The sequence below is a fragment of the Heterocephalus glaber genome, unplaced genomic scaffold (assembly GCF_053883595.1).
Source record: "Heterocephalus glaber isolate CG9 unplaced genomic scaffold, H.glaber_assembly_v1.0 deba00001452, whole genome shotgun sequence".
In the NCBI taxonomy this organism is placed as follows: domain Eukaryota; kingdom Metazoa; phylum Chordata; class Mammalia; order Rodentia; family Bathyergidae; genus Heterocephalus; species Heterocephalus glaber.
Window position 1 is genome coordinate 3,655,345 of NW_028258302.1, and position 121,896 is coordinate 3,777,240.

Below are 121,896 nucleotides of genomic sequence, written 5' to 3' on the forward strand. Positions count from 1 at the left end.
AAAACAAGAACCCTAACCCAAACAATCATTCCCACACTCCAAACGTCAGGCACATGAATTGGAAAACTAAACCTAAACCTGCTCCTATCCCCAACCCTAACCCTAACCCTAAGCTGCAGGACCAAATCACACTACCCAGGTGTGTAAAATTTGACATTATACCTCCAACTCCCCACTAATTGACGCTAATACTAACTTTCCAACTCACACTGGAAGGCACAGGCATTTCAATTTCAATGTTATCTCTCACTCTGACCCTAACCCTAACCCTAGCCCTAACCCTGCCCGAACCCTAAGCCATCCTCCGGTACCACTATTTCCGCACTATCCATGACCCTTATGAAAACAAGAACCCTAACCCAAACAATCATTCCCACACTCCAAACGTCAGGCACATGAATTGGAAAACTGAACCTAAACCTGCTCCTATCCCCAACCCTAACCCTAACCGTAACCCTAAGCTGCAGGACCAAATCACAATACCTAGGTGCTTAAAATTTGACATTATACCTCCAACTCCCCACTAATTGACGCTAATACTAACTTTCCAACCCACACTGGAAAACACAGGCATTTCAATTTCAATGCTATCTCTCACCGTGACCCTAACCCTAACCCTAGCCCCAACCCTGACTGAATCCTAAGCCATCCTCAGGTACTGCTATTTCCGCACTATCCATGACCCATACGAAAAGAAGAACCCTAACCCTAACAATCATGCCCACACTCCAAACGTCAGGTACATGAATTGGAACCCTAAACCTAAACCTACTCCTAACCGTAACCCTAACCCTCAGCCGCAGGACCAAGTAACAATACCCAGGTGCTTGACATTTGACATTATCCCTCCCCTTCCCCATGAACTTACGCTACTACTACCTTTCCATCCCACACTGGAAGACACAGGCATTTCAATTTCAATGTTATCTCTCACCCTGACCCTAACCCTAACCCTAGCCCTATCCCTGCCCGACCCCTAAGTCATCCTCAGGTACCACTATTTCCGCAAAATCCATGACCCTTAAGAAAAGAAGAGCCCTAACCCTAACAATCATACCCACACTCCAAATGTCAGGTACATGAATTGGAACATGAAACCTAAACCTGCTCCTAACCGCAACCCTAACCCTAACCCTAAGCTGCAGGGCCAAATCACAATACCCAGGTGCTTCATATTTGACATTATCCCTCCCCCTCCCCACGAACTTACGCTAATACTAACTTTCCAACAAACACTGGAAGACACACGTATTTCAATTTCAACGCTGTCTCTCAGCCTGACCCTAACCCTAACCCTAGCCCTATCCCTGCCCGAACCCTAAGTCATCCTCAAGTAAGGCATTTTCCTCCAAATCCATGACCCTTAAGATAAGAAGAGCCCTAACCCTAACAATCATATGCACACTTCAAACGTCTGGTACATGAATTGGAACCCTTAGCCTAAACATGCTCTTAACCCCAACCCAAACCCTAACCCTAAGCCACAAGTCCAAATCACAATACCCAGGTGCTTGACATTTGACATCATCCCTCCCAGTCCCCACGAACTTATGCTACTACTAACTTTCCAACCCACACTGGAAGGCACAGGCATTTCAATTTGAATGCTATCTCTCAACCTCACCCTAACCCTAACCCTAGTCCTAGCCCTACCCGAACCCTAAATCATCCTCAGGTAGGGCTATTTCTGCAAAATCCATGACCGTTAAGATATGAAGAGCCCTAACTCTAACAAACATACCCACACTCCAAACTTCAAGTACATGAATTGGAACCCTAAAGCTAAACCTACTCCTAACCCTAACCCTAACCCTAAGCCACAGGACCAAATCCCAATACCCAGGTGCTTCATATTTGACATTATACCTCCCCCTCCCCACAAACTGACGCTAATACTAACTTTCCAACCCACACTGGAAGGCACAGGCATTCCAGTTTCAATGCTATCTCTCACCCTGACCATAACCCTAACGCTAGCCCCAACCCTGACCGAACCCTAAGCCATCCTCAAGTACCGCTATTTCTGCACTATCCATGACCCTTACGAAAAGAAGAACCCTAACCCTAACAATCATACCCACACTCCAAACGTCAGGTACATGAATTGGAACCCTAAACCTAAACCTACTCCTAACCCTAACCCTAACCCTGAGCCGCAGGACCAAATCACAATACCCAGGTTCTTGACATTTGACATTATCCCTCCCCCTCCCCACGAACTTACGCTACTACTAACTTTCCAACCCACACTGGAAGACACAGGCATTTTAATTTCAATGCTATCTATCACCCTGACCCTAACCCTAACCCTAGTCCTAACCCTACCCGAACCCTAAGTCATCCTCAGGTACCGCTATTTCTGCACTCTCCATGACCCTTATGAAAAGAATAACCTCCTATCATGAGTGTGCTCCTTCTATCATGATAGCAGGCATAACAGGGAGAAGAAAATAAAGAACCGAAAGTGAAGCAAGCAACAATGTGAAGCAATTAAGGGCAGTGTTACTGCACTGTTCATTATCTTGTGTTGAGCTGTGGTCCTATGAATAATTTCATAGTAATTGTGTAAAATTTATATCTCATGTTGTCACTCTGGCTTAAAATCCTGTAAGGCCTGTATTTTTGGTTTATTTAGTAAATTCTGTGATGAATTCAAGAGTTCACCTAGCAAGGCATAAATTTTATGAAGTTTATCATGTATTAGTCCCTGGCGATACATGGGAGGATGAGTAGGAGCTCTCTAAAGGAAGTTGGGCGGAAGGAAGAGAAAATTACAGTTGAGGACCAAAACTCATGAAATAGCATGTAATAATGTGGGATGTTCATAAGATCTTTATGGCTGAAGCAAAATATGCCTGAGTGGGAATTTGGGAGCTTCTCCAAGAAAAATAAGCAATGGTGTATATCAAGTGTTCTATATTTAAAAACATGACCTTCAAGTAAAAATAAACCATTAATTTTAAGCAGTATCTTACTTTACTACTGGGGCAAAATACTCAACATTTACATCTTGGTTCATGGTTACAGTCCCTGTTCCACTGGCTCCAAGGCAGGAAGGGCAGGGTGGAAGGGTCTGGTGGAGGAAACTGAGAAAAGAAAAGCCAGGGAAGATATAACCTTCCAGGTCACTAGCCCAGTAATCTGCCTCTACCTGCCCCACCTCTTAACAGCACATTGAGCTCTGAACTTATGATCTTATCATCTTCTACCTCAAACATGAGCCCTTTGGGGACTTTGTAGCTCTAAACCAAAACAAGCAGTAAAACATTGATTAGATAAGTGATTTAAAATAATTCTAGAAATAGTGGGAAGGATAGAGATAAGTAAATATGGGCGGGGATTTAGCTCAGTGGTTTCACTGCCTGCTGCTCAAGTGCAAGGACCCGAGTTCCATCCCCACCGTACAAAATAAATAAATAAATAAAAAATAAAAGAGATAAGTAAAGATGAGAAACAGAAAACTCAGTTGGTAATCTAAGCAGTTTGGAAGCAGGAGGAATCTAGGGCTCTGGCTATCGAAATAGAAGATAGACTGAGGAGATCCTAAGTACAATATGCAGTACGTGTTGACTGGGGGAGGTAATAAATGAGAGGGAGTTTTAGCTGGGGAATTGGATCAATGGTAGTACCACTTCCTGAGTTAAGGAACACAGACTTTATTGAAGTCTATTGAAAAAAAGTTTTGGACATGTTGAATTTTGAGGTGACTATGGGATATCCAAGTGCCAATATCCACTAGGACACTGAATGTTCTAGAGTTTAGGAGATTTTCGGTACACATGTAGAAGTAAGAAATCTTGGAATAGCAAGCAAAATGTGTAGCTAGAAAAGAGAATGTGATCGGCAGAAGTGCTTGGAAGGTAAAACAAACAGGTACTAACAACAGGCCAAACTAGTGGGTGGACTCTGAAGCATAACATAAAGACCTCCTGGGGCAGTACAGTAGATCTAAGTAGTAAACCCTCTTTTTAGAACTGCAAAGTGGCTATATGCAGCCAATTAAAAGGAAGTGCTTGGGAAACTAGGATAACAAATTTAGACAAGCTCAATAACATGACTCAGTTATGAGGACATGGATAATTTAAAGAGGAATCTCCATTTCTTCAACTATAAAGTTGAGAGGTTTTAGATTAGGTGTTTCTAGATTCTTTCCAGTTCTAACATCCTGGTCCTCTGAGCTAACAATGAAGAATGGGTGGGTTTTGGAATTATATGAACAGTGACTCCTTCTGGGAACTGTCCACCCACATGGTTCCCACAGAAGTTGAGATCTCTGCCTACAATTGATTTCTTTAGGGGTGGGGAGCTGACCTAGCTGAGCCAATAAGAACCCTTCCCCAGGAATTTGAGCTGGGAAGTGAGAAAAAGCTTTTCTCTGGTGATGGCTGTCTGTAACTGATTTGCATTGAGCTGTTATTTAAAAAATAAAAGAATGAAGACAAAGCATTGACAGAGAGAGGGACAGAGACAGACAGGCAGACAGACAATATCCAGATTTTCCAAAGTGCTTCAGGACCTGGTCCCAATCCACTGTTAGTATGTATTGCATCTCCTGAACTCAATGAATTACATCAAGGTCCTTCTAATAATACCTTCCCCACTCTTGTGAGACTCAATGTACCCCCAATTAATTTTTATTTGAAATCTAACAAGTACTAATATACTGAATTTAATCAGGGCCCATATGAGAAAGAGAAAAGTAAATGGGAGATGAAACTATAAGGTGGGACTAGATATAATGGAGAGTTCTAAGCTGTAGTTATGGGGAGAGCGAGCTGAGGGGAGATTAACACTTGTAGAATCATTAAACTTGGCATACACCTGTAATCCCAGCTACTTGGGAGGCTGAGGCAGGATTTTAAGTTTGAGGCCAGGCTGAGCAATTTAGTGAGACCATGTCTCAAAAGGGCAGGGATATAACTAAGTAGTAGAGCGCTTGCCTAATGTGCATGAGGCCCTGGGTCCAACCCAGAAAAAGAAGTTGTAAGATTGAAAAAGTAAACACAAAATCACTGTGGTCCTGACCTTGGTGCTGTTTTCCTAAGATATGTTAACTAATACTTTAAGTCATATCCCTCATCTGTCTCTATGTGTTAACCTAATTACAATCATCCTATAAAATACTATCTCTGTATTATCAGTAATATACCGTGGTAAACTCTCCCACTAAGTCCCTGCCTCAATTGTGAGTTCTCCATTCCAACTATAGAGGTTGCAGTGAATGTTATGTTCATCAAGGTAAGTGGATCAGTCTCCCCTTCATCAGACAGTCCCAGCCCCAAGTCAGGGAGTGAAGCAACTGTTTGGGAAAGTGTCTCTTTCTCCAGCTGAGACTTGTTGGGCTCAGCTATTCTTCAAGAAAATATGAATTCTTTTCTGGCTCCTGGGATGACAGGTGCTGCTGTTTTTGGAAAACGCAGCTCACCTAGTACTTCTAAACTGTAGTGCTGTGATAAGATGGTTTCTGACGGCTGACAGGGCTATTTGCCCAAGATGCTTCAACTCCTATAATTCGATTGTCTTGCTGGTGGAAATATAAATTAGTCCAAACAAATGCACATACATATTACTACAGAAATTCCAGTTCTGGGAATTTACCCAACATCTACACTTACATGTGTTTGAAATGAATTAACTGCAATATAGTATTTTAAAAGTTTAGAATAACCCAAGTCAATCCATAGTGAACTAGATAAAAAAACATTGATCCAGTGAATTAGATAAAAGAAATTCATTCCATGGAATGTGATGCAGCTATAAAAAAGAATAGGCACTGAATGTACTGAAGTGGAATGATGTGCATGATACACTGATAAAATTGATGTGCAGATGTTTGTACAGGAGGCTATTCCTATTTAAAGGAAACTGAATATTTGTATTATTTTGGATGTAAATAAAAGAATCTGTAAGGGTACATGAAAGAAAGTTATAAAAAATGGCTGTCTCTTAATAGAGGACTTTGGCTGTGGGAAATGAAGCTTTTTACTGTGTATAACTGTCCATACCTTCTGAACTTTATACTGTGCAGCTTTCTCCATTAGAAAAATAAAATTTTAATTTAAAAGGTAGGAGTGGCATGTTTTAAACAGTAGTTCCCAAATACTGGTCTGTAAATCAGTGAATGCCTAAGAGTATTTTATAACCCATCATGAAATCAGAAAAAAATTGTTGTGAATTTTTCATAATGCTGAATTTAATTTGAAGGAGCAGGATTTATTAAGTATTTTGTACAGAGGTGTCAGTAGACAGTTTATGAATGTAGTGTTTATTTACACAGTAGACAAAATTAAAAGTTGCCATCATATCAGTTTCTCAAACTTGTTTAAGTCCTGAAATTTTTTTTTTTTTTGTACTGGGTATTGAACTTGGGACCTTGAGCTTGCGAGGCAGGCAGCATAACCACTGAGCTAAATCCCTATCACTGAGTCCTGAAATTGTAAAGCTTTAGAATCACTGATCTAGAGTTGGCTTTTGTTCTCATATCAAGTATCATTTTTCACACATTATTGGGGGATGCATTCCTTCTGTGTATTTCATGGTGTCGGCTAAGTGATGAATTATAGCTGAAGGATTTTCCACATTCATTGCATTCATAAGGTTTTTCTCCAGTGTGATGTCTTTGATGTTTCTTAAAGGATGAATCATGCCTGTAAGCTTTTCCACAGCGGTTGCATTCATATGCTTTCACTCCTGTATGAACAGTTTTATGGTTGCTAAGGTGTATCCTCTGCCTAAAAGCTTTCCCACATTCCTTACATTTGTAGGGTCTCTCTCCAGTATGAATTCTTTGGTGGTGTGTTAGATATGCTCTATGACTAAAGGTTTTACAACAGGCAGTGCATGCATAGGGCTTCTCCCCAGTATGAATTCTTACATGTTCACTAAGGTGTCTAATCTGTCGGAAGGTTTTTCCACATTCACTGCAAGTAAAGGGTTTCTCTCCAGAATGAGTCCTCAAATGTTGGATCAAGCTAATGTTCTGACTGAAGGCTTTCTGACATTTATCACATACATAAGGTTTTTCCCCAGTGTGAGTTCTGTGATGCTGATTAAGTGATGACCGATGTCTGAAGGTTTTGCCACATTCCTCACATTCAAAGGGTTTCTCACCGGTATGGATTCTCTGGTGTGTGTTAAGAGATGCACTTTGACTAAAGGCCCTTCCACACTCCTTACATCTGAAAGGCTTCTCACCAGTATGAATTCTCGTATGTTCAGTAAGGTGAATGGGTTGTTTGAACATTTTTTCACATATATTACATTCATAGATTTTTGTTCTTATGCAACTCATTGGATGATTAATCAAGTCTAATTTGTATTTGTTCCTTTTTCTAGAGTTGTCACATTTATAGTGCTTCTGTTCTAAAATAATATTTGAACTCACAATATTTTCCCCAAATTTCTTAGCTTCTCGGCCTGTCTTTTTGTGGGCCAAAATGGTTTGTCTCACATCTGCCCGATAGGCTTCCTGGTGCCCTTCTAAAGCATCATCATACCTGGAGACTTTTCTCAGTGTGGAATAAATGACATCATTGCTTATGAACCTTTCCATCATAATGCCATGATATAACTGTTCCTGGGATATGCCATTTTTTGAGGATGACCTGCTGGTTTCTGTTTTACTCTTCAAGTCTGAAAGAAATTTAAAAAATGCAAGTAATTCATTCATTTTGCTTTACAAAAAAAATCAGTTCCTTACTGGTTATAGAATAGAGACATAGACAATTATATTTAAATAGTTATGCAGCCTAGAGAAGTAATGGGAAATGAAATCAACAAATAGGGAACATGTTAAATCTGAGTCTTTTAGTCCTGTTCTTTCTACTATTACTAAGTCATGAAATTTCAATGCTATGTTTTTAAAAATATTTTTTAATTGACTGCCACTTTTGGGAAACAATCTCAGAAAGATAAAATGTTCCTTTCCTCATTCCAGCAGCAGCAGAATAGACATTAATTCAAAAAATTGAGGTTAAACTAAGAACACTGACAAGAATAGTATGCTGTCCTTTCTTAAAACTTGTATTAGTGTGTATGCATGTAGTTCTGCTTTATGTAGTTACTAAAATATCCACGAAATCCTATTTATTCAAAGGAAACTTGAAAGAAATCCAAACTCTATTAAGACTGCTGCAAGGTTCAAGGAAAATATACTTTAACCTTTACAATTCTGACTGATTTTCTCATTTGATAATCTGTTGCACTATTACTAATATTTCAACCGACAGGTCTGTATTCATGAAAAATACAACTTCTTATAAGATCTTTTGGTCAACTCAGAAAGTTCTTTATCACTTTTGAATTCCAAATTCTAAATGATTAGAATTCCAAATTCTAAATGATAATGAAGTCTATGCTCTGTGGTCCCCTAATTCTAGTCATCAATAAGGAAAGAAGACGGGAAGACAACAGAGAAAGAGAAAGAAGACATTTGTGTACCCCTCCCTGGTTCAGTATCCAACCCTGAGGAGGCCCAAACTGAGGGAGGAGGAGAAAACAAGATTTAATTCTGAATAAAATTGGGGTTTTTTATTATTTCACTGAACTCAATAAATATTTTCCTAAAATCAAGACTGCTCTTGTTGTTTAAAGATAATGGACAATCTATAAGACCTCTTTGACATTTTATCCAGAGGTAGGGAAAGAACTTTTAAGGTAGTTATTATTATATTATTTTCTTTTTAGTTGTTTGTTTTGTGGTGCTGGGGCTCAAACCTAGGGCTTTGCACATGCTAGGCAGGTGCTCTACCACTGATCTACACCCTCAGCCCTTGTTATGTTCCTTATTATAAACTGTAGAAGAGAAAATACAAGATATATACAATCACTAGAATTTATAACACAATGAAACAAGGTGGCTGCCTATATAAGATCAATATTCAAAATCAATTATGTTATCATTACCAGCAACAAGAAGAAAACAATTTTCAAAAACTATACCATCTATCATAGCAAGAACATACAGGATTTTCAGGATGAATCTAGCAAAAGTTGTGAAATATGTACAACATCTTTATGGAAAAAATCCTGAAACTTTACTGAATAAAAATTAAATAATAATGAATAGAGAAATGTATCAAATTCCTTAATAGTAACATCATAACAATGTTAACTGATCTCAAAATTGATCTAGAAATTTGATTCTATTCCAACCAAACTGTTCGTAGAGCATTTGTGTTTGTGTGTGTGTAATTCATATGGAAAAGCAAGGGGCTAAGAATAGCTAGGACGAGGTTAAAGAAGGTGGGTGAACCACTTCTACTTGGTATAGTCTCCTTATGAAATATACTAATTAAGATAGCCTGCCATTAGATTAGGAATAAAAAAATAAATGAGTGAAATGGAATAGAGAGAGCCCAGGAATAGACCCAAGCATATAAAGAAATTTGACAGGTGGCAGAGCAGCATTAACTATTCAATAAATGGTTCCTGGGCAGATTATCCATGTGGAAAAGTTAAACTAGGTTTTTGCTTCATATTATATATAAAATAAATTCCAGGTGAATTAAATATGAAAAGCCAAACTTTAAAAATATAAGAATATACAGAGGAACACATATATGTTATCTATAGGCAAAATAGAGGATAGCAGAATGAAAGCACATAAGAAAAAACTGACAAATTCCATATGATTAAATTATTAAACTCTTATCTTTTAAAAGCCTCTACTTTTATCTGGGAGACTAAAGCAGGAGATCACAAGTTTAAGGCTAGCCTGGATACCTTAATAAGACTCTGTCTCAAAAATGACTGGAGATGTAGCTTAGTGGTAGAGTGCTTATTTCTCATGTGTGACCCCTCAGGTTCAATCCCCAGTAACACAAAAAAAAAAAAAAAAAGGAAAGTGAAAGATGGACCACTGACTGACAAAATATTTGCAGAACAAAGCTATCAAGGATAAATATCCAGAATGAATATGTATCGACATACATAAAATATGTCTATACAAAAAAATTGGCGAAGTATATATAAAAAGATCATTTACAGATGAAGAATGCTAGATGGCTGATAAACATGAAAAATATGATGCTTCTCACTAGTAATCAAGAAAGTGAGAGAAATGATGTTATATGCATTCAATGAACTTATAAAACTTTTAAAGTTTGACAATATCAAGTGTTGACCAAAATGCTGAATCTCGGGAACTCTCCCTCTCATTTTTTTTTAAAATTTCAGTACTAGGGCCTAAATCGAGGACCTCACACATGCTAGGTAAGCACTTGAACACTGAGTTACATCCCCAGCCCTGTGTTCTAGGAACTCTCAAAACCTGCAAATGGGCATATAGACTGGTGAAATTGCTTTGAAGAGTAATTTGGTAATACCTAGGAGATGAAGGCACACATATTCCATAATTCTACAATTTTGCTTCTACTAACTCTCTTAGACACTTGCATATGTATATGAGCATATATGTACATGAAACTATAGGATCTTTGTAACCTCAAAATTTGGAAACAATGTGTTTATCACCAGAAAGATAAATAAAAAATAAATAGTGATTATTTTAATGGAAATTTATGAACCAGAACAGCATGGAGAAACACCAACAGTGTTGAATGTGAAAAGCAAGTCAAAGTATATATACCGTTTATTTAAAGAATAACAACATGTAAAAGAATGTTGTTGTTTAGGGTTTTATGTATGTAATGAAAGTATGAAGACAAATGAGAATAAAAACAAACTCAGAAGAGCGGTTATTTTGAAAGCTAGGAGAGGGACTTGTTAATTACAAAATCCCAGGACACATGCTCAGAACTGTTCCCAAAGCCCAACACATGGACTTCTGTGAAGAACTCCAGCAGGTATTCAAGAGAATAGCCTAGACCTGACAACAGCCTGAACAGTGGGTGATACAAAAAGGACAGTCCACAATGAGCTTTTGCCACTCTCCTCTCTTGCATGGTGGCCCACTCTCATGCTGTAGAGTGTACTTCTTTTCCGAATTTCACTTGACCCAAACTCACTCTACAGAGCTTGTTTCTTTTCCTACCTTCAATGAAATTTTGCTACTGTTAAAAAAATAAAGAAAGGTACAAGGGGAATTGTGGAGCTTCAACTGTTTTATTTCTTAATCTAGTTAAAAGCTAAGCAAAGATTTGCTGTAATGTTCTTTATACTGTTCTGAATGTCTAAAATGTTTCATAATAATAGCAAGGTTTAATTAAGGAGATTGCTAAAGACTACTGGATTTGGTGAAAAGGAATCCTGTGTTAATTTCCCTCGCAGGAGTTTTCATGAAGTAGGTATTACAAAATATTAAGATACATGAGTTAAAAAGATTGAAAATTGAAGCTGGGATTCTAAAATAAAAGGTGGCAAAAAGAAATAAGGCATAAAAGGGAAAATTAAAGATTTGTAGCATAAAATGATAGACTTGAAAAGAAATTGTTTATTTGTGGAGAGCTACATACATCTAACTGCTTAGCGAAAGGAGCTTTAATTCAGCAGACCTTAGGACACTGGAGAAAGAGGCAAAATCAAGTTCCACCTTAATGAGAATGAGACTTCTCTTAACTCCAACACCAGAGAGACTTTTCCAAGAGGGCTCACTGAGTAAAAAGGGTAACACAGGGAGGCGTAACGTAAGGTCTAGTGCAGGACCTCTCTGGTGGCCTGAGCCTTCCCCACAGTCTAGGAAGACCCTGAGCACTCTGGCCTACATACTAAAAGGTACCATATGCCTTGGTCTCACCTGTACTGGGATCTCCTAGGTCTTCTTTTTCTGTCATCCATGGCTCTTCTCCTTTTTCCAACTGTGAAATCACACTAGGCTTGGAAAAGTGATAGCCTGCTCATGGAGTCAGAGGAAAAAAAGGTGAATGTTTACATTGATGTCTAAGAAACACCTCCAGAATTTAGTTCCAGCTTCTGGTAGACACTCTGAGAGTAGAAAGGGGCATGTCCTTTTATTTTAGCTCTATAAACTAAAGTTGTTCCCCAAGGAAAGAGAATGAGATACCCTGGGTTGGTTTTCAAAGGAATAAGACATTTCTAATATAAGTAATTCACAACATAGATAATTTAGAAAAACTGACACTCCTGTAATATACAAGTGTCTGTATATATGGATGGCCTATCCTTACCCACTGACACCAGGTTCCTGTAATTCTCCAGCATCACCTCCCGATACAGATTCCGGTGAGCAGGGGCCAGCTGCCCCCACTCCTCCTGGTTGAAGTCCACAGATATGTCCTTGAAGTTCAAAAGTTTCTAGAATATCAAACACATTCCTTTGAGTCAGTCCACTGCAATCAAAGTTCAAAGAGTTCTGACAGTATTCTACATTCTGACCGATTTCAAACTAATTTTACCAGGTGCCTTGTATGGATCTATCTAGATTCTCTGGAAAAAGAGTATATTAAACATATAGGATAGATGGCTTAGAAAACATACAGAATAATGGGCTTAGAAAAAATTAAGTAGTATAAGGGGAATAGAGAGAGACCTAGTGAGGATCAGGATGGTCTCTTGTGTAGAGTGCTTGTGGAAGGTCACTCTAATAGGAGAATATTTAGCCAGAGACAAATTCAGTGAGGGATAGTCATGTGGAAAAGCATGCCAGGCAGATGCAAAGGACATCAGGTAAGAACATCCTTGGGTTGTGGAAGGAAAAGGAAAGTGAACAGTATGGGTGGAGGCAGGTCAGGGATAGGGAGACTAGAAGATGACATCAGAGCAGGATGAAAGCTGAGAGGTGGGACAACCTTTTGCTTTTATTGTTGCAAATATCTATGTGTTCCTGCTGAGCTTAAATTCTGGGGCCCAGCTGCAGTTTAAGATTTTTTTTTTCCAGTACTGGGGCTTGAACTCAGGACCTTGCATTTGGGAGGCAGGTGCGGCATCACTGAGCTACATTCCCGGCTACTGTTTTGGTAGTCTAACACCCTCCTAAATATTGAAAAGACAAAAAAAGATCAGCCTCTAAGTAGTGGTGGGACACACTGACATTTGGGCTAATGAGGAACAAATTCAAGGGCCAGGGATTTAGCTCAGTGGTTTCGCCACCTGCTGTGCAAGTGCAAAGACCTGAGGAACAAATTCAAATTAAGCTGCATCAGAGCCAGAGCTCAGCCACAGCCCCAGAAGGAATATGAATAATCTACCCTTCATCTTAACCACCAGAGGGAATGGCTTAGCATCTCTTGGAAACAGAACAACAATAACAAAACTATACACACATATTATTAAAATTTAATACTGTGATAAAACCATAAAACAAATCACAAAAGTATAGCTTAGAAGTCATTAGAGAACACAAAATACTAAAAACTAATTCAATCCAACTGAAGAGGAGGAACTAAACTAGAAGTTCCATTTGACCCAGCTTCTAAGTGTTTTTTTTTTTTTGGTACCGGGGATCCAACTCAGGTCCTTGCACTTGTGCAGCAGGCGGCAAAACCACTGAGCTAAATCCCTGGCCCAGTATTTTTCTGAAAGAGTTAAAGACATCATATTATAGAGACACATGCATACCAATGTTAATAACAGCACAATTCATAATAGCTAAATCTGGAAGCAGCCCATATTTCTCTCAACCAGATGAATGAATAAAGAAAATGTGGTATTTACACACAATGGAGTACTGCTCTGCCATAAAGAAAGATAAACTTAAGTCATCTGTAGGAAAATGGATGCACCTGGAGGTCATAATGTTAAGTAAAATAAATCAGACACACAAGTTTAAATATCACATTGTTCTCTTATATGAGAAACCCAGAGTAAAAATAAAGAGCGGAATAAAAGATAGTTAATAGAAGGACACAGATCATTCTCAAAGGGGAAGGGGATCATAAGATGAAGGGAGCGGGAGGAAGGAAAGGGATAAGGGATAAAAAAAAAAATGGAATTAGGACCTCTGGGAAGATGGTGGAGCAGTAAACAGCAACAAATCAACCTCTCTGAGATTTGGAATCCAGACACTGGAAAATAATAACTTAGGAAGAAAAGGAGGGAGGTGGATCCCCAGGACCCAGGAAGGATCTGAAGGGAAAATTATAGCCCACAGTGAAAGTGAAGAGATAGACCACAATGCAGAAAAAGGAGGTGGCAAATTATACTTTCTCCCTGGCTCCTGGCACACGGCATGAGAGAGGAGGATTAAATTTACAAAGACAGAGTGAGGACAGGTGACTCCAGAGGTTTCCAGTGTGCTATAACAGCTGGTGAGTGACTCCTGTCCAAGTGTGTGCCTTGTTTCCTGGAGAGGGGACAAATGACTTGGCCAAATGCTATTTTAGGGAGGGGCCAACTGAGCCCCAGACTTGGAGCAGCCATGGATTTGCTTCATCACAGGGACCCCAGTGTTGAAATCCCACAATGACTGGATGAGGAACAACTGTGGGAGACATCCAGGGTTAGGGAGCCAAGGTCAGGTTGGCAATTGACACCCAGAGTGTTGTAGGCTGAACAACTCAGACCCCAACTGCACAACCAGAAGCCAGGATCAGCCTGAACTTCTGTGGAGTTGAAAGCAACAGAATCAGTACCCTGCCCTAATCCTACTGCAGGCTTGCTAGGATGATCCAGCATGGATCTAGGGTCTGTCTGCTTCCTTTGTCTTACCAGTGGCAGCAGAGACACTCCCTGAATTGGCCACTACCACAAAATTGTAGACCCCAGAAGATAACTGCGGGGTTGAAATTACAGAGAAATCTTTTTTTTTACTTTGCTTTTAGGGGGTTTTTTTTCTTGATTTTTTTGTTTTTTCATGAGTATAAAAATTTGTTTTAGTTTTTTTGTTTTGTTCTTTTGTTTTTTCTTTCTTTCTTTCCCTTTTGTCTTCTTCACCAGTCTCCTGAAGCTTGGGTAATCTTCCATTGTTCTTCAGCCTTGCTTCTAATCTCTTTCCCTTCTTTTATTATTCTATTTTTCTTCTTAGCCCTTTTAAATTTTCTCCCAAGGGCACAATTGCTCTACTGAGGGGATATTTACAGTGTATAATTTTCTGGTTTTTTATTTTATTATAGAACTATAAATCTTGTACCTATGCTTAAAGGTGGCAAATTAATAGTTATCACAGTTTGTCATTTTCTAGACTGACTGTACTACGTTAGCCAAGGTGACATTGTTTTTTTGATCAGTTGTTCTTCCATGCCAATACTGAGGTTGTCTGGGGGTGATACATAATAGCATAGTCCAGTACCAAAAAACTGGGTGCAAGGCCAAACAGCCAGCAAGCTCACGTACCTAATAAATTGAAGAGGCAGGAAGGATCTTGGGACTGACTCAAAACCCAAAAGCCAGCTAAGCCTAGAACATATCTCTGAAAAGTAGTCATTTCCTAAAGAGCTCTAGAGGTAATATAGCTACCTACCATAAGCAATTTATAAGCATCAATGTAGAAAACAAATTTTAAAAATAGACAATGAGAAAACATGGAAGTATGATGTAACCCCAGACCTCCAGCATGGCCAACGGAAATCTAGGGGGCATTGAGGTGGAAGAAATCAAAAGCCACACAGCTGAACTTTCTGAAATGGTAGCAGCAGAAGTAACAAAGTAGATGAATGAGTCTCCAGCAAAAAACAAATCAGAAATAATTATACAGATAACTAAAGAAATGATGACCACAACAAAAGTGAATCTAAAGTAGAAAGAGATAAAAAAAAATAGAGCAGCTTAGGAAAGTGATAGAAACCATGAATGGCCAATAGGAAAGAACTGGATTCCATAAAACAGATTGAAACAGATATCCAGGACATTAAAAATTATACTGAAAGTACACACAGCAGAATCATCCAATGTGAAGATAGAATATCAGATTTAGAAGACAGGTTTGCAGTTAGTGATCATCAAATGAAAGATTTCTTAAAAATAGCAAGGGACCACACAAAAATCAATTCAACAGATGCTACATGATGCAAAGTAAGAATAACATAAGATTAACTGGAATCAATAAAAAAATCAGAAGATAGTACAAAGGACATTAAAAAACCTGTTCACAGAAGTAATAGCAGAAAACTCCCCAAACATGGAAAAAGAATTTGACATACAGATAAGTGAGGCATATAGAACTTCAATTAGCCACGATCAGAAAAAAAAATTACACCAAGGCATATAATAGTCAAGATTCCAGAAATTCAACACAAGAATAGAATATTAAAAGCTGTTAGAGAAAAGAAACAAATTACCTATAAAGGAAAACCCATCAGAATCACAGCAGACTTCTCAACACAAACCCTTCAGTCAAGGAAACCTTGGAGTGAAGTATTTCAAGCCCTAAAAGAAAACAAACTCCAACCCCAATTAATGTACCCCACAAAATTATCTTTCAAAACTGACAGAGAAATAAGATACTTCCATGATAAAGAACACCTAAAGAGGCCAGGGATTTAGCTCAGCTGCACTGTGCCTGCCCTGCAAGTGCAAGGTCCCAAATTTGATCCCCAGTACTTCCCTCTCCCGAAAAAAAACACCTGAAGAAACTCATGACCACCAAACCAACACTCGAAACAGTTTTGAAGGATATTCTAGAAAACAACAATGAAGACAAGAATTCCATGAATCCCAATAGAATGAATCCACCAGGCAAGGCAAGTAATTAAACAGAGGAGAAATAAAGGGAACCAACAGCAGGAAAATAATATTGAAAGGATAAGTAAATACCTCAGTTATAGCCATCAATGTAAATGGTCTCAATTCACCAATCAAAAGAAACAGATTGGCAGAATGGATCAAGAAATAAGATCCAACATTATGCTGCATACAAGGAACACATTTAAGTCAAAAATATCACAGACTGAAAGTTAAAGGATAGAAAACAAGACTCCATGTGACAGGAACCTAAAAAAAAGCAGGTATAGCTATTCTCTTTGCAGACAAAGTCAGTTTCAAGCCAAGATTGATCAGAACAGACAAAGAAGGTCACTACATACTTGTTAAGGGACTAATCCAAGAGGAAAATATAACAATCACAAATATATATATACATCAAATACCAGCACACCCAACTATATAAAACAAACATTAATGGATATGAAAAATCAGATAAGCACTAATACAATAGTAGTGGGAGACCTCAACACCCCACTGTCACAAATAGATCAACTAGACAAAAATCAACAAAGAAATATCAGAGCTGAACCAAAAACCTTTGAACAAATAGACTAGTAGATATCTACAGAGTGTTCTACCCCACAACAACAGAATACATATTCTTCTCAGCTGCACATGGGACTTTCTTCAGAACAGACCACATACTAGCTCACAGAACATGCTTAAGTAAATGCAAAAAAAATGAAATTATCCCATGCATATTATCAGATTGTAGTACAATGTAATTGGAAGTCAATGGAAAAAGAAATCACAAAAAAATACATAAACACATGTAAATTAAATAACATCCTCCTGAAAAATAAGTGGGCCACAGATGAAATTAAAGAAAGGCTGGGGATTTAGTTCAGTGGTGCCACCACCTGCCTCGAAAGCATAACGTCCTGAGTTTGATCCCCAGTACCCCCCCACCCTCCCCCAAAAGAAGAAGAAATTAGACAGTTTCTACAATTAAATGATAATACCAATACAACATACCAGAACTTGTGGAACACAATGAAAGCAGTCCTATGAGGCAAATTTATAGTGGTGAATTTCCATATCAGAAAAACAGAGCAAGCTCAAATAAATAACCTAATGTTGAACCTCAAGCTTCTAGGCAGAAGAGGAACTTAGGGCAGGGGATTTAGCTCAGTGGTTCTGCCACCTGCCTCACAAGTGCAAAGTCCTGAGTTCGACCCCCAGTACCAAAAATTAAAAAAAGAGCAACTTAAACCCAAAGTGCATACAAGGGAAGAAATTATAAAGATCAGAGCAATTAATCTAATTGAGACCAAGAAAATAGAATCAATGAATTGAATGAATTAATCTTTTCTTTGAAAGATTAAATACAATAGACAAACTCTTAGCCAATCTTCCAAAAAAAGGAAAGAAAAGACTCAAATCCATGCAATTAGGAAGGAGAAGGGCAAAATGACAATGGATCCTGCAGAAATCCAGATCATCAACACCTACTTCGAGAAACTATACTCTAATAAGATGGAAAACTTGGAAGAAATGGACAGATTCCTAGATACATATGAATTACCAAAGCTGAATCACGAAGATATAAAAATTCTAAATAACCCAATATCAGTCAATGAAATTGAAGAAGTAATTAAAAACTACCAACAAAGAGGCCAGGGATTTAGCTCAGTGGTTCTGTCACCTGCCTCACAAGTGCAAGGTCCCAAGTTCAATCCCTGGTACCAAAAAAAAAAAACCTACCAACAAAGAAAAGCCCAGGTCCTGATGGATTCACCACTGAATTCTACAACAAATACAGAGATTTAATGTCACTACACCTTAAATTCTTTAATGAAATTGAAAAAGAAGGAGTACCCCCAAACTCATTCCTGGAAGCAAGCATCACCCTGATACCAAAACCAGAGAAGGATCCAACTGAAAAAAAGAACTGCAAGCCAATCTCCTTAATGAACACAGATGCAAAAATCCTTGATAAGATACTGGCAAACAGAATGCAGTAAATCATCAAGAAGATTATACACCATGATCAAATAGGATTAATCCCAGGAATGCAGGGATGATTCAACACACAAAAACCAATAAATGTTAATATACCACATAAAAGAACCAAGGACAAAAAATACACAATCAACTCAATAGACACAGAAAAAGCATTTGACAAAGTCCAACACCCATTCAAGATAAAACCCTATAGAAAACTGAAATAGAATGTCTTAACCTCAATCTGATAAATGCTATCTTTTACAAACCAATAGCCAACATCATACTAAATGGATAAAAACTGAAAGCTTTCACTCTAAAATCAGGAAAAAGACAAGGATGCCCACTATCATCACTCCTATTCAATATAGTTCCAGAAACATTAGCCAGAGTAATTAAACAAGAGAAAGAAATAAAAGGAATAAGGATAGGAAAGGAAGAAGTTAAATTATCATTATTTGCAAATGATATGATAGTCTACATAGAAGACCGCAAAAACTCCACCAAAAGACTTCTAGATTTAATAAGCAATTCAATAACATAGCTGGATACAAAGTCAGTACTCAAAAATCAATAGCCTTCTTATACACAAATAACAAACTCACTGAGAGAGAAATTAGGGAAACAACACCTTTCACAATAGCATCTAGAAAAATGAAATACCTAGGAATCAATCTAACAAAGGAAGTAAAAGGCCTTGAAAACTACAATACTCTGAAAAAGGAGATTGAAGAGGATATCAGAAAATGGAAAGATACCCCTTGTTCTTGGATAGATAGAACGAATGCAGTGAAAACTGCCATACTTCCAAAACTGTTAAATAGATTTTATGCAGTCCCAATCAAAGTACCAATAGCATACCATATAGAACTAGAGAAAACAATCCTAAAATTTATTTGGTTCCAGAAGATATCTAGAGTAGCAAAACCAATTCTGGGCAACAAAAGCAAGGCAGGGAGCATTACAATCTCCTACTTGAAATTATACTACAAAACTACTGTGATAACAGCTTTGTACAGGCAAAAAAAAAAAAGAAAGAAAGAAAAAACCCAAAAAACAAACAACAAACAGACCTGATGATCAATGAAATGGAAGATGCAGAAACAACTCTAAACACACTCAGCTACCTTATTTTTGACAAAGGAGCCAAACACCTTCACTTGAAGAAAGATAGCCTTTTAGGCCTGGGATTTAGCTCGGTGGTACTGCGCCTGCCTGGTAAGCGCAAGGTCCTGAGTTCAATCCTCGGTGGAAAAAAAGAAAGAAAAAGTAAGATAGCCTTTATTTATTTATTTATTTATTTATTTATTTTTATTTTAAAGACAAGGTCTTGCTATGTAGTTCAAGCTGGTCTTGAACACACTATGTAGCTCAGGCTGGCCTCAAACTCAGTGCAATCCTCCTGCCTCAGCCTCCCGAGTGCTCAGATTACAGGTGTGCACCACCACGCCCAGCAACCTCTTTAACAAATGATGCTGGGAAAATTAACTTTTCACATGCTGAAGATTAAACCTGGACCCATATCTTTCGCCATGAATAAACTAAAAGTGAAATGAATCAAAGATCTAAATACATTTTTTTAAAGATCTAAATAGTAAAACAGAAACACTTATTCTGCTGGACTAGGTAAAACTCTAGAATACATAGGTGTAGGCAAAGACTTTATAAACAAAACTCCAATCACACAGGAAATATTACAAAGAATCAACAACTGGGATCACATCAGATTAAAAAGCTTTTGCACAGCAAAAGAAACCACCAACAGAGTGAAGAAACCACCCACAGAATGGGAAAAAAATTTTGCGAACTATTCCTCAAAGGACCAATATCTAGAATATATAAAGAACTCAAAAGCTCAGACTCCCCAAATTTTAAAACCCTATTCAAAACTGGGCATCTGAAATGAATAGACGTGTCTCAGATGGAAAAGTGCAAATAGCAAATAAATATATGAAAAACTGTTCAACACCACTGGGCATCTGAGAAATGCAAATTAAAACCACACTGAGATTCCACTTCACTCCAGAAATAACAGCTATCATCAAGAAATCAAGCAACTCCGGGTGTGGTGGTACACGTCTGTAATCCCAACACTCGAGAGGCTGAGGCAGGAGGATCACCACAAGTTTGAGGCCAGCCTGGGCTATGGGGTGAGTTCACGGTCAGCCTGAACTACATATTGAGACCCTGTCTCAAAAAAAAAATTCAAACATATATATGTGTGTGTGTGTGTGTGTGTGTGTGTGTGTGTGTGTATGTATGAATGTATGTATATCAACCAATAACAAATGCTGGTGAAGCTGTGGGGAAAAAGGAACCCTTCTCCACTCCCATGGTGGGAGTGTAAATTGGTACAACCAATACTGAAATCAGAATGGAGATTCCTCAAAACACTAAAACTAGAGGTTCCATTCAACCCAGGTATTTCCCTTTTAGGTATCTTCCCAAAGAGTTAAAAGCATCATATCTCAGTGATATACCCACCCATGTTCATAGCAGCATAATTTGTAATAGCTAAATCTTGAAAACAGCCCAGATGCCCATTGATAGATGAATGGATAAAGAAAACGTGGTTTTTATATATAATGGAGTACTACTCTGCCACGAAGAAGGATAAACTTGAGACTTTTTAGGTAAATGGATGCAGCTTGAGAACATAATTTTAAGTGAAATAAATCAGACACACATGTTTAAATACCACATAGTTTCTCTTGTGTGAGAAACCCAAAGGGTAAATAAGGACCAAAATAGATGATAACGGGTAGTAGGAAGAAAATGTTCAAATGGGAAGGGGAACATGGGAGGGGGAGGAGAAAAGGGAGGGAACAGGGATAAAAAAAAGAATGGAGATTGAAACCCTGGGCCTTTGCACTGAGCTACATCCCAGCCCTTTCTTTGGTTTTTATTTTCTTCAAGTTTTTTTTTGGGGGGGGGGGGTTGGTACCAGGGATCAAACTCGGGACCTTGCGCTTTCGAGGCAGGGCCCGAAACCACTGAGCTAAATCCCGGGCCCTGGTTTTTATTTTCAGTCAGGGTCTCACTAACTCACTAAGTCGTCCATGATGGGCTCAAACTTGCAATCTTCCTGCCTCAGCCTCCCAGAGGGCTGGGATTATTGGCACTTGTCAACATGCCTAGCTTCATTTACAGATTTTGATTTTGAGATGTGACTAATGTTTATCTTAGATCTAAAGTGGTAAGTGCTGGTCTTTTAGGGACTGGAATATTAACGCACTTTGCTTTCTCTACCGAAATTAACACAATATTAGATCTAGGTGTAGTTGATCTAGAGAAACAAGAGTTCTAGGGAGGGAAAGGCTACTACTTTGAGCAGGGAAACTGTCACCACAGAAGCCCAGGTTTCTTGGGAGCAACTTACGTTGAGCTCCCCTGGTTGATTTTGTTAGTCTCAATTCACCCCCACCTCCCCACAAAGACAAGATTATATCCTTAAAAGCCAAGAAGCAATATTGAGAAAAGTGACAGAAAACTCCAACCCACCTGGGATTCTGTTGTCAGGATCCCAGGAATCACTTCATCCTCAAAACTTTCTCCCTGGGTCTCATCAGTATCCTGAGATAGCAAAGCTGGGGAAGGAAAAGAACCATGAGGCTTATATCTCCTCAAATCCCTCAAACACAAAAACTGCCTGTAGATGCAGTGAAAGGGGCTTCTCCCCCAAAACAGTGACAAAGGACATTAAGGATGACTCAAGAGCAGCCTGAAGTGTATTTCTTTGAGCATTAATATTTCCCACTAGTCAATGCTGGTCCAGATCTATCAGGCCACCCATTTGTTTAAAAATCTTCAAAGGTTCTCCACTGACAAGAATAATACAAACACTTCATCATGGACTTCAAGGCATTCTATGGTCTCCCTGAAGCACATTTTCCTCAGTAATGGTTACCTCCAAATGGCCATCCTCAGAGGTGAGAGTGACATCTGGCTGTGACATGTTACCCCACTGAGCACCAGGATTGATTTGGCTGGCTAGGCAGGTGCCCCCTTCCTCCCTCACCACTCCATGTGTGTCCCTCCTGAGGCCGCATGCTCAGTTGAAGAGGACAACTCTTCCCGATAGTCGAGGACTGTTTCCTCAGTCAAGGGTATGTAAGTAGCTGCACTCCCCTGCTAGAACCTCCTAACAAGCTCTCAAACCACTATCCTTTTTATATGTGGGACACCACCCATACTGCACTCCTAACCTTCGCTTGACTAAATATTCCCCATTCTCCTATTTTTCTGTCCTTTCTCTAAATCTTCTATTTAAAAAAACTTAAAAGAGCCTTTCCGGGTCTGATTCAGTTCTATCTGCCTTGTGAAAATCTCTCAGATAATATGTAATCAGAAGAAAGTTTCCTGTCCCCTGTATTCCCAAACTGCTTTTCTTAGGCTACCTTCTATTACTTTGATCTGACTGTATGTCTATCTCCATCAATTAATAAGCATTAGAGAGAATTATTCATTTTTCCACCTGTCAAGATACTTGACCAAATTCCTGCCTGATACTGCTAGAACACAACAAAATTACTGGCTGAATACAAAGCACTAAAGATGTGAACGAAGATACCACATGAAACATAAATTCCCTTGTCCATCTATCTACTCCTGACCAGACCACCAAATAAGGTGTGATTCTGGACATGAGCCCAGTATTCTTTCATAGCTCTCTCCTTTCCAAAAGCCACAAACATAACTCTTCTCTTATTGTTTAAATTTGAAAAGTTCCCCACAACTCATGTGCTAAAGGCTTGATTGCCAGCTGACAGGCTTTTTGGGAGGTGACTAGATCATGAGGACTCTAACCTCATCAAGAGGATTCATCCACTGCTGAGATCATAATTTGAAGGCATTATTGGTAGGTGAAGGAAACATGGGGTGAGGCTTAGCTGAAGGGAGCAGGTCATGGGGATATGACCTCGGGAACTATGTCTGATCCCCAGCCTCTTCCTCTCTGGCTTTTTCCCTCTTTCTGGTTCTTGGCTGCATGAGGTAAGCAGTTTTCAGTGCCATACCCTCCTGCCATGACGTTTCTGCCTTGTCACAAGCCTAAAAGCAATGGAGCCAGCTGACCATACACTGAAACCTTTGAAAATAGGAACCAAATTAATTATTTCTTGCTTTAAACTGTTTACATCAGGTTTTTTGAGAAAGAGTCTCACTTTGTAGTTCAGGCTGGCCCTGAATTCACTACATAGCTCAGGCTAGCCTCAAACTCGCAGTGATCCTCCTGCCTCTGCCTCCTCAGTGCTGAGATTACAGGAGTGTGCCACCATGTCTGGCCAATTATCAGGTATTTTGTCACAGTGACAAAAAGATAACACCCTCCAAAGATGTTTCCCCCAATTTCTTCCCCAAAGAGACCACCTCAGTGAAGGTACTCTTTCCACATTGAGATCTCTTTCTTCCCCCTCTACCAGTCTATTCTCACCTTCTCCTTCAAACATTTTAGTCACATCCTCCCACAGGGGCATCCCCTCCATGGCATTCCTTGGATGGTGCAACTTCACCCAGGTGCTGGCCTCGGAGGACAGGGTCATTAGGAGCTGCTGTGGCATGATGACTGCGGACTGAGCTGGTCCACTTCTGTTGAGAAAATTGCTGCAACCTCTGATAAGAGGCTTCACAGTTAGATGTGATCACAATTACCTAAGATCACAACTGCCTGCCCTTAAGAGTCTGGCATGGCCCTGCAGCACAAGGATCTGGGGGGTCCTAGAGGTTAGTGTGACTTAACAACTCTGAAAAACCCAGGCTGTTTCTCTGGGAGGTGGGCTGGTTTAAGTACATGCCTCTATACTCTTCTAGGGGAGCAAAAGGCAGGGAAAAGAGAGATCTAGACGTTCCTGTCATATGTCCAAAACTCCAGAACCTGCAAAAGATATAAAACAAAGATTTAGCATTGATGCAGAAATGAATACAAAGTATGATTTTTAAAATATGGTTAATATTTAAACTTTTAAAAAATTTATTATAAGAAGACTTTGCCACTAATGCCCCTCAAGATACTCCGCCATGTTTCAAACACTTATTCTATTGTTTTCAATACTTTCTGAAACAATCGTCTTTCATGTGTCTTTATTTGTGATATCGTGGCTGCCTTGAAGTCCAGAATCAATTCAAAACACTTACCTTTCATGGTCATTTTGACTTTGGAGAAGAGCCAGAAGTTGTACAGTGCCACATCAGTGAATAAAGTGGATGAGGACACACAGTGTTTTACATGTCTGCCTATCTATTGAATGGCACTTGGCAGCAGCATTCACTGTATTTTTTGTTTGTTTGTTGTTTTGTTTTGTTTTTGGTACCAGAGATCGAACTCGGGTCCTTGCCATTCACTATATTTTTTATCACACCTTGTGAAGGCCAACCAAAAAGACTTCCAGAACTGCTTCAGAAAATGACAAGAATGATGAGATAAGTGTGTCTGAAGTGAAAGGAAGTATTTTGAAGGGGAGTAATGGCAATGTATCTTTTACTGTAATCGTTTTTAAAAAGTAAATATTCACAGTATATTTTAATCATATGTCATATAAGGACACACAAAAAAATACATAAACACCCAAAGATGTGCAAACAAGTGCAGGCTCTGCTTTGTCTTCCCACTGCGTAAGCCGCATGTATCTTCTGCCTGGATACAGACTCGAGCGTAAAGAGCCCAGGATTTGAAATCAGACAGTTGGTTAGAGCCCTGACAGTTGTACATAAAAGCTCTGAGGCTCTCCAACTCTCTGAGCTTCAGTTTCCTCATCCATGAAATGGAGATAGTAACTGTACTTCACAGGGTTGTAATGTTGATTAATTGAGACAATGCTAAGCCTACAACAAACTCTTAGTTAACATTATTATAACCATTATCATATAGATAGATAGAATAAATAGATTTTTTTTTTTTTTGGTATCAGGGATCCAAGTCAGGTGCTTGTGCTTTCGAGGCAGGTGGCGGAACCACTGAGCTAAATTCCTGGCCCTCTTTTATATATTTTTGATCGACTGGAGATCGAACTCAGAACCTTTACACTGAGCTACATCTCTACCTTTTTTTTTTTTTCTTTTTTTTTTGGTACCGGGGATTGAACTCGGGTCCTTGCACTTGCGCAGCAGGCGTCGAAACCACTGAGCTAAATCCCTGGCCCCTACATCTCTACCTCTTTTTAATTTTTTTTTAGAAAATTTGAGACAGGGTCTCACTAAATTGTATAGGCTGGGCTCAAACTTTCGACCCTCCAGCCTCAACCTCCCAGAGCACGGAAATTACAGGCGTGCACCGCTATGCCGGTTGAAACTTTTTATTTTAATGCAATATCATAGCATTATCTTTAAATTTTTTTTTTCAGTACCGGGGATCGAACTCAGGACCTTGCACTTGCCAGGCAGGAGCGGCGCCACTGAGCTACATCCCCGACCTTTTAAATTATTTTTTAAAATAATTAGAAATCTGAATTTAAGGTTCATTTCGAATATCTCAGCTGATAGAAAATCACGTAACTGCGTTTTGGCGTGAACAAGTCGGCTCGTTACCGGATGAGCTCCTGCTCAGCTCACGGTAAAATGCATCCTGATTTTAGAAATGTTAAAACTGGGGAAGGGGGTATGTGCTCAAAGGGAGGAAATACATCCAAGGACTATAACAGAATTGTTTGTAGCTGGCACACTTGAGAACTACCCTAACCCATCATCTCATCCAAGCCCTGGCACCTGAGTAGGTGCCGCCACCGTGACCAGGTCCAGTCACAGTGGCCCCAAACACAGGCTGACTTTTTGGAGAAGAGAAAGGTATGTGACTGCGTGCGACCTACAGACTGGAGCTCTGGGAAATATCCTGTCTCTGAATGTAGAAAAAGTCTCGTTACCAGAGAGCAGAAACTTCCCACTGAAGCGGTCTTCCTTCTGAAACAGCGATAGACTCTTTATTTCGCAGCTGCCCGGTCCTCGCGCCGGCGGAGGAGCCGCCTACTCACCGGGTGGGCCTGGGACGAGGGGCGGCCGGAGACCGCGCGACCCCCGAGGCTTCCTGCGGCAGAAGTCTCCTCAGAGGACCGGGTGGTCACACATGCAGGTCTCTGTTCGCCTTTTAAGGTCAGACCGCAGCGCCCAGCGCTCAGTAGACTTCCCTCGGAAGCCCAGAGGACCGCTGGTCTTTGGACAGGACGAGGGTCTTTTCCAAATTCCGATCCAGGGCCTGCCAGGCTGGATGGCTCCGAGCGCCGGAACGGGAGGGGCGCCCCGAACGGGCTCCTGCGGACCCGGGTGAGGACACCGCACCGGCTGGGGCCGGCAGCTGCGGTCAGTCCACACCGGCCCCTTAGGCCGCAGTCCAGCGTCTCCTGGAACCTCAGTCCCCTAGACGCACCCTCCAGACGACCGTCTGCCGCTCCCAACCCCGTTCCGCCCTAGCCCCGGCGGCCCCAGTCCGCCCGCCCCACGCGGTCAGCCAGAGGCTGCCCCAGGCTCCGTTTTCCCGAGCCGCACGCCCGCCGCCCCGCCCTCTTCGGGGAGCGCGCGCCCGAGAACCCGGAAGCCGGAAGCCGCCGAGCGCCGGCTCGCGCCCGCGGGCATCCGAGACCCAGGGGCGGTTCCCGGGCGGGCGGGCAGCGCTTTCTCACTGTCGGAAGGACTGAGCGGTCTGCCGGCTGTAACGTGGTCAGCCCGATCTCCGTCATTCATTCATTCATCCATCCAACAGCGCCCTTCTGAGTGTTTCTATTGCTGCATAACCTCCCGTGTCTCTGTGCTCCAAATTTCCTCTTCTTGTAAGGTCACCTGTCAGATTGGCATTAATGCATATCCTAATGCCTCATTTTAATTTAATTACCTCTTTAAAAGGCTGCTTTCTGAATACAGTCACATTATGAATTAATAGGGGTCAGTGTCACCATATCAATTTGGTGGGAACAAAACTAAGCCAGTAACATGTAAAAGATGGCCAGACAATAGAGAATTACCAGACCAAAATCAAATCTGAAAAGTCAGCATCCAGGAAGGTAATCCAAGTTGGAAGCTGTTTTGCATGAGAGAGAGAGAGAGAGAGAGAGAATAGTGGTGCACGCCTGTAATCCCAGCTACTGAGAAGGCTGAGGTAGGTGAACAGTCCAGGCCAGCCTGAGGAATTGAGACTCTTGTCTCCAAAGAATAAAAAAGGCTGGGCTATACCCCCAAATGGTAGTACACCCCTGGGTTTACTCCACAGTACCACAAAAAAAGAAAGGGAAGAAGGGGGGCCCACAACTACTGTGGAGTGAAATAGGAGACCCTCCTTACAATAACAGACCCCTACACAGGGTAAGGATGAATTAAAAATGGAGCAGCTTCAGAGAAATTTGTAGTCTAGAATAAAATTTCCTGTCTTAAGTCATGATCTTAGTTTAAAGTGTTCTCTGGCTCTGATGCCACCAGATGCCTGGCAAAAGCAAATTCAAATCTTCCTTTGAGGAAAGCATTATAACGTAGCCTCCCAATTGTTCCTACACATGTTTAGTATGCATGAGGCCCTGGGTTCAGTATCCAACACCCCCCCACACACACACACACGCATGCAGGGGAGTGTGCGCGATAGTGATAAATGGGTACATAAAGAAACCAGGAGAGCCAACAGATACACAAACACCAGAAAAGATTTGAAAAAACGTCTGCTTTTGACATCAGATATAAACTATAATTTTTCTTTAAAGAAATGAAACATAACTTGAACCATTTTCCTAGGAGCTAAAAGTTGATGGAGCAGATACAATAACTAAATAGAAATTCTATGATAGAGAAATATAGTAGCAAAATTATGAACTTAGTGGGTGAATATAACAGTGGATTGAACATAGCTAAATAGAGAACAAATCAAATGGAAGGTAAATCCAAAGAGATTATCTAGAATGATGAAGTATTAATGAAAAAATAAAGGAATCTAGGCATGGTGGTGTACGCCTGTAATCCCAGCACTCAGGAGGCTAAGGAGCTTGCTGCAAATTCCAGGCAAGCCTGAACTACTTAGTGCAACCCTGTCTTAAAAAGAAAAAAAATTAAAATTTCAAAAAGGGCTGGGGATGTAACTCAGCGGGCAGGTCCTGCATTCAATTTCCAGTACCACAAAAAAGAAATAAAATAAAATCTATGAAAAGAGGCTAGAAATAGAGGAAACTGAAGAAGATCTACCAAGAGAGGAACAAAGTGCAGAGAGTATTTAAAGAGACAATGACTGAATATTTTGCAATACCTATGAAAGCAACCAGATCCAGATATAAGAAGACAGCCGGGGATTTAGCTTAGTGGTTCCACCGCCTGCCTTGCAGGCATAAGGAACGGAGTTCGATCCCTGGTACAAAAAAAAAAAAAAGAAATAAGAAGACAAGTAACTCTCTGATAGGATAGATAAAAAGAAACTCACACTTAAACACATCATAGTAAAACTGCAAAACACTAATGACAAAATCTTTAAATGTCTGTGGTTATTTTTTAAAATGCCTCCCTCCAATAGGTGGAGAATCTCCTTTCGTGTGAGGTGGACTTATTCCTGAAGAATAGAATGTTATAGAAATGAGGGTGTGCAAAGTTAGGTCATGAAAGACGTTGTCATTTCTGCCTTGCACACCACTAATTTGCTTTTTGTGGGAAAAGTCAGCTCAGTTACCACCACCAACTTAGCCGTGTGAGTGTGCCATCTTCAAAGCCTATAATGTGGCCCTAGTCGAGCCTTCATTGTATTCCACTTCAACTCCAGTGAACATCTTGACTGCAGCTTAAAGCAGAACCTCCCATTTAAGCAGCTTCTGAATTTTGTGAACCATGAAAATTGTAATATTATAAAACATTTTTCTTTATTTTTGGTTGGTGTTTTGAGACAGGGTCTTGCTATGTAGTCCAGGCTGGCCTTGAACTTACAACCTTCCTGCCTCAGCCTCCCAAGTGCTAGAAGTATAGGTATGCATGCACCACCACGCCCAGTTAAAAGTTTATTTTTTTAATTAAAAACATTTTTATTTTTTGAAATTAATTTATTTTTTGTCAAGGCAATTTTTATAGGTGGATAGTTTTTCTCAGACAAAAAACTTAGGTAGTGCACATATTTTTTAATGGTATCAGCAATGTTTGCAAATAACAGTTTCCAGTGCTCCAACTTGGGGTTAATTCACCTTGACCCAGAAAGTGGGGATGAAGCCCCTCAACATGGCTTTAAAGTAGGGAAACATACTGAGGTTATCAGAACTTGGGGAGTCTTCCTGCTTCCCTAAGATCAAAAGTCGCAATGAGTCAAAAAGGATTATTTCCTTTGCAAAACTTAAATGATAAACCCAGTAAGAACCACTTGGCAAAATTAGAGTAATTTGGTTTCTGCTTTCCTCTTTGAACAAGACATGAAATTGACTACCTTAAAAGTTACAGCTTCCCCCAGATGTGATACTCAAATGTAATTTCAGGAAAGAAAACAATAATTCAACAGTCATCATACCTCACAGTTGTGGCTATAGAAAATCATCCTCTTTCTTCCCTTTTCAGAAAAGCATCACACAATTCTTATGATTCAGCTGTCCGATAAATTGTCTAGAACACAGATAGATGCCATACATAATCCTTGAGTATTTCTTCTTATACCAGAAACACCAGTGTTAGCAATGGCAAACAGCCTCTTGTAGAAGAATTGGGTCAGTTTCATTATTAAATGTTACAGCTGCATGTATTCCTGCTCATGGATAAGCTATACAGGTCAGCTTGTCCTATAATTCATTTTATATCAAATGGCAAACAAATCTCTCAACAGCATTCCCTGAAACATATTGGTACAGAGGCCTGAATTCATGACCACAATGACCTGTGCCTTTAAAGCCTAACCATTTTAAAGGTTTCTCGAGATACTGTCATTGCTATTGAAATATTGGCTACTTCACGTTTACATAATAAATATTTGCACCATATAACATTACAGATTCATAAACCCATAATTAACTTGTGTTAATAGACAACTATGCTTTGACGTTTGCCTTTAGTGGTAAGAAAACATGAAATGGTCACTCTTCAAAGCATGGGGCATTTTCTTTAAATTTGTATAGTATGGAAAAACAAAATGTAGCAATTATACGTGGAACCATAACCTGCAAAAAGTAACTCAAATGTCTCAAAAGGTATAAATAGGTTGTTCCTGGACCTTAAGCAACATAGTTATCTTGATCTCACAAAGCAATACAAATAGGAACTTCAAAGTGTTATATTAACAATTCTGAAAATGGCAGCTAGTGGACAGATCCTTCAGGGAAAGAGAAAAGTGGCACACAAAGAATCTGAAGTTTGACAATATAAAATAAGGTAATTCCCCAAACCACATTCTTTGCAATAAATCTTTACAGTGAATGAGTTCAAAGTTTTGGGAAACATGTTTTTCAGACTTTAAATAGAACTGGGAAGCTGTCAAAATTAAGTAGTGGGTAGAGGGGCTAGGGATTTAGCTCAGTGGTTCCACCGCCTGCCTCACAAGCGCAAAGTCCCAAGTTCGATCTCCGGTACCAAAAAAAAAAAAAGAAGTGGCTGGAAGAAGTGGGTAGAAAATGCTGTCCTTTTGGTTCCAGACCCTGCCTGCTTTCATTTGGAATTCCTCCTAGATGCTTATTACAGTAAGGTTCTAGTTCCTCCACTGGCTGGTACAGTCTCTGTGACAAAAGCCACAACCCAGTCAACTCTGGGGTGAAAAGCATACAAAACTCATCCCTGGTACCATGAAGTCATGCAAGAGATGTGGTGAGAAAAGTGAAGAGTCCTAAGGAGAAGGCAAGATAGTTGAGGCCTCTGCTCCTCCCCAACATCCACAGCACGGTCAAGTCCCAACATTCCCATGAAGCTGGAAAATGAAAATGGTGCCTGCTGTCTAAACTCCATGCCACGGGCCGGGGATTTAGCTCAGTGGTTCCGGCACCTGCCTCACAAGTACAAGGTCCCGAGTTCGATCCCTGGTACCAAAAAATAAAAAAAATAAACTCCATGCCAGGCAAAACAAGAAAGGTTGGCATATGTCCCCAACCTGACGCAAAGTCAATTAAATAAAACAATGACTGATTTACAACTGTTTCCAACTAAACTTTTTTGGCTCTCATTCCATTTGTCATCACCAGTGGCACAATTTCAAGTGAAGTTTGTGCAAAAAGAGTCTCTTCATTCAGTGATGCGCACAGAAGGGAATCCCGAGTGTCTACTTGCTACCTTCTCGGGAGGCTTCCAGATGAGAGTACCCTGCCCTCCAGCAGCCAAAATGGCCTCTGTCCAATGTTCATCACACTCCTGGCCAGATCCCTGAAGTCAGTCAGTATCACGTGCATTCAGCATGCTAGGTTTATTCAAATATGCGAAGCTCTTCCTGCAGGTACCCTAGGATTGTGCCCCCATTAGTCTTGAGTGACGAGTTTCACGTGGAGCAGCAGAGAGCAATCTGCTGCACCTTGCCCAGGTCATCAGCAACTGCCTAATGCAATGCTTGGGCTGTGGAAGCCTGGCCAGTGGCTCCGGGGGCTCCAGCTCCCCAGTGTAGTTCAGCCAGCTCTCCAGCACATCCAGTTCTTTCTCGATGGGGTCCATCCTGTGCGTGACTTCATCCTGAAAAGATTCCACATGTGTCACCAGGTTAAACTGCCACTGATGCTGGGAGCTCACCAACCTCTCTCCACCTCTGTCCAGCAGCTTCTGAGCAGGAGCTTCTTCTGGTAGGACTTTTGGAGACATAGTCCTTCACTTTTGGGGGACTGAGTCTGGGGTCGCTGTTCCCTCTGCTCCTGTCTTGGTCCGGAGGCCAGCCCAGGCCAGGGGAGAAGGAATCATCACCATTCTCATGGAGTGAGTTGACTGCATCATCAAGGGCAGAGCTACGCATCTCCACCACCAACTTCTGTTCCACATCAGGGTAATAGGCACAGGGCTTCTGGTAGCAGTACTCATTGGTGATATAGGACTCTTCCACAGACTGGGGCAGGGGTAGGGGCTTCTCCACCACCCCGTTCAAAGTTATATAGCTGGGGGCTTCTTCCTTGCTCCTGGTGTCCATCACATGGATGTGTCTGGAATGAACTCCCCCTTCCCCTGAGTACTGTTTCCAAAGCTGGCACTATAGTTTTGGATCAGGATGCTCCCTGCTTTGCAAGAGGCTCACTTTGAGCTTGAGGCCGTGCAGAGCCTCGATCACTCTCTGCACATTCCCAAGAAGCTGGTGGGTGGCCACAACCTTCTTGGCATTCTGATGGGAGTAGTTCTCTTCCAAAAATGCCAAGCCATGCATAAGTCCTCTGCTCAATCACTCCTTGTCATACCAGTACTTAAAGCCTGGCCTTTGACCTGGAGGGTCTTGGCAAACATAACAGGTGTATTTCTCAGGTACATTTTCTTCCAGTAATCCCGTGAAGACCCTATGCTGCCAGCACTGGCACTCTTCACACTGAATCATGAAATCATTTTCCTCCTGGACTTCACAGATGCAAGGGACCACCTCATATCATAGCGGTCATCCCCATCAAGTTCCTCATCTGTGTTAGCAGTCACATCGACATCTTGACCACACTCCTCATCGCTCCACAGAAGAGGACTCACTCAAATTATCCTCCTTGGATGCTTTCAATTTCCTTTTGTGGTTGCCGGATTCTGTGCCATGGAGCTGTGGGCTCATATGGACTACACACTTGTGTGAGGACCCACACCTCGTCACACCAAATGCCTTGGGTGGAGATGGTTCCTGGAAAGTGTCACTGATCTCCTCACTGCAGGGGCATTCAGGATTGGTTTTCTTTTTCTTTTTCTTCTTATTCTTTGGCTTCACTCTCACAAACTCTTTGCATTTTTTCTCTTTATTCTTTTCCTTGTCTTTTGCAGTTGGAGAACTTGCAGCGACTCGCTTCCTAATCAAGTTCTCCTGGGCAGCCTTGTCAGAACCTGAAGAGCCCCTCATTTAGACATGCCTCTTCCCTGGGCTCTCCTCTGGCTCTGGTGACTTCTCTATCCCATGGAAATATTTCACGTGATAGTGCAGCAGTTTAGCTTTGCGAATAAATTTTAAACAGTCCAAAACCTTGCATCTAAATTTGTGGTCCAGGTCCACAGCTGGTGCATTAGATGTCACAAAATCATCCGTTTTCTTAAAAGTATTTGGTACTTCTACAACTGAAATCTCTTAATTCAGCAAGAGGACATGTCGGTTATGTTTTCATAGTGTTTTCTCCCATTGACTTGCAGTTCAACTCCAAGCCTGCAGCCCCTAATCCATCTCCCAAGGAGTGGCAAGTTAGCGCAGATGAGACTTGGCCAGCTTCCAAAGGAGATTTCAACTGACCTTCTTCAGATTCCTTGGTAGTAGCTGATGTATCTTGCAGGGGATTTGCAGCAACTGTATCAACCAAATCTGGTACAACCAAATCAGGATCTAGGACCTCATGGGCCCCATTAGTGGATACCCTGGAAGACCGTCTCCTGGATAAGTCTTTTTCAGAGCAGTTTTTTTTTTTATTTCTCCTGGGATGAATATTTGTCAAGTCAAGGACATTTTAATGTGACATCACTTCCTTTTGATATTTTCCATCTTCTCAGTTCCAATGCTATTGGTTGTAAAGTTTGAGAGTTTGAATCCACAGCAGTAGGAGCTATGGAAGGCAGTCTGCCTCGTTTCTTTTTGGCTCCCTCAAGTTCTCTTGCGGACTCTTCACAATGTCGTTTTCAGGTTTCTTGTCCACTTGGGTGTCTCCAGAGTACTCCCTGTCTTTGTCTGAAATGTTCTCTTTATCTTCCTTCTCGTTCTTGGGAAGGTTTTTCTCGGACACCTTTCCTTTCTCAGAACAAATTAACTTTCCTTCTTTGTCAGGCTGCTTGGGTGGCTTTTCTGTCCTTAAGGCTTTATATCCTCTTTGTCTTTCTTCACATTGACTGTGGCTTTTCTCTGCTCTTTAAACTTCTCTCGTTTATCAGGAGATGTTGAAAGACTTTTGTGATGTTTCTTTAGGCCTGATCGGAAAAAGCTTTGACATGAATATGTTTGACAGTCTGAACTACTCCATCACAAAATGTCACAGTGTAAGTACCATCCTTGTTAGCAGTGACTTTGGCTGGGTAAAAACGACAATCAGACCAGTAAGCAAGGACCTGCTTGTTTATCTGAAATTCAGAAGATCCATCCTCTTCATGTAAACCCTCTTTCCTCAGCTGTATTTTCTCTAGAGGGCGTAAATAAGGACTGTCCCAGCAAAACCATTCCTCATAACGATAGTTCCAGTACTTGAAATGGATGAGTACTTTTCCTTTTTCCTAGTCAACGTCTTCTATGTGAGCTGGATACCAGTTTTTTAAAGGGTCCTGGGCTTCTGTTAGGTGGATGCTTTGTCATTTTCAGTCATCAACGGGGCTGCCTTTATTCTCCTCACGGACCGCTCCTGCTGCGCCGCTCCAGGACCAATCGACCAAAGGACTCTGCGTGCTGCGCACCACGTGACCCCAGGGACCCGCCCAGTGTATCCCCCCCCCCCCCCGCCAAATTTTTTTTTTTTTTTCGGTACTGGGGATCAAACTCAGGACCTTGCACTTTCGAGGCAGGCGCCGGAACCACTGAGCTAAATCCTCGGCCCAAAAGTTTATTTTTTAAACTACTAAAAAATAATTGGGGTTGTTATGCATCAATCTGTAACTAATACAGTGGCAAAACAACTGTTAATACAAGTGACACTATTTCACCTAAGATTATTAGCGACAATGGAGGTTGGAAGACAGTGTGATGCAATCTTCAAAGTATTGTGAGGAAATAACTGACAACCTGTATTCAATGCACAGTTTTTAAAAATGCTTCAAGAATAGAAGCAAAGTAAGTACGTTTTCAAACAAAAACAGTTGGTCCTTAGCAGACTACATTAAAGGAAATTTTCAATGTTGAACTCCAGGCAGAAAGAAGATGCTTCCAAGACAAAAATATAAAAATGCAAAAAGGAAAGAACAAAAAAGCAAAAATTATATAACTAACTATAAATGAGCATTAAAGATATAGACTAAAAACTTTTAATAATTTGAGGTTTTAAAAAATAGAATTAAAATACTTAACAACAATAGCATACATATCAGGAAAAAGGTGAATGGAGTTAAAGTATTTTAAGTATTATCTTGGAGTAGGGTAGAGATATTCATTAACATCATCATCATCATCATCATCGTTATTATTTTGATCCTGGGATTGAACTCAAGCCCTCTTGTATGTTAAGCATATGTTCAGCACATGCTCCATCTCTGAGCTATAACCCAGCTGACATTAAATATTGATAAGTAAAATTATATGGTTTTAGCTGGAAGACTCATATTACTGAATATGAAGGCCTTATGAAAAGAGCAAAGAAAGGAGATTCTCTTTAATAAATTGGTTCTGGGACTGCTGGATAATCATATTGACCCCTGCCTTAGAGTATGTACAAAAACAAATCCAAATGGATTATGGGTCTAAATATTGCAGATAAAGCAACAAACCTATTAAGAAGAGAGTAAGAAAATGTTTTTATGACCTTGAAGTAAGAATGGATTTATTATGTGGGATAGAAAGACTTAAATGAGGGAAAACTTGATAAATTAACCTGAATTAAAATTAAGAACCAGATTTTTCAGATACTTCTGGTGAGAGGATGCATTGGCACAATGATTTTGGAAATGTATTTGGAGTATTTACAAAAGCTAAACATTAGAATTCAGCAATCCCACCCTTACATATATACCCAACAGAAATGCATACATATGCCCTCCAAATGACATGTACTAGAATATTCATAGCAGCGTTCTATGCCAGTCAACTGTGAAATGGGTAAATAAACGTTGGCATATTCACACAGTGAAGTACATACAGCAACAACAATAAACAAATCACAGCTACACATGATATTGATGAAGTTTACAAACAGTGCTAAGCAAAAGAGGCCAGACAGAAAAGAATACACACCATGGGATAGCATTTACATAAAGAACAACAAACAAATAAAATTGATTACAATGTTAGAAGCCACTCTTTGGAAGATAATAATGGGAAGGAGACCCAGGGAGGAGGCCAATGAATTGATATAATAATTTTTTAAATTTTTGAGATGATTACACGGTATGTTTCATTTTGAAGATTAAGGTGTTTGCCTATATATTTTTCTGTATGAGTATCTTAATTTAATAAAGTGGTATATACTTATTTACGTGTGCACGGTGCTGTGGATCAAACACAGGGTCTCACACATGCTAGGCAGGCATTCTACCACTTAGCTACAGCCCCTCCCTTTACATCAAAATGTTAACATTGATAATATCTGACTTCTACACCTGTGTTTTCTTTATACATCTCTGTGCTTTCATTAATGGATATTTACTTTTTATAACAAGTTTTTAAAACCCACAAAATAAAACACAGTAATTATTATTTTTGAGTGGCTATATATATGCTTGGCATAGCAAGCCTGTTATTAATGCCTCTTTATAGATGGAAAAATAAGACTATGAAAAAATAAGTAATTTGACTAGCACCACAAAGCAAGAGGGTGATAAAGCTGGAGTGTGACTAGTTGGTTTTTTGCGATTCCTACACTCAACTCTTACCATTATGCTGTGAATGCTTAATCAAGATCTGAACACAGTTTAACAGAATAAAAAACAATTCCAATTCCAAAGACATCTAGAACAGAACCATAATTGTTTAAAACACACACAGACAAGAGGACTTAAAATAACAAAAATAATCCAATATGTTATCCCTGTACAAAGGATAGTGGGAAATTGTCTTTGTAATGCATTATAATTCAGTGTCCACATTTACTAAATGAAAGTAGCTATTTCATAAGAATAGTGTAGCTCTAAATAAGGTCAGTATATAGCTCTACAGAGTATGTTTGTATATACAATCAGATGAGAAGGGATGATGTACAAGAAGGAGCATTTGGGTAATTGATAGAAACTTGGAAAGCAAAAGTGTTCAGATAATTAATTGCATTGAATGTAAAAACACAAACTAAAAATACAGAAAATAAGCTTGTCAGTTGTGATAACATTCAAAGAGCCACAAAAATAAGTTGTATATAGAATGAATTAAATATTTTTAAATGTAAAAGTGAAATTACATGCATAGTTAAATGGGATGAAAATTAATGTATATTTGAGGAAATTATTTATAGATGAATCCCAGACACTAGCTATTAATTTAATCACTTAATAAGGAAATTGAATCTCATCTGGCTTTTTGGTTGGAGGCATTTGTGTTTGTTTGTTTATTTGTTTGTTTGTGTGAGAGAGGGTTTCACTGTGTAGTTCAAGCTGACCTTGAACTCATGGCAATCCTCCTGCCTCAGTTTCCTATGTGCTGGGACCACAGATGTCCACCACCACGCCCGGCTTTGGAAGCACCTGTTCTCATGATCCTTCGAACTAACTCTTAGTTTGGGGGAGCAAATCTCCCTGTAGTTGCTGCTTCTGCTTCTTCTTCTTCTTCGTCTTCTTCTTCTTCTTCTTCTTCTTCTTCTTCTTCTTCTTCTTCTTCTTCTTCTTCTTCTTCTTCTTTGGTACTGGAAATTGAACTTAGGACCTTGCACTTATGAGGCAGGCATGGTCCCAGTAAGCTAAATCCCTGGGGCTCCCTGTAGCTTCTTAATAAAAGATGCTTGGAGGAAAACTTGACACCTGGTTTTTCTAAAAAATATCTTTATTTTGCCCTCACACTTGATCATAGTTGGCTGGGCACAGAACCTTGGGGTGAAAGTCATTTTTCTATAAAACCTGAATACCTTGATTGATTTTTGCTATGAGAAGCCTAGAGCTTTCCTGATGGCCTATAGGTCAATGTCCCATCGTCTTGCTCCAGAAGCCATTAAGACATTCTCTTTTCCTCAGTAGATTTAATTTTTCATAATTTTGTTGCTCGATGTGTGCTCTTTGGGGGAAGCAACTTGCCTGCATTCACTGACAGCTCCACCAGTTTCTATCTGACTGTCCTCACTTGCTTAACTTCTGAGTGTCTCTATACATTCGTCTGCAAAAAATGGGAAAAAATAATAGTGCCCACTTTATAGAATTACTCTGAGAATTAAATCAGGTTATACATAGGACTTAGAACAGTTCCTGGGCCATTGTAAGGATATGATAAATGTTAGTTATTAGTATTTACTGTGCTGAGCACTTAGAGGACCTTTCAACCTAGAGATTCATGTCCCTTGATTCTGAAAGTGTCATGTGTGAGTGGGTCTATTTCTTTTTTTTATCTTGTCTTTCTGGAGATCGAAGTCTCTTCCTTTTATGGACAGGCATTTGTGGTACTGACCTTCATTTTCCTGGAAATATCCACAAATATCAATATCCTTTCTTTGAGGCTATCCAGTTTCTTCAGAGAAGACTCCTCCAGTCTCCTGTTGGGGTTTGGTTGGAGACTGCTGAAGGAATGGAAGCCAATCTTTCAGCAGGAAGGGGTCAGAGTGTCCCATAGCTTAGCATACAGCTTTACAAATAATTCTCACTTCAGCCCTAATTCTTATCCCTAATCTCTACTGTATTTGGTGTCTCAACTTCAGAGCAACACTGCTTCTTCTTCAAAGAATAAAATGTTAGTCTCCTTTGTGACGAGGGAAGGGTAATGGGTTGAAGAAAAGGATGAGGGGGAGGAGTGTATGAGTACCAGCCTGTTGTGGACCTAGGGATATAACTGCAGAATTTCTATAAATCTGTGTTTTCAAACCTCTGTCCTCCATGAAGCCCAGGGTCTGCAAGGTCTTCTCAGGGGCCTCGCTTCCTGATTGACTATTCTGTAAGTTTTGCTAAAGTGTTTTTTTATTAGTATATGCTTGCAATACATAATAACTGCATACATCTTGGGGGAATTGGTATATATACATATCACATCTTAATTTCTTTTTTACTTCCTCTTCCCCTCCTCTCCCTCCTATCTCTTCCATCCCCATGGCACCTTCCCATCTCCACAAAATCTGCCTCCTTGTTTCCTATCATCTTTTATTTTGCTCTGTATAGTTTGGGTTTCTCATATACGAGAAACCATGCAACATTTAACTTCCTATGTCTGATTTATTTCATTTAGCATCTTGAAATCCAAATGCATCCATTTTCCTACAAACTACTCAAATATATTGTTCATGATAGCTGATTGACCATTTTCTTTATTCATTCATCTCTTAATGGGCATATACACTACTTCCACAATTTAGCTATTATGAGTTGTGTTGCTACAAACATGAATATGCATGTGTCACTGTAATACGATGTCTTTAATTCTTTTGAAAAGATATCCAGAAGAGATACAGCTGAGTTGGGTGGAATTTCTATTTTTAGTTTTTTGAGAAATCTCCATGGTGATTTCCATAGTGGAAATCATTTACATACTAGGTTTCTGTTGTTGTTTGTTTGTTTGTTTGTTTGTGAAAAGGTCTCCCTATGTAGTTCAGGCTTGCCTTAAACTCATTATGCAGCCCAGGCAACATAACTCATGCCAGTCCTCCTGCCTCAGCCTCCTGAGTGCTGGGACTCACCATGCCTGGCATTTTCATACTAGTTGGCATTTCCATACTAGTTTGCATTCCCTCCAACAATGTAGAAGGGTTCCTTTTCCTCCACAACCTTGTCAGTATTAGTTTTTTGAGTTCTGGTGTAAGGTGGAATTTCAGTGCTCTTTGATTTACATTGTCCCTAATGATCAAAGATGCTGAACATTTTTTCATGTGCTTATTGGCTATTTGAACTTCTGAGAAGTGCTGATTCATTTCAATTGCCCATTTTTTTTATTTGAGTCTTTTATTGTGGGGGTCTAATTTTTTTGAGTTCCTAATATAATCTAGATATTAGTCCTCTGTCGAAGACGCAGCTGGAAAAAATATTTTCACATTCTTTGGCTAAATTATTTAAGTGAATTTTTATGAAATTAACTTAAAATACTCTTCTGTCATAAAGTATTATAATTCTCAATTATTAGAGGACTGTAACTCTTAGCTCACTTGCAAAGAAAACAATATAATATTTCTTCACCTGTAAAATTTAGGTAACAAAGTGAGAGGGATTATGTTTACTGTCATCACAGATATATAGTCTAATTCAGTTCAAACCAAAACAACTCAAGAAATATTTTAGTCCCTACTTGTGCCAGCACTGTTCTAGGCACTTGTGACACCTTATTAACAAATATGTCTACTATGCTGGAAAGTGACATGGAAAAAGTATAGCCAATTAAGGGGGTTTTGTAATGTGAAGTTGGGAGGGAAGTTGAAGGACAGGCTGGATTTTTTTTTTTGTACCAGGAACTGAACTCAGGGCCTCGTGTTTGCCAGCCAGGTGCTGTGTCGCTGAGATACATCCCTGGCCCAATAGGTGACTATCAAAAAGCATGGTCGGGATAGGCTTCAGTGAAAAGCCAATATCTGAACAAAAATGAGAAGGTAAGAATGAAGGTATCTAGAACAGATAGTTCAGTGGTCCACAAGTAGAAACAAGGCTGGAGTTCAGAAGAGAGGTAGAGAAGTGAGTAGAGCAGTTTGTTAAATCAAGATAGTATTTTAAGTCATAAGTCCACATGAGATCACTGAGGTAGGGACCTTCGATAGATAAAAGCGATAGCCATGCCTTTCATCAAAAGAAGCAATGAGAAACATCCAAATTTTGGGGAAATCTGAAACCATAGAAGCATGATAGTACAAATTTAAGTACCAGTATATATTACTCTCCTTTTGTCCACTAAAGCTATACAAGGACTTATGGGGAAAGGGAACAATTTTCTTAAAAAAAAAAAAAGTAACTGTAGCAACAGAAAAAAATCTAGAGGTACTTGCGTATATTCTGAATTAATAGCCTTACATTGGATAGTTCACATTGACAATGCTCATGGACTTTAACTGTTTAGATAGATATGTCTCCACATACGACAGAAGTTATATTTGGTGGTGGTACACACCTGTAATCCCAGCTACTCAGGAGGGTGAAGCAGAAGGATAGAAATTTGAAGCCAGCCGTGGAAAATTCGTAAGACCTGTTTTAAAATAAAATAATAAAAGGGGCTGGGGATTTAGCTCAGTGGTTCCATTGCCTGCCTCACAAGCCCAAGGTCCCAAGTTTGATCCTCGGTACCAAAAAAAAAAAAAATAATAATAATAATAATAATAATTTTAAAAAGGGGTAGGAATATAGCCCGGGGCTCCCTAGGTTCAATTCCAAGTATGCAAAAAAAAAAAGTTGAACTTGCTTTCCAATTATGTTTGGAAATTATGTTTGTAGTAGTTATTGTAGTTCCTTTAACTATAGTGAAGTCTTAGGAGTCACTCCGCTTCCTCTCCCATATTTTTCTGCCTCAATTTTGCAGTCACCCTTCCTTTGGAGGTTCTTTGGTGTAGTTCTCCCAGGGGCTATCTTAAAGGCACCTTCACTAAACAGAATGCATGTTTTCAGATCAATCCTGTATATTTGGTAAAGGGAAAGTTAAAAAATTTAAAGTGGCAGGCACCAATCTTAATATATCTATTTTTTTAAAAGATATCAGAATATATTAAGGAACTATGGTCAAATTTTAAAAGTGTAATAATAGCACTGTGTTTATATTTTACAGAGGGCTCACCTTTTAGAGGTACATACCAAAGTGTTTATGGATAAACAAAAAAGCATCATTATAAACTGGCCTACATAATTATTCAAAACAATTCCTACACTGCCAAAAGAGCAAAAAAAAGATTTTTAAAAAACTACTGGAGCATACAAAAAAGGGGAAAAAAAGAAAAAGAAAAAGAAAAACCCAGGTATGGTGGTACACATCTATAATCCCACCACTTGGAAGTTTAAGGCAGGAGGATTGCCACAAGTTCAGGGCCAGCCTGGGCTACATAGTTCAAGCCAGTCTGAACTGCACAGAGAGACCTTGTCTCAAAAAAAAAAAAAAGTACTGGAACATAATACTAAAGGAATTGTGAAGAAAATAAGACATAATACTTTGACATTAAATGTCAAATTGTTACAATTACTAATTGCTTTACATATTCTATATGAGGTCAAATGCTACAGCCCCTAGGCAAAATGTAATACAACACCTGTTTTTTTAAACAAAGTTTATTGAAATACTATTATCCCCATTCATTTGTATCAGTAGCTGTCAACCAGGGACAAATTTTGCCCTCCCAACAAAATGTTTTTTTGTTCTTATGATTAGAGGGCAGCAGCTCCTAGCATCTTATGACAAGAGGTCAGGGATTCTGTTAGACATCACACAATGCACAGGACAGCTACTGTTACACGGCTGAACATTATTTAGTTCTAAACAGCAGCCAGGGTTTAGATACCCTAGCTCAGTGATGGTGAATCTTTTAGAGGTGAAAACCTACTTATTTATTACAAAAAGCCAACACTACAATTAAACCTGAATACTGAGGTTTTAGTTTAGAAAGAGCAATTCATACATTAACAGCTTTTGTCAACATGCGTGTCATAGGTTTGGCACCAGAACCCTGGCTTCTACAGTTTCTGGCTGTTTTTACACAAAATGATAGAGTGAAATAGCTGCAACAGAGACCATACACACCCAATAACATCTAACATATTTGTCATCTGGCCTTATACAGACAAAGGTGCCAATTCTTGCTCTATGGGAAGCCAAAAAATACAAATAACTATTTCATGTACAGTAGATTATCTATTAATTCTAGAAGATTCCCTTTAACATTATCTCTTCTAAAAATAAGCCAACTAACATTTTAATTACACCTCTGTTAGCCATATAAAGAACCAAAGTAAAAGTCTGCACTATATTTTATTGATTCATTAAAGGGATGGTAAAAACAGTGATTCTCAAATGTCAATCCACAGATTACTGATCGGCCATGAAATTTTCACTGGTCCATAGCAAAACATCAAAAGTATATACAAGTTTGGGAAATTTTCATAAAATATATTTAATTCAATATAAATGTCTGTTCTTTATTATCACATACTTTCTACATTTCCAAACACTAAAATACCTTTTATTTTCGGAAACAATCCCAATAATAATAATCCCATATTTATTTGCTGCTTTTACTTCTTTGTCTGAGAAATGTCTGTTCATTTTAGATGCCCATTTTTGAATTGGGTCTTTGAATTTGAGGGGTCTGATTTTTTTCAATTCTTTATATATTCTAGATAGTAGACCTTTGTCTGAGGTACAGCTGCTAAAAAAATTTTCACACATTGTCGGTTGTCTCTTAGCTCTGTTGGTAGTTCAGAGAATATAGCTTTCTATCCATCAGAGAGTCCACACTGTAGAGAAACATTATGAATGCAGCCCTTGTGGGAAAGCTTTCAGGCATGACTCATCCTTTGCTAAACACGACAGAATTCATACTAGAGAAAAATCTTATTGTTGTAATGAGAGTGAAAAAGCCTTCAACAATAGTTCATCATTTATTAGACACCAAAAGAGAGCCGGGGATTTAGCTCAGTGGCACCACGCTTGCCTTGCAAGCGTAAGATCCTGGGTTCAATCCCCAACACCGAGGGGGAAAAAAAAAAAAGAAATGAAGGACACATTTAAGAAATACCTTCAGTGGTGATAATATGAAGTAAGTCAACATCAGAGAAACTGTTAAAATAAAATCCTCTAAAGCACTGGATCTCTGACTTAGATTTCAAGAACAAATAATTTTTTAATGGCTTGATACATTGCCAACTATTAATTTTGCCATATTAAAAATCAACCAATAACAAATGCTGGCGGGGGTGTGGGGAGAAAGGAACCCTTCTCCATTATTGGTGGGAGTGCAGACTGGTTGCAACCACTGTGGAAATCAGTATGGAGATACCTCAAAGAACTAAGGCTAGAGGTCCCATTTGACCCAGCTATTCCCCTGCTGGGTATCTTCCTAAAAGAATTAAAATAATCATACCACAGTGATATATGTGTACCCATCTTTATAGCAGCACAGTTTGTAATAGCTAAAGCTTGGAAACAGCCCAAGTGCCCATCAACTGGAAACTGGATAAAGAAGATGTGGTTTTTTTAATAAAATGGAGTGCTACTCAGCCACAAAGAATGAGAAACTAGAGTCATTTATAGCTAAATGGATGTATATTGATGCCATACTCTTAAGTGAAATAAATAGGACACACATGTGTAAATGCCAAATAGTTTCTCTAGTGTGAGAAACTGAAAGTGTAAATAAGGATTAAAATGATTAAAATGAATAACTGATAATTTGAAATAGGAAATGGTCCAAAGGTGGAAGGGTGGCAGGAGGGGAAGGGGAAAGGGAAGAAAGGAAAGGAAAATTTATGAGAAAAGAAAAAAATGGAAACGAAATCTATGTAAATAGGGAAGGGTGGAGGGGGTGAAGGGTGCACAGGTAATGGGGGAAAAAATAAGAACCAAGATACATCATGTTCAGGTACAAGCACCCAATGATAAATGTAAACAAATTGTATACCTAAAATGTGCCAATAAAAGAATTTAATAAAAAAGAAAGTTATATTCTCTGGCTAAAGGTTTTCCCACATTCTTTACACTTATAAGATCTCTCGCCAGTATGAGTCCTCTGGTGTTGAGTTAGGTATGTGCTATGGCTGAGGGTTTTATCACATACGTTACAAATACAGGGTTTTATACTAGTATGAATAATTTCATGTTTTCTGGGGTGTTTAACCTGGAAAAGTGCTTTTGGATAGTCTTTGCATGCAAAAGGCTCCTCTCTAACATAAGTTCTCCAAGGTTGGATCAGGCTGAAAGCTTTCTCACATGCCCCACATTAATAGGTTCTCTTCCCAGTAATACATGTAATATACTATTTAGTTAATGCATTTACTAAAAAGGACAGCCTTTCCTATTTGAAACTCCCCTCACTTTCTAAAGATTTTAGAATGTATCTATATTACCCAATAATTAATATATATAGACATATATATTTGAATGTATACATTTATGTATACTGTATATGGTCAGCAAAATAAGGGATCACAGTAAACAATTTGTGCATGTGTGTGTGTGTGTGTGTGCTGCTAGGGATTGAATCCTGGGCCTCACACATGCTAAGCAAACATACTACCACTGAGCTACCTGTTGTTTTACAACAGGCCATCTCATTCTAACAATTGCATTGCATTCTATTGTATGGACATCCCATAACTTGGCATTTCTCTACTGAAAAATATTTAGGTTGTCTCCAATTTTTCACTATTACAAGTTACCCCACAATCTATGTCAATACACATGTATTCGTCTATACTCCTGCCAGTATTTCATTGGATTTACTAAAGAATTGTTGGGTGGTAGGTGTGAGTATACTCAGTAAAAGCATATTCCCTAGATTTGACCCATCTTCAAGATAAAAAATTAATTTGTGACAAAATACTAACTATTCTGTAAAATCTATAAGGACAAAGACTATCTATTCCCCCTATAGTGTGCCAGCAACAATATTCTTGGATGATAGTTTCCCTAATATATGCTCTTTCTATTCTTAACCATCCATTTTGGACCCTTTTGTGCTAACACCAGGACTTTCTGTTCACAGCAAAATCTTATTTTCTAGGATTTCTAATCACACTTTAGTAATAGCTCCTACAAAGTCCTCAGTGACAGAAAGATACATTTTGAAGTCGGCTTAAAAAGCCAGCAGAAATGTTTAGATTATTTCAAGGAATAAGGAATCTCTTAATTTGTGTGTGTGTGTGTGTGTGTGTGTGTGTGTGTGTGTGGTATTTGGGATTGAACTCAGGACCTTGTGCTTGTAAGGAAGGTGCAGTGCCAATGGAATCTCTTAATTTTTAAGGTAAGAACAAGACTGACAGGTGTGGTGGTGTATGCCTGTAATCCTAGCTCTCGAAAGGCTGAGGCAGGAGGATCATCATGAGTTCAAGGCCAGCCTGAATCATATAATGAGACCCTGTCTCAAGAAAAAAAAAAGACAAATATGATATTTAAAGTGGTTAAATCTGGTAGTAACATTCAAGATAATTCAGAAAAAGAAATTATACAGCTAGGTGTAATGGCTCATGTCTGTAATTCCAGTGCTTGGGAGGCTGGGCAAGAGGACTGCTGTGAGTTTGAGGCCAGTCTAGGCTGTACAGTGAGACCCTGTCTCAAAATATATATATAATATATAAATAGAGAGAGAGAGAAATTATAGTGATTTGGGAATAAAATGTTGGGAACTTGACTTACCACCATATGTATAAGATGAGGAATAGAAGTGGATCTAACAGGTAATATCAAGGAAGAAACTACCTTTTTGGCTTTCTGAGCAACACCGTGGCGGTGGGCAAGAACAAGCGCCTTATGAAAGGTGGCAAAAAGGGAGCCAAGAAGAAAGTGGTTGATCTATTTTCTAAAACAGACTGGTAAGATGTGAAGGCACCAGCTATGTTCAACATAAGAAATGTTGGAAAAACCTAGTCACCATAACCAAAATTGCATCTGATAGGCTCAAAGGTCCTATGTTTGAAGTGAGCCTTGCTGATTTGCAGAACAGTGAAGTTGCCTTTAGAAAATTCTAGATAATTACTGAAGATGTTCAGGGCAAAAACTGCTTGATGTCCAGGGGATGGCTCTCACCTGTGACAAAAAGTATTCCATGGTCAAAAATTGGCAGACTGTGGATCAAAGCTCATGTTGATGTCAAGACTACTGATGGTTATTTCCTTCATTTGTTCTGTGTTGGTGTTACTAAAAAAAATGTAACAATAAGATACAGAAGACCTCTTACGCTCAGCACTAACAGGTCTGCCAAATCCGGAAGAAGGTGATGAAAATCAGGACCTGAGAGGTGCAGACAAATGACTTTAAGGACATGGTCAATAAACTGATTCCAGACAGCATTGGGAAAGACATAGAAAAAAACTTGCCAGTCTACTTATCCTCTTCGTGAGATCTTCGTCAGAAAAGTAAAAATGCTGAAGAAGGCCAAGTTTGCATTGGAAAAAATCATGGAGTTTCATGGTGAAGGTAGTAGCTCTGGAAAAGCTACTGGGGAGGAGACTGGGGCTAAAGTTGAACAAGCTGATGGATGTGAACCACCAGTCCAAGAGTCTGTTTAAAATCTAGATTTTTGGGCCGGGGATTTAGCTCAGTGGTTCCGCTGTCTGCTTTGCAAACACAAGGTCCTGAGTTCGATCCCCGTCAACAACAACAACAAAAAACTAAAATCCAGATTTTTAATAATGCTAAATAAAATCCTATTAGTGTGGGGAAAAAGAGGAAGAAGACATGAGGAAAGAGGAAAAAACTAAGCAAAAGCATGATACATTCTTGCATGATTTTCAGAGAATGAAAGAACATGAATGTCTTTATTCACACTGTATTGCCTTTCTCGATGTCCTAAATCAATTCAAAACACTTACCTTTCATGGGTCATTTTGAATTTGGGGAAGAATCAAAAGTTGCAGAGTGCCAGATTATGAGCCTGCCTTTCCACTGGATGAAACTCAGAAGTAGCATTCACTGTAATTTTTATCATACTTTGAAAGCAACTCACAAGAAAGGACTTCCAGACTGCTTCAGAAAATGGCAAGAACAATGGGATAAATCTGTGTGAAGTGAGGGGGAATTTTTTAGGGAGATTAATAGTAATGTGCCTTTTATTGTAATAATTTTTAAAATTTGCACATTCATCATATATTTTTATCACAATGTGTATAGGTATGGAAGGGACAATTAATACCATGTGAATGTCTTTGTGGAAGTTTTTACAGAAATAGAATAACAGTGTAAAATAAACAGTCTATTTAAGAGTTATGGCAGAGATAGCTAGCTGTTACCTAAAATTTGTTTTCCTCATTTATGGCCATACCACTAGATAATATTTCCCAATTTCCTTTTCTTTTTCTTTTTTTTAGTACTAGGGATTGAACATCGGGACCCTGTGCTTGTGAGGCAGGCTCTGGAACCACTGAGCTAAATCCCCAGCTCAATTTCCTTTTCATTAGATTACGTAAAGTAACAAAGGTCTTCCCTGTTAAGTGAATGAAAGTAATGGGAATCACTCTTGTTGGCCCATAAAAACTTCCCAAATGAGCTCCTTTCTGCTCTTGTTCTATCCTGGCTAAACACAAATGATGAAACACTTCAAAGGATCCTTGGTGTTTGAACTGCCAGACAGAGAAGAACTGTCAACTGACCTAAACAATTTCTCCAGGCTGGTATATGATCAAGAAACAAATTCATATTCTGTGTGAGGTAATTTATGGCTCAAAATTTGTTGTAGAATTTTGGAGTACATTTGTAATAGCAGTTTACCCTCTCCTAAGGAAGGCAGAAATTATTGATAAGAAGCATTAAAATAGGAGAGGAGAAGGAAGAGGAAGGGAGGGAGGGAGACAGACAGAGAGAGAGAGAGAGAGAGAGAGAGAGAGAGAGATTCTTAATCTGTTGGTGGAGGAAAGGATACCAACATGGCAAAGCCTGTATAAACTAATGCTGCTATATAGAATACTGCTATAAGAACATAGACTGCGGAGTCAGAATGACTAGATTTAAAATACTAATTCCCCCCAATACTGACTGCCCTGATTGAATTTCTTAATTAGCCTTCTTTTCTCCATTTGTAAGATAAAGTTAATATAGGACTCACAGAGGCCAGCATGATATTTGCCTGTCATTATTAGCATTCTTAGACTGTGTGTTGAAGAAGACTGGTAAAAGCCATCAGATTTGGTAAGAAGGAATTCTCAGGTGATTTCTAAAAGAGCCATGAATTATCCAGCACAAAAAATTAAATTACACAAGTGTATCAAAATAGAAGCTGTGATCGTGGACTAAAATTTAGAAAGAAACTAAAAATGGAAATTACTGAGAGAAAATGAAACAAAGGATAAAATGATAGAAAATCCAGTGAAGTGGATGGGTTTTAATGAGGAGAGTTGTATGTATGTTAGGTGTACACAGGAAAGAAACTACAATCAGAACAAGAGTTAAAATACTGGGGAAAGATGAAAAACAAAAAAGTCAGGTCAAGAGAAAAATGAAATTAACCCTGATAAGGAAGGTACCTCTTTCTTCTGACTCCAGAAAGACTAACAAAAAGATGCATGCTGAGGAAGAAGGTGATAGATAGTGGAATGGGCTTTCTTGTGCCCACCTTCCATTCAGAGCCTGAAGGTTTTGAAGGAAATTGTCCAGTCAACATCACAAGGCCTTACTGCCTTGCTTTGACCTCAACATAGACCTTCTGAAATCTATCGGCCATAGTTTGTCTCCTTTCTCCAGTTGGCAAAGCACACCAGGTTTACAAAGCTGACATCCTGCTAACAGGGGAAGAAAGGACTGTTAGTGTTGAAGGCAGAGAGTCATCCCAAGAATTAAAAAATTTAAAATTAGGTCCACCCAGCCCTGTGTGCAGAAAGGAGGACCGAGGAACTGTGTGCCCTACAAGACCTGGGTGGGAGAGGAGGAGAGTGGCCAAACTATCAAATCCTATCCAGTTCTGCTCTTGGGTTTTCCACAGCACGGGGCAGCAGAAGTGACAACCAAAAGACCAATCTGATTGAAGAAGAGATCAACTCCTAGGAGGCGAGACTAGCTTCAGGACTAAAGTGTTACCCTACTGTTGATGGAGAGTGTGGTGTCCAGTGGTTCCCAGCTTTTGTTCCTTTCAAAGAATTGGACAAAGACAACTGATAAACCTAAGAGTTTAACATTTATCAAAGAAATGGGGAGGAAAAGAAGAAGAAAGAGAAGATATTTCCGGCACCCAGGACAGCCTACTATTAGAACAAGAGGGCAGTGCCATGAAGTCAATGGCTGCCATCTTCTATATCTTCTTTTGACATCAGATCTGGCCGTCCCACGCAGGGCTCCAAAGCTGCTCTGCACATGCATCTCAGCAGTCATTTGACCACTCTCCATGGCTGACAGGTCATGCCCAGTTGCCCAGCCATTGTTGGCCATGCCCTGGTCTCCTACCTCACTACCACAATGACCAGGTGAGAGAGAGCCTTGGGAAATAGACTTAGAGAGGGTGAGAGCTAAACAGGGATCTCCTGAGATTCCCCTGGGAGGCCCAGGCTCAGACCAGAAAGATCACATGGGCTGTATTCTGTTGTGGGAGGCCAGGTTTGGTGGGTATAATTGTCAGAGGGAGTGGACCTGAAGGAGAAGGCATGTAGTCCAGAGGTATGACTGAGCTCTTGCTGCCTACATCCAGAAGAAAATAATGGTCAGAACTACAATAGGTCAATAAATGGATGGCCTAATTGTCTTCCCTAAAATCATAGACCTCCTTATTCTGGTTAAGGCAGTTCATGAGTGGTTCTTGGGGTTGGTCAATATCTAGTTGATATTTTGATGTCACTGTTGTCGCTGACTTTAGTACTATAACCAAGGTGATACAATAGTTGTTGACAACTAATTTTCTCTCTATGCCAATATCTGGATTTTTGTGTGTTTTAATATATTTCCTACAAAGAGATTATACTGTAATGTTGTTTTGTTGCTGGGTTTTCTCTCCTCAACAAAATGGAAGCACATCATTCTAAATACTGAACTTTTCTTCATTAATAGCTTACGAAAATAACAATGTAGAAAAGAGAATAAAACTATGGTTGTTGCTAACTGCTATGAACTCAATGTGTTCCACCAAAATTTATATTGAAGCTCTAACCCCCAGTGTGGCTGAATTTGGAGATAGGACTTTATGGAATAGAGGTTAAATAAAGTCAAAGGATGGGCCTCTGACTGACAAGATCAGTGTCTTTATGAGAAGAAACACCAGAGAACTCTCCCTTACCCTTCTGTCTTTCCATGCAGACCAGGCACTGAGGAGGAAAAGCCATGGGAGGATTTGGGGAAAAGCCTTCAGTCTGCAAGTCAGGAAGGGACCTTAGTTAGAAACTAACCATGCCGAACCTTGATCTATGATATCTAGTCTTCAGAATTGTGAGATAATAAACCTTCTTTTGTTTAAACTACTTAGGTCAGGTGTGATGGTGCACACCTGTAATCTCAGCATTCAGGAGGCTGAGGCAGGAGGATCACTGTGAGTTCAAGGCCAGCCTGGGCCCCATGGTGAGTTCAAGGCTAGCCTGTACTATATAGCAAGACCCTGTCCAAAAAAATAATAATAAATTACTTAGTTAATTGGGTACTTTGTTATAGCAGCCCAAGCTACTAATACACTAGTGTATAGTATTTACAGAGTACAAAACTTTGTTCTAAATGCATTACATTTCTGATTTAGCCATTATAACTACCTTTTCAAGTAAGTTCTATCATCATTCCCACTTTACAGATAAAAAAAAGTGAGGCTTGGAGAAGTTAAATAGCTTGCCCAAGATTCTATAGCTTACAAGTGGTGAATCCAGACAGTCTATGTTCCTATCTGCTACTCAACCTATAGCATAATATATAAGTAAATACAGTAAAGTGTTAATAGTGGAAATTAGGTAATGATATATGACCAGTGAGCAACCTATAAAATGCCTTCAATTTTTCTGAGTGAATATTTTTACAGTAAAATGTTGGAAAATAAAACATAGCTAAGAATAAACAGTAAATATTATAAGAAATTATAAATAAAAATACAAGATTGTGAATTTAAATGGAGATTATGTGACTTACAACATTCACGAATTAGAACATTCTAATTATGTCTCTTTCCCTAATTAGTATAAATTTCAATGCACCCCAATCAAAATCTCAACTTTCCCTTTTATTAAGCTAGATGAGCTGAGGGTGTTGCACATAGTAGTGCACTTGCCCAGCATGTCCAAGAACCTGAGTTCAATCCCCAGCACTGCAAAACAAAACCCATATGATTCTAAAGTTTAGTTGGAATGGTAAGTATTCCAGAATGGCCAAAAACATTTTCCAATGATAGTAAAAGCACATTTTCCCTACCAGATATTATCTTGTTCTATGGAGGTGCACTAATCAAAATACGATGAAGCTTATGCCAAAAAATTCTCATAAATTAGTGAAATAAAATAGGAAGCCCAAAATGAGCTTGATAACTTATTTAAATTTACTATATTATCAAAGTAGCCTTTCAAAACATTTGAATAATATGGATTGTCAAATCAATGTCATTAGGAACTATTCAGGGAACTGTTACTCTTCTTGGGCTACACTGGGTTGCCTAAACAATAGAAATTTACTTTCTCGGGATTTTAGAGGCTGGAAGTCCAAGAGCTAGATGCCAGCAAGGTAGGCTGCATTCTGAAGCTCTTCTCTTGCTTTCTAGGCAGCTGTGCTTGACTTGTATGTCCACATAACCTCTTCCTGTGTGCTTTAAGGAAGAGAGCTGATCATGGTGAGGTGTGCCTATAATCCCAACACCAGGGGAGGCTGAGGCAGGAGGATCAACAGTTCAAGTTCTGCCTGGGCAATTTAGCAAGACTCAGTCTTTAAAAGGGGTTGGGGGTGGACCCTGGGGTTGTAGATCAGTGGTAGGGCAACCCTGAGTTCGATCCCCAGTACCTGTCCCTCAAAAAAAAGGTGAGTGGAAGAAGAGAGCTCTCTGGTGTCTCTTTTTATAAGAACATTAATCCTATCAGATAGGCCTCATTTAAGCTTCATTGGTCCCATAAAGGTCCTGTCTCCAAATACCGTCACATTGCAGGTTAGGACTTCTACATAAATTTGGGATAGAAACATAAACATTCAGTCCATAACAAGAACAAAAAACAAAACAAAAACAAAAACAGAAAAAACCAAAACAAAACCAAAAAACCTAATGTTGGGGCTGGGGATGTAGCTCAGCAAAGCTGCACCTGTCTGGCAAGTGCAAGGTCCTGAGTTCAGTTCCCGATACTGAGGGGGGGTGGCAGGGATAAGTCAAGTTGGGGTCCTGCCACACGTGTTACATAACATCTCAAGTGAGTAAAATTTGTTTTAACATAAAAGCAAAATTATTAAAATGTTCAAGGAAAGGTGATTTTAAGTTTAGGCTAAGAAAATATTCAATACATAGCTTTGTGTTTGTGGCTCTTTTATCTGTAAGTTAGCTCACCAGAATTAACTTCTAAGTTTAAAAAATGTGATTATTAGAAGGATTCAAAAGAATGTTGGAATCAAAGGACGAACTGATCAGCCTGTTGTGTGACAGGTTAGGAACCAGTGTATTTCTGGGCTCTTCAAAGCAAGGTTCCCCCAGAGATGCCCTCTAAACCCCTACCCATACTATGATTCAGTTCTAAAAACGCCCAGTCCTTATTGCTCAACTCAGATTCCAAAGTTTGGTAAGATCATTTGATCAGTGACCTGTGCCTGTGGGGAAAGCAGAGTCATTGTAGAGAGACTTGGTTTTTGGGTACCCACCCTCACCAGCTGGGAGCAGTTCAAAGGGAACAGAGGCAAAGTGTTTCAGACTGTCGAGAAAGATGACTACTCCATAATTCCTTTAATGACACAAATAGAAATTTAATATCACATTAATTCATTTCTACAGGTACAAATAACTGATTTTTTTAAAATGTTGTAGGGCTGGGGATTTAGCTCAGTGGTTCCGGAGCCTGCCTTGCAAGGGCAAGGCCCTGAGTTCAATTCCCGGTACCCAAAAAAAATTTTGTATTAGTACATGTTTGCCATACATAATGATCACATTCATCATAGGGAGTTTATACCCATACATAAGGTACCTTATTTCTTATTTTTTTCCGTTCCCCTCCCCTCCCTTCAACCTTTCTTCTCTTCATTTACAAAAGCTTTATTTCCATTTTTCCTTTCATTCTTTCTCTTTTTCAATCCCTTTCCCTTCCTTCCTTTCCTCTGCCTCCTCCCTTGTTCCCCTTTCCATCTGACATGTTCTTCCTACTTTCCAATATCTATTCTCCATCTTGGTCCTTATTTACTCTTCGGGTTTCTGACACAAGAGAAATAATGCAATATTTAAACTTGTGTGTCTGATTTATTTCACTTAAAATTATATTCTTAAGGTGCATCCATTTACCTAAAAATGTCTCAAATTTACCCTTCTTTATGGCAGAGTAGTACTGTATTATATATAAAAACCATGTTTTCTTTATCCATTCATCCATTGATGGGCATATGAGCTGTTTCCCAAGATTTCGCTATTATAAATTGTGGTGCTATAAACATGGGTATGCATATATCACTGTGGTATGATGCTTTTAACTCTTTCTGGAAGATTTGATTTTTTTTTTTTGGTACCGGGGATCGAACTCCAGTCCTTGCGCTTGCGCAGCAGGCTGCGAAACCACTGAGCTAAATCCCCAGCCCTGGAAGATTTGATTTTTTTTTTTTCAGACAAGGTCTCTTTATATAGTTCAGTTTGGCCTTGAACTCACTATGTAGTCCAGACTGGCTTCAAATTTATGGTGATCCTCCTGCCACAGTCTCTTGAGTGCTAGGATTATAAGCATGCACCACTATGCCCCGTTCTAGGTACAAATATTTGAAATAAAACATTAGTAAATAGAACATCAAAGCATTAAAAATATACATATGACCAAGCAAGGTTTTCCTAGGCATATAAGGGGGTTTTAACACCAGGAAATATTATAGCCCATAACATCAATTCAAGAGGAAAAACCATAGGGTTGTGTTAGTAGTACTCAAAAGAACTTGAACAAATTTGAGTGCTCATTCCTAATATATCATTATTTCTTTAACTAGTGGTTATAGTGTTTACTCTTTGCCAACTATTGTTCTAATTTACATACTAAAAACTTTAAAATTGGACTAGAAGGAAACTACTTGCCATAGACTGAATGTTTGCATCCTCCTAAAATTCATATGTTAATTATAACTCCCAGTGTGATGATGTTTGGAGGTGAGGCCTTTAATAAGTGACTGTGTCATGAAGGTGAAGCCCTTGGGACTGGGATTAATCTCTTCTTTAGATAGGAGAGCTCCTTTGCCCCTTTCTTCTGCCACAAGAGAACACAGCCAGAGGACAGGATGGCCTCTCTAATCCAGGAAGTAGACTTTACCAGACACCAAATCTGTGACAGCCTTAATCTTGGGCTTCCCTACCTTCAGAACTGTAAGAAGTTGTTTTTAATAAGCTATCCAGCCTATGGGATTCTATTACAGCAGCCCAAACAGTTATTACTTATATATAATATACACTATTTACCCCCCCCAAAAAGCCCTCATAATAGTAAATAATATCCTAAATGGTACAACACTAATACCACTTCAGTTAAAATCAGAAACTTGCCATCATGTTATTATTATTTTTTTTTTTTTTTTAATTTTGGTACCGGGGACCAGTACTCAGGACCTTGCGCTTGTGAGGCGGGACCTTGCACTTGTGAGGCAGGTGTCGGAACCACTGAGCTAAATCCCTGGCCTGATCATATTATTTTAAAACATTGTCTTGGAGGACTTAACACATTTGATAATAAAAGGAAGCACTTTTCCTGTTGTAGGCAGCAAAGAGTGGGCTCATGGGTCTCCAAGACCCAAAATTTGAGAGTTTCTTCATACCCTCAAGGCTATATTCGGTGGCTCTGCAGCTGTCAACAGGTGACAAAATGAATATACTGAATTACATCATCGACTCTATGGGTTATGTTTGGATTACTATGAGAAGAAGAAAAGGAAAATCGAGAGGCTCGTAAACGTTCCACGAAGGCAGACAAATAAAATTGTCTGAAGGCTAAGTTCTACCACAAACAGCACCATGCTGAGAAAGTACAAATGAAAAAGCCCATGAAGCTGCGTGAAGAGAACCCCAGACAAAATAACTATGAAGAAGCCACAGGGAGCAGTACCTGCCTACCAGCTCTCAGATAAAAATAGTCCCAAATTAAAGTACTTTCTAAACGACTAGACAAAAACAAACCAGAAGGGTAAATTGGGAAGCCCCTCTGCCCAGAGTTCATGCACAGAAAGAAACAGAACTATTAAAAGTTATTCGGACAGGCCAGGTGTGGTGACACACACCTGTAATCACAGATACTCGGGAAGCTAAAGTAGGAGGATCACAAGTTTGAGGCCAACCTGGGCAACTTAGTGAAACTGTCTCAAAAAAAAAAAAAAAATACTTATTCAAATAGGAAAGAAAACCTGGAAAAAAAAGTGTGGAAGAAGATGAACATTCATGAACCTCGCAAATGAAGTCTGCTTTGTTGGAGATGGTGTTAGAGGAAAATAAAAACAAAGATTCATTTGGACAACAGAACTTTCCAAGAAGGCACAGGTAACACATCCTGATCTGAAATTCACCTTTTGCCTGTCAAATACTTGGCATAAAAAATCAATTCCTCATTCCCACTTGACAGAGAGACTCCTGGAGAGGTGATTGGATCATGGAGGTGCTATAATCATCGGTGGATTAATCCCCTGAAGTTCACAGATGAATGTGCTGTTAGGAAGTGGGACTGGTTGTGTGCCTTTGGAGGGGGAATCTCTCCTAGCATTCTTCCCCCGTGCTCTGCTTCCTGGCTGCTATGAGGTGAGCAGCTGCTTTCCACCACACACTTCTGCCATGATGCTCCTGTCTTAGCACCAGCCAATCATGGACTGAAATCTCTGAAGCCATGTAACAAATTAAACACCCATTATACAACTTCAGTTGGTCTTACTGAAGTTACTATCATTGAGTGGAACATGAACATATTAGACCTTCTAACACAAGAAGTAAGGTTACTTACGAAAAATATATCCAGATTATCAACAGTCCTGAAAATGGTAGATGCATAAATGTAATGCTACTAGTTGGAGAACAGTTTCATTCAAGTCATGCCTTGTAATTATTGAAGACTATAAACTAGGAAGACCAATATTATTGTGATGTTTCTGTTCTGGGTTTTTTTTTTTTGGTACTGGGGATTGAACTTGGGTCCTTGCACTTGCGAGGCAGGCGTCAAAACCACTGAGTTAAATCCCCAGCCCAATGTTTCTGGATATACCAAACAACCTTACATATCTGCAATCATGAAGAGAATTACTGAGTTGTAAAAAACATTAAATGGCTCAGTCTTACAAAAAATTATATGTATAATATATATATATATATATATATATATATATATATATATATATATATATGTATGGAAGCTATATGTAATATAATGGAAACCATATTTGCCAGCACAAATATTGGGAGAGTTAAAGCTATTTCTTTTTGCTGATGACATGATAGTATATCTATGAAAACCAAGTCTCAAATAAAATTATTAGAATAGGACAATTGATGTGAGGTAGTTGCTTCATAATAAAAAAGTAAGTATCTTGTACTAGCAATGAGAACCTAGAATAAAATGAGGGTATTTATCATGAAGCAACTACCTCACATCAATTTAAATAAGTGAAAAGGCACATTGTTTTTTGAGAAGGGTTGATACTGCGCTAATGTCAGATAACATAAACTTCATTGCAATTCCTACTAAACCCCGAGAAAGTTTTGTTTTGATTTTGGAACTAGATTTTTAATAGATCTTAAAATTTATTTGCAAGAATAAAGCCAGGTATGTTGGCATGTGCTTATATGTCCATGAGTATCCCATTGCAACTCAGGAGGCTGAAGTGGGAGGATCACTTGAGCCTTGAGAACTTCATCTCAAAAGCAAAAAACAAAAGTCCAAGTGTTGTGCCCAGTTTACGAAGTCCCAAAGACCACCAGGAGGCCGTTTCCGATGTAAGCACACGAGGGTCATTTATTCAAGCTTAAGCAGGGACTCTCAACTGTCACCGACACAGCCGATCGAGATTGAGAGCCCCGAGGTCCAAATTAGCAGGGTTTTTATAGAGGTTACAGCAAGCTTCGGTCATTAGCAGCCATATGATTGGTTAACATTTAGCAAGTATGAAGTGTAGAATTTTGATTGGCTAGGCTCATTGGGGGTTGAAGGGGATTACATATAGGTTTTTACAAGAAAAATGGGGACAAAGGTTAGTGGTCTACTGTCACGTACTGATGGTCAGCAGACATCCTGACTCATGGTCACGACCACCCTGTGTGGACAGTCAGCACGTTAACAGATTGTCCTATAGATAGTGGGCCCGGGACACTTGTTTCTAGGGTAAACAGATGGCTGAGTAATGAGCTTAGGAATCTTGAGTTACAGATCATGTCTTTTGTCCCAGATTAAGCACATTTAATCATTAATTTGAAAGAACAAAGGAGACTGCTCCATTTTGGACAAAATGGAGTCATTCTGGTCTCACATTAGCAAAATGGAGTCACTTTTGGTCTCACACAAGAAGAGACAAGAAAAGTAAGGAGGAAACAGTGATGGAGGAACTTGCCTTACCAGTTATCACAACATACTAAAAAGTTATTATAGCTAAATAATTAATGACACTGCTATGAGAAATGACAAATAATCAGTGAAACAGACTAAGAAATCCAGAAGTAGATTTGAGTATATGTGAGAATTTATTAACTGACAAAAATGGTAGTTCAATACAGTAAGAAATTAATGAATTATATAATAAATATAGATCACAGAATTTTAGTAAGAATTGATCTGGAAGAAAATAAAAATGAGCACCCTTTCAAAACATATTCAGAAGTAATTCCAGTTGGATTAAATCACTAAATGTAAAAACAGAACAAAAGCCTTTTGCAAATCTGAAAGAGGACACACACAGACTAACAGTGAGAAAACCAAACTGTAGAAAAATATATGTTAATTAAACCTTATGAATTTCCTAATCTTTGATCAGCTTTGATACTCAAAAAGGGCAAAGTCATATTATTCAGCCTAAAAATTACTCCATTAATATACATACATACAAGGCCAGGGATTTAGCTCAGTGGCACAGCGCCTGTCTGGCAACCGTGAGGTCCTGAGTTTGATCCCCGGTAGCAAAAAAAAAAATCCATACACACAATATACAAATTAGGGAATGATGGTGCACACACACATATATGTATACACACATACATTGATAGTATTAGGGAATGTACTTTATGGGTGTGTGGGACTGCATAACTCTGTAATCATAAAACTACCCTAGCCCCAACTGTGATTGAATGTGAGTAAACAGATAAAGATGCTTGTTAGTTCCAGGACACTGGATAAGATCTGTATCAGCCATAAGGTCCCAAAGTAAATTATTCAACTCTTTGTTTGAAAACTGAGGTTCCAGGACACCAGTATCTACAGAACAATCTACAAACATCTGCTGGCCATCAGTACACGTCAGGCTAATTAACATACAAATGTAAGACCACTAACCTTTGTTCCCTCTTCTGTAAATTTCGCTTGTTAACTTCCCTGAACCCCCTATAAAAAGAGCCTCGGACTCTGGGCTGATGGCCTCTCTAAGCTACTTTGCTTTGGGAGTGCCGTCTGGCCAGACTAAGGTCTGTTTTACTTTCCAACTTGTCCAGTGTGTTCCTTCTCGGGTGTTCGGGTGTTCTTCACTGCAGTCAGCTCCTCGGAGCATTTGGTAAGGCCAGCGGTCTTACAGGTGCATACACACACGGACACACACACAAATATACATATGAAGAAACATACTAGGTTGTTAAAATGCACAAATTAAAATAAATACAACATTATCTAAAAGCGGGCTATTATCTCATAATAGTGAGTTTGAACCGGGGACTTATGTCAAACAATGTTGGCTGCATTAGTTCAAGTTCTCAGCTCCCTGTTTTCATTTTAGAAAATATATTAAAGAGAATAATTTGTCTGCTGTAAGCAGGAAAGCATTACATGTCATAAAAAACAGTTAATATTTCATCCAAGAAATTCAACTTTTCAATAAGACAAAGTAATATATTGAATGAATTTTAAAAAGTATATATCTGAAAATTCTTCCTCAATGAGAAGACTAGAATTGTTTAGAAATTTAAAAGGGGAGAGATATTTGACTTGATGTCACTTATTTAAAAAAGAAAAAAAACCCCAGGAGGGATGGTGCAAACTTATGATGGTAGCACTCTGGGAGGCTGAGGCAGGCAGATTATAACTCTGAGCCCAGCCTGGCAATTTAGTGATTTAGTGAGACCCTGTCTCAAAATTAAAAATAAAAATAAAGAGGGCTGGAAATGTAGCTCAGTGTGAAAGCCCTGGGTTCAATCCCCGGGGGGTGGGGAGGAAAAGAAAAGCTAGCTAGTTTAATAGTATATTGTTTACTAATTATCTTGTTCCCTATCTCATTTCCCCCACTTCCCTATTGCTATTTCCTGTGTTTCTCACATAAACTATTTACATTCCATTCCTTGCCTCAGGATCCGAGATAAACTAAATCAGACAATCACTGAGTGCATGGACAATGAGCCTGTAGGTCATACAATCCTTATAAAATGAGTTATCATGTCTGACCAGCCTATACTACCCTCACCCCAAGCAAAAAATATATTTGAAATGTCATACTTAATGTACCAGTTATATTTCTTTGAGCACACATTAAAAATAAGCACATAAATAATTATCGATTTGTATATTTTCCTATATGCAGGATACACTTCAATTAAATAGGCAACAGGAAAAACCATAATGGCTAAAATGGTCTTTTCAGAGTCACAGTCACCCCTGGTCCTGAGCTTCTGCTTCTAGTGAATTCACTGGGTTTACAGATCATCTTCCTACTCGACATAAAGAATCCAGACTTTGCTGTAGTTCCTTATCTTCTAAGGAACAACCTTCACTAACACAAGAAGATAAACAGAAGGTCCTTCCCCTTCCCTTGCTTTCTCTGGAACAATTGTCCGGGGTCTTTATCCACAGCCATAAATCCACAGGGACAATTTGAATGGGAGAAAAACAGCATCTTGGAAACTGGAAAATGGGTGGATGAGTGGCAACAGACTCGAGTCCTGAAAAGTCTGTATTATACACAAGCAGTAGGAAAGGCTCAGAAACAACCCAGATTCCTTTTCAGAATCCCAAAAAGCAAAAGAGGGCTGGGGATTTAGCTCAGTGGTTTCACGGCCTGCTGGGCAAGCTCAAGGACCAGAGTTCAATCCCTGGTACCAAAAAAAAAAAAAAAGCAAAAGAGACAGGTTTCCTGCAATATCATTGAAAATGGGAGTGGAAGCAATGCTATGAATTTGGTGGCAAATCTGTTGAACCAACACTTAGGTTCCCAGTATCTATGCTATTCCACAATTAGGTGACTGTCCTCCTTGTTCTTTTGTAGGAGACTGGAAGAGTAGTCCCAGAGGGGTCTTGGAACAGAAAGACACAGGCACAGTGGAGAACAGGGTATTATGCTGAATACAGAGGACCAATGAGGTGAGGATAAATGAAAATTTACACACTGAACTTGAGACTCCCAACCTACCCAGAATGCTCCTATGCAGTATATGATCCTATATTCTCTGGGCAGCAAATGTGGAGGAACATCTCTGGTGACTCCAGTCAGCCTAAGAGAAAAGATCTAAAGATACTGTGTTAGGGTCAGTCAGCTTTTCATCCCTATTACAAATACCTAAGATAGTCAACTTTTAAAGAGAGTAGGTTTATTTTGGCTCACAGTTTTAGGGACCCAGTCCACGATTAGTTGGAAGGAAGGAGCTGAGGTTCCACTATCAAGGGCACACCCCAGTGACCTCCCAGTAGGCTCCCCATTAAAGATTCCACCAACTGCAGGAGCATCACTCTAAGGACCAATCCTCTAACATATGGCCTTTTGGGGTACACTTCTATAACATGGATACAGTGGGTTCCCAAGGACATGGACCAGGCAGACCACCATGCAGTTCATGATGGAAAGTTCTGGTTGCTGGGTACCAGTGTTCTCATGATCTGGGGTTCGACCCCACCAGGCCAAGGGGGAAGTAGTCACTTGCCAAAGAAGGCAACAGTCAAAAACCATAGCTGCCTCTTTTGTGATACTTTCCTTGAGGTTTGTTAGAATCTCCACACAATGTGTAGATCTGCTACTGATCTGCTGAGCTTCAGGGCTGTGGGCATAGTGACCTAAAGCCTGAACAAGAACAGTCTTCCATCATCCTGGGATCCACTAGAAACAGGCAGCTTTTCAGGACACACCCAAAACTGGTTGAGCCAACACACTCAAGTATTACACATATATGTCACAAATCCAGAGACTCACCAAGAACTCATGATGACTCACCAAGAAATAATATGCTTCACTTCTTTATTTAAAAAAATTTTTTTTCAAACATGGTCTTGCTATGTAATTCAAGTTGGCCTTGAGCTCACTATATAGCACAGGGAGGCCCTGAACTCGTGGCAATCCTCCTGCCTCAGCCTCCTGAGGGCTGGGATTACAGGCATGCGCCACCACACTCAGCCTGTACTTTTTTTATATAGAGAGGGGTAAAAAATTCAGTAACTTGTTCTTTCTTTTCTTTTTTCTCCCCCAATCTTTCTCTCTCCTTCTTCTTCTTCTTCTTCTTCTTCTTCTTCTTCTTCTTCTTCTTCTTCTTCTTCTTCTTCTTCTTCTTCTTCTTCTTCTTCTTCTTCTTCTTCTTCTTCTTCTTCTTCTTCTTCTTCTTCTTCTTCTTCTTCTTCTTCTTCTTCTTCTTCTTCTTCTTCTTCTTCTTCTTCTTCTTCTTCTTCTTCTTCGTCTTCGTCCTCCTCCTCTTGTCTTTTTCTTTTTTGCTATCAGGGATGGAACTCGGGGTCCTTGTGCTTGAAAGGCAAGCAACAGAACCACTGAGCTAAATCCCCAGCCCTCCTTGGTTTTTTTTGAGACAGGGTGTTGCTCTGTCGTTCAGGCTGGCACTGAACTCACTATGTACCACAGGCTGCCCTCAGATTCACAATGGTCCTCCTGCTTCAGCTTCTTGAGGACTGGGGTTACAGGTGTGTGTCATCATGTTCATCTTGTTCCTAAAAGTTATCCTAACATGTCTCAAATAATTCATTGGCATGACAGGACTCTTCGTGGATTATGTTGTAGGTTGTCCATTGTTTACTGCTTACAGCAACAATAATTATTTCTTCTCTCACACAATTTTCTTGAGTCAGGAATTAGACTAGCTATGTGTAGATCACATGTCTCTGCTCCATGATGCCAGAGGCTTATTTGGAAGACTTGAAGCCAACGGCTGGAATTGTCCTAAAGCACAGTCACTATCATGTGGGCTTTCCTGGGGCTGTTGGCCAGAACACCAAATGTGACCTCTGCCTGTGGTTTGGTGACGAGGCTGAAAGGGCAAGTGACCCAATAGAGAGGCTGGAAGAAGTCATGTTGCCCTTTAACAGCCTGGCCTTGGAGTTGTGCACTGCCATAGCTGCTGTATGCTGTTGCTCAAAGGTCCATTCACGCCAAGGGTTGTGGGGCATACCTATTCCCGCAGCTGCTCTGAAGGCTGAGGCAGGAGGATTATGAGATCGGGCCTACCATGGGCAAATTAATGATTGGTGGACCCTGTCTCAAAATAAAAAAAATAAAAAGGGCTGGGATGTAGCTCAGTGCAAAGGCCCTGGGTTTGATCCCCAGTATCAGTAAGAGAGAGAGAGAGAGACTTCCTTCAATTCACTGTTTGCATTGCTACCTTCATAAATCAATATGTGCCTGGGAGACTGGAATATAGCTCATTGGTAGTGTGCTTGACTAATGTGTGAGGTCTTGGGATTGATCTCCAGCACCACATTAAAAAAAATATATATAAGAAAAATAATTGAATTTTTGTCTTTTTCTTCAGGGAAGGCAGACAGCTCATATCTAGGACTCCCTTGCTTCATCTCTGGTGCTGGGGGTTGAACTCAGGGTCTTTATATTGAGGTACATCCCCAGTTCCCCTTTTTTTTATGATTTCCTTTGAGATAGGGTCTTGCTAAGTTACTAAATTGCCTAGACTGGGTTTGAAGTTGGGATCCTCCTGCCTCAGCCTCCCAGAGTTCTGAGATTATAGGTGTATGTCACAATGCCTGGCCCAATCGAATTTTCTTACTCCAATGTTTTCCTCTTTATTGGTTTGGAATTTATTTACATTCTTTCTATTCTTAAAAGCTTCCCATATACAGGGTGTGATTTTAAAAAACATGGTGAATGCTGGAATTTAAAATTTTCATATTACAGTAAAAAACGTTGACATTAATCCCCTTCAAAATACTCTCCCTCACTTTGAACACACTTATCTCATCATTCTTGTCACTTTCTGAAGTGCTTTTGGAAGTCCTCTTTCGTGAATGTCTTTAGTTGTGCTGTTGTGGTTACCTTGATGCCCTGAATTAATTCAAAACACTTGTTTTTCATGGTCATCTTGCTGTTGAAAACGTATGAAAGGTGCACAGTGCCAGATCTGGTGAGCAGGGTGGAAGAGGACACATGGTAATGTTTTACTAGCCTGCTTTTCCACTGGATGGCACTTGGCAGCAGCATTCACATTTTTGGTACGTCATAAAGCAACTCACAAGAGGACTTCCAGAACTGCTTCAGAAAGTGACAAGAATGATAAAATAAATGTGTTAAAGGTGAGGGAGAGTATTTTAAGGGGATTAATGTCAATGTGTCTTTTACTGTAATTTTTTAAACATTCTCTGCATATTTTGGTCACACCTCGTATATTTAATAGAGCTTGTTTCTTTACTTTATCAGTTAATTCAGCCCATTATAATCTAGCTTTGGGCCCTACTATTCCACTGACACTGCTTTTGTGGAAGTTTCCAACTGCTGAATTCAATAGTCCTTTCATCAACCCTTATCTCACAGGACTTCTTTGCTGATTTAACATTTATGGTCATCTCTCCTAGATATTTTAGTCCCTGTGGTTGGCTGGCATTATCCTTTGTCTTGTTTTCCGTGATTGGCTTCCTCCTCACTACCACCCCCTCCTCAACTCCTATGGAGTATTTTCCACATGTTTCTGTGCCCAGCATACTGCTTTTATTTTACAAATCCACCCTATGTGATCCCATCCACCCCCTCCCATGGCATCAACCACCACTTCCATGGAGCTCTCAATTTCTCCAGCCCAGCCTCTTCCTTGGACCTCAGACTCTGAAATTGTTTCCAGCTGATCAACCAGACCTGGATATATCCTAGGCAACTCAACTTCAACATGCCAAAACCCAAACTTCCAATTATTATTATTATTATTTTTTTTTTTTTTTTTTTTTTTTTTTGGTACCGGAGATTGAACTCAGGACCTTGAACTTGCAAGGCAGGTGCCAGAACCACTGAGCTAAATCCCCAGCCCTAAACTTCCAATTATTTACTTTTCTTCCTTCTGTAAGTTTTCACCTAACCTAGAAACTCAGACTTTTTTGGACTCCTTCCTTTCCCCTTACTCTGTATATCACCCATTCCTGAGACCTTTCAACCTCCACCTTTTTGCTAGTTGCTTTGCCAAATAGTACTCCATGGCTATTAGGCATGCCAGAAAAATGGATTCCCTGGTAAAATAATTGTTGGTAAATATTAGAAAACTATGAAAAGAAACACTTCTCAGAGGCATTATTGTGTGGATATCGTATTCCAAATATAAAATAGGTGATATGACAAGCTGGCTTTTCACTTATTCTAGCAAGTCTAAGGAACACCTTGTGGTATCTAATGTGCCTTATAATTGGTCATGAAATGCTGCTCTAAGTCACTCCATTCTCCTCTATCCTCGCTACCATGGCCCTAGTTCAGCTCTTGCCATTTCTCTGGTCCCCTAGTGCTGGTCTTGTTTCCTCAAATACACTGCATACACAACAGTGCAAGAGTGAGCCACCTGGAACTCAAGTCTGACCATGTCATCTCCTTGTTCACACTACATGCTAAATTCCTTCATAGGGTATGCGAAGTCCCCCCATGGCTCAGCCCAGCCCTACCTCAGTCTCACCTCACACCACACACTCACATCATAGCTTAGAAATAGTGACTCATGTTCTTGCAGCATTTTGTCCACAGGGTGCTGTCTGGAGTACACACACACACACACACACACACACACACACACACACCCCACTGAGTACCACTCCCTCTCCCTCTAACCTTCATCTAAAGCACCACTGTTCTCAGGAAGGTTTCCCCTCAGCTCACATAATCCACTGGTGCAGAAGTCCAGCTCCCCTTGTTCTGACAGATTATGGGGGGGGCATGAATTACCTTCACTAAAGCTCCTATCTTGGCAGAGAAGAGCTTAAAGCTCCTTATTACCAAGGTATAGAGGAAGAACAAGGGAGTGGAAGTCCAGATTCTTGGACCAAGTGTGGGCCCTGTCAAGTATTCTGTAGTGGCCCCCTGGGCCTCAGTTTCTCCATCTGAGGGGAAAACATGCTCTTAATCCTGAGGTTCTGTGGTCCTCATGTGCACAGAGCTCCAGTTCCCTCACCTCTCAATTCTAGACACACCAGGAGAGACGGCCCCTTTCTGACCACTCAGGCTGGGGCCTGGCCCCTGGTATATGAAGAACAGAATTTTTTAAATTACAAGTGAAGGTTGGACATTGTGGTGCACACCTGTAATCTCAGCACTTTGGGAGGCTGAGGCAGGAGAATCAAGCACAGCCTGAGCAATTAAGCAACTTAGCAAGACCCTTAAAAAGAAAAGATATTGTCCTAGAAAACAGAAAACCTATGTGTGCCTCTCCCTCCTCCGAGAATGACACACAGAAGCAGCCAGTCAAGCGAATGGTCCTTCCCTGCAATATTTATTGAGGAATTTACACATACACAGGAGAAAGGCAACCAGGCATTATGGTTCCCACACATGAAATCTTTTAAGCAAAGTTTTCTTATTTGAATTTTCAGATGGAATGAACAAGGGCTGAGAGGACTGCTGCCCAGGCTCTCTGCCTCTTCACCTGGAAAAGGTGGGCAACAGAGCATTCGGGTCAGGGGGCATGAAAGGGTGACTGGCAGAGGGGGAAGGGAAAGGAGACAGGGAGCAATCAACGAGATAGCAATTTTTTTAAACTGTAAGAAAAACTGGCAACAGTTTTTTAGCTTTTGATAAATTAACTCCTCTCTGTTGTAAACCTAAAACAAAAACAAAAACCACCAAAGCAAATGGGGAGGGGGTGGAATGCCGGATCCACATGTACACGCACACAAGCAGTGCACACTCGCAGCTCTGTGTTCCCACCAAGGGGCTGGATCCTGCTGAAGGTGGGCAGGAGGCAGGTGAGGGGTGTGTATATTGTGTGTGTGTGTGTGGGGACCTTCAGAGTCTTTGGTGCTAATAAAGGTGACTGAAGCAGCGAGTGCTGAAGCCCTAGACCCGGAAAGCAACTCAGAGCAAAGCAGAGTAGTAATTTTGCTCATCTGGGGTTCGCTTCACCCCAAGGCTAGGGTCAACCTGATCCCGGACTGGAGAAGTGTTTAATGTGATTGCAGTTGTTTCTTTGCTCCTGTAAAGCATGGGAACAGGATGCCTTCCTCTTCAGTCAAAAGTTTAAACACTTGGAAACAAGCTCACTAACATGTAGAGAAGGACGACCTCTGCTCTCCTCCTTCTCTGCCTCATACTGAGCACCTCCATACCTTCGTGAGGGCCTGACAGGGGTTCAACCGTGAGGGAAGGTATTGAAAGATGTGCACATTTTCCCCTGAAGTTTAAGTGCCTTCTCCCAACAATTTCTAAGGTGCTGGTGCAGGATAGAATAAGGGCTGTGGCTGGGAAGGTGTTGGGATGGCTTTTGACATGAACAACATAAAGCAACAGAGAGGTCTGCGTGTTTGGGAAGTGGCTGGGTTGGGCAAGATGCCAAACCCCAAATGACTTATTGAGCAATTTCTAAACCAAACAGAGAGGTAGGAAAAGGGAATGGGAGTAGGAGAGGGGGCAGGGGAAAGGAGAGAGGGGGAGAGTGAGGGAGGAAGAGACTGGCAGCCAAACAGGTGTCTTGTTTTTATTTCCACATCTGAGGACTGAGAGTCTGACTTGTTGCCTGTCCATTTCCACCACCCATTGACTGTCCATAATTCATCATGCCGTTGGCTCCATAGAAGTTCATCCCAGCCATCTGCTGGGTCATCTGTAAGGGAAAGAGGAGAGTTTAGACCAGGCTGTGGGCATCTAGCCAATTAGTGCAAAAGGAGTCCTGTCTGCAGGGTGGGGAGAAGGGGACAAAGGGAAACTGTCATGGTACACGACAGCCCTGCACCTTGCCAGAGCACTGCAAGCACACGAGACTGTTTGTGACACTCTGCAGGAGGGGAATGCTGTTAGAAAACAAAGAGAGGGAAAGAAGGCATCGTGGGCCTCGGCAGCAGGAAAGTGGAATGAGAAGCTCTTTTCTTACTTTTCAGCCCCTCGTCCTAACCACCCTAAGGCCTTTCCTTAACTGCCACAGCCAACTCCGATGCCAAGTCCCCACTCCAGTGCGCCTCTTCTCCAGCAGAGGGCAATCACGCCGGGCCGGGCCGTGCAAGCCCCGGTTTGCAGAGGGAAAGAGGAAAAGCAACTGAACCATTGGAAATTAACAACAGAGGCGGGAGGAGAACAAAGGTGTCTCCTGTGTGTGAAAAGGAGGAGCTGAGAGAAGAGTCAGTGTTATGAGGCCTGGCCTCTTCCTGATAAGATCAAAAGACTTGGCTCCTCGGCATCAACCGAACAATTTGTCAAAGAAAAAGCCTCAAATTTCTTGAGCATAGTACATTTTCTTTACAGAAGGTCTATTTTCTTCCACTAACTTAAAAAAGAAATTCAAACTTACAGAAAGACTGTAAGAATAGTATAATGAAAGTCATATCTTTTCTTTTAATCCACCAGTTATTAACACTTTTCCATATTCTCCTTCCCCATTTACAAAAAGTTTACAATTTTGATGAGTATCCAAAATTGCAAGCATTGTGACAACAGATCCCTTGATAAGTCAGGAGAAATCCTGTAAGAACGGACACTTTTCTAGAACCACAATACCATTGATACTGTAGAGCAGTGGTGTGAACGTATGGCACACATGTTGTTTTTAAGACAAAAGATGTTAATGTATGAGTAGTTTTTTCTAAATAAAAACCTCAGTATCAGATTTAATTGCAGTGTTGGCACTTTGCAATAAGTGGGTTTTAGGTTGCACTTGTCTCCAAAGGTTCACCATCACTGCCCTAGAGAAATATTAATACAATATTCTAAATAGACATTTCCTTTTCATCTTAGTCTCCTTTAACTTACAACAGTTCCCCCACCACTCTTCCTCTTTCCCCCAACACTGACATATTTAAAGACTCCAAGTCAGTTATACTGCAGAATATCTCTTGATGTGTATTTATCTCATGTTTTCTCAACACTGGATTCAAGTTACATATTTTTGGCAAGAATTCTACATAGGATATTGTATCTTTCTCAGGACAAGATATCAAGAAACACATGATATGGGGCAGGGATTTAGCTCAATGGCCTTGTGCCTGCCCTCGCAAGCAGAAGGTTCTGAGTTCAATCCCCGGTACGAAAAAAAAAGAAAGAAAAGAAACACGTGATATTAATTTATTCTTGGCTAAAGTTTCTACTGTATTTTCAAAACTATAATTAGGTAATCTGAGTGTGTACAAATACCCTGTTCTTTCTACAATTATTGGCTATTATTCTTTTGTAAAGAAGGCTTTCCCTTCCCCTATTCCACACTCCCTTTTTCTGCTTAATATTACTATGGATTCATAGTTCTTTTTATTCAGTGTATTAGAATCCATTAGATCCATTATGGTTCTTCTTTTTGATGTTCAAATTGTGTCCATTTGGCCAGTGGGAGCTCTAGAAACTGGCTTGTGTGTCCTTTAGACATGTCCCCATCAGTTTTATAGCATTTCCTATTTATATAAATAAAAATCAAAGAAGAAAATAAGTGAATTAAAATCCCAACTATGAAAGCTAGAAAAAGAATAATAAACTGAAAGAAGTACATGGGAGCAATCAGTAAAAATAAACCAAAATTCCAGGTAGAAACAGAGAAATGTAGAGCCAATAAACAGATCAAAATTCTGTAATTTAAAAAAATTAACAAGCCTAACTGGCATAACTTTTGATAAATTTGAAAACTCTGATGAAATGGATAATCTAAGTAAATAGTTTTCAAAAGTGACTTTCATAAAAGAAAAAGAAAAAACTATAGAGGAATTACTACACAGCAAAACAGGGCCACACAATTTCAAACAGGAATTCTACTGAACTTCAAAGACCAATACTATATAAATTATTCCAGACTACAGAAAATGGAAACACAAAAATATCTTATATAGAGTTAGCTCATGCACTGTTCCCCCTTATTCTGCAGCAAGAGTTCTAATAAAACCTCTTTGAGATGGCAAAAACACAAAATAAAACAACAGCAAAAACTTTTTATAAGTTTAGCACGGTGACACCTGCCTCTTGTCCCAGATACTCAGGAGCCTGAGGCAGGAGCATCACTGGAGCCCAGGAATCTGAGGCCAACCTGAGAAACACAATACTCTGTCTCAAAAAACAAAACAAAATAAACATGACTTTTGATAAATCAAGGACAGTGCTCATACTGATTCTGATGGAGATAGCATGTGTATACAAACACCACTTCTCTATATTCCTTTGCCCATCCCTTCATTTTCTCTCTGAATGACTTTGCTTCACTCTACTTCTTTGTGTAAGTATTCAGTTCAGTTCGGTGCTGCTCTGTGAACCAACTTGAACATCTTTTTCTCCTAATAAGAGGAGTCACCTGTTGATATGAGTGATACATTTGCTTGCAATTGTCATATTTTATTGTGTTTGTATTTGCCACAATTTGTAATTTATGGATTCTATTTTCTGTTTTGAAAAATTCTTCTGGTATTCAGAAAATTTCCCATTTTTGGTCTAGTGATCATCTTTATAGTAATACTGTTTACAATGTCCTGGCCTCTTTTTCCCTGACTCAAACATCTATGATTTGGCTCGAGGGCTTATTATATATATCCTCTGACTTCTATTTCTTTTGTTAACAATTAACTTATACTTTCCTCCTTTTTTCTCCCTTTCCCTTCTATTATTTTTAGTTGTATTGTTGTCAGAATACAACATGTATTCTACCCTCATCACAACCTTTTAGTCTTGGATTCTCAATTAAACATTCAATGCTAACTATCAGTCCTTCCACAAACATCCATCATCACCTGGTGGGTGAATAAGGCTTATCCTGTTAGATTCCTTGGGAATGGCTAGTAAGCATGTTATTTCCTGAATTTTTATATGTTTTTTTATAGCCTTCATAGAAGGATAGCTTGACTGACTATAAAATATCTGCACATGCTTTAGTGTCCTAAGATAGTACTCTCCTTGTTGTCCACGGTTGCTGTTAGGAAGTCTGCTGTCAACCTGGGTGTTTTTGTTTTGTTTTGGTGACATATTTTTGTAGGGTAAGGGGTGGAAAACACTAAGAAGCTAAAGCCCTGAGGACTGTTTTGTTTTGTAAAGTCTAAAGGTTTCCTAGGATGTTTTAGAGTTGACTGTTCTGGGTCAGTTTTCCCAGGGTCACAGTGGGCTCTTTAAATATTGTATTCAAATCTTATTTCAAGAAAGTTTTCTTGCACTTATAGTTAGAAGTATATTAATCCTGTCCCCTCTTCTGTTTTTATTCTTTGGGTATCTCCAAATATATGTATGTTAGGCTTTCTTTGCCTACTTTCTGTATTACTCCTATCTATATTTAATTTTTATTCTCTTAGCTGATTTATGTCTTTTCTCAATGACATACATATGTATGTTCCAGTGTTTCTGTCCTCTTTTGGCTACTTGTGCATCAGTATTTATTTCTAATATGATTTTTGTTTTCTGACTTCAGTAAGCTTTCTTAAGTGTCTAGTTTTTTGTCCATTTTAGTTCTAAGTGTTTGAATTTCTGACTCAACCTGTTTTGTCTTATCTGCCAATTTTTTATTAGCACGTGTTTGTAGTACACGATGGTCAGTATGTGTTCATAACACATCTCAATTCTTTTTTTAACCACCTTCCCCTTCCCTCCCTCCCCCTTCCACCTCTTGGTCCCCTTCCCTTTTATAGAAGTTCTACCAGTTGTTTAATAACATTTTATTCAAGTTGGTGGACTATGCAACAGTTTTTTTCTACTTCATGACATTTTGGAAGAAGAATTTTTACTACCTGACATCTTTCTTTTTTCAGTGCTGGGAATTTAACTCAGGGCTTTGTGCATGCTATACAAGTGCTCTACCACTGAGCTATATCCCACCTCCCTTTTTGGGGGGCGTGGAACAGGACTTTATTTTAGGGTTAGGTGAACACCAGCTCAACAAACTAAGGTCCAAAGGAAAAGCAGAGAAAAAAGGAAAGGGTCCAGTTTTATACATTTGGTTGAAGGGATTGGTCTTTGTAGTGACACAGCAGGCGAGTTTACAGAAACAAGACAAAGGTGGTTTTGTAATTTAGCCTTGAAAGAAGACAAAGTCTTGCGAATCATGTGAGAACAAGATGACATAAACTTGGATTTCAGAAAATAGTTGCCGAGTTAATCTGTACCAGAACACACAGGGGACGGGTGTGATCTGAGGGGGGTGGGCTGCCCAAGGCGAAACACTTGGTTTTTAAAATTTTAACACATTTTATTTTATCCCTTTCCCCGCTCAAGTCCCCTCCCATCCCTATGTACAAAAGCTTTGTTTCCATTTTTTCCTTTTATTTTCACTTTTTTTGTCTTTTCCTTCCTTTCTTGCTGGGAGTGCTGCGCTGTAGAATCACTACGGCTAGGCCTAACTCACCTTCTCCTGCAAATAAGGCAGGGCCCTGGGTAGAAGAAGGAACACACATCTTGTTCGCTTCCTCCCGTGGACCAGACAGGGTCCCTCAAAAAAAAAAAAAGGCCTGGCTGACAGGAGGACTGTCTTCCTCCCCACCCATTTGCCAAAAAACCATCAGGCATGACATCGGGCAGACCTTAGCTACTCTCCGGGCTCAGGTTACAGACCAGCCCTTTTACCTCCTAGGCACTTCCCTAATCTCTACCACCACAAATAAAGGAGTGGCCATTTGCCTGGGGTCTTTTTCTCCCAGGGGAGTTAAGAGTCCCACCTGGCCCCACCTTATTATCTGTCTTCCTTAATCTCCCACCTTCCTTTCTCACTCAAACCCTTCAGCCACACAGGCCCTGGCACTTTCTCCCTCCCTCTTCCCATTGTTCCTCTTCCCATCTGAACACTTTCTTCCCATTTCCCAACATCCATTATACATCTCAGTCCTTATTTCCACTTACAGTTTCTCACACCAGAGAAAACAATGCAGTATTTCTCTCACTTAAAGAGTATGATCTCAAGGTCCACGCACTGAGCTATAAATGTCTGAACTGCATCCTTCTTTATGTCAGAGTACTAGTCCACTGTATAAAAAAAAAATCACATGTTCTTTATCTTGATGGGCATTTGGGCTGTTTCCAAGATTTAGCTATTACAAATTGTGCTGCTATAAACATGGATGCACATATATCACTGTGATGTGTTTTTAATTCTTTTTTTTTTTTTTGTACCAGGGATCAAACTCAGGACCTTGTGCTTGTCAGGCAGGCATGGTGCCACTGAGCTAAATCTCTGGCCCAGATGTTTTTAATTCTTTCGGGAAGATACCAAGAACAGATACAGCTGGATCAATGGAACCTCTAGTTTTAGTTTTTTGAGAAATCTCCACACTGATTTCCACAACGGCTGCACCAGTCTACACTCTTACCAGCGGTGGAGAAGGGTTCCTTTTTCCCCACAGCCCCTGCAGCATTTGTTATTGGTTGATTCCCACCCCCCCACCCCGGGCAACTAGGGATCAAACTCACGACCTTGCCCTTCCACTGAGCTATATCCCTGGCTCCGGCTGATTTCTTGATAGCAGCCATTCTTTCTGGAGATGGAATCTCACCATTATTTTAATTTGCATTTCACAAATGACCAGTGATGTTGAACATTTTTTAATATATTTATTTGCTGTTTCTAATTCTTCATCTGAGAAGTGTCTTTTTATTTCAGATGCCCATTTTTGGATTGGGTCTTTAAATTTGGGGGATCTGATTTTTTTGAGTTCTTTATATACTCTAAATAATAGTCCTTTATCCAAATAGTTGGTAAAAATTTTTTCCCACTCTATGGGTTGTCTCTTCATTCTGCTAGTGGTTTCTCTTGCTGTGCAAAAGCTTTTTAGTAAGATGAGGCCCCAGCTGCTGATTCTTTGTAGTATTTCCTGTGAGGTCTGGGTTTTGTTCATGAAGTCATTGCCTACTCCTATGTCCTTAAGCATTCTACTTAAGTCTCTCTTCCAGCAGATTTAGCGTTTTTGTCTTAATATTTAGATCTTTGATCCATTTCGATTTTAGGTTAGTGCATGGTGAAAGATATGGGTCTAGTTTCAATCTTTGGCATGTGGAAAGTCAGTTTTTCCAGCACCATTTACTAAAGAAGCTATCATTCTTCCAGTGAAGGTGTTTGGCTCCTTTGTCAAAGATAAAGTGGCTGAGTGTGTCTGGAGTTGTTTCTTCGTCCTCTAGTCTGTTCCACTGATCCTCAGGTCTGTTCTTTTGCCAGTACCATGCTGTTTTTTATCATTGTAGCTTTGAAGTATAATTTAAAGTCATATCCCACCCCTTCTTGTTCTTTATTTTGAGACAGGGTATCACTAAGTTGCCCAGGCTGACCTCAAGCTTGTGATCCTCCTGTCTCAGCCTCCCATGAAGCTGGAATTACAGCTGTGTACCACTGCACTTGGCTACCTGAAATGTTTTGATTTTTTTTCTATTTTCTTCTCGAAGTAGTTTTGTATAAATGCCATCAGCCACATTCTACTTATTTCGTAGTGCTTTATTTTTCTGAATCAGCAGTAATGCAGACAGGTGTGAGGGTTGGGGAAGGCTTACTAGATTTCTGAGTTCAAGAGTACCCTCTTCTGTTAGTGAAATGATTATGTGGGGGAAGAAGGATGGTATAATTTCTGATTTTGTTTGTTTTTGAGACAGGGCTTCACTATATAGTTCAGGTTGACCTTGAACTATGTAACCCAGGCTGGCCTTAAACTCACAGCAATCCTCCAGCCTCAGCCTTTCAAATGCTGGGATTATAGGTGTGCACCACCACACCTAGCCTAACCTCTTTGATTTTGAGACTCTTTCATTTCTCATTTGTTTCCCTTCTCTACCACATCTCCAAAGAATCCCTCTTCCTGCTACATCATATTTACTCCCCAACATGCAATGCTTTTCCAAAGCTATAATCCTATGCGTTTCTAGTCTCTCTCTCTCTTTTTTTTGTACCAGAGATTGAACTCGGGACCTTGAGCTTTCCAGGCAGGCGGTACAACCACTGAGCTAAATCCCCAACTCTCTCTCTTTTTTTGAGGCAGGGTCTCCCTTTGTTAGTTTAGGCTGGCCCTGAACTCACTATGTAGCCCAGGCTGACCTTGAACTCTCAGAGATCCTTCTGCCTCAGCCTCCCTGAGTGCTGGGATTACAGGCCTGCACCGGCTAGTCCCTTATTATTATTATTATTATTATTATTATTATTGGTACCGGCATCAAACTCAGGACCCTGAGCTTGTGAGGCAGGTGGTGGAACCACTGAGCTAAATCCCCGGCCCTACTCTCTTATTTTTGATCCCCCAAGTAAACAGCATTCTAATCTACCAAGTCTCAGACCTGTCCTTAGTATGTCTTCATTAGGGTATGTCTTCCTCCTTATAGGGCATGAACTTTATCATCTCCAGGCCCCTGCTCCCTCCCCTCTTTTTTTTTGTTTTTGGTACTGGGGATCAAACTTGGCACTCTGCGCTTGCCAGGCAGGCAGGCAGTCCCCCTCCTCTTTGCACAGTCTTCTCTAGGCAGCTGGTTGTTAGTCTCATGTGTTTGGAAGGTGACTGGATTCATCCATGGATGAGTTCAGCAGCTGAATGCTGTTAAAAGGTGGGACCTGGTTGGAGATCAGTCCCTGCGGATGTGACCTGGAAAATGTATTCCTGTTCCTGGCTCCTCCATTCTCTCTCAGCTTCTCAGGCTGCCATGAGATGCACTGCTGTCCTCTGATCAAGCCCTACCACTATAGCATTTCTACCTTGGAGCCACATGAGCATGAACTGAATCCTCTAAAACCATGAGCCAAAACAGACCTCTCATCCTTTAAATTGTGGGTGTTGCATATTTTGTCCCAGGGATGGGAAAGTGACTAATGCACTGGCTCTACTGGATCTGGGTTTTTCTATACCTAATGCCATGCCATTTTTGGCTTTTTATAGTGTTGGCAGTAGGTTATGGTGGTTTTATTGGAATTTCTTGTTTGTCTACATATATGTTTTTCTGGAATATATTGTCTTTTTTTTTTTTTTGTACCAGGGATTGAACTCAGGACCTTGTGCCTTTGAGGCAGGCAGCAGCACCACTGAGCTAAATCCCTGGCCCTGTTTGTTTGTCTTTTTAAGAAGATATGGAGAAATTCAGATTTAGGCAATTACCCTTACTTTACAGGAACTCAGAACTGCTTAGAAAGTCTGACGTTAGATAGGCCTTCTAGGAAAAACAAACCAACCTAAGAATGTCACTGGGATTATCTCATCTACATGGAAAGGATTCATAGGATAAGAGAAAGTCAAAAAGTGAGACTTGGGGAAGGTGCAGAAGTTGTGTTCCAGGTAAAATGGGGTTGCTTACCTGAGTAAGGTTCCACTGCAGCTGCTGAGCTGGCTGAACCCCATACATAGTCTGGGGCATAGCTGCCATGCCTGCCATATAGCCAGGCTGCTGGGTGGCCATCATCCCATTTGGCACACCCATCATTGATGCCTGCATGCCACCCATATAGCCTGCAGGCATGGCCATGGGGGCAACCATTCCAGAGGCTCCCGGCTGGGCTACCATGCCTACTGGTGGGGGCATCATGCTCCCCATGATATTGTTAGGAGGTGTTACCCCAGGGAAGCTGGGGTAGGCTGTGGGATATGCCATCTGAGCAGGAGCCATGAACATTGCTGCCAAGAAAACACATGTATTGATCTGTTAAAGAGGAAAGGACACAAAGTTAGCCCACATTAACTGGCTACTTCTCTCTAGTTAGAATTTTGCAAAATTACTCAGCTCTGAATGCTGCTTTACACAGCAAAGCAGCCAGATTCCCTACAAGACTTACTGTGGCTTACCTGTGAGGCACCTGCCACTTCCCTGTCAGGGGAAATCCAGACCTTGAGACAGATTTCACGGAGGTGGGACAGAAGTGCGGCTCTGGGTTACATTAACATCTGTCTACTAATACCCTGTGATGTCACCAGTAATGCCATGTTCAGGCTTATCTGGTGTATGATGTCCCTGTCCCCAAAGTAACTGTCCCTGTCACAACAAATAATTCTTTCATCTAGTCCTCATGTCTCTCCCTGCCACATACCATGACTCTATGGACTCTACCTTGGGGAGGCATCTGTGGGGTCTGCGATCCATACAGCGAAAGGATGGAGTCTTTAGAGAGTTGTTTCTTGCCCACTTCCTCTGATTTGCTCCCTGGCTCCGGAAACAGGTTCAGGTTTTCAGGAACAGAGCCGGCGCTCCCCGCAGTTGGCATGGAACCGACAACCTTGGGGGAAAGGGGGGCAGGGGGCGAGTTGGAATGGTCATCGCAGAGGTCTGTGAATTTCCTCACAGGGCCCGTCAGATCCCCTTTATCAGAGTGAACCTTTCCAGCTGCTCAAGCTGGAGTCCTTTCCTATTTTTCTTATTCCCCTTTGTGAAGGGCCAAACTGATCTTTGTCGGCTCCTCAGGCTAAAGTCCCTTCCTATTTTCTCTTACTTTCTAATTAAAGCTTTTTCCTATTAAAGAAATAAAAATAAAGACTTCCCTTACCTTTTGCTGCTTCTAACATTTGCAATAGTAAGTCATGGCTAATGTCAAGTTAATACTTTCTTGACATCTTTACTATACAAATAGCTAAAAGCACCTTATCGATAAGCTCTGGTACAATTCTTTGTTCTTCAGCAAAAGAATGTAATTTGGTTTTTAAAAAATGGTATAGCAGAGAGAACCAAGTTTAGATCCTAGTGTGGCCATTTACCAGGTGTACAATCAGAGGCTAGTCATATAATTTTTCTGAACTAATGTGTCCTCATCTGTATAGAATGCTCATTTTGTGGAGCTCTGATGAATACTTGAAATTATTAATGAAACATTCAAAATGGCTTGATGTGGTGATGCACGCCTATAACCTTGGCTACTCGGGAGGCTGAAACAGGAGAATCAAAAGTTTGAGGCCAGGGCCGGGGATTTAGCTCAGTGGTTTCACTGTCTGCTGTGCAACCGCAAGGACCCGAGTTCGATCCCCAGTACCAAAAAAAAAAAAAAAGTTTGAGGCCAGCCTGGGCAACTTAGTAAGACCCTGTCCAAACAAAATTTCAAGAAGAGTTAAGGCTATAGCTCAGCAAACACCTGGCAATGTTCCCAGTACACAGAAGGCATCACACAAGTGGTAGCCTATAAAGTTTCAAGTCTTTCATACTGACAATACCATGACAGAAACTCAGGCTGAGGAGCTGACTTAAAAGTATGGACTTGACAACAGGACACATCTTTTTTTTTTTTTACACTTGATCTTAGCCAAAAGGCTGAGAAGCGATGACATCTTTTTTTTTTTGTACCAGGGATTGAACTTGGCACCTTGTGCTTGCGAGGCAGGCAGTGGAACCACTGAACTAAATCCCAGCCCAAGACACATCTTTGATAGGAGCCCACTCAAAGGGCCACCCTTTTGGGGCAGGAGACAAAGTAGTATGAATAGCCAACCATGGGACCTGTAATCCCACCACTCTGGGAAGCTGAGGCAGGAGGATCGTAAATTTGAGCCCAGCCTGGGTAGCTTATTAAGACTCTGTCTCAAGAAAAAAAAAGAAAGAATGGACAGTAATCTAAGGCTGTGACAGAGATGACACAGTATCAAGAAAATCACCAAGAGGGAGTGCAGACTGGTGCAACCACTGTGGACATCAGTATGGAGATACCTCAAAGAACTAGGACTAGAGGTCCCATTTGACCCAGCTATTCCCCTGCTGGGGATCTTCCCAAAAGAATTAAATGAATCATACCACAGCAGTATATGTGTACTCATGTTTATAGTGGCACAGTTTGTAACAGCTAAAGCTTGGAAGCAGCCCAAGTGCCCATCAACTAGAAACTGGATAAAGAAGATGTGATTTTTTTATAAAATGGAGTACTACTCAGCCATAAAGAACGAGAAACTAGAGACATTTATAGCTAAATGGATGCATATTGAGGCCATTCTCTTAAGTGAAATAAATAGGACACACATATGCAAATACCGAATAGTTTTTCTAGTGTGAGAAACTGAAAGTGTAAATAAGGGTTAAAATGACTGAAATGAGTAACTGATAATTTGAAATAGGAAAAAAGGTCAAAAGAGGTAGGGGTGAAGGGAGGGGAAGGGGAAAGGAAAGAAGGGAAAGGAAAAATTATGAGAAAAGAAAAAAAAATGGAAATGATGTCTATGTAAATAGGGAAGGGCACACAGGTAATGGGGAAAAAATAAGAATCAAGATATATCATGTACAGGTACAAGCACCCAATGATAAATGTAAACGTATTGTATACCTAAAATGTACCAATAAAAGAACTTAAGAATAAAAAACAAAAAAAAGAAAATCACCAAGGAAGCATAACTTGACTTCATGATTAAGTTATCACCCTTTCCAGAATGCTCTTTAATCCTGAGAGGCCCCAAAGACTCACCTTCCTGGAAACTGAAGAAGATGGGGATGGAACAGAGGCCAAAAGATCTAAATCCTTCTCTAGGGTATTGCTGGTCTTACAATTTGGGATAGAGCAGGCCACTGGAGCATCTAGAAAGAGAGATGGAAGGAAGCACGTAGCACTGGTTATTAAGATCATATCTTCCTTCTATTAGAGACAAAGAGAGGATAGAGAGGGCCTATATGTCCTATATGGACATGGAAATCCAGTCATCAGCAACTACTTAGCTGGATAGAGTGCCTCATAAGAGGCCCCATCCCACATTCCCAGTGGGACTCTGGGGTAGCCTACAGCCCAGCTGACAGGCACAAAGCAGGAGAAACCCAGGTCTGAAAGCTACCTCAACAACACAGCTGAAGGGCTGGCTGGCTTCCTTCTGGCTATGTGAAGGGCAAAGAGTGTCGAAAAGTACAGAAACTAGAAGCCCAGGCAGCCAATAACCTAAATCAGCAACAGTGGATTGAAACAAAGTACAACCATCAGTGCAGTAAAAGGTAGAGAACAGGCCCCTTCTTTGTGAAAGGGGCAAAATCACTAGTTCCAGGATTTCAAAGGAAAAATGACCAGAATACAACAGATCATCTCAAAAATTGGTTGTACGTAGGTAGGTATAGTCATGCACACCTGTATTTCCAGCACTCTGGGAGGCTGAGGCAGGAGACTTGCAAGTTACAGCCCAACCTGGGTGACTTATTGACTTAGCAAGACCCTCTTTCAAAATGAAAAAACAGCTGGTAATGTAGCTCAGGATAAAGGCCCTGGGTTCAAGCCACCCACACACAAAAAAATGGGTTGTACCTGAAAAATGAAGAGGTGAGGGTAAGAAGCAGAATTCAGGAAAATGGCAAAAGATTTAAAAGTGCTCTTCAGTGGAACTGCAAACATTTACTGAGTGCTTAATATGTGCCAGATATGGGGCTAAGAGCTTTAGAGGCATTACTCCACTTAATCCTTCTAACGTCTTTGAAGCAGAGATTCTCATCACTGCCTAGATTAGTAAAGTAATATCAGAGGTCAGGTATACAATTCAAGGCCACACAAACAGTAAGTAGCACAGTTGGGATTCCAGCTCCTACCTACTACCCTGTACTGGTGCTCTGAAAAATGTCACAGTAAACGCTTCCTCTGAGCAACTGCTCAGATGAAAACATAACAGGAAGAGCACGAGAGAACAGTCTTAGTGAAGAAGACACAAAGGAGTTCTCTTTCCACCAGCGTTCCCAGGGTCACCGAGAATTCATCAAAATTCATAAGAATATGGGAGTTGAAAAGTATAACTCTTACCAAGGCCCAACAAATCCATAACCGGTGCTGTAGATTTCGGGGAACTTTTCCGAGGTAGCTGTGAATCTTCTTTTTTCTGTGGCTAGTGAAAATATATAAAAAGAAATAAGCAGATGCTTTTGAACTCTTTTTCCTCTCTCCACTGTAAAAACCACAGGTATTCTTTTTTTCTTTGGTACCGGGGATGGAACTTGGAACCTTGGGCTTGCAAGGCAAGTGGCAGAACCACTGAGCCAAATCCCCGGCCCTAGCACAGGTATTCTTGTGGTAAGGTTTTTGTTACTCAAAGAGTGTTTCCAAAGAAACAAAACTCAAGAAGTGCCAGGAGGCATGACAGCATAAACTGAACCTGCAGTGAAACAGAAACCTGTTCCTGTTTACCTTTCTAGAGTGGCAGAGATTTCTGAAACCAACAAGTGAGCAGGAGATTCGACAGAAAGAGCAATTTTTTGTCCCCCCTCACACCGAAAAAAATCAAGGATAAAGGTACAAGATTGATGGTACAAGAGTCAGGAGCCAATAAGTCTTCCAGGGGTTAGAAAACCTTTAACACCAAAGAGAAGCTGGGTGTGACAGTGCAAGCCTATAATCCCAGCATTCTGGGAGGCTGAGGCTGGAGGATTGCAAGTTCAAGCCCCACCTGGGCAACTCAGTGATTTAGCAAGACCCTATCTCAAAATAAAAAAGGGGCTGGGGATACAGCTCAGTGTGAAGGCCCTGGGTTCAATCCCCAGGAGAGGGGAGGGGGAGGAGGGGAGGGGAGGAAAGAGAAGAAGAAAGATGAGAAAAAAGGAAATCAGTTTAAAAATTACCTAATTCACTCTGCCCCTATCACTAGTAACTGAGTCCACAGGCAATGCAATTCACAGTGATGATAAAAGACTCCTTCTTAAGCAACAGTAAAAAGTCCGCTCCCCTAAGAGCCCAAGCTCTTAGAGTATCTACCACTACAGCCACAGTATATCCTATGGAAAAAGAAGTTAGTGTGGCCTGACATGGGGACCCCTCTTAACTGGAAAAAGAAAACAAGGCACAGGAGGCCTAATAAGAGACAGCCTAATGTGGGGGTAGCCTCTGCTCGGGAGGTGTCACACAGCCATCACATTCTGGCATGGAGGGTGCCTCTTGCTTAGATGGGACAGATGTAGTTCCCAAGTTCCCATTTAGTCCCAAAGAAAAGTGTTATAGAGCTCATTAGGCAGCTACAGGTGATGGGAAAGGAGCACAAATGGCCACAGGTGATCTAATCTAAATGTAGAACCTCGGCGCAATATGGTATCAAAGCCACCCACCCACCAGGTGCTCTCCTCCTCTCCCCTTCCACGCATATGAACACATCTAAGATCATCCACATCATGTAATTACTTTTCCACTTACCATTTTCACTTTCTCAAAAACAACAGGTTCCATTTTTTTCTCTGGAGCTGGCTCACTCCCTCTTTTCCACTTGTCATCTTTTTCTTTCTGAAATGATTTAATACAACAAGGAATCTCGTGAGTAATAGTTGAAGAAATGATAATTACAAATGTCTAAAAGGTACAAGTATCCCAAAAGTTCCTAATGACTCTGGTACAAGACTGTGACAACCTTGATTTCTTCCATATGAGCCTTGATTCTAGGCGAGGCATATTCCAAACATCTTAGGCAGCCATCCTCCAGGTCTGTCTAACCAACTTATGACTCCCGAAATTTGCAGTATAAGCTATCTACAGAGGCTAAAAAGTATGCTCCCCATTTTTCCCCCAAATTTAACTTGTTCATCCTTTGAGGGGTACTTGTCTCATCTTGGTAATCTGGTAAATAAATTCATGTTCATCTTACTCAGTTTATGTCCTTGTGATTTTATAAATTTAATCATAGACCCTCAATATTCATCTCTTTTTTAAAAAAAAATCAGAAAAAAATCCTTTTAAGATTCAAGATGAGAAAAACAAAAATTAAGGAAATAATGCAAGAAAGAATTAGGGAATTCTAAACAGGGATTATAATATCTTTTTAAAGGTGTCCTGAATGAGTTACCTGTATAAAACAAAAAAGCATTTCAAGAATAAAACATTAGAAAGTCTCTCTCAGTTTTTATTACTTTCAGAGGCAATTTCATAATGCTTCCACAGATTATAAGGTTATTGGTCACATTTTAATGTCCAATAAACATCTACTAAATGGAAAACAGAACCAAAAAGTAACCTTGAGGACTGGGGATGTAGCTCAATAGTAGAGCACTTGCCTATGAAGTATAAGGTCCTGTGTTCCACCCTCAGTACCAGAAGGGAAAAAAAGTAACCTTAAGAATTTTGGCTGGAGATTTATCTCAGTGGCACTGTGCCTGCCTTGCAAGCTCAAGGTCCTGAGTTCGATCCCAGGTACCACAAAAATTACTTAGGCCCAGGAGGCTGAGGGATCACCACAAGTTCACGGCCTGGACTAAACAGTGAGACACCCATCTCCAAAAATAGTAGGCACACAGCTGGCTCATGCCTGTAATCTCAGTACTTGGTAACCTGGGGCAAGAGGATTGCAAGTTCAAGCCCAGCCTGAGCAACTCACTGACTTAATGAGACCCTGTCTCAAAATAAAAATGAATTTTTAAAAAGGCCTAGGGTTTAACCCAGTACCACAAAATCAAATCAAATCAAACCAAACCAAACCAAACAAAAAAGGCACAGGAAAGAAAGCATAGCATGCATATGGAAAGATGTTCAGTCATGGTGACTGAAAATGCAATTTTAAATGCATTTTAGGTAGGAGAAAGATAATAACAGTGATAATACTTAATGTTAGTAGGTATGAAGTAAAGCTAGTATTCTTATACAATGCTGAAAGACTGTATACTGGCAAAAGTATGAAGAGAAATATTAACATCCTTTGACTTAAGATAATAGCATTTTAATGAATCTTAAGAAAATAATCTAAAATATGAAAATTATACATATCAAGATATTAATCTCAGAATTATTTAAGCTAAATAATCTTTATCCCATAGAAAGGGAATATTAAACTATGATGTACCTACTCAATAGGTCGTGATATAACAATAGTGTATAACGTGCTAAGTGGAATGGAAGCAGGAGACATTCTACATAACTAGATTTTCATTATGTCTCCAAAAAGTAACTATATATAAAAAAGGGAATGCATCATTATTAAAGACAGTGAGAGTCTGGATATTTTAATTTTCATATTTTCTGTAAAAATAGTTTTATAATCACAGCACATATAGTTTTGTCTTTTTCATACAGAGTGTGGCACTTTAATACAGAAGACTTTAAATTGAACTTGAAAATCGTATATCTATTAAAAAAGGATATTTGGGCTGGGGATGTAGCTCAGGGGTTGTGCCCAGGAAGCTTAAGGCTGTGGGTTTGATCTCTAGCAGCACCATGAAAACAAACAAACAAGCAAACAAAAAAGCATATTCTTTAACAAAGCCAGTTTTTTCTTTGAAATTTTCATTTGGCAAATATTAATTCTTGGCATAGAAATCTTCATATGAGTATAAGAAAATCTAAGTACATCAAATTAAAAAATGTTGATATAGTTTCCATTAAACAGGAAGGAGGTATTTCCTTACCAAGAGAAAAGGCTTGTTTTCGTGGGTATGGTACCCTAGCAATGTAACTATGAACACCCTAACGACTGCCTTCATGCAGCAAGTCTCCCCTCCTCCTCATCTTCTGGATTACCTCAGATATTCTTTTCTGACTCATCTGAATTTATATTTCAGGCACAATGAACAGAGCTTGACAGATAGACCATGGTTTCCTACAAATAAAAGGAAATGTGTGCATTCTGGCTCTAAACCCTTTTTGATAATGCCATTCAAACTGTAGCTGTACACTAGGTTATTTCTTTCTTGGAGCAGTTATCATAACTGCTCCAAGAAAGCAGTTTATTTTCTGGATGACTGTGAGTACTAGCCCTTCATATTCAGTTGGGGAGGAATTATTTTTCCCTAAGTACATGTAATACCTGGTACTTACTTGCCTGTGTTGAAATTCACCTATTGGTTAATGCCCATTTCACATAGCTTCTGCCCTATATTTCAGATCTTAACCATGCTTGGGATGGAATGTATTCTCTGCAACTGGCCGTCAGTTTCCCTCTGAAAGCCTTCTCAGGAACATGAATAGGTCCCCTTGGCAATTGGTCCACTGACACACTAGTCATTAGCAGGTAAATGTACAAGTATACATTGGTCAAACTGAAGGAAACCCTGCTGATTTAATTATGCCTGTTTCTGTTTACATTATTTACAGAAAAAGGTACATGTACATATATATCAATATATATGTACTATCAATATATATGTATACACACATATATAAACATTTACCATTTTGTTTGACCTATTATGCCCAACATGTTCATTTCAAGAAAAAATTTGGAACTGGGAATCACTCACATCTACACACAGATCAAGGCAAAGAACTCAATGGTAGTTTGCCCTGCCTATCCTCGAAGCAAAAGTTTATTCAAGGATATTGCATGGTCTTGTAACTTTTTCTACATTTGTATTATTTACTCAAAAGTGATCATTCTGGAGTATTTTTGTAGCAGTTCTTCAAATTCCTCCCTGGCCTGATTAATAAGCATATTACTTATTACGAATAAAACTTGAAAGATTTACAACCAACCCTAAAGGCATTGATGTCCAGACTTCGGTCCATGTATTTCTTCTTCTCATATTTATCTCGAATAAATCCCTCAACAGCTCTGCAAAAAGCTCATTAAGGATTAATCAAGTTTTCCAAAAGTAAGAATATAAAAGGTCAATTTGTATCTCATAAAGTACTTCTCTCTTCCTTCCTCCCTGCCTGGTTTCCCCACATGACTCCTGTCTCTTCCTATGCAGTTTCCTTGCCCAAAATCTTAAAATGTTTCTTTCAAGGTTACTGCAGAGAATCTTTCTTTCCTATAGTTTCCCTTTAGAGTTCTGACAGTAACAAGTAGGATCAACTTGCACACTGACATCAGAGGTATCGGTATCTGTTCTAGAATACAGGTAAAGCAGTCAGTTATCTATTTTAAAGCCCTTAGATCAACAGGACTCAAACAAAGGCACCTAAGTTCTCCTCAAAAATACAAACTCTTGTGCCTCACTGCCAGATTCTGATCAAGTGGGTCTTCTACAAGGCCCCAAAGCTGAATTTAGCAGGTTCAACTTTCATGTACCAAAAAGAAAAAAGGTGGTCTACAAACTACATTTTGAGAAGCAACATTTTTATGGGATTTGGTTTTCTGTCTAGGTGTTAGGGCAGGGGTGGCGGAGCTATGGCACTCATGCCACAGTGGGCTGTTTATATCGTTGAAAGCTCTAGAAGGCTCACCACTGTGTTAGGGGGATCCCCAGTTGAGGGGATGGAGGAAGAACATTACTGATAAACTGGTCAACAGTTAATTCTTTCACACAAGACATAAAAAGGTGATAAAAATGAATGGTAGTTTGCTAACTGCCTGGGTTCAACACAGCATAGTATACTATTCTTTTTATCAACACTAGTTTTTGAGTTCTAAAAATGAATGGAGATGTCACTTTACGGAAGAAGTCACAGTGAAATCTCTGTAGTCATAATTCCTAAGCCTTCCCTATGTGGCCCTATATAACAATTCCAACATCAGCAAGTGTACTTTTTCTGATGTCTTGGTTGCAGGAGAAAGGGAAACCCAGGCCATGGATTAATCCATACAGAGATGGCCTAGTTAGATCATAAGCCTTCAGTCTTGTCTAATTCTCCCCAAACATCAAAATACCACTTAGCCTTCTAAGTTGCTCCAGAAAAGATACGGGTCTATTTGAGGTCGCCGAAAAGTCTCAGGAAGATAGGCTTCATAGAGTCGGTTTGCCTTTCCATTTCCCATCTCTTGCATGCACTGTGATCAAAGAGAATGTAGAAACATGGAATGTCAGATTAGGAAAGAGAAATGTCTCATCCAGTTCTCCCATAATACAGCTGCAGAACCAATATTTAAACCTGTATTCTGGTTTCCAATCCATGACTCTCACTACCTTACTAGGAATTCCCAATCACTTGTCCCCACATCTGTCTCTCCTCACTCTAAGAGTTCCTTTTGTAGAAAGATTTGCCTGAAAAAAAAAAAAAAGATTTGCCTGCCAAGATACATTTAACTCAGTGGTAATTCAAGATTTCATTTGAAAGTCCAAGATACATAGGTACCAATCAAAATGTCTACTTGGCAGGCAATAATGGGTGCCATAATTCTAACTTTATAAAACTGTATTAATTAGCTCTGTTACTAATAAGTGTATTTCTCATTAGACTTTTGAAATAGATCCCTTCACATCTGTGAAGGACAAATCCCAAGAGCTTTTTTTTCTTTTGGTACCGGGGATCAAACTCAGGTCCTTGCGCTTGCGCAGCAGGTGGTGAAACTACTGAGCTAAATCCCCAGCCCCCCGAAGAGCTTTTTAATCTTCAAATTTCCAGATAACTCCATGGTTTGTAATTTCCTTCATAACATACAGTAAGTAATGCATAACTGAAAAATGCAACTCACCATTTTAGACCTTTTAATTATTAATACAGTCTGAACATTTCTAAAGCCATTTTCTGATTTGAAATAGCCTCTTACTTCTATCAGCAACTTTAGCAACTAGTTTTCTTTTTAGAGAAAAAAAATTACAGTTCTTCAGTGTAGGAAGGGAATAAAAGACAACAAAGTTATGTATCATAGTACAAGCCTTATGTCAGCTGGAATTAACATAAGTGTATTGCCTAGCTCACCAAGCTAGCAGCAAGCAAGATTCATATGTGCTTCAGGCCATCCTGGGCTACATATTGAGCTCAAGGCCAGCCTGAACTACACAGCAAGACCCTGTCTCAAAAAAAGAAAAAATAAGTCGGGGATTTAGCTCAGTGGTTCCACCGCCTGCCTCGCAAGTGCAAGGTCCCGAGTTCGATCCCCAGTACCAAAAAATAAAATTAAATTAAAAATTAAAAAATAAAAAATAGTACTATAAGTCTCTCATTTGTTTGCAGTGCTGGAGTTTGAACCCAGGACCTCATGCTAGGCAAACAAGTACTCTACCAATTAGCTAAATTCACAGCTGGGCAATTTTAAAATTTTTTTTAAGTGAATGTATCTAAAACTATAAATGCTAGATCTACAAATGCCAAGGGTCTTAGAAAATAATCCAGATACCTCTTAACCCCTTCATGGACCCATGGGATTCTGGAACATAGATTATTTGTGGAGTTTTTTGTTTGTTTGTTTGTTCAGTTGGTTGGTTGGTTTTTTTTGCAGTACTTACGACTGAACCTAGGGTCTCTACACAAAGCTACATCCCCAGCTGTTTTTTATTTCATTTTGAAACAGAGTCCCACTAAATTGCTGAGCTTCCCAGGCTGGGCTTAAACTTTCAGTACTTCTGCCTCAGGTTCCTGGAGTGCCAGAATTGCAGGCATGTGCCACCACACCCAGCTCTGTGTTTTAAAAGAAGTAAAATACAGGAAAAATAACCTGTGCCTTAAATAAAAAGATTAAAAATTTCTCTATTAAGGTACAAGAATTTGACATAAGTGTTTGACAACTAAATTTTCCTTTGTGCCCAGTTTGACTGAAATTCATCTGGAACTACTTTTAGGTACAGGATATATGGAAACAGCTGACCCTCCCTCAGCTATGTAAGTACCTGAATCTGTTCTTGAGTCCATTGGTCGAGGTTAACTGATTTTACCCTGGATATGTGCACCCCCAGATTCCTGTGGATTCCAGCACATCGAATGCAGATAAACACACCAATATTCCAGGAGGCCCATCGTGGCCCTGTGACGGTCAGGAACAGGACAATCAAGTATAAATTACAACATTCAAGAACCAAACTATAATATTTAGATTAGCAAGCAACATTCTGCTAGAACAAAAGTGAAAGAGTTTTTACTACAATGACCTTTTTATTAACTTTGTTCATTCTTCCACAAATCAAGTTTTTTTTAGTTTAAATTAAGGGTATAGTACAGTAGTTTTTAGTATATTCAGATAGCTGTGCAATGACCACCACTATCTAGTTCAGGAACATTTCCTCTTTCCCTCCCTCCTTTCCTTGGTTGCTTTGTTTTTACGGTTCTGGAAACTGAATCCAAGACTTCACGCTGAGCTACATCCCTAGCCCTTTTATTTTGAGACAAGGTCTCCCTAAATTGTCCAGGTTGGGCTCAAACTTGAGATTCTCCTGCCTCAGCCTCCCAGAGTGCTGGGATTACAGGCATGTGCCACCACATTTGGCTTTTTTTTTTTCTTTTGAGGTGAAGTATTGTTATGTTGCCTAGGCTGGTCTCAAACCCATGAGTTCCTAAGTTCAAGGATTCTCCTAACTCAGCTTCCTAAGTAGCTGGGACTATGGGCACATGGTATCATGTCTGGCCTAATTCGAGAACATTTTCAATCACCCCAAAGAAATCCCAAACCCATTAGCAGGTACTCCCATTATTTCTAGTCTTTACCTCCTGGCCCCTGGGAACCATGGATCTACTTTTGTCTCAATGGATTTGCCTAGAGACAATAGTATAAACAGAATTATATTATATGTTGACATTGGCTCAGGAGTAGTTTTTTACAGTGAAAGGTGAGTTTTTTGTTTGTTTGCTTGCTTGTTTTGAGACAGAGTCTCACTATGTACCCCAGGCTGGCCTCAAACTCATGGTGGTCTTCCTGCCTCAGCCTCGCAACATGGCTCACCCAATGAATGTTGAAATGTAGCTATTATACTCTGTTACACAGAGAAAGGAAAATCCAAGATAACGGTGCAAAGCCAAGTCACATTCCATTTAGCCTAGCACCCTTACATAAACAGTCTCCCTCCAAGAGCCTCTGGAACATGGTGGGCCTGGATCCTGTTTTCCTAATAGGAAAAAAGATAGAGACACAGCACGCTGGCCTAAAGCTCACCCTGAAATTAAAAACTGTGTTTGTCCTCTCCTCCCCTCCAGACCTATAAAATATGCATCCACATTAACTTAACAGGATCCTTTCCCCTTGGGCTGATATCCCTGCTTTACCCAACTGTAGAATGATCTAGATTCAAAATTGCCAAATAATGCAATTATTTAGATGCTTATTGGAAGAAAATAGAAATCTCATATATGAATTTTAATAAACTGTTACAGAATCTCCCACACCCTGACAACTTTGTTCACCCTAAAAATTACTCCGGAAAATTCTCAAACTCCTTTTCATAGATTTTACATGGAAAAAAAATGACTTAATGACACTTGCCAGACTTTCTAAAAAATCTGAAATAATTCCTTCGCCCTTATTCCACAGAAATTTATCACATAAAATAAGCATGATATAAAAATCAGAGGTTGCAATAAAGAGAGGAAAAGACACAAACTGATGCTTTATACAGACAAGCAAGACCTGGAATAAGGACTCAGTTCTGCAAACAGACAATTATTCAGTTAGCCCGCGGGATTTGACAGTCATTTTAATGTAGGAATATTAGATTACTGTGGCAAAAAAATTTTTTTGCTATGGCAAAATTTATTCTTAAAAATTTGAGTCCGTGATTATTATAAGAATGTAGTTTTTTGACAATGCATTCATTAACTGAAGCAATACTACAAATACAGAAGGCTTAACTCCTCCTTATAACCACCAGGTGGGGATCTCGGCCTGAAATTTTATCCCAATACCTTCTTCCTTCAATTATCTTGATAGGCCAATTCATCTTTTAAAAAGATCTTCAATCCCTTCAGAACCCCAGATGGATTTTCAATTAGTCTTCCTATAACTAATAAACATACAAAGATTCACTTATTTCTGGTGTTGGGTTATCATACAAATGCAAATTGAAAAGTCTGAACAAATGTGAATGAGATGTTTTACGCTGCTGTGTATCTATTTTTGTTAAGTCTTCAGAACTCCAATAAAACCTGTTATGTAAGATTTAAAATGGAATGCCTTTGTTCTAAATTCTAGAGTATTTCTATTAGTATTTATTCTTTTACATATTTTTTTTCTGGTACTGGGAATCAAACTCAGGACCTTATGCTTGCCAGGCAGGTGCAGCACCACTGAGCTATATCCACAGCCCTCTTTTAGTATTTATTCTAATGTATTTATTTGCTAACAAAGTCAGAGGCCAAAAATACTGACTAAAAGTTAGCTGTGGAATGTTAACATTATCTGCTCCCTGAGAACACAGTTTCCACTGTGTAAGGTACTGTGACAATCGTGGCCATTTCTCTAAATGCTTAAAGTCTTTTGCTCCTGAGGAATGTCAAGATAGAACCACGCTCTGGAGGCACTGACTGACAAAGCCTTAGTGCAAAAATAAAGGCAACTACATTGTCATGAAAAGCCAGAGGAGAGCCTCCTTGTTCCCCCACTGCAACAATAACCTAACTGACATCTTCCTATAACCTCTTCCCAGTCAAACAATGACACTTCTATCCACCAGATATATCAGTCAATAATAGTGTGATCCATAAAAGATTCTGAAATCGGAGAAGAGAAAAATACAAGAGACAAAAGTTAGTTATAACCAGGTGTGACTGTGTACACCTGTAATCCCAGCACTTGGGAGGCTGAGGCAGGCGGATGGCTACAAGTCTGAGGCCAGCTTGGGCTACACAGTGAGTTTAAGGCCAGCCCAAACTACATAGTGAGACCCTGTCTCAAAAAACAAAACAAAACAAAAAAGCCAGGGGTGGTGTTATTCATAGGCTGGGGGCTTTGGCTCAGTGGTAGAGTGCTTGCCTAGCATACGTGAGGCCTGGGTTTGATCCCTAGTACTAGGGAAAAAAAGTTATTTATATAGCAGAAAATATGGGGAATGGTGTAGTTATTAAAGGACAATCTTTGCAGCCAGAAAAAGACTTAGGTGTGAATGCAGCTCCACTAGTGATTACCCAGATGACTTGCAGAGAGATACTTCCCAAACCAGTTTCCTGATCCATAAAATGGGTATACTAACATTCTCCTCATAGCATCTAGAACATAGAGGGCTAATAATGAGAGCTAACACGTAAGAACACGATACAGAATTGAAGTTCCAAGAACCTATTTCCCATTCACCCTCACTGCTAAGAGCCAGTTAACTCTTTCAAGCATATGTACCAACACTATGCAACACTATAGAACGCTTCCTTTTAGATAGGAAAATGATCCTAAACTGTCAAAACTAAAAATCTGAATTATTAGAAAGGAATTTACCCTAGACACAATTTTTCCCTTATTTTAAAATAAATTTTATCGTGGATATTTAAAGTATATAACATGATGTTATAAGATGCATATACAGTAAAATGATTACTACTGTAGTGGAATGGACCCAATTTCTATTTTTTTTCGTTTTTTTGAGACAGGGTCTCACTATGTGGCCCAGGGTGGACTTGAACTCGTGGAATCCTCCTGCTTCAGCCTCCTGAGTGTGGACCCAACTTCAGTCTTCTAGAAACCATGGAATAGGGGCCAGGGATTTAGCTCAGTGGTTTCGCGGCCTGCTGCACAAGCGCATAGGACCCGAGTTCAATCCCCGGTACCAAAAAAAAAAAAAAAGAAAGAAACTATGCAATTTTAAGACATTTCTTTTATTTTCCTCAAAATAGTCTTTGAAAATGCACTATTTAAACCCCCACCTGTTCCCCTCCTCTGCTCCACACCCCATCCTGCCCTTGTGCCCACATGTGCCCCCCCACACACAGGAAGAAGGCCCAGAGCTGTCTGCCTAAAGGTGGGGCCCTTGGATTCTACAGCACCCAGTATTACTACCACAGGGCCAGCCTAGTTATATCTGGAATACTTGCAAAATAAACCAATTACTCACTACACATTCGTCATGGAAAATGAGAAAAAAAGATAACATTTAAAACTGTAAATGGAAAGAGATGCTGAGAGACAATATTCTAAACAGTGCTGAAAGCAAGAAGTATCGAGAATAAACTGGTAGTGGTTTGCATAACACAAAAAAAGGTCACAGGCTGGGGATGTAGTTCAGGGGTAGAGCACTTGCCTACTCATGTGTGAGGCACTACATTTGGTCCCAGCACTACTAAATAAATAAAATCAACTGTAGAAAGTACTCACCCAATATAGAGAAACCTGAGCTTACACATCTTGGTTGCATACATTTTGACAAGTCTCTCTAGGGATTATAGTCTCCATTTGTAAAACGGGGAACGTAAATAACGTCTAATTTAAACTCAACTTCTGGACAGCATCACGTATCAAGTTACTGCTGCCCTCCAGGAAACCTCCCTTGCTGCTAAAACTTCCCCTCCACCAGAGCAGCCAGGGCTAGAAGGATTCCAGGCTTGAGAACTCAGAAGAGAGAGAACTACAGTCACAGATCTATTGCTTCCAGCTACCAAGATAATAATTATGGTATTGATCAGCTTGCTGATCTCTCATCTATACAGTTCAGATAAAGTTTGGGGAAAATCATAAATAAATTTATGGCTACCTATAATTTGACTTGCCAGTACTATGGAGTTATTGAAAAGTACTTACCTATTGAAGAATAGGTAAGGTGAGGGAGGAGAAAGAAAAATCTTTTCCATCTTCCACCCAACCTGTAGTACCCTGGAACATTCCAGAATTTATCTATTTCTTCCTAGACCTTTTTGTCTCTTCCCATGTAAACTTTCAATCTCTTGGCATTATTTATTGAATACCTAGGTCCCAACTACTCTTCTTATGTATATAGGGGATACACAGGCAGAGAAATGAGATTTCTTGGTTAAAAAAAAAAAAGCGTACAGACTAAGTAGGTCTCCAGACTCTCATCAGAATCTTTCCAAAACAAATCTGTACAGATCAGACCTCTGAACATAAACCCTCCATGTGGTCTCACACACAGAAGTAAAATGTAAAGTGGTGTGAATTTTCTGAATAGCATATTTCAAACTGAGCTCTCAACCTCTTGCCAAAAAATCTGCTCTTCCTCCATTTGTCTCCATGTTTATCAACTACACCCTCATCAATTTCACTTACACCAGTCAGAAATTTATACATCATCTTTGAAACCTCTCTCTCCTTCAAGCCCCACATCACCAAAACCAAAATATCTGCCAAACCAACATTTCTCTCCACCTGTATCACTATTGCTCTGATCTAAAGTCACCAAAATCGTCTGAACCAGTGTAATTCAGATAGAAAAAAAAAAAGAGGGAAGCCTGCCTGCCCTTCTCCCTTCGCCCTGAGAGGCAGAAGGGGGCATGATCTGACTGACAGCTGTCATGCCCATCTCACTTCCCGAGGGTGGGCCTGGAGCAACCGGCCCCAGGGTCTTCCCACCGCCTGTAGGGTTGCATTGGTGACTGTCTTCCAGGTTGCACTTACAGGAGCTGAGCTCCGCCGACAGCTGTGACATCCCTCCCCCACTCTGGGCCTCTCTGGGTGCTGCTGCTATCTTTCCATGGAGCAGCCAGAAAACCTGTGTCCAACAGGGCAAAGATCAAAGAGGGACTGGGCCCCACTGCTGATACTGCCAAGCCCCAATGGGCCGTGATTAATGTGGCCAGCCCTCCTCGACACTCCTCAAGGGCAGCTGCAATCATAACTTTAGCCCTATTACTGAGGAAATGAGGGAGCTATCAATCAAGCAGCAGCTTGTCCTGAAGTTCAGTGAGCTGGCACCATGACAGCGGAGGCTGCCCTAGACGCCCCAGTGTTCAACAAGACTACAGCAGGCTTGAGACAGGGTTCTGTCCTAGATGACTCGGCCCTGCTGCCTTCCCTGATGACTCCATCCTCTCTATCCTTACTCTGAAAGTCCCCAAATACATCTGCGAAATGCAGCAAACTGCACATGTGTAGACCTGCTCCTGCTCTGTCTACGCAGCGTTCCCTCACACTCCTTGGGTCAGCTGAGGGCGCCCTGTGCACTACCACCCTGTGCTGCAGCTCAAGTCCCAGTAAAGCCTCATTTAAGCAGGCCTACTGCCTACGCATGAGTCTTTTCTTGGGTGGAGTGTGCTGAGTGGGTTGTACTAAAAAGAGCTCCTAATCCTGCAGAGTTTCAGAGACAGATTGGCGGTGACTGACAGAGATCTGCAGTGGCCTGAAGAGAGCCCCAGTAAGGCAACAGATGCTCCTGGAAGAGCTCCAGGTAGGCGCCAAGGGGGCTACAAGTCTCAGCTGCTGCGGACTGGATGGAGTGGCTGGGAGCTGCCAAAAGCTGCATCGCTAAGAGCTGTAACACTAAGGGCTGTCAGACAATGACACTCAGAGCCCAGACATATAACACTAAGGAAGGACCAAGAGCCACTGGCACTCAAAGTCCAGAACCTCTATCAAGGAAGGTGTACTTTGCCAAGTCATGATTGCTATCGATTTGAGCAAAAGAAGGCTAAACTGACTGGTGACAAAATAATCTCCTAATGTCTCTACTTTTACATTCTCTTCTCCCCCAAGCTGAAACCAAAACCAATCTCCACAAAACAGTCAACCCAAGCTCTTCAAAAAATAAAAGTCATATTGTCACCCTACTGCTTAAAACCCTTCTATGGAAGGCTTCCTTCTATTACAGTTGGGCTAAAGAACAAAATCCTTAACACAGTCTCCAAATTTTTAAATGTCTACCCCAAGCCTATGTCCCCAACCCTTCAATCCTATAACACTAGTCTTCTTTCATTACCTCAAGGTACCAACATGCTCCCTTTTGGGGCTTCTGGCCCTTTGTACACACTGCTCCCTGCTGCCTAAAAAGTTCTTTTCCCAAGCACCATCTACCACGTGCAGCCTAACTCCCATATATCACGAGGGTCTCAGCTGAAATGTTTCTTCCTCCAAGAAGCCTTTCTTGGCCCCTAACCTGCATTAGATTATAATCTATCTTCCACCCTTTCTTTTGCTTTTGTTGTTGTTGTCATTGTTGTTTGGTACCGGAGATCAAACTCAGGACCTTGCGCTTTTGAGGCAGGCACGGTGCCACTGAGCTAAATCCCCGGCCCTCTTTCTTTTGCTTTTTACATTTTATTATGCAACATTTTAAATACATAAAAGCAAAGTACAATTAACTCCCAGCTTCAGCAATTATCAACCCCTCACCCATCTTGCTTCAGCTACATATTCCCACCTACTTTCCCTCACCTTTAAATCTTGGGTTGTTTTTTTCTTTGTGTGTGGTACTGAGGTTTGAACCCAGGGACTTCACACTGAGCTACATCTCCATCCTCTTTTTTATTTTGACACAGAGTCTTGCTAAATTGCCAGGGCTGGGCTCAAACTTGTGATCCTCTTGCCTCAGTCTCCCGCAGTGCTGGGATTACAAGCATGTGCTACCATGCTCACCTAAATCTTGGGTTATTTTGAAGCAAATCCCAAGAATTATACCATTTCATCTGTATATATTGTAGTTTATGTCTGTGAAAGATAAAGGTCTTTTAAATGTTACCAATTATCATTTATCCCTTTTTTTTGGTACCGGGGATGGAAATCAGGGCTTTGCGCTTGGGAGGCAGGCATGGCACCACTGAGCTACATCCCTGGCCTTTTTCTTTCTTCTTTTTTTTTTGGCGGCACCAGGGATTGAACTCAGGACCTTTTGCTTGCCAGGCAGGCGCAATGCCACTGAGCTACACCTCCCACATTTCCTTTACATTTCCTAACTTGTACCACATTTTATTATATATTTGTGTGAATGCTTAACATTTCTTTCCCACTAAATCTTAAGTGCCACAAGAGCTGACACCAGATCTGTAACATTCACTGTCATTCTCAGGACATATCACAACTCCCCACACATAGCAAGGAGGCAAAATTTGTTTAAAAATTAATTAAAAGTAAATAAATCTTTGACCTCTCAGCTGAAGGAAAGCATCACAGAAACAACAGGTCAGGTATATGAAGAAATATGTTAAATACATGACTAGTAGTTGTTGAAACTCAATGACAGAACTGTTACTCAGTTTATTTTATATATTTTTAAATTTTTCTGTACAAAACACTTGCATAAAAAGTCAGAGTTGATCTACAATGTTAGCTCTTAAGATCTTGGTGACTTTGGGAAGGAGACAGAAAATGACCATGGAAAACATGTGAGAAGCAGGTTCCATTTCTGGCGTACATAATTGTATTCACTTAACAATGAGCTTTACATAAATAATTTGTGCATATATTTCTATAAGCATGTCAACAAAAACTTTACATGTTAAAACTATGTTTTAAGTATTCACTATTGCTTTTTTTTTTTGGTACCAGGGATCCAACTCAGGACCTTGCCCTTGCAAGGCAGGTGCAGTGCCACTGAGCTAAATCCCCAGCCCCTAACATTAATTTTTAAAATCCAGTATGAAAATGGTATACATGAAACAATTCCATTTTTGTTTAAAAATGTGAATAAATGTATAAGTATGCACAGGAAAAAATGTCTAGAAGAATATATGTATATACTAAAAGCTATTATCTCTGGGAAATGACATTGTGAAATATCTATTTTTTTTTAATTCAGAAAGCATATGCAGGGCCGGGGATTTAGCTCAGTGGTTTCAATGCCTGCTACGCAAGCACAAGGACCCGAGTTCGATCCCCGTTACCAAAAAAAAAGAAAGCATATGCAATGAACTTTCATTAATTTTGTAATGAGAAATAACAGAGTGTTTCATTTATTCATTTATTTTGTGGCCCTGGGGATGGAACCTAGGGACTCACGCATGCTAAGTAACAGCTCTACCACTGAGCTACACTCCCAGATTCAAAAGTACAGATATTTTAGCTGGTAGTATTGGCACATGCCTGTAATCCCAGAGTTGAGAGGCTGAGGTAGGAGGTTCATTGAGAGTTCAAGACCAGCCTGGTCTCCATAGTGAGTTCAAGGCCAGCCTGAATTGAACTTCACAGTAAGAACCTGTCTTTTTTTTAAAAAGTACAGATATTTTAAAAACAAACAACTCTCCCTGGCTTCCTACTGGCTTCAGGGTAAGATGAAACTCCTGAATATGACATATAAAGCTCACTAAGGAAGCTAGGTATGGTGGCACATACCATAAGAGGCTGAGGCAGAAGGATCACAAGTTCCACCCCAGCAACTTAGTGACTGAGCAAAATTATGTCTCAAAATAAAAAATAAAAAAGGGTTGGACGTGTAGCTCAGTGCAAAGGTCCTGGAGGGTGGGGGTCTTAAGGGCCTATACTTTACACATGCTAAGCATCATACTGAAATATACTGTACACTCACATCTCTCTACCTACACCACTCTTTCCACCTGGAATGGCTTTCTCCTCTATTTCTTGATTGACAAACTTCAAAATCTAGTACAATGTCACCTCTTCTGTGAGAACCTCCCATGAAACACATCTTGACCTTCTCTATGCCTGTCAGCTGCACCCTTGTTCTTCTGACATCTAATAGCTTATAAAAGTTAGCTACCTACAGGTTTCTCTTTCACTATAGAAGGCAAGGACCATGTCCCTCCATTATTTTATCCCAAACATTTAGCCCAATGCTAGCAAACAGAAGATGGCACAGGGTAAATGTCTGTTAAATGAACTCATCAATGAGCAACATAAAAGTATATAATTTTTTTTGAAAAATGAAGGAAGAAGTAGTTTGCAAACACCCCAAAGACTGAGCAATCACCCAGAAAAGGGCTGAGCTTACTCTGGTGAGGTTTCAAAGGCAGAACTAGCTCCACTGAGTGCAAGTTGATTTTAGCACACTCTGGGGAAGAATTTTCTAACAATTAAGGTTGTGTGAAAACAAATGTAGCATAACCAGCAATAGTAAAATCCAAGTAGGGGAAGAGGCTGGGTATTAGCTCTCAGGAATAGGAGAAAAACGATGCCCACATAGCACACCAAGTGAACAGTGAGCCTTAAGGTCCTTTTTACTATTACAGCTCTAGTTGATGATTTATAGGTAATTTTTAGGCCCTTTTCTGATTAACATTCAATGACTCTAAAAAGGCAACATGAGAAAATCAATTTATGAAAATGTTAGGTGTTGATGCACCTAAAATACTGAATCAAATTCAGTTCATTTGCCTAGGACTGGCATTAAAATTTGGCTTCAAAATGAGGAAGAACCTAAATCAAGAAACTCCAATTTTATTTATTTTTTTAAATACACTTTATTTTATTTTATTTTTTTGGTACTGGGGATTGAACTCGGATCCTTCTGCTTGCAAGGCAGGCGGTGGAACCACTGAGCTAAATCCCTGGCCCTGAAACTCTGATTTTAAAATAAAGGTTAATTCTTTTTTACTTAGCCTGTCATTAACTTGACACAAAATTTGGAAGCTGAAGTAAAAAAGGAGTATTTAAGAAGAAATCTAATGCCAGTTACCTCAGTTCACTCCTTATCTGCCTCCATTCTCTGATTCACTACTCAGAATGCACAGAAATACAAGTGTCATCTTGCTGAAATTAGGTAGGGCTATTGAGAGGTATGTCTGCCAGCCTATTTTCATCTATACAAAAAGAATTCACTCAGTTCCCTATTCCAAATAACAATAGTCACTTTTACTTTTTTTTTAAAAAAGCTAACTTTCTGGAAGTACAAACATTTTAAGGAACCATGAGGCCAAAATAAAGAGTTGCCCAATCAACCTCTGCTCTCAGCGTGCTCTACAGGAGAAGTCCCTTTCCATCTGGGCCATCTTGCAAGAATGTTGTTTCCGTTCGTCAAACACAGACACTGTCCACATTCAGAAGTTAAATACAGAAGCTAAGATTTCTAAATGTTTGAGACAAAGCAAACTGAAACATTTCTGAGACTGATTAAGAAATAAAGGTAAATACTACACTGAAGAATTTAAAATTAGAAAATGAGAAGTGGAAAGAACCTTACAAGTCCTCAAGCCCACCCTCCCACTGACTGCAGGAAATCCTTTTGTAGTGACCACCTGGCTCGTGGAGTGCTCAATGAGGAACCATGTCAAAAGGCAGTCAGTTCTACCAATAGATGGCATGGATTATAATAGAAGCCTTCCTTTGGCTGAGTTTAATTAATTTGTCTTCTATCTCCTGGTGCTGCTTTTTACTCCCCCACATTTATATAAAATATCAAAGTATATAAGATGAAGGTGGAGGTTTGGAGATTCTAGCAGAAGAGCACAGCTACTCATACACTACTCACACACGACCAAAACACAAGTCAGCTGAGCCAACATAATCCAGGTGATCACGGGAAGAACAGATGTAGCAAACAGACTGCTATGACATTGGTACAAATGAAACAAAGTAGCCTTACCTTCCTACCAGGGAACCAGAAAAAGCAGGCTACTGAAGCAGAACACTGCTAAGTACTCACTGATGAAATGACAGTCATTCTACATCTGTACTTATCCCACCATTTAACTTATAGTCGTATTTCTCAAAACACATTAGGGGCTGTAACACCAGGAAGTCAGCAGGCAGGCAGCCAGAGGTCTAGTGGAAAAAAGGAAGGACGCCGACATTCTGTCCTTTTTAGATTGGTAGCAGTGCTTACAGACAGTGTTGCTGCCTTGACATTGCTCAGTCCTGGGCAAGGGAGGTCCCAAAATGAAAAAGAAAGATAAAAGGAATACAGAAAGTAATGAAAATTCCAAAGCAATAAATAAAACAGCCAAATGGTCAGGGTGCAAAAGAGAATGTGTCGATAGCTGGGTGCAGCAGCTTTCCTCAGTCCTTGACAGATCCACTATTCATTTCCTTCAAATCCTAGGAAACCCAATACTTCCTCTGAACTTGTCTAGCAACATGTTTGTACACATCTTAGGTTATTTACCCAGCCCCTGCTACTCAAGGAACAAGAGAGGGGTTATCTAAACTATACTAATTAACCGTGTGACTTCAGGCAAGTCAGTTTATTTCTCTGAGAGTCAATTTTCTTACTTAGATTAGATAATCTTATAGAAGATTTCCCCCACCACACCACCAGGGATCAAACTCAGGACCTTGCACTTGTGAGGCAGGTGCAGCACCACTGAGCTAAATCCCTGGCAGATAATCTCTAAAATCTACCTCTTCCACCAGTTATGGTGGTGCACACCTATAATCCCAGCACTCAGGAGGCTGAGGCCAGAGGATCACCATGAGTTCAAGGCCAGCCAGGACTACAAAACAAGACCCTGTCTCAAAAAAAAAAAAAATCAATCTAGCTATTCGGAAAGATAGTTAACTATATCTCTAAAATCCACTAAACTAGGCCGAGGATTTAGCTCAGTGGTTGCACCGTGCAAGGTCCCGCAAGGTCCCGCAAGGTCCCGCAAGGTCCCAGGTCCCGCAAGGGGAGCAAGGTCCAAGGTCCCCGCAAGGTGCCCAGTACCAAAAAAATAAGTAAATAAAATAAAATCCACTAAACTACTGGGTGTGGTGGCACACACCTGTAATTCTAGCACTCAGGAGGCTGAGGCAGGAGAATTGCCATGAGTTCAAGGCCAGCCTGGAATGCAAAGCAAGAACTTTTGTCAACAACAAAAAAATCAATGTAAGCATGTATCAAAACATCATGTTGTACACTGCAAAGACATACAATTTTCATTTGCTAATTATACCTTAATAAAAAAAATTTTATGCACAGGCCCTGGGTTCAATCCCCAGTGGGCAGGCACACACACACGCGCACGCGCGCACACACACTCTTGCACACACATCCACACACATACCTTTCCAGCTGGTCCTGGGTAGCTGTGCAGGACTCTTGGTGGTGCCTTCTCTTGATACTGCCCTGAGAGATTCTGTTATATGTTTCTATGACCCTCTTTATAGCAGAAAGCGGTAGTAGAAAGTGGACATATTTTAAAGAGGCAAAATGAGCTACCCAAAAGGTTTTCCATTTGTGTTGAAAAATCTCATAAAGACTGTGAGATTAGACTAATTATACCAGCCTTTCTACTCCAACTCCCATAGCACTTCACAGTCTCTCATAAGCACTCACTCATCTATGGTTGCTCTGTGGTTGGCAGGCCTTTATTTTATTTTTATTTGATACAGGATCTCACTATGAAACCACGTTGTGTGGACTGAACTTGAACTTGAGATCATCCTGCCTCAGTTTCAGGCGTATTTTTCTTATGATTAAGTTTTAAATGACTTATTACAGAAACTCACTCAAAGGTAATTTAAACATCTTACACTGAAAGTCAAAGGAAAGGGTGACCATAATGGTCCTTGTCTCCTGGTTAAGCTCATGATGTTTTGGCTCTAGCCAATTCCCTCTACACAAAGGCTGCTTAAAGCATTTATGAATAAGCTAGAAGAGTGGCAGCTGAGACATGGCTTCTCCAAAAAGGCGAGGGAGGAAACAAAAAATAGCTGCTTTCATTGGGGGCAGGAAGGAGGTTATTCCACTAGAGGCCAAAGAGTGAGCCTATCTCAGTACAAACAATCGTTTGACTGGAAGGCTCCATGTGGGCAATTACTCCAGCAAAAGCTCAGCTGGAATGGAATAGTCTGCCAGGACCCAAGGACAGGGACTGCCACAGGCATGTCAGTTATGGCTTTGGATCCCAGCACATCTCTGCCAGGATGCCCACAGAACACACTGCCCCACTTGGCATCATTCTATGATTGATGCAGTGAGGAATATGGCTTTAAAGAGATGAGGTAGTACATGCCTGTAATCTTAGCCTTCTGGGAGGCTGAGGCAGGAGGATTGTAAATTCAAGCCCAACCTGGGTAATTAGTGAGACTCTGTCTCAAAATAAAAAACACAAAAAGGGTAGGGGATGTAGCTTAGTGTAAAGGCCTTGGATTCAATCCCCAGTCCTGCAAGGAGGCAAGGGGATTGGGGACAAATTCAAACTTATTCAACCTAACCAAACATTTTACAGCAAATGTAACAAGAATAAAAGTTAGATCTCCTGGGAAATCTAATACATTTCAATCACTACTTCAGTGGCTAACAGCGGGCTGGGGGAAGAAGGTATGTAGAGAGGGATCACTGAGCTAACAGCTAGTCAACCATTTCAAAGCTGGCCAGGTGGACCTGATATTTCAAAACTTGATGTTAAAATTAAACTAATTTTCTAGAGTTCATGACCTCACTTCAGGTTAACAGATGCTAAGTTGGTTTGCCAGAAGTTATGTCTTCACCCTCAGGGGACATTCAGTTCTTTACATTTCTTAAATTGTTTCATGGTAAAGCTTTAACTTCCTTTTTGGAACAACCAGTATCTACTCATATCCTCAAAAGAATAGTTAAGATGTAAAGTGAGCCTGCCCACTGGAGGGAAACATATCTTTAGAAGCCACTAAGGGAGGGAAAGATGGCCACTGATTCATGAGGTTGCTCTTTATCCACCATCTATCCCTTGGATACATTCCTGACCTGGCACACTGAGGAGAGATTAATTTCTTCCCCTGGGCAGCTGAGGAGCTACCAGAACACAACTACCATAAAGCTAGATTCTAATGTACAAGATCCAGTCCTACTCTGCTCTGTAATTCACAAACCCAGGGCTTCCTAGGTTGCTACCTGATAGCCTTTACAAGAAAATGTTTTCATACATTTCAATCATACTTTAACCAATGACCAAGAGCAGGTGCAGGGAGTAGGTGTAGGGAAGAACTGCTGAGCCAACAGCATACCACCATGTCAAGGTCAGTGAGGTAGATCTGATACTTCAAAACTTGGCATCACTATTATTAAACTTTGCATAATCAAGTGTTGCCATTCATCTGCATAATACACTCAACACATGCTTGATGGTAAAACAGGTAGTAAGAAGTAGAGGGACAACATGAAAACCGATTTTTTTTTTTTTTTGGAAACAGGATTTAACTCTTTAGTTAGGGCCGGCCTTGAACTCACTATGTAGCCCAAGCCAGCCTTGAATTCATGGTGATCCTTTTGCCTCAGCTTCCCCAGTACTGGGATTATAGGTGTATGTGTCACCAAGCCTGGTGAAAACCAGTATTTTAAAAAACAGCCCAGTTAGGCATGGTGGCACATGCCAATAATATCAACATCTCTTGGAGGCTGAGACAGGAGGATGGTTAGTTTGAGCCCCACCTGGGCAACTCAGTGACTTAGTAAGACCCTGTCTCAAATTAAAAAAAAAAAAAAAAAAAAATATATATATATATATATATATATATATATATATATTTTTTTTTTTTTAAGGCTGGGGATATAGGTCAACATAAAAACCTGGGTACAAGAGAGGAACAGCACACATTTAAATAGTCTTGAGACTTCCAGGAAAATGGTGGAGTGGTGAACAGCAGAAAACAGCCTCTCCAAGATTTGGTGACACAATGCTGGACTACAGCAAAGTGAGGGGAGAATAAGGAAGGAAGTGGGTCCTCGGGACTCAGCAAAGATCTGAAGGGAGAACTGAAGCCCACTGGGAGAGCAAAGAGAGAGACCTCAACGCAGAAGGTAGCAAGCAGCACTTTCTCCCTGAGCCCTGACTCACTGCCTGGGGAGGGGCAGCTTGAACCTGCAGACGCATGGTAACTACTGGTGACCCCAGAGGCCTCCACAAAGAAATGTACCAGTGGAACAGAGGAGTGAACCCAGCAGACTGCAGTAGCTGGTGAATTATTCAGGTTCAGATGTCCCCCAGGAGAGGGTGATTGGCTGGCAGCCATCTTGGAGAGGGGCCAACTGAGCTGGAAACTCAGAGCAGCTGCAGGTTGGCTCCATCTAGTGTTCCCAATGTCAGGGTGAGGTAGAACACCAAATTCAAGCCAGCAGGAGGCACATGGAGTGTTGCAGGCTGAACAAATCAGGTTCTAGCCTCACAGCCAGAAAGCAGCTTGAACTTCAGTGGAACTAAAGGGGCAGGCTTGCTGTGATTATTCACTATCCCACCATAAATCTATGGCTGGCTTGCTGAGATCAACATGGATCTGGGCTTTGTCTGCTCACTCTATCTACCAGTTATAGCAGTCACGCCCTGAAGGGAACTTTTTTTTCTTTTCTTCTTTTCTTGTTTTTTGTTTTTGTTTTGTTTTGTTTTTCTTGTTTGTTCTTGTTTTTATGAGTATGAACATTGTTTCCTGTTTTTTGTTGTTGTTCTGTTCTGTTCTTGTTTTTATTTCTTCCTTCTCTCTTTCCCTCCTGTCTTCTTCACCAATTTCCCAAAGTTCCCATAATCTTCCTTTGTTCTCCAGCTTTGCTTCTAATCTTTTCCTCTTCTATTTCTCTATTTTCCCCCCTAATCCCTTTTAAGTTTTCTCCCTGAGGGTAAAATTGCCATATTGAGGGCATATTTAGTATATACAATTTTCTGGTTTGTTTCAGCTTTTGTTCTATAACCACAAGTCTAGTTCATACAGTTAAAGGTGGAAAATTAATAGTTACCACAGTTTGTCATTCTGTAGGTTGTATTTGATGTTACTGTTACTGCTGACTGTACTACTTTAGCCAAGGTGACATAATTATTCTAATCAGTTGTTCTTCCAGATGTGCCAAGACTGAGATTGCCTAAGGGTCATAAACAATAATACTATAGGCCACCGTCAAAGAACCAGGGGCTAGGCCAAAGAGGCAGCAACTTCTCATCCCCAGTAAATTGAAGAGGTGGGATCTTGCAACAGACTCAAAACCCAAAAGCCAGCTACACTTGGAAGACATCTCTGAGAAGTAGTCATTTCCTAAGAGTTCTCAATACTAGCAATAAAGCTACCTGCCATAAACAATTTACAAGCATCAACCTAGCAATTAAACTAAAAAAAAGAAAAGAAAAGAAGACACTTAAGCAAGATGTAACCCTAGACTTCCAGCTCACCAAAGGAACATCCAGGGAGGAAGGAGGTGGAACAATTTGAAACCTACCCACCTGGACTCTCTGAAGTGGTGGCAGTGAAAGTAACAAAGCAGATGAATGAGGCTCTAGAAAAAAATCAAATCAGAAATAATCTCTCAGATAACTACAGAGATGGTGACTATATTGAAAGACATGAATGATTTTGGATTTGGGTGAAAAAATAATAGAAGAGCTTAGGAAAATGATGGAAAGCATGACGCCCAACATAGGAAATAAGTGGAACCCATGAAACAGATTCAAACAGATATCTAAGAGATTAAAAATTCCATTGAAAGTATATGTAGCAGAATGAGCCAATGTGAGGCCTGAATATCTGATATAGAAGACAGGAAGCAATCATGAAAGGAAAGATTACTTAAAAATATCAAGGGACTATGAAAAATCAAACCAACAGTTGCTAGATGATGCAAACAAAAATAACAAGATTGATCAGTCAACAAAAAAGTGGGAGTCAGTGCAAACAACATTTTTTAAAAGACCTGTTCACAAAAGTAATGGCAGAAAACTCCCCAAGCATGGAAAAAGAATTCTGACATACAGAAAAGTAAGGCATGTAGAACTTCAATTAGCTATGATCAAAAACATTGAAACAAAAATACACCAAAGTATATAATAGTCAAGGTTCCAGAAATTCAACACAAGAACAGAATATTAAAAGCTGTTAGGGCCTGGGATTTAGCTCAGTAGCACCACACCTGTCTGGCAAGCGCAAGGTCCTCAGTTCAATTCCCAGAACCAAAAAAAACAAAAACAAAAAACAAAAACAAAAAAACCCCTAACTTGCGACCTGGGTGTAGTGGTATACACCTGTAATCCCAGGATTGCCTCAAGTTCAAGGTCAGCCTTGGCTACATAGTGAGTTGAAGGCCAGCCAGAACTACATAATGAGAAAAAACAAAAACAAAAAGCTGTTAGAGAAAAGAAACAAATCATCTATAAAGGAAAGCCCATCAAAATCACAGCAGACTTCTCAAACACAAAACCTCAAGTCAAGGAGAACTTGGAGTGAAGTATTTCAAACCCTAAAAGAAAACAACCTCCAACCCAGATTGTGTACCCTCAAAATTATCTTCCAAAATTGATGGAGAAATAAAATACTTCCATGACAAAGAACACCTGAAGAAATTCATGAACAGCAAACAGCACTCTAAAATGTTCTGAAGGACATTCTAGACATAACGAGGATTAGAACTTCATGAACCGCAACAGAATGGATCCACCAAGCAAGGGAAGTAATTAAACAGAGGGGGGAAAAAAGGGAACCAACAACAGGAAAATAACATACAAGGATAAGTCAATTCATATCAGTTACAACTATCAATGTAAATGGTCTCAATTCATCAATCAAAAGAAAAAGACAAGCAGAATGGATCAAGAAGCAAGATCTGGGCTGGGGATTTAGCTCAGTGATTACACCACCTGTCTGGAAAGTGTAAGGACTGGAGTTTGATCCCTGGTACCAAAAAAAAAAAAAAAGAAAGAAAAGCAGCAAGATATGGTGCATACAAGAAACACATTTAATTCAAAAAGAAATTCATAGCCGGGCTTGGTGGTACATACCTGTAATCCCAGCACTTAGGAGGCTGAGACATTAGGATCACAGAAAGTTTGAGGCAACCTCAGCTATATAGCGAGTTCAAGGCCAGCCTGAACTACATATTGAGACCCTATCTCAAAAAAAAAAATTCATAAATTGAAAGTCAAAAAATGGAAAACAATGCTCCATGTGACAGGAACCAGGAAAAAAGCAGGGGTAGCTATTCTACTTGCAGACAAAGTGGATTTCAAGCCAAGACTGATTGAGAGAGACAAAAGAAGGTCAGTACATCCTTGTAAAGGAAATAATCCAAGAGGAAGACATTTAAATAGTCCCACTCTTCTCCCTCTGGTCCAGTGGTTCCCAACCAAAGCCATTTCTCCTCAAGTGGCAAAACTGAAAAATTTCTGCTTGTCCCAACTGGCAGGAGGTAGAGAAGTGCTAGGCATCTAAGTGGGCAGAAGCCAGGGCAGGCTGCTCCACCATGTGCTCCAGCCATGATGTGTACCCCTGCCAGAGCCCCAGCTCCCCGGGGCCACCTGAGCTTGAACTGGAACCTCCAGAACCATGATTGAAAACAAATCTTTTCTCTTTATAAGTGAACTGTCTTAAGTATTTTGTTACAGTGAGAAAAATCTGACTGATACAAGTATAGAATTCTAAAATTGGAAAGTACTTTGGTCCAAGCATAGTTGGAGAACCAAGGCCCAGAGCTATCAAGTCAAGTGTCCAAGTTCCTGGAACAAATGATCATCACGTGGCCTAGAATTAGAATTATCTTTACATACCTCAACTGTGTATTGAACACACAGGTGCTCAATCATGGTCACTAAATTGATATCTTGTTCTGTAGGTGCTCTTTTTCATTACAACATATGATTCAACACCCAAGATTGTTCATGAAGAGTTATTCACACCTTTTCTCACCACACTCCCCTTCTTCAAAAGGATGCAGGAAGGGGAGAAGAACGTAACATACTAGCGAGACCAAGTGGCTGGGCAGCTTTTCAGTCGTTTCAAGGGTAGTGCACACCTATGCAAAACTTTCTGAATCAACAAATGAACTCTCCTGTGAGGAAACTGACATGGGCACCCCTCTCAGTTGGGCTCCTCTGACATGGCTTTCTTACCATATCTGAGGAGCCTGACCGATGTCAAACACAGGGAAAATCAGTGTCACTTAACTGAATCACAACCATCTTCAAACAAGCTAGAGAACTTTCATTCTTAAACAAACAATGAATAGAAATGAGTTCCGGGATCAAAGTACAAATGATTAGTCCACTGGCATGTTGAATGTTCATCATCAAAACAGCTCAGCCTTAAGGACGGAGAGCAAAAGGTAGAGATTTGCCCTTTCACAAGGAAAAGACTCACCAGAATATTTCAAATCTAGGTATTTCGGACCCGAGTATAATGAGGTATATGGGTCAAAAGGTGCGGCACAAGGGTGTAAGGCAAAAGTGCAGCCACATGAATGGAAAGGTCCTACACCATGAACATTATGCAGAGGAACCAGGGCAGGTCTCTAGGAAAATAATCAGAGCTTCAAAAGAGCCAAGGTAAGGTTCTTCAAGTCAAACAGAGCTGTGTCAGCGGGTGCAGGAGAACTTCTAAACTGCTGCAAGGTTGTTATTAATTTCTCTGGCACCTGAGAGCAGTGTCTAAACATTTATTCTCATCCCACCAAAAGACTAAGGACTGCTATTTCTGCCTCCTGTTTCATACCCCTGCTACATTTCTCCCAACTCCATACGTCACACTAAAACCTCCCACTGAGAGGGCACAAGACTAGCTTCTGGACTGGCTCCACTTTCAGTGTGGACAGACGCCCGAAACACACAAATGAAACGGTGCAAAGAAGCAATGACCACAAAACAACCATGAGATTCACCTGCTCGGCTTCCTGGAATGTCACAGGTCTTCGAATATACGACATAATAATATGAAGGTGGCCGTCAAAAAGCAAAACAAAAAGAATATGACCTGAACACAGTAATAAAATAACACTCTTCATGACAGGGACAGAGACACTGTGTGTTAGGTATACCAACAGACATGCAGACATTCACATCCTCATTCAAGGCTAAGGAAAGTCCTGCTAAAAAAAAAAAAAGTATGAAAAACAGAGTGATGGCAAAGATAGCTCCCCAAAAAAGGGAGTGGTTAGTAGTTGTCCCCTTTCTACTAATGTAGGCCTCTAATCCACATTCCCAGGGGATGAATTTAAGTGAAAGAGGACTGTGTGAACAACATAAGAGGCTAATCAATGACATGACAGAATTCCTGAACACCAGGCATCTAAGGTGACATGCTGGCCCATCTTGCTGTTATCTGAACCATGAAGTTGTCCTTGTGGTGAATCCTGGCATCAATAGATGTCTAATTCAAGGAATCATTTCAGAATGACAGTCTCCACAGCAAAGCCATCTCCAACCCAAAGGACTCCCATGCTAGGCAAGCACTGTACAACTGAGCCACCTCCTTAGCCCTATAACATTTTAAAACTAGAGGGCTCCCATGATTACTCAAATCTGAACATACAAATAACCCATCAGCCTTACAGCAACACAAAAATTTACATTATACTATTATTTGTAATACTGAAAAACTAAAAACCAAAATGTCCAACAGTTGGGATGGGGTTAAGTAATAATGACATATTTCCATGATAGAATACAATAAAGGTATTTAAATATTGTAAACATCATGAAAATGCTTATGGTAAATGCTAAACAAACAATACTAATATAAAAACCACTGTGGTGTAAGTTCAAATAAGTAACGGGTGATGAGGATTATGGGAGCTATCCTTGGCATCATTCCATTTTTCATACTTTCCAGTGATTTTTTGTCATGAATATAGATAATTTTCATAGAAAAGATGGAGTCTCTGCTTTTTAAAGAAATAACATTTAATGTTTAGATAATAAGCATAAAGAACCTCCCACCTTCCCACTCCCTCAAATCCCATAAGACAAAAAAATAACTGGTCTCGGAATCTGTTTCTATGGCAACACATTTCCCCCTCTTTCTCTTAAATGTATGAGAAGTCTAATGAAATTGGAACCTATTTTTACTCTACCATAACATGACTCGATTTGAGTCACTTGTATCAGGCTACTTCTGTTCACAGATTGAGCTCAGAACCCAGCAGTTTGGTTGCTCAGAGGAGCTAAGCTGGAGTCTGCCTGGTTCCAGCCTGCATTTAATGAAGCTCCCTTGCCCTCTCGTGTAAACTGGGAACATTGAGACAGCAGTCACACTGTAGAAAAGACCTTTTCTCAATATTCTTCTCTGTCTGTAACAGTTCCTCTAATCAAGCTCCTCATTCCCACTTTCAAAGCAACAAAGTCAACTCCTATTCCCAAAAGCTACTCTTTGGGTAAAAATAATTCTTTCTTTTTCAAATCAGTGGTCATACTCAAATTGGTTTCCATTACTTCTGCTGTTTACAGCTATTCTGAACAAATGCTTCTCACTAAGAACAGTGCGTTTCCTTCCTATTTTTCCCCTGAGGGCTTATGTCAGTTATCACGTGAGGCAAAGTATCAACAACAACAAAAAGACAGTAGTGTCTCTTCCCCCTGGCAGCATAAGATGTCACCAGCTTACACAGAAAATTCTGTAAGAAATTTTTTTCTAAGACATAAGAACAAAAACAACCATCTACACAGTATTAAGGCAAAATTTTAACTCAAAGTTAGAAACACTGGAGCACTCATTTCTAAACCCACATTCGGGGACTTCCAGTTAAACAAGAAAAGAGGAAGAAGTTAAACAAGAAAATTTACTGCATGAGCACATCAGGCAAACGAGGTGAAGTAATTTTGGAGGATTAACATGTAAACCCACATCTACAGATGCAAGCTCTGCAGTCGAGGCTTGGGAATTTATGGTCTTTTATCACCAGCAACTGCAGCAGAAGACAGCATGGCTCTTTGAAGAAAGGAAAAGATTATTTGTTCCAATCACTATGCTAGGATAGGCCTATCAGTTAGAGGCCTACCTATTCCCTTCTGCATTTGCTTTACTATTCTCAGTACATCATAAAATGACAGCATTTCATATTTCGCTTTTTAATGAGGAGAAATGACATGAAGCCTGAAGAATCCGGCTCTTTCTGAAATTTCTTTTTGAAAGCTCTGACTTGATTAAAAAAAAAAAATCAACACAGGCCAGGGATATAGCTCAGTGATGCAGCACCTGCCTGGCAAGCGTAAGGCCCTGAGTTCAATTCCCGATACAAAAAAAAAGTATTCTCCAATCGGCTTATGAAATTCAGTACCCAGATAAACTATATTTTTTCCCAGATAAACTATATTTTAAATGTACTTAAAAGAAAACCAGAATACTTATAGGGAATACACAAATTGAGGATAAAGAGGGCTCTGGTTAACAAAAATTGTCAGAGAATCCCTTAAAATAAATTGAAAATGAAAAGAAGCATCCATAATAAAATCCTATTACATACTACGCAGTGACATATTACAAAGAGTGGGATTCCAGGACAAGTTTCAGCCACACAAGAGGGAGGAGAGGGGAAGAGGAGAATTGGACAAACTGAAGACAACCACCAGGACAACCTTACACTGATGGATGGCCACAGCTGAAGGTAGATTTGGCTCATCTCTGGGGCTTTCCACTGGGGAGGGACCTGCCGTTCAGTCATCAATGGCCCAGTAGTCACAAAGCCTGTGGGGAAATATAGGATCCAGAAGAGTAGGGTAGGGAAGGAGAAAGTTTGGAAAAGGGAAGAGTCAAACACAGTAGTGAAAGATTATAATTATTAAACATGAGGCTTCAAACTGAATAGATGTACCTTTTAGAATGTATCTTTTAAGCTGAAAAGATTGGTACTCTGGGAAGTGAATATGCTTTTTTAAATACTAAATTACATTTTAATTATATCTGGAATTACAACAATCCTTGCCAAGAGGAAATTAACTTTTTGTAGAAAAGTGAAAAGAAATGAAACCTATGTGATGTTTACAACTGGCAACTTTACTCAAATAATGAAGGCCCCTTATCTATGGCCTCTGAGGAAAGTAACAGCCCAAAAGCACACTTACACTGCACTGAAACCCTCTGCTGGCCTAGTTCCACCAATTCCATTAAGGGCTCAAATGCAGGTGACCTGATTGACAAAAAAAGCACTTCTAGAAAGCACTGAACTTGTACCACAAACTCAAACACTTCTATAATCAAGACGAAAGTAGCAGTAACTTGGAAAGTTCTTCCTTTAAATGGACCAGAAGTAGCATTCCTTATGCAAAAATATTTTTCTAGTCTAGTGTGGATGAAAATAGGGCCAGTGATCTCCCCTCCCTCACCCAATGCTAACCTATCTGAAGCTGCAGATGGGGGGACTATCAACTACCAACTAATAAGACTACTTAAAATCAGCTGGGTATAACGGTGCGTACCTGAAATCCCAGCACTCTGAGAAGCTGAGACAGGAGGATCAAAAGTTGGAGTCCAGACTGGGCAGTGTAGCAGTTTAGCGAGACCCTGTCTCAAAAGTAAAAAAATAAAAGGCTAGGGATATAGCTCAGTCTGAAGGCCCTGGGTTAAATATCCAGTACTGGGGAGCGAGGAGGAGTTAAAATGATGGCAGCACAAAGTAAGCCCCATCACAATGACCTTAACTATCAAAAACTGTACATGGTAAGGCCACCATCCTCAAAACTGCCCATCTTCCAGCTGTAGGTGGGACAAGTCAATGTAGATACACCATGCCTAAGCCTAAGACTTCCCAGAATTGACAGGGTAGGAACTTATTTTCTGAATAATCAAAAGATAAATTGCTCCTGGAAGCGACCAACAGTCAAATATAGATTCAACAGAAGCCAATTTGCCAAGTTACACACCCTAATTACACAGGTCATGACTGAGTTGTTGTATTACTTCCTGGGACTAAATGCTGTTTCAGAACCAGTCTCACAAGTCTTCACAAGAACAGAGATTGTATCTGCCTCAAAATCCTATCTCTTGTCCATAATCATTCAAATAAGGAGAAAGAATTATATCTTGGAGATGTTTGAAGTGCCTCTGTGTCTTTGCCTGTTAGTGCTTGCATCCTTCTTTGCTCCACTCCATCACAGGGAACTGCATCTCCCCGGCTCCCCTCTCAACTGATTTCTGGATAAGTCCCCTCAAGGGGAGATAGTGGTGGGGATAAGAGGTAAGAAGAGAAAAGTCAGGGTTCTCTCTCTTACTTGGCCTGGGTTTCAGCTGCACAGACAGCTCCTCTTTCCATGCTCCTAGTTCACATCAGAAGGTTAAGGCTTCTGGCCTTCTATTTTCCTTCAGGGCATAGTAGCTACCAGGTATGGCTGATCCCTCAAGCACCTCCTCAGCCCTTGGTGAGTCTTTTGGCACTTGTATCACCCGTATAGTCTATTCCCTGTATTATATGCCCTCTACTATATGACCTACAGTGGTTTTTCATTTCCCTGACTGGTGCCTGAGGGGACCTTCTAATAAGGACTTCAAAACACATTTTAAAACTTATTTTTCAGAAAGTAATTTTCCAAAGAATTGAAGCACTTATTCAGATAATGAATAAAAGATTTCTTCTAGTAAAGAACAAAAGATTTATGGATGATAAAATGCACCCATTCATTCCTTCATTCAAACAAAAATTTACTGACAGCACGGTCTTGTCAAGCCCTACTCACTGTTAGGAAGACTACAATGAACAAAACAGGGCCAACCCCTGCCCTTCATGTTCTACTGGACATGTCATGTGTGGCAAATCATGATTTTGAAATTAAGCAATTCAGGAATGGCGCCTTAATGATAGAGGAGTTTGGTAAAAGTGTATCAACATTAAGCTGTTCTACTCTATGTAGACTTGGTTCCTACCTTTTCAATGTGGTAGGCTGAACTGTCAAAGATCCAGGGGCCAGTACAGAACTTCTTCAAAGTTAGTATCTACTTAAACTGGCCAGTTGCTCAAATAGAAGTAACAACTGTGGTAAGGATTGAAGCAGACACAATAACAAAAGTTAGGCACTGTATGCTTAGACTATAAGGCATATGTGTTTTATGCAGATTCTTGCTTAGCACCTTTTTTCACAGGGGGTATCATTGGAGGAAGAGAGACTGACTCAATTTAATAAGCTACTTCATCCCTCCCCGATGACACAGGTAGATTTCATCAACATAACAAAGCCAGCCGCAATGTATACCATAAATAGCATGTCACAGTCACCAACTGCATGACATTATTTCTAAGATGGAATTTTCAGAAGAACAGAAACAATGACTCATGTTGTGAGCAGTTATACAGACAACTGTGCCCAAGAAAGCTGCCACCTACAAACCATGACATCAAATGAAAAATGCAGAAAGAAAGTAGTTTTCTGATTCAGCTGGAAACAAAAGATTTGCTGCCAAGTATACCCAAGAGGTGAGGCTGCAGTTACCTGATTACAGATCCTAAGTACTTTATGCAAAAAAGAACATATATCAAATATTCAAAATACAATCTGCTTGAGCACAAGACATGTTCAGCCTCAAAATCACAACACTTGCTCCAGAAATGGCATAATATCTATGGCTGGCACTTCATTAGATTTTCCTAAGATAAGTTAATGTACCCATGAAGGTAAATTCCCATGGAGATCTTTTGGGCACAATATTCAGACCTTTCTTACTACAAGCAATTAGAAAGCATTTCATGCCGGTAATATTTACAATTCATTTGAGTAGCAGATGGACCTACAATACTGTGAGTAATAAACACAAGGAGTCTAAAGCATGATGCATACTCAAAATCTCAATGCCTTGAAGCAAGTCAACTATAGAGCTGGAATTTTAACCTTACTGGCCCCTAACTAGCTGCCAAGTTCTACCCCTCACGACTCCCCAATATGTAGTCAAAATATATGCAGTCAAAATATATCCCCTTACACATACACATGATACGGCACACCTTGAAGCTATGCACATTCTGTCTCCTCTTCCTAAAATGCAAAGTCTCCTAAACTCACCTGGCAAAGTCTTTCTTTATCCTTTAAGATACAGCCTAATTGTCTCTTTGAAGCCATGACTTCCTAAGGATGACCTGTTTGCCTTCTTCAATGCTTTCATTTCTCCTTGTACAAGATGCTATAATGTGATTACTATGTTGCATCATTTATTTGTTTTATTGTAAAGTCCTTGAGATCCAAGACTTTATCTTTGAACTCATATCTCCTGGTACACTGTCTGACACAAAACAGGTGCATAAGAAATATTTTCTGAAAGCACATATGTAGTGTGAGATCTTAGGCTTACAAAGTTTGCCCTAAAAGAAGGTATTTTGTACAGTTTTCCTCACTCTCATAAAATGGTATTTAAAAGACACGAGAACAGGAAAGTATCTCCCAGGGAACAGGCTTGACATGTTCATATTAAAAGACAATTTAATGGAGACTTTGGTAAATTACTTCCACTGAAACTATGTCAATCTAACCATGACTGTCAAGTTAAGACACATTAGCTGTAAAAACCCAGAAAGTTATTTGATCTCGGCTGGAGAAGGGTGTTTAATGGAAGCAAAATTCCTTCTATTGTCTAGATCTGGTGGAACTTTTGTTAACCTCTCAAATGATACTACAGATACAGCTAAAATAATTAAAAATTTATATGAAAGTTTATATTTTAAAGAATGATATTTAACAAGCAAAGATTTAGGTACTGATAGAAAACAAATGAGAGGCAAGCTAAAAATTAATTTGGAAGTTAAAATTTAGAACCACCACTAGAAAATCTCCATACAAAGAAATTCTCTGGTCCAATCTTTTACACAAAATTGAAAAGTTAGAAAATATCCACAAGCCATCCTCAAGGGTAACATAAAGCACATTTTCAAAAATGCCAGAACTCCCATACAGAGGAAATGGTTTTGGGTTAAAGACTAGAGAATTACCAACTGAGTCACTCTTAACTGTGGCTTCCAGGAATCCAAGTATTGTAAGGGAATAAAGTCAAAAAGAGAAAGTAATAACGTCAATATAAAATAGGATCAATATTTGTAAAAAATAAAAAATGCTTACATTTCAATAACACTTTACAAGGCACTTTCATTTTTCAACTGGGAAAATTAAGCTGAAAAAGTGAAGTGGCATGTTGAAGGTCACAAAACCCTTATAAGCAAAGCAAAGTTTAGCTAGATACTCCACCATGAAATCTGCTACTCTTTATATTAATCTGCCTCTCTGCAACCTGAAAGGTGGGCTTACAGTCCTGTGAATGGGCCTGGGACACTTTCTAAGATGACACTAATGAGAAAAGCTGCCTTCCAAATTACTTAAGAATCTTTGTTTCAGGATTCAGGATTTTACCATCAACAGTGGTTAATAAAGATTACAAACAAGCAATTACTCATTCTTATTAAGAACTAATGTTTTATTACCTGATCCCCAGTAAGTCTATTAATAGAGAGCAAGGGAAATTTGGAGGAAGAAGTAGTGAATCAACCTCTCTCTTCCATATGCTCCATATGCTCTACTTACTCATGAGTAAGCATAACAGTAATATGAGATGGAGGGTTATTAATCATCAAAGTGGCATGTGACCCTCAAATGTAGCAATGCTCACTCCAGTGAGTTGCTTTACTGTGACTCAAGATCTGTCAACCAAGGACATGGGAAATTTGAGTGAAGCCAAGGCCCATTTCTAAGTCTTTTTTGTTTGAGACAGGGTCTCACTCATGATCCTTCTGCCTCAGCTTCATGCTGGGATTACACGCATTCACCACTATACACAGGACATTCCTAAATTTTAAAATGAATCTTCTGACAAATCTAGCAAAGATCTAATAAGAATAAACCTTTAAGAAATTAACTGACTGGACACAAATTGATTCTAAAGTACTTTTTTAAACTGACTTTTTCCTAATGTAAAAATGTAGGACAAGAAGTCTGGTGATCAGCTTTCTTAATAATGTATTTCATTTACCTACTAGCAGAGGCCACAAAAATATGCTACTAAGTGTCTATATCAATGCATCATTTCTCTGTCCTTCTTACATAACCTTCTTCTAAAATAAACAGTAATCAAGTGAAGCATCAATTAAGCAGCTACTTCCTTTCTCAAAATAAATACATTTAAATTTTTGTTTTATACTATATGCCCAATATGCTACACAGCAAACAACCCTAACAAATCCACCACATTAGGAACAAAAGCAAAGGAAATAGCAACTTGCACTGTGAATGTCAAGCGCAAACATTTCACCAATAACCAAGCTTGCCTATCATACTGATTTTTAGTTGTATTAAATCATTCACCATTGGGGGCACAGAAAACAAAGACTAAATAATCCTGCCAATTTTACAATAATACAATTTCACCTTCAGAAGTGTAATCACCATGGAAGCAACGAATCTGATGAATTCTTTGCTTCCTTTTCTCCTTCTGCATTACAGCCCAAATCTGCTAGTTTTGGGCAACACACACACACACACACACACACACACACACACACACACACACGAGGCCTCCCATGCACTCCACAAGCCAGAGCTAGGTTTAGAAATCCGCACTGTGTCACTGCATAAGGCAATTTCCCGCTCCACACATCCAGGAAGAAGAAAGCCACCTGAGCACTCTGTCAGATCTCAGCAAGGCTGTAAAATGACAGGAGTTGGTAACGAAATAGCAGGCAGTAACAATCACCACCTTTAAAAATCATTTAAGCAAAACCTCTCCGTCATCTCACCTCCCTCTATGCCTTCTCTTTCTCCCGGTCACTCACACTCACACTCACACACAGACACACACACACACTGCAGTTCATCCATAGCTTTGCGAGTGACAGACTGCTGTCTCTAGACTGGCAGCGGCCGGAGTCCTGAAATACAGACATTCTCACTTGAACACACCAGGCCACTTCCACCCGCACCCGTACCTCACCCCCATCCCAGCCTGGCCCCCTCCCCCACCGACACACACAGGATCGCCCACACCAAACCCCGAGCCAGGCTGGCTCATCAGCCAGAGAGGACGCGCTGCCATTTACAGATGACTCGGGCGCGATGAGCCCTAGAAGCCCCTTCGCCACGGCGCGACCCACAGCGGGACCCCTCGCCCGCCGGGAGCGACGCGCTACCTTTAGACTGGCAGTCCGCGCAGAACTTGTTATCCTCCTCCAGCAGCAGGTTGGCCAGGACCGCCTGGTACCGGTCCACGTCCTTCACCGACTTGCCCGTCATAGCCAGTATGCCGACGGGGGCAGAGGATGACGAGCCCCCCTCGCCCCCAGAGACCCCTGCCCCAGCCCAGGGGTGAGGACTCCCAGGCCCCCGCCCAGAGCAGCTCCCGAGCGGTAGGCAACTCGCTCCTTCCGCCTAGTCCCGCGCCCCTGCTGGGCTCAGCGGCGTCCGCCCCTCACTCCGCAGCCCCTCGGCGCGGCGCCCCCTGGCGGGCTCAAGGAAAGGCCCGGGTCCAGCGGCGGCTGCTGAACCAAAGACCCTTGGCCCGGGCAAAGGGAGCCTCCGGCCTGCTGGGTGCCAGACACCGAGATGGCCCCCGGCCTGCCCTGTCTGTGAGCCGTGAGTCCCGCGCCCCGGTTTCCCCGGCAGCCGCTGCCAGCCCGGCCACAACCTCCACCACCTACTTCCGGCAGCTCTTCCTCTCCACCTCCACCCAGCCCAGCACGGCCCGCGCATGCGCCCCGCCCCCTCTGCGCGGCCCTGGGCTCTTCCCTCGGCTCCGCCTCCCAAGAACCAATCCCTGGCGAAGCAGGGGCGGGGCTTAGGGGCGGAGGGAAGGAGGACACGCCCCCCGAATGTCCTTGGAAAAGAATGAATGGGGCCTGGCCTGAAGGGAAGGGATGGGAGGGAATGAAAGAGAAGGAAAACAACTGACGTCGGCCAAGTTCTTACTGTGCCGGGCTCTGTGCTAAGGGGTTTACATAAATTATCCCAACATTATGCTCACTACATCTCTGAGTAAAGTAGTTGTCATGCTATGTAACCTGAGGATTGAGGACACCCCAAAGTCTTCTAGATAATTCTTTCCTTCAACCACAGATAGAAGAGTTCAAGCCCCTACTCCCAGTTAAGGAAACAACACACCTTCTCTGATTGTCTTTCTTTTCTTTCTTTCTCCCCCCACCCCTTGTTTTGAGATAGGGTCTCTCTATGTACTTCCGACTGGCATGAACTCTATATAGCCCAGACTAGCCCTCCAACTCGTGATGATCCTCCTGCCTCAGCCTCCCAGAATGCTAGATTAGAGACATACGCCATCATGCTCAGCTTCCTCTTTCATCCTTTAGATCTTTTAAGCACAATATAGTTTTGTGTAGCCAACGTTTACTGGAAGTTATGGGGGAAAGCGGTGGTTACTGCATAGCATAGGACAGACAGCTACTCAAAAATGATTATTAAAAATCATCCAAAGCTATCCTTACTATAGATAATGTGTTAGTGCCTGTCATTTTCTTTAGGAATCCACCTGATAGCTTGCTCATGGTTTCTTTAATTCACTCAGCAAATTCTTACTGAGAAACCTCTAAGAATCAGGCACTGTATTGTGAGAGAGGGAAAAACATAACCTGATTTGTGATTTTAAAGAACTATTCTAAAGGCTGGGCATGTAGTTCAGTGGTAGAGCACTTTCCCTGCATGTGTAAGGCCTTGGGTTTGATCCCCAGCACCACAAAAAGGAAAAAAATCCTTACTGTCGTGGGAATGATGGATCAGAAAGGCGGGTAAGATGAAAGACTCAGAGTTATCACTAGTACAGTCCTCTCCTTCAATTCAACTTTCTCCCAAGACCAGGCTCCCCACAAAACTGCCCTCACATCAGAAGAAAATAAAAATTCTGTTACTTTATTAATCAGAACAATTTAATCCTGTTGTTTCCATTCAAGGTATGTCTAGGAGACTTAAACTTTCATAAACACACAAGTCCTAAATTGTTTTCCTGGAAAAATCTTTAGAATAGGTGTTACCTTAACCAGTTTTCTGTTGATGAAACACAGGATCAAGTTAGTTGTGGTCACGCCTTAGTCCAGGCCCTTCACTCTGCAAACAGCTTTCCTTGCTTATAGTCGAACCAGTTACACTGATCCTTTAACTTGCTCTTGAGGGAGAGCTTCAAAATGGCAAAGCTTCTTGGCTCACACTGACTTGCTTATAATTCATTGGTGGCTCTCCACCACCTAGGGTGGTGCTTCTCAAATGTTTCCCTCTCTGGAGAGATGGCATAGTCTAGAGGTTAAGCATATACACCATGGGGCCAGAATGTCTGGGTTTAAATCCTCAGCTTCAACACTTACTGGCTGTGTGACTTTAACAGGTTACTTAACCTCTCTGTTCCTCCATTACTTCAACTATAAAATGGGAATGATGACTTATGTCACAGGATCATTGCAAAGTTTAGCTAATGTAATGTCTGTAATTGTATATTTAGAACTGCTTTTGACATATAATGAATGATAGTACCCTTCACTAAATATTTCTGGCTTTGCCTTCTGGGTATATGATAGAGTTTTATTTCCTAGCCTTCTTATGGTTTGGTATGGCCAATGGATTTGAGCAGAAGGGATATATCACTTTGTGCCTGCAGTGTTTATTTGCTACTCTAAGACTTCTGACTCCCTTTCCCTCTGGCGTGGCAACCATCGATGTTCCAGATGTTGCTTGCATTATAAGCCTAAATGACTAAATAAGCAATAGGCAAGAGCCTTCTGCTAGCCCATAAGGATAAGTAGCATGATCAAGAAATAAGCCTTCTTGGGATGGGGATGTAGCTCAATGGCACTGCGCCTGCTTGGCAAGTGCAAGGTCCTGAGTTCGAGTCCCATGGGGATTTAGTATTGAGTCACAAGGTTTTGTTTGCTTACACACTTCCAGTTTGTGCATTAATCCATAGTTCATTCAATTTAACCTAAAGTAACTGTTACATCAAGTAGTAGCTCTTTTTATGTTTTTATTTTTTTAGTGCTGGGCTTTGTACATGTTAGGCCATTGTTTGACCCCTGAGATACACCCTGGCCCTATTATCATTTTTAATGACAGGGAAAACAGGCTGGGCGTGGTGGCTTAGTGCACAGAAGGTTGAAGTAGGAGAATTGCAGGTTTGAAGCCAATTTGGGCTAGCTAGTGAGTTCAAGGCCAGTTCGGACTACATACAAGACTCTATCTCAAAAACACAAAAAACAAAAACAAACAAATGGCAGAGGAAATGAGTACATATCTCAACTTCTGAGGATATGGATAAGGCAAACTTCTCTTCCAAAGCATAATTTTTTAAAAAGTCTTGAATTTGCCCTTGACAATTTTTTTTTTTTTTTTTTTTTTTTTTTGGTACCGGGGATTGAACTCGGGTCCTTGTGCTGGCGAGGCAGGCGGCAGAAACACTGAGCTAAATCCCCGGCCCTAGAAGTCCTGACAAGGCTTTTTTTTTTCTTTTTTTTTTTGGTACCAGGGATCAACTCCGGTCCTTGTGCAGGCGGGGAAACCACTGAGCTAAATCCCCAGCCCTGCCCTTGATAATTCTTACAAAAATGTTTACTCTATTCCATAATGTACTGTG

The 121,896-nt window shown here is 40.3% G+C and overlaps 2 protein-coding genes and 1 pseudogene across 10 annotated transcripts; all 3 read right to left on the reverse strand.

The window, feature by feature from the left end:
* Positions 1-6,246: 6,246 nt before the first annotated feature.
* Zfp69 (ZFP69 zinc finger protein) lies at positions 6,247-27,009 on the reverse strand. 4 transcript variants are annotated; one of them, XM_087215210.1, is made up of 7 exons: positions 26,463-27,009; positions 23,933-24,373; positions 22,003-22,088; positions 12,087-12,213; positions 11,696-11,791; positions 7,497-7,632; positions 6,247-6,690 (listed from the first exon to the last, which is right to left on the reverse strand). In XM_087215210.1, the coding sequence occupies exons 2-7, from the start codon at positions 24,057-24,059 to the stop codon at positions 6,675-6,677; spliced, it is 588 nt and encodes a 195-aa protein (XP_087071336.1). In that variant the 5' UTR covers positions 24,060-24,373; positions 26,463-27,009; the 3' UTR covers positions 6,247-6,674. The 4 variants fall into 4 exon arrangements, with proteins under 4 accessions (XP_087071336.1, XP_004851113.1, XP_004851112.1 ...); XM_004851056.4 differs by having other exon boundaries at positions 26,355-26,984; XM_004851055.3 differs by having other exon boundaries at positions 6,247-7,632; positions 26,463-26,960.
* Positions 27,010-31,553: 4,544 nt separating this feature from the next.
* On the reverse strand, positions 31,554-50,335 carry LOC101717547 (PHD finger protein 20 pseudogene; annotated as a pseudogene).
* Positions 50,336-66,835: 16,500 nt separating this feature from the next.
* Positions 66,836-119,023, reverse strand: Smap2 (small ArfGAP2). 6 transcript variants are annotated; one of them, XM_087215218.1, is made up of 11 exons: positions 118,463-119,023; positions 101,433-101,491; positions 88,814-88,947; positions 86,948-87,033; positions 85,797-85,875; positions 82,539-82,625; positions 81,162-81,243; positions 79,857-79,966; positions 77,531-77,696; positions 76,784-77,100; positions 66,836-68,189 (listed from the first exon to the last, which is right to left on the reverse strand). In XM_087215218.1, exons 4-11 carry the CDS (start codon positions 87,028-87,030, stop codon positions 68,064-68,066), a joined length of 1,050 nt encoding a protein of 349 aa, XP_087071344.1. In that variant the 5' UTR covers positions 87,031-87,033; positions 88,814-88,947; positions 101,433-101,491; positions 118,463-119,023; the 3' UTR covers positions 66,836-68,063. The 6 variants fall into 6 exon arrangements, with proteins under 6 accessions (XP_087071344.1, XP_087071342.1, XP_004851108.1 ...); XM_087215216.1 differs by lacking the exon at positions 118,463-119,023 and adding an exon at positions 101,715-104,033; XM_004851051.4 differs by lacking the exon at positions 101,433-101,491 and having other exon boundaries at positions 118,463-119,016.
* Positions 119,024-121,896: the final 2,873 nt, after the last annotated feature.

What these genes read in the sequence shown, in the direction of transcription:
- Zfp69 (XM_004851055.3), bottom strand. Translation starts at nt 24,059, where the DNA reads ATGCCACAGCAGCTCCTAATGACCCTGTCCTCCGAGGCCAGCACCTGG. An exon ending in TAAAATGTTTGAAGGAGAAG is followed by an intron (nt 22,089 to 23,932) that starts GTGAGAATAGAC and finishes TTCCTTCCCCAG; the next exon opens with CTTTGCTATCTCAGGATACT. An exon ending in CAGGAACCTGGTGTCAGTGG is followed by an intron (nt 11,792 to 12,086) that starts GTAAGGATAGGC and finishes CTCCATGAGCAG; the next exon opens with GCTATCACTTTTCCAAGCCT.
- Smap2 (XM_004851051.4), bottom strand. Translation starts at nt 118,565, where the DNA reads ATGACGGGCAAGTCGGTGAAGGACGTGGACCGGTACCAGGCGGTCCTG. An exon ending in CGCGGACTGCCAGTCTAAAG is followed by an intron (nt 88,948 to 118,462) that starts GTAGCGCGTCGC and finishes TGACCGTCACAG; the next exon opens with GGCCACGATGGGCCTCCTGG. An exon ending in GGACTCAAGAACAGATTCAG is followed by an intron (nt 87,034 to 88,813) that starts GTACTTACATAG and finishes CTTTGATCACAG; the next exon opens with TGCATGCAAGAGATGGGAAA.